Source organism: Chrysemys picta, chromosome 3 (genome assembly GCF_011386835.1).
Source record: "Chrysemys picta bellii isolate R12L10 chromosome 3, ASM1138683v2, whole genome shotgun sequence".
In the NCBI taxonomy this organism is placed as follows: Eukaryota; Metazoa; Chordata; order Testudines; family Emydidae; genus Chrysemys; species Chrysemys picta.
The window spans coordinates 1,181,813-1,318,705 of record NC_088793.1 but is presented as its reverse complement, the minus strand read 5'-3'; the positions used below and the strand labels follow the sequence as shown (position 1 = coordinate 1,318,705).

At 60.0% G+C, this 136,893-nt stretch overlaps 4 protein-coding genes, 2 non-coding genes and 1 pseudogene across 9 annotated transcripts; 5 read left to right on the top strand and 2 right to left on the bottom strand.

Annotated features, from left to right (window-relative positions):
* Positions 1-2,087: 2,087 nt before the first annotated feature.
* ATRAID (all-trans retinoic acid induced differentiation factor) lies at positions 2,088-10,246 on the top strand. Of its 2 annotated transcripts, XM_065587320.1 has the most exons (7): positions 2,091-2,247; positions 2,786-2,913; positions 3,742-3,813; positions 4,818-4,889; positions 5,182-5,303; positions 5,776-5,876; positions 6,261-10,246. In XM_065587320.1, the coding sequence occupies exons 1-7, from the start codon at positions 2,170-2,172 to the stop codon at positions 6,363-6,365; spliced, it is 678 nt and encodes a 225-aa protein (XP_065443392.1). In that variant the 5' UTR covers positions 2,091-2,169; the 3' UTR covers positions 6,366-10,246. The 2 variants fall into 2 exon arrangements, with proteins under 2 accessions (XP_065443393.1, XP_065443392.1); XM_065587321.1 differs by lacking the exon at positions 5,182-5,303 and having other exon boundaries at positions 2,088-2,247.
* Positions 10,247-11,588: 1,342 nt separating this feature from the next.
* LOC112061280 (U1 spliceosomal RNA) lies at positions 11,589-11,752 on the bottom strand. Its single transcript, XR_002890173.2, has one exon. It is a non-coding gene; the product is annotated as a U1 spliceosomal RNA (small nuclear RNA).
* A 5,115-nt stretch (positions 11,753-16,867) lies between these two features.
* LOC112061282 (U5 spliceosomal RNA) lies at positions 16,868-16,983 on the top strand. Its single transcript, XR_002890174.2, has one exon. It is a non-coding gene; the product is annotated as a U5 spliceosomal RNA (small nuclear RNA).
* A 4,951-nt stretch (positions 16,984-21,934) lies between these two features.
* LOC135982104 (uncharacterized) lies at positions 21,935-24,515 on the bottom strand. The gene is made up of 2 exons (XM_065587318.1): positions 23,593-24,515; positions 21,935-22,842 (listed from the first exon to the last, which is right to left on the bottom strand). The coding sequence occupies exons 1-2, from the start codon at positions 24,131-24,133 to the stop codon at positions 22,379-22,381; spliced, it is 1,005 nt and encodes a 334-aa protein (XP_065443390.1). The 5' UTR covers positions 24,134-24,515; the 3' UTR covers positions 21,935-22,378.
* Positions 24,516-24,644: 129 nt separating this feature from the next.
* Positions 24,645-24,814, top strand: LOC112061734 (U2 spliceosomal RNA; annotated as a pseudogene).
* A 12,115-nt stretch (positions 24,815-36,929) lies between these two features.
* CAD (carbamoyl-phosphate synthetase 2, aspartate transcarbamylase, and dihydroorotase) lies at positions 36,930-70,958 on the top strand. The gene is given in 45 exon segments (XM_065587324.1): positions 36,930-37,161; positions 39,450-39,590; positions 40,405-40,534; positions 40,813-40,954; positions 42,461-42,602; positions 43,144-43,315; positions 44,998-45,183; positions 45,620-45,732; positions 46,315-46,457; positions 48,179-48,310; positions 48,517-48,750; positions 49,223-49,444; positions 49,676-49,864; positions 50,310-50,434; positions 50,800-50,933; positions 51,182-51,294; positions 51,461-51,711; positions 52,217-52,463; positions 52,571-52,669; positions 52,924-52,972; positions 52,975-53,147; positions 53,541-53,723; positions 54,486-54,704; positions 55,238-55,405; positions 55,484-55,666; positions 56,857-56,961; positions 57,565-57,813; positions 58,241-58,322; positions 58,973-59,139; positions 59,578-59,742; positions 60,178-60,309; positions 61,681-61,882; positions 64,211-64,401; positions 64,883-65,023; positions 65,200-65,295; positions 65,714-65,855; positions 66,673-66,717; positions 67,134-67,288; positions 67,398-67,472; positions 67,766-67,978; positions 68,632-68,757; positions 68,988-69,143; positions 69,224-69,325; positions 69,795-69,889; positions 69,991-70,958. Coding segments are annotated over 42 exon segments (6,297 nt in total). The 5' UTR covers positions 36,930-37,161; positions 39,450-39,590; positions 40,405-40,534; positions 40,813-40,876; the 3' UTR covers positions 70,094-70,958.
* Positions 70,959-71,978: 1,020 nt separating this feature from the next.
* On the top strand, positions 71,979-124,074 carry MPV17 (mitochondrial inner membrane protein MPV17). Of its 3 annotated transcripts, none has more exons than XM_024113001.3 (8): positions 71,979-72,112; positions 86,071-86,158; positions 102,820-102,935; positions 106,592-106,684; positions 107,366-107,461; positions 110,001-110,033; positions 110,482-110,534; positions 111,172-111,858. In XM_024113001.3, the coding sequence occupies exons 2-8, from the start codon at positions 86,086-86,088 to the stop codon at positions 111,239-111,241; spliced, it is 534 nt and encodes a 177-aa protein (XP_023968769.2). In that variant the 5' UTR covers positions 71,979-72,112; positions 86,071-86,085; the 3' UTR covers positions 111,242-111,858. The 3 variants fall into 3 exon arrangements, with proteins under 3 accessions (XP_023968769.2, XP_065443394.1, XP_065443395.1); XM_065587322.1 differs by lacking the exons at positions 71,979-72,112; positions 111,172-111,858 and adding exons at positions 84,655-85,158; positions 122,200-123,313; XM_065587323.1 differs by lacking the exons at positions 71,979-72,112; positions 86,071-86,158; positions 111,172-111,858 and adding exons at positions 88,089-89,149; positions 122,200-124,074.
* The last annotated feature ends 12,819 nt before the right edge of the window (positions 124,075-136,893 follow it).

The following is a 136,893-nucleotide window of genomic DNA, read 5'->3' as shown; positions in this document are numbered from 1 at the left end:
AGAGCAGGGCTCTGGACATGGGGGGGTGACATTGCCCAGGGTACAGTCTGCACTGTGAACAGCGATATCTCCTCGGTTCTCCAACCTGGGGTGCCTTTTACACAGCTTTGCTGGGGAACCGCCACTCCTGGCCAGTTATCACCCAGCCTCCAGCACCTATCTTGCTCCCAGGTACACAGCAAAAGGTTTCTCAGCAGAAGCGGACAATCGTCTGTACTGGCTGAAAACCTCCAGCCAGGACTCCCCCACCCTCCAACTTCAACTCTTTGAGAGTTGTTGATGTCATGAGCAGCGACGAAGGAGGAGTGTGAGGTCAAGTGTTTTCCTCCCGCATTATCGTTCAATTTCTTGTGCTGGAAACATCCTTGCTGAGTCATGGTGACAAACAGTCTCTTGCGGATGTGAGATCTGAACCCTCCTTGTGATGAAATGTAACTGTCTTGTTCACACCTTCCCCCTGCCAGAGAAAGGCCCTTTAAGCAGGTGATGGTCCATTAACACCTGGCTGGGGTGCCAGTGTGTCTGTGTCTCTGAGTTGTCTAGTTTGGACCAGCCTTTCTAACTCTGGAGTATGTTACAGCAACGTTATACAGGAGAATCTTGTACCCATTACATACAATGTGGATATACACATTTTACCAGGACAATATTGTTCAGCATATTATGAGTTTCCCAGGGATACCTCACAAGGCATATTTTGTACTACATTTATCATAGTCTTGTAAAAGTGGTGAAGATAATGGTATAGACTGTCATGGGGATCACACGGGGAGGGAGGGGCTCTGGGGGGTCACACTTAGGGGAATGGGGCTCTGGGCAGGGGGGTCACATGGGAAGGGAGGGGCTTGCGGGTTCATGCTTGGGAGGGCAGGGCTCTGGGCAGGGCAGGGCTGGGGGGTTCAGGGAGGGGCTCTGAGTGGGGGTCACTGGGGAGGAGCTGGAGTGTGGGGGGGTGATAGAGGGGTGCAGGGCTGTGAGCAGGGGGGTCACATGGGAAGGGAGGGGCTCGTGGGTTCATGCTTGGGAGGGCAGGGCTCCGGGCAGGGCAGGGTTGGGGGCTTCAGAGAGGGGCTCTGAGTGGGGGTCACTGGGGAGGGGCTGGGGTGCGGGGGGGTGATAGAGGGGTGCGGGACTCTGGACAGGGGGGTCACATGGGAAGGGAGGGGCTCGCGGGTTCATGTTTGGGAGGGCAGGGCTCTGGGCAGGGTAGGGCTGGGGGGTTCAGGGGGTTACAGGGAGGGGCTCTGAGTGGGGGTCACTGGGGAGGGGCTGGGGGTGCGGGGGGTGATAGAGGGGTGCGGGGCTCTGGACAGGGGGGTCACATGGGAAGGGAGGGGCTCGCGGGTTCATGTTTGGGAGGGCAGGGCTCTGGGCAGGGCAGGGCTGGGGGGTTCAGAGAGGGGCTCTGAGTGGGGGTCACTGGGGAGGGGCTAGGGTGCAGGGGGTGATAGAGGGGTGCGGGGCTCTGGACAGGGGGGGTCACATGGGAAGGGAGGGGCTCACGGGTTCATGTTTGGGAGGGCAGGGCTGGGGGGTTCAGGGAGGGGCTCTGAGTGGGGGTCACTGGGGAGGGGCTAGGGTGCAGGGGGTGATAGAGGGGTGCGGGGCTCTGGGCAGGGGGGTCACATGGGAAGGGAGAGGCTCGCGGGTTCATGTTTGGGAGGGCAGGGCTCTGGGCAGGGCAGGGCTGGGGGGTTCAGAGAGGGGCTCTGAGTGGGGGGTCACTGGGGAGGGGCTGGGATGCGGGGGGGTGATAGAGGGGTGCGGGGCTCTGGACAGGGGGGTCACATGGGAAGGGAGGGGCTCACGGGTTCATGTTTGGGAGGGCAGGGCTGGGGGGTTCAGGGAGGGGCTCTGAGTGGGGGTCACTGGGGAGGGGCTGGGGGTGCGGGGGGTCACAGAGGGGGCGGGCCTCGGGTCCCTGAGGGCTGGGCTCTGGGCGAGGGTCTCTTGGGGCCCATCCCCGGGGTCTTGGGGCTGCGGCAGGGTCACGTGGTGAGACCCCGCCCCCAGGCGGAGCCGGCAGCGGGGGGGCGGGGCCATGGGCTCAGGGTCGGGGGGCGGGGCTGGCTTGGTTGGGGCCCGGCGGGAGCTGTCACGTGACCTGCCGGCTGCGATCATGTGACGCCAGAGCTGCGGGCCGCGTCACGTGGGGCGGCCGGACGGGAGATGGGGCCCCGCGCCTGGGTCCTGCCGCTGCTGCTCGGGCTGGCGGCCTGGCGGGGCGGCGCGGCCGGGCGGAGCGCGGTGAGAGCGGGGCGGCCCGGTCCGATCCGGGGGTCCGGTCCTGCCCGGTCCGGGGGCACCGCGCTCTGACCGGACGTTGCGCGGGGCGGGGGGTTGGCGGGATTGGTCCGGTCATGCCCGGTCGGCGCTGTCCGGTCCGGTGGTGCTGGGGGCACCGCGCTCTAACCGGACGCTGCGCGGGGCCGGGCTGTGCTCAGACAGGTGCGGGCTGGGATCGGCCCGAGCGGATCCCGGGGGGGCCCGGAGCGGGGCCGGGCCCCGCGGGGGGGGGGGGTGCAGAGTTTGGGGGCCGGGCCCCGCGGGGGCGGGGCGGGGGGGTGCAGAGTTTGGGGGCCGGGCCCCGAGGGGGCGGGGCGGGGGGGTGCAGAGTTTGGGGGCCGGGCCCCGCGGGGGCGGGGCGGGGGGGTGCAGAGTTTGGGGGCCGGGCCCCGCGGGGGCGGGGCGGGGGGGTGCAGAGTTTGGGGGCCGGGCCCCGCGGGGGCGGGGGTGCAGAGTTTGGGGGCCGGCTCCTCCCCTGACTCCCCTGCCCCCCCCCCAGGTGTGCAGCCGCTGCCCTGGCCCGGTGCGGAGCGTCTCCAGCGTGGCCAGTTACTGCGCGTCGCGCCCGGCCTTGGCGCTGCAGGGGCGCTGCTGCCTCAGCGGGGAGCCGGAGCCCGTCATCGTGGGGTGAGTGAGCGAGCGAGGGGTCAGGCCCCACCACTGCCCGCGCAGGGGGGCGCAGGCTGGACCTAGAGGCTGGCAGGGCAGCCGGCCCAGGGCACGCCCAGCCCCCCCAGCCAGACCAGCAATGGGGCAGCCTGGACGTCTGCCCCCAGAGGTTCCCTTCTGGGCCTTGGCAGCGCCAGGGCCCCAGTGGGTCTCTGCGGCCAGGCTGAGGGGCAGCTGGTTGTGGGATAGGTAGGAGAGGCGCAGCCTTGGGCAGGGAGGTGCCTCACCCCTACCTCTGCTGAGTCTCTGGGGGGCAGGGAGCCCCCCAGAGGTGACACTCCCTGGGCCCCTGCATCCCGGAAGAACCAAGTGCAGGCGGGGAGAGCCTGGAACCGCTGTTGGCAGTAGGAGCCCCCCCCCAGTGTGAACGGCACCAGAGCCCTCCATGGAGCCAGCCTGGCCCCTGGAGCCCAGCTCAGACCCCCCAGCCTTGTGCCTGCCTAGGACAAGGATATGGATGGGGGAAATGTGGGGGTGGGGGGATGGAGAAGGAAGGGACGTGGGGGGGTATGGAGTCGTGTGCAGGGGGGGGATGGAGGCCTGTGGGTGCATGGAGAAGGAAGGGACGTGGGGGTGGGGGGTGTATGGAGTCATGTGCAGGGCGGGGTGGGGAGAAGGAAGGGATGGGGGAGGGGTATGGAGTCATGTGCAGGGCAGGTGGGAGAAGGAAGGGATGGGGGAGGGGGTGCATGGAGTCGTGAGAAGGAAGTGGGGTGGGGGAGGGGATAGCATTTCGGGGGGGTGCATTGGGGCTCCCAGAGCCTCTGACTGTTCTGCTCCTCCCAGGTTGGATCTGGGCAACTGCTCACTGACGTTCCTCGGTGCTGGGTTCCCGGATGCCAGCGCTGCTGTTGTCATGTGAGTCCAACCACCCCGGGGGGGGGGGGGGCGTGCTGTAGGGGGGCCTGGGAATTCGAGCTCTAGAGCGAGGGGTGAGGAGGGAGCTCCTTGCCGGGGACAGGCTGGGTGCAAGCCCCAGACCCCCTGTGCTGCTTTGGCTTGGGGTCCTGCTGCATTCCCCATCCCCCACTGACTGCTGGAGAAGGGCGAGGGGGGGGCTAGACCTTCCTCTCTCAGCACAAGTCTGAGCTTGTTCCGCGCTCCCTGGGAGGGACGGTCCCTGCTGGGAAGCAGCAAAGCTCCCAGCCCCTCCTCGGGGCTCCCCCAGCCGGGCCCCCCTCTGCTGGGGGAGAGCTTTGTGTCTGACTCCCGCTCCGGCCTCCTCTCCCTCCTGCCCATCTGGCTGAAGTCCATATGCCCGTCTCTGTGCTCCTCCGTGTGGGAGCTGCGCCGGGCTGGCGCTCTCTGGGGGGGGTGTTACGCTACCTCCCCCTCCATTAACCATGGCATGTCCCTGCAGTGCACCCTTCCTCCCCTCCCCCCCACCCTCCAGGAGTGAGGGCAGGGAAATGCTGGGGCATCCTCCCCAGGAGTGGGAGGTGGCTGGTGCACCTGCTCACCCAGCCCTTGTTCCGGCCTCACCCCTTGCCCTAGAGGGTCCCGTTGTGCCAGGCACTTCTCCCCCTGGGATGGACGGTCCCAGTCTGACTGGACCAGGCGGGGTGGGAGGTTGGACAAGACAGACCCAGGCGGGGCAGAGACTCGCCTGAGATCTCTCAACAGGGTGAGGACAAAGCCGGGTCTCCTGAGGCCCTCCCCAGGGAGGGGAGGGGGGGCAGCCCCAGCCCAGGGAGAGCGCTCGGCCCAGGCCGGGGGAGGGCAGAGGAGTGAGGGGTTTAGCCCCAGCCCAGGGAGGGCGCTCGGCCCAGGCCGGGGGAAGACCTGGGTGTGCACTGTTCTCCCAGGGTGCTGGCAGGCCCTGGGAACGGAGGGTTAATGCCGCGGGATCCGTCCCTTTGCAGTGACCTGACCGAGAACCCCCTGGAGAACATCAGCAACACCTCCTTCCAGGGCTTCACCAGGCTGCAGAGCATGTGAGTGCCGGGCTGGGCGGGGCCTGCAGCCCTGGGGACAGGGAGGGCACCAGTGCTGTCCTGCTGGGAGGAAAAGGGGGGCAGGGATAGGGGCTCAACAGGGAGAGTGGGGGGAAGGGGCTCAGGGGCCCCTGGGTGCGGGGGGTGGAGGGGGGGCTGACTCTCCCCACACACACACACACACACGGGGCTCCGTGTGGAGCTTAGCTGCTGGTTCCTGGGAAGCTGGTGGGGCAATAGGGACCCCCCCACGCTCAGAGCAGCCCTGCTCCTCTGACTGTCTCCTGTCCAGATCCCTGCCGCGTGCCCTGGAGTGCCCTGGAGGGAGCATGGCCTGGGACCTCACCACCACCCACGGGGACAGCCGAACCTGCCAGGGGCAGAGGAACCTCTGCAACAGCTCGGGGGAGCTCGGTACGGTGGGGGGAGAGGGGCTCAGTACTGGGGGGGCCCGGGATGGGTTGGGGGGCTCGGAAAGGTGCTAGGGTGAGGGCCCCCATAACCGCTCCCCTGAGGCCCCAGGCTGGAAGGAGCCCACGGCAGCTGAACTGGGAGGCATCAGGGGCAGGATCCCCGGCGGGTGTCCAGGGCAGGGCTCCCCCCCCACTGCCTGCAACAAAGCATGCAACAGAAATACAGCCCCCCACCGCCCGGCCTGGGCCCAGCACCGCCCCTGCCCTCAGCAGCCTGGCTCTGCCCTCCCGCACCAGGCCTGGCCTGTTCTCCCACCCCTCAGTTCCCTGAACCTGGCCAAGGCAGGGACCACTGCAAGGGCCCCCCGGGAGCTGGGCTTTCCCCACACCGTCTGCGCGTTGCTCCCCGCTGCGGCGTGGGGGCCTCGGCCCAGCCCTGGTTCCAACCTTGTCTCCTGTCTGGTTCTGCTCAGCCTGGCTGTGCCCAGAGAACTCCCAGTGCAGCCCCGACGGCCCCGGGCTTGTCCAGTGCCTGTGCTCCGGGAGCTACCACGGCTACAAGTGTCTGCGCGAGGTGAGGGGCCGGGGGGCCTGGGCGGTGTGTCAGGCGGGGTGGGTGCCCGTCTCTGCTCAGGGGGAGACGCGTGGGGGGGGGTGCAGCACAGGGACCCCGGGGCTGGGGCCATCCGGACTCTCCCCCGTAGTGTCTGGTCTCTCCAGCAGTGGGGGGCTCTGGTTGTGGCCGCTGTTGCGGGAGCACCGGCCTCAGGGTGGGGTGGCCTGGAGGCTGCAGGGGCTACGGCCGGCTGTGTGCGATTCCTGCTCGCTTGGCTGTGCGCCGGGGCTGGAATCTCCTTTGGGCCGGAGACACGCGCTGAGCTGGGGGCAGCAGCACGGGGGGTCGGGGAGCAGACACCCCCTCCCCCCGCACTTCTCACCCGCCGGCTTCGCTTCGCAGGGCACCTTTCCCCTGCTGTCCTTCTATGGGATCCTGGGAGCCGTGACGACCACCCTGTCCCTGCTGGCCTGGGGCAGCCAGCGCCGGAAAGCCAAGACCTCCTGAACCCCTCCTGCAGGACGGGGAAAGGGCGGAGACCGGGCTGGGGGGCCTGCGTGGGGGCTTCTCCCCAGCCTCTGAACTCACCGTGGTGCCGCGTGCGGGCTGCCTAGCTTCACCTTCAGCGCCTCGGGCTGGTCCAGCTGCCCTCAGCGCCGGCTGCCTGCACCCCACCGTTCTCTGCCGGGGAGGGGACCAGGCACCCCGCCTAGCCCCTCCCCAATCTCACTACCCTGCCCCCTCCCGGTGCATCTCCGCAGCGTGCTCTGCGCAGGTCGCACCCACTTGCAGCCTGTGGCTGGGGCAGCGGCACAGATCTTCTCTGAGCAGGACGTGGGCGCTGGCCTGCAAGGTCTCCCATGGAGTCGAAACTTCTGGGTCTGACCCCCCCCCCCTCCCAGGTCAAACCCACAGGCCCTTGAACCGTCTCTGGAAGGAGCCCTGCAGGGGGCCAGACCCCCCCGGGGTCTCACTCTTCCCCCAGGGTGAGCCACGCGGCCTCGCCGCCTCCTGAGACTGGGCCCCTGGGCCTGCAGCCCCCCTGCCCTCCCCCCCCCGGGAGCGCCGGGCAGCGAGTCTGGGACAGACCTGGGGGAGATGTGTACAATCTGGGGGAGCAGCACCCCCCCAGCGTCTGCGGGGACACCCAGCCAGCGCGGGCAGACAGGCGGGTGTATCCGCGGCCTGGCACACGGCACAGGCAGCCCTGGGGGAGCCCAGGGAAATGAGGATTAAAGGCTGACCAGCTGCAGTGACCCCCGTTTCCAGGCTCTGTCTCTGCCTCCCTTCCTTGAGCAGCTCCCGCGCCTGCCACAGCCCAGCCCTTCGCCCCCCTTTGTTCTCAGCTGAGGGCAGGGGGAATCCCCCAGCCAGGGGAGCTGCTTTGGCCTCTTGGGTGGGACAGTTTGAGCCAGTCCCTTAGTGCCTCTGTTCCACTCGGCCAGCCAGCGAGAGGCGCCTTCTCCGGCCAGCTCGGCACTCGGCAGTGCGCTCAGTAGAACCAGGGATGTGAAGACACCCCCCCGCCCTCCCCTGCTGTTAAACGGCCCTAAGTGGCAAGGGGAGAATTCTGTCCCTGCCCTAGGTCCTGCCTGGGGCGGGGGCTACCCACGGCCGGGACCCTGCCCCTCAGCTGAGGCAGCATCTGCATGGGAGAGCCGACCTGGTCCCTGCACTGTGGGGGGGGAAGCCTGGAGGAGCGTTGGTGGGTCGGGGCCGGGGGAAGCGACGGATCCAGCCCATGGACTGACTGCGGGGTGAAGCCTGGGCTGTGCTGCGCGGACACACGCCGTGTGCAGGGAAATGCGGGCGCAGGATTCCTAGCCGATGTTTCCATTTGTCACACACCTGGGTGGGCTGGAGCCTGGCTCCGGGAGATATCTCAGCCCAGCCCTGCTGCTGTTGAGCCGGTGACAGAGGGAGCTGCTGGCCCCGTTCTCCTGGAGGGGCCAAAAGCTGGGCCTTGCCCTGACCCCAGTGTGAAATCACCTTGGGGCCATACTGCCAGGCCAGCTCTTCCTGGGCTGGGCGGGAGGAGCAGGTGCGCTGGGGGGGCACAGCCTGCTTCTGGGCGATGTGCCCCTTGGAGTCTCTTCCCAGGGGTCGTGCGGGGGCTGGGCTTCTCGCTACAGGGCCTTGCTTTCTGTAGCCGGGTCCATGGCACATCAGCTGAGTGGGCCCGTAGGCAGAGCACGCCCTGAGCCAGACAGCAGTGGGGGCAAGGGGCTGATGGGGATCCCAGGGCAGGGGGCTCAGCTGCCAGTGTGTTGTAAAATCAAGACAAGGCACGAGGTGGTGTGCTACACCTGGCACACAGGGGTCCCAATCCTGATCTCTCAGCCCCCCCCACTGTGATGTAAATGCTGAATAATAATCCCTAACTTCAGTGTTGCCACCCTCCCCCCTGGGAAAATCATGAGTCAGACTCCCCAGAATCATGAGATTGCCTTAAAAACCATGAGGATTCTTTTTTCAAAAATGTAACGGGGTTCTCTTTATTTCCCTTCCCGTTTCTGTAACCAGGCAAGCTAGAAACTGCCGCTTTGCAGGGCACCTTTCCCCTGCTGCTCTTCCCAGCCGCCTGGGGCTGGCGGACAGCAGAGCTCATGGTTGTGTGTTCCACACTTCGATTTCACACACCAGTATCAAGTGTGAACTCCTCAGGGACTAGAACAGCCTGAACAGGGGAGCACAGGGGGCTGACTCTGTCTTGCCACCCAGGTGAGCCTGCCTGTGACAGATGGTCCCTTGCACCAAAACCATAACAATATTGTGGTCACTCAGACCGGTCAATTGCACCTCAGAACTCAAGCCGAAGACAATGTTGGTGGCCTATCCTATCATAAACTAGCTACAGCTTTGCTAACTAGGAAAAGAAAAGCTGACCAGGTTAAAGCAGGTAAACATACTGTAAGGGGTCAGACTCGCCCTTGCGGCGCCTCCTGCTGGTTACTCCAGGGAATCAACTCAATCCAGCCCAGAGCGCCCTCTGCAGGCCGGTGATCCGCCTTGTCCTGACTAGCCCCCGTGTCCCTCCCAGGACCCCCGTGCCCCTTGCTCTGGGTGCTGCCCCCTGGCAGTACCCCACACACTGGGTCTCCCCTCTCAGGGGAACCCCCACTTACTATCCCCACCTCACCTCAGCACTAGGCCACTGCCAGTCATCAACTAGCCCCCGCTCCCTGGGGCAGACTGCAGTATAGGCCACTCATCAGTGGCAAGGGGGGTTTGGACCTGCTGCCTTGGCCTAGCCCTGGGCTGCCCTCTGCAACCCCCAGTACCCCTTGGCCTAGTACTAGGCCACAGGCTGGAGCTCCCCAGCCTTTCCCCAGCCCTGCTTCACCCAGGTACACAATCTCTGCTCCCTGCACCCAGGCCCTTCTCCCTCTGAACACAGGGAGAGACTGCTGAGCGCCTGTCTCCCAGCCTCTTTATAGGGCCAGCCGGGCTCTGACTGGGGCATGGCCCCGCTGCAGCCACTTCCCCCAATCAGCCCAGGGTTTTCTCTCTCACCCCCAGTGCTTTCCAAGGGCTGTGTAAACCTCTCAGAGCAGGAGCGGGCCCACCCCGCTACACATACACACAAAGGAGTTACAGGCTGAGGTTTCAAACAGTAGTAGAAGCTGCTGTAACATGCAAGCTCTGTATGTCCCTTAGGGCTGACCCTAGCCAAACAGCCGGGCTCCCTTGCTGATGTTTAGCAGGTGTGCCGTCTCCCTGAAGTCCAAGCAGCAGCGGGGGGACAGATTCTTCTGGATGGATTTTATTCCATTCCCCCAGAGCTGATGGGGCACGTGTTTGTGCAGGTCTCCGCCTCCTCGTGGGTGTGGGGGGAGCAATCAGACGAGTCTTTTGTCCTCGGATGATCCACGGGGGCTTGTCCGATGTCTCAGGGTCGTCTCTTGTTGGAAAGGAGATGACGCCTCTTCTGGTAAATGAGCATTTCACACTTGGTTATGCGTCTCTCCTGACTCGGGGCGGCAAAGGGCATTACAGTTTTAGTGCCAACGCTTATATATCACCTTATAGCATGGGCTACGGATATTATAGGTGAGAATAATGCCTACAGCAACTCACACGCTGTTCATAAAGTCTAAACACAAAACACATTTGTATAAATCGAACGCCTGTTTTAACAGCACTAACAGGTGAGCAAGACTGGTTCCCAGCCACGCGCTTGTCACTTGTCAATAAGGCCTAGAGGCCTTGGCATGAGCTGGTACCTGCTCTGCCAGTGTCAGAAGAGGAATTTCCCTCTTGTCCCCCGGGGTCCATACTGGGACCAGCACTGCTCAACTTCTTCATCAACGCTCTGGGAAAAGGGGTAAACAGTGAGAGGGCAAAATTTGCAGATGATACAAAACTACTCAAGATAGTTAAGTCCCAGGCAGGCTGTGAAGAGCTACAATAGGATCTCTCAAAACTGGGTGACTGGGCAAGAAAATGGCAGGAGAAATTCAGTGTTGATAAATGCAAAGTCATGCACATTGGAAAACATAATCCCAACGATATATATAAAATGATGGGGTCTAAATTAGCTGTTACCACTCAAGAAAGAGATTGTGGAGTCATTGTGGATAGTTCTCTGAAAACATCCACTCAATGTGCAGCGGAGTGTTGGGAATCATTAAGAAAGGGATAGATAAGACAGAAAATATCATATTGCCTCTATATAAATCCAGGGTACACCCACACCTTGAATACTGCGTGCAGATGTGGTCGCCCCATCTGAAAAAAGATCTATTGGAATTGGAAAGATTCAGAAAAGGGGAAAAAATGATTAGGTGTATGGAACGGCTACCGTATGAGGAGATTAATAAGACTGGGACTTTTCAGCTTGGAAAAGAGATGACTAAGGGGGGATATGATAGAGGTCTATAAAATAATGACTGGTGGTGAGAAAGTAAATAAGGAAGTGTTATTTACTTATAACACAAGAACTAGGGGTCACCAAATGAAATTAATAGGCAGCAGGTTTAAAACAACAGGAAGTATTTCTTCACAAAACACACAGTCAACCTGTGGAACTCCTTGCCAGGGGATATTGTGAAGACCAAGACTATAACAGGGTTGAAAAAATAACTAGATAAATTCATGGAGGACAGGTCCATCAATGGCTATTAGCCAGTGGTATCCCTTGCTAACCCCTGTTTGCCAGGAGCTGGGAATGGGCGACAGGGGATGGATCACTTGATGATTCCCTGTTCTGTTCATTCCCTCTGGGGCACCTGGCATTGGCCACTGTCAGCAGACCGGATACTGGGCTAGATGGACCCTTGGTCTGACCCAGTATGGCCGTTCTTACGTTCTTATCCCATAACCACTTAGTTTTCTTTCAAGCCTTTGGTGAGAGACCCTGTCAAAGGCTTTCTGAAAATCCCAAAGTTCGCTATATTGACTGAATCATCCTCATCCACATGCGTGTTGAGACCCTAAAAGAATTCTAGAAGACGGGTGAGGTCCAAGTTCCCCCTTCAAAAGCTGTGGTCACCTTTCCCAACATAGCCTGTTTATCTGGGCGTCTGATCATTCCTTACTCTAGTGTCTACCAAACGGTGGGCCTAAAGCGACGGAAAGACCTCTGCCATGGGGTTGTGCCAGCCTAGTCCCTGTAGCACAGATAGCAAAACCACGGACACGCTGGGAGCACCAGAACCAGCTCCCCCCCAGAGGAAGGAAGGAAGAAAGAAAACACAGCGCTCGAATGGTTCTGTCTTTGCACTCACGAGCCAGGGGAGAGCGCGAACGCAGTCCCCCACTACCACAAATTATGCAGTCGAGTTTCCCGCATTTGGGGAAATCGCAGGGGTCAGCACACCCGCAGTGCAATGGATGAACCTCACCCTGGGAAAACCACCTTCGTGATCATGGTATCTCCCCTGCCAGGTAAGTATGAGTTGTCCTGCCCCGGCCGCCGCCCGCCCTCGCTCGCCCCACACTCTCAACACACGGTGGGGCCCGACTCGGACCGAACGCCGGCCCCGCCCACACCGGCCCCGACCGCTGCGAGCTGCCCCGACGTGGTTCCGGGGTCCCACCCTTCTCCACACCGAGCTCCGGGTGCCAAATTCGGGCCCTGCTGGGCGGGCTGCTCCCACTCCCAGAATGCTCTGCTCGCACAAACATCTGCATACGTGCTCACGTGGCTCCGCCCCTCGGGCCCAATCGGGCCCCGCCCACTGCCTGCCTAGGCCTGCAGCCTTCCCTTGGCCAGCCCCGCAGCCAGCCCCACCCGGTGCCCGGACCCCGCCGGGGTCTCTGCTGGGCCCGCGCCCCCTGGCGGCCGCGTCACGTGCTGCAGCCAGCCCAGCTCAGGAAAGGAGGGGCCCGCAAAGCCATAACCTGATTGCAAACACTCCGGGGTCTGGCCTGCCCCAGAGCTGCAGCCGGTCCGTCCCCGCATCCATCCCAGAGAGACACGGGAATAGCTGTATTGCGGGTCACCTTCTGCTGGGAAAGAGAGACGCTGCTTTTCGCTTCGCTCTCCCCACCGGGCACTGGTGCAATACAAGAATTCCCCCCCCCCCCCCGCTTGTCTCACGTCCATTTCTTGTCATTGCAGAAGGGCAGGTGTCGTCATCCACTCCATCTCAGGGTTGGAAGGGACCTCAGGAGGTATCTAGTCCAACCCCCTGCTCAAAGCAGGACCAATCCCCAACTAAATCATCCCAGCCAGGCAGGGCCGGCTCTAGTTTTTTTGCTGCCCCAACCAAAAAAAATGTTGGCTGCCCGCCCCCGTCCCAGCCCTGGGCTCCTTGCAACACCCCCCGTCGCCCCAGCCCTGCCCCCCCCCTTCTGCTGCAGCCCTGGGTCACTGGTAACTCGCTCCCAGGGCGGGTCATTCAGCAGGAATTTTGGATGTGCACAGAACACAGACAGGATTGGTTCCCATATGGTTACAGAACTGCAGTGAAGTGGAACAATTTTCAGCTTGTGTGACTGGAGGATATCTGGATGCAGATTATAAGACTGTCCTACATTAATGAGGAAAAGTTGAGGTGCCTTTATTATTCTTTTGTTCCCTCTTTCTTTCTATGGGGAATTTGCCAATGCAATATCACTGTCTTCCTTTTAAACAAACAAACAAAAGGCAATGGATGTTGAAAATCGCAATTCCAGTCCTAATAACCACTGGGAAACATTTCTTGCTCCATTTTATCCTACTTTTTCTACAGCAAGTTCCAGTGGATCAGTAGATTTGATTTGGGAGAAATGAAGTAACAGCCGCCCAAACGGAGCTTGAGCCCTCCTGAATTTTGAGGTGTTCAAATCTGGAAGGCAGGTGCTGGGGGGGCGGGGGTGGGGACCTGTGGCTCCGTGCCAAGAGGGCCCCGCGCCGCAGCTCTCCACCCCGCCCCCAGCTCACTTCCCCCTCCTCCCCTCCCCTGCACGCTCCGCCCCCTGCTCCTCCCCCGACCCTGCTTCCCGCGAATCAGAGGTTCGCGGGAAGTCTGAAAAGAAGCAGGGGCGGGCAGGCAGCACCTGGTAAGCTGAGTCAGGGGTGTGGGAGGGGGACGTGAGAAGCGCTCTAGGGAGGCGCGGCCCAGTCCGGCCCCGGCCGAGCACCTCCGGCCCCAGCAGCTCCGGCCCTGGGGCGCCGGCCCGGCCCACTTGGCTCAGCTCCGTCCCGGCCCCCGCGGCTCGGCTCGGGTCCGGCCCAGCTCCTTCGGCTCGGGCCGGGCCCGGCCCCTGAAACTCAGCTTGGGCCCGGCCTGGCCCAGCCCGGCCCCCGCGGCTCAGCTCGGGCCCGGCCCCCGCGGCTTGGCTCGGCTCGGGCCCGGCCCGGCTCCCCAGCCCGTCTCGGGTCCGGCCCGTGTCCGGCCCCCTGGCTCGGCTCGGCTCGGCTCCGGTCCGGCTCAGGTTCGGTTTGGGCCTGGCCCCCCGGCTCAGCTCCAGCCCGGCCCCGGCTGAGCGGCTCCGGCCAGACCCAAGCCCCACGACCCCAGCTGGAGCTCCGGCCGGAGCACAGCCTGATTCCTGGGAGCGGGGCTTGCGGAAAGCCATGCCCCCAGGAATCGGGCCCCGTTCTTGCTAAAGCCGGCCCTGGGGAGCAGGGGGGATTGGATGGGGCGGAAGTTCAGGGGGGCAGTCAGGGGCAGGGAGAAGGGGGGGTTAGATGGGTCAGTGGTTCGGGGGGGGGGCAGTCGGGGGACAGGCAGCAGTTGGTTCTCAGCTCCCAGGCTGGATCCCTGCCGCCCCTGCAAATGGGCTGCCCCAAGTACGTGCTCGCTTTGCTGGTGCCTAGAGCCGCCCCTGCAGCCAGGGCTTTGTCAAGCCTGACCTTAAAAACCTCTAAGGAAGGAGATTCCACCACCTCCCTAGGTAACCCATTCCAGTGCTTCACCACCCTCCTAGTGAAAAAGTTTTTCCTAATATCCAACCTAAACCTCCCACACTGCAACTTGAGACCATTGCTCCTTGTTCTGTCATCTGCCACCCCTGAGAACGGCCGAGCTCCATCCTCTTTGGAACCCCCCTTCAGGTAGTTGAAGGCTGCTATCAAATCCCCCCTCATTCTTCTCTTCTGCAGACTAAACAATCCCAGTTCCCTCAGCCTCTCCTCACAAGTCATGTGCTCCAGACCCCTAATCATTTTTGTTGCCCTCCGCTGGACTCTTTCCAATTTTTCCACATCCTTCTCATAGTGTGGGGCCCAAAACTGGACACAGTACTCCAGATGAGGCCTCACCAATGTCGAATAAAGGGGAACGATCACGTCCCTCGATCTGCTGGCAATGCCCCTACTTATACAGCCCAAAATGCCGTTAACCTTCTTGGCAACAAGGGCACACTGTTGACCCATATCCAGCTTCTCGTCCACTGTGACCCCTAGGTCCTTTTCTGCAGAACTGCTGCCAGGGCCGGCTCTGGCCTTTTTGCCGCCCTAGGCAGAAAAGCCACGCGCTGCCCCCCCTCCACGTGGCAGGGGAGGGCGGAGAGCCCGGCTGGGGCTCTCTGCTCTCCCCAGCGGCCAGAGCGCAGGGAGCAGGGCGGAGAGCTCCCAGCGGCCAGAGCGCCGGAAGCAGGGCGGAGAGCCCAGCCGGGGCTCTCCGCTCTCCCCGGCGGCCAGAGCACTGGGGGGAGGGCGGCGAGGCCGCCGCGGCTCTCCGCTCTCCCCGACTGGCTGGCGCGCCTGGCCGGGGCCCCACTCTCCCCGACCGGCCAGAGCGCTGTGGGGAGGGCGGCGAGCCTGGCCGGGGCCGCTCTCCCCAACCGGCCGGAGCGCCAGGTGGAGGGCGGCGAGCCCAGTCGCGGCCCCACTCTCGGGCCGGAGCGTCCCGCCGCGCCGCCCCCCTCCAGGCGCCTCCCCAAGCACATGCTTGGTGGGCTGGTGCCTGGAGCCAGCCCTGACTGCTACCTAGCCATTCGGTCCCTAGTCTGTAGCAGTGAATGGGATTCTTCCGTCCTAAGTGCAGGACTCTGCACTTGTCCTTGTTGAACCCATCAGGTTTCTTTTGGCCCAATCCTCTAACTTGTCTAGGTCCCTCTGTATCCTATCCCTACCCTCCAGCATATCTACCTCTCCCCCCAGTCTAGTGTCATCTGCAAACTTGCTGAGAGTGCAGTCCACACCATCCTCCAGATCATTAATGAAGATGTTGAAGAAAACCGGCCCCAGGACCGATCCCTGGGGCACTCCGCTTGAAACCGGCTGCCAGCTAGATATGGAGCCATTGATCACTACCCGTTGAGCCCGACGATCTAGCCAGCTGTCTATCCACCTTACAGTCCATTCATCTGGCCCATACTTCTTTAACTTGCTGGCAAGAATGAAAAATTTTATTAAGATGATGTTAAAAAAAAATAGTGAACAGAGTTTGAGCATAGAAGTTTCTGGTTATCAGGGAATAACATACAGATTATCAAGGGTGCAAAGTGTGGTTTAAGATCAGGTGGCATGAGGAATACATAATCTGCAATATCCCCGATTGGGGGTAAAAGGTTGATGGGTCAAAGTACAGACATTGAGATATGAGGGTATGAAGTTCATAAAGTGTCTATGTTTGGGTGTGGAGTATAACGAGTGGATATGATGATGAGGATGGATTGACCCTCATTCGGTGAGATTTAATGTTCAGGGAGTTTATGGTTCCAGTTCATATGATCCAACGGAGAAGGTCACTTGGTCCCTTTCTTGTAGAGGGGAACGATGTCACTCTGGCTCACGCCTCCTGGTACTGTCGGTGGCCGGTGATGTGCTCGATGTAGATGTCCCTGGACCATCGGATGGCGTCTGAGACCATGAGGCGCCGCATGAGACGTGCGTAGCATCGACTGATCCCGCAGGTCCGCAGCACACGCTCATTGCAGGGGTCCCAGGTGCTCAGGGCTCCGTCAATCAGGGCGTCCATCTGCACCTCATATGAACACTGGAAGGCCACTCGATGGTGATGCCTTTTGTGACCTGCCCCGTGAGGCTGCGTGCACACGTGGGCAGCACTGTTCGAAGCTGTTCCCGTGTCCCAGGGGAGCTGCAGCTCAGCGAACCCCAAGGCTCTGAGGGGAGCGACTTTGCAGCAGAGGCCGCCCCAGCAGCAGGTACCAGACCGGGTCGCGTCCCGGCTGGCAGATCGCATGTCCGAGATGCCCTGTGACTTTGCACGGCGTGTGCATGCGGGCCGGGCTTCAGCCTCCTAACACAGCGGAGGGCAATTGTCCTCCGGGCTCCGTCCTCCCTGCGCCTGGGCCACGGGGCTGTCTGGGGAGAGCAGCCCCCCGCATCCCAACCTCCGCCCCGCAGCCCCGAGAAAAGCCTCCTGTGAGCACTGACACCGGCTGGGGAATCTCATTTGCATACCCACAGTGCATTGCGCGCAGTGAAGCTAGTTCCCGGTCAAGAGGATGGTTTTGCTCCCAGTGTCCCCAGTCCCAATAAGCCAACTCAGGATTTAAATTGGTTCAATTAAATTTCCTGTAAAAGTGAGAGGTGTAGCGGGCCGTCAATGTAGTCACCCTGAGGTGAGCAGCACACGCGGTTGCATCGGCAGCGCCTCTGCAGGATGGTTTATATACTCCAGTTTCTCCTCAGCTCGTATAAATCTTTCGCCTTTTACTAAAGATTTCCGTGGGGAGGAACAGTGACGAGTTTCTACCCAATTTTTTGAGGCTTCACTTTGGTGAGGCTGTTCTCTGGTGTGAAAAAAACAGAATCGTTGTTAGACTCGGTTATTGTAACTGGTTTGGGTGGTTGGCGCTTGTTTTGCAAATAGGGTTTTCAGTGGTGCTGTTTACATACATTTAGTGGTTGATGTTTTCCCAGCAGGGGTGATTTTGGGGTCTGTATTCACCTAGCTCAGGAGTTCCCAAAGTGGTGATCACAAACCCCTGGGGGTTTGCCAGAAAAATGTCACTATTGGCGGCTAGAGGCCCCCAGGCACTGGATGCAGCGGAAGGGACTCTATGAGGCACCCCATTGCAGGGCAGACTGCCTGAGCCCCAGGAAGAGCGGGGGCTGGGCAGTTGGGGCTGGTAGCCTGAGCCCTGCCCCCCTCAGCGGGGGATCTGGCAGTGGTTCTGGACTATGCAGAGCAAAGCAAGCGCATCCATCACACTGAGGAAATTTAAACTTAAATCCCTGGAAATACTCATTTTTAGGAGGGGGTTCACAAGATTTCACAATTTAGTGAAAGGGGCTCGTGGGAACCACTGACCTAGCTGTTTGGTTTCAATGTTTTTGGTATTTGTGATTTCCTAAGGCAAGGCTTGCATAGTGTAGAAAATAAATTCCACATATATTTTCAAGTTTCATTTTTTATGCATTATTTCATTCCCAAAGCAATTAATTCTTTCACCCCCATGATTTCCTGTAAGAAGGCCAGAGTGGGGCAGACCAATGGTCCACCTAGCCCAGTGGAGGTGTAGCAGGGTGCTGGTGCAAAGGCACCTAATTAGCCCCTGCTCAGCCAGCCCCAATCGGGGGAAATAGATTGGGGCTGGGGAGAAGCCTGGTGCCTGGTCTTTAGAACTGGCTGCACCTGTGGGCCTGAGGGTTCAAGGGCTATAAAGGCTGGCTGGCTGGCAGCAAGAAGAAGGGGGGAATGGCTTGTTTGTTTGCCCACCTGGGCTGAGTGCAGACTCTGTTTAGGAGAGGAGAGTATCAGGCCTGCAAGCTCTGTATATAGCATAACATTGGAGGTGGGAGAACATTGTGTAAATAAAGCCGTGGGTGTTGCAGAACTAAAAGCCTCTCTGAGCTTTATTAGGGCAGCCAGGGGGCCTCAGGAAGAGGGGCGGGTAGAGGACTTGTCACAGGAGGGCACAGAACAGGACAATTTGGAGTTCTCCACCCTCATCTTCCACTCCGGGTCTCTGTGTAGTCAGAGATGTAGGGCTTGCCTCAAGCGTGGGATTGCATCACTGACCAACTTCACTAATGGTTCTTGACGGCCCTAGTCTCTATTGACTCATCTCATTCTCTGGAAGCCAGTTATACTTTTTGCCCTCACAACATACCATGGCAGGGAGTTCTGCACGGTCATTTCGTCAGGTGGGTCCCCCCCACACACACACCGTTACTGCATTGTGGGAAAGTTCACTCTTCACTTTAGCCACATCATTCATGGGTTTATAGACCTCGCTCATAGTGCTTCTCAATCTTTTTTTACCAGGGGCCCCTAAAATTAAATACACAGCCCTGCAGATCCCAGCCAGAGGTGAAGCGGGGGGGGGGGGCACACGGGGTCACCTGCTCCCCTGCCCCCCCTCTGCTGATGTAGCAGGGCAGGGCAGGGGTGTGTCTCCTTGGCTAGCTGCAGCCTGCTCCTGGAGTCAGTGGCTGTGAGGCAACCCTTACTGATGGCAGGGGGAGAGCTCTCTTCTGCAGTGATACTGCCATTTTTTGTTGCCCCCCCCCCCCCCCCCCGCAAACCAGGCAGGCAGGCTTGGTGGCCTGCGGAGGTGAGTGGAGGTGGGTCAAGCCCAGGGTTCTTTTGGCAGACGCCCGGTGGAGAACCGGTGCTGTACCTTATCCCTCCTTAGTCATCTCTTCCCTAAACTGACCAGCCCTAACGTCTGTAGTCTCGTCTCATGCTTTGGTAGCCCGCTCTTTACCCCTTTCCATTGTAAAAACTGACCATTTATTCCTACCCTTTCTTTCCTATCTGCTAACCGGTTACTGATCCACGAGTGGGCTCGAGCCGTCTGGAGGAGCTCGTGACTGTGAGTGGCAACCTCAGGGCAGAGGGTTAAGAATGTTACCGAAATATCGGGTCCACCTAGCTGAGAGCCAATAACAGCCAGACAGGGATAAGGAAGAGTTGTTTTGTTCTGCAGAAGAAAGGAGAGCTTTGTCTTACACACATTTTACAGATCCTTTATACACATTCAGACCAAGGTCCTTGCAGTGTTAACACTTGATTGGTGGTTGTCAGACCCGTGCTTTTGCTATCTGGTCAGTGCAAACCGGCTTGGGACCAGCTCCAACTACCTTAAGGCCTTGAAGGGAAGACAGTTGAAAAGTTCAGGCTACTGTGTACTTGAAGTGTCTGCTTCCCCCTAATGGCCACTGGTTGACATAAAGGCTGCTCTGTTAAGGCTGGGTCACAAGAAGCAGGGCACAATCCCCAGATTGGTTGTGTTCTAGACTTAGGGTACGTCTACACTACGAAATTAGTTCGAATTTATAGAAGCTGGTTTTATAGAAATCGGTTGTATACAGCCGATTGTGTGTGTCCTCACATAAAATGCTCTAAGTGCTCTAGTCGGCGGACCGTGTCCACAGTACGAGGCTAGCGTCGACTTCCGGAGCATTGCACTATGGGTAGCTATCCCACAGCTATCCCACAGTTCCCGCAGTCTCCGCCGCCCCTTGGAATTCTGGGTTGAGATCCCAATGCCCGGATGATGCAAAACAGTGTCGCGGGTGGTTCTGGGTACATGTCGTCAGGCCCCTCCCTCCACCGTCACAGCAACGGCAGACAATAGATTCGCGCCTTTTTACCTGGGTTACCTGTGCAGACAACATACCACGGCAAGCATGGAGCCCGCTCAGCTCAGCTGAGCTCACCGTCACCATATGTCCTCTGGGTGCCGGCAGACGTGGGACTGCATTGCTACACAGCAGCAGCTGCTAACTGCCTTTTGGCGGTAGACGGTGTAGCTTCCTGGCTCTTTGAGCTGTGGTCCAAGTGTTAGTAGTCTCTTGGTCTATCCAAGGCCATGATCAAGTGTCTTGATGTTTTTGGTCTTTTGGCCTCGGGATGAAAACCTTGCCTTTGCTTCTGGGACCTTGAAGTGAAAAAATTCTCTGAGTAATAGCCGTGGGGCTGGCAGCCGTAGGGCTGCATTGCACCAGCCCCTTGCCCTTTGGTAGGAGATGGTATATTATGACTGGTATCTGTTGTCGTCGTACTGGAGTGGCTGTCAATCATGGCCACCTGGGCAGACATGCTACTGTCTCGATGATGATGGCTACCAGTCGTAGTATAGTATTTTTTGCCAATTGCCCAGTATTGTCTGCTAAGCACCCAGAAGAGGCCGAGGGTGATCTGGGTGCTGGCGGACGTGGGGCTGGCAGATGTGGGGCTGCATTGCTACACAGCAGCAGCCCCTTGCCTTTTGGTAGACAATGGTATATTACGATTGGTATCCGTCGTCATCATACTGCAGAGGCTATCACTCATGCTGCACCATCGGCTGCCAGCTTAAGATGTAAAAAATAGATTTGTTCTGTATTCATTTGCTTCCCCTTCCTCCGTGAAATCAACGGCCTGCTAAGCCCAGGGTTTTCAGTTTAATCTTTGGGGGGACCATTCTGTGTGACAGTTGTTTGTGTTTCTCCCTGTTCCTGTACCTGTACGCCATGTTGTCACTCGGCCCTCCCTCCCTCCCTCCCTCCCTCCCTCTCCTGGTCCATCAGATACTAGTTTTGCGCCTTTTTTCTGACCAGGCGCCATAGCTAGCACTGGGATCATGGAGCCCGCTCAGATCACCGCGGCAATTATGAGCACTATGAACACCACGCGCATTGTCCTGGAGTATATGCAGAGCCAGGACATGCCAAGGCGAAACCCGGACCAGCCGAGGAGGCGATTGCAGCGCGGCGACGAGAGTGATGAGGAAATTGACATGGCCATAGACCTCTCACAAGGCACAGGCCCCAGCAATGTGGAAATCATGGTGTCACTGGGGCAGGTTGATGCCGTGGAACGCCGATTCTGGGCCCGGGAAACAAGCACAGACTGGTGGGACCGCATCGTGCTGCAGGTATGGGACGATTCCCAGTGGCTGCGAAACTTTCGCATGCGTAAGGCCACTTTCATGGAACTTTGTGACTTGCTTTCCCCTGCCCTGAAATGCCAGGATACCAAGATGAGAGCAGCCCTCACAGTTCAGAAGTGAGTGGCGATAGCCCTGTGGAAGTTTGCAACGCCAGACAGCTACCGGTCAGTCGGGAATCAATTTGGAGTGGGCAAATCTACGGTGGGGGCTGCTGTGATCCAATTTGCCAGGGCAATGAAAGACCTGGTGATATCAAGGGTAGTGACTCTGGGCAACGTGCAGTCAATAGTGGATGGTTTTGCTGAAATGGGATTCCCAAACTGTGGCGGGGCCATAGACGGAACCCATATCCCTATCTTGTCACCGGAGCACCAAGCCACCGACTACGTAAACCGCAAGGGGTACTTTTCAATGCTGCTGCAAGCCCTGGTAGATCACAAGGGACGTTTCACCAACATCAACGTGGGATGGCCGGGAAAGGTACATGATGCTCGCGTCTTCAGGAACTCTGCTCTGTTTCGAAAGCTGGAGGAAGGGACTTTCTTCCCGGACCAGAAAGTGACCTTTGGGGATGTTGAAATGCCTATCGTGATCCTTGGGGACCCAGCCTACCCCTTAATGCCATGGCTCATGAAGCCGTACACAGGCAGCCTGGACAGGAGTCAGGACCTGTTCAACTACAGGCTGAGCAAGTGCCGAATGGTGGTGGAATGTGCATTTGGACGTTTAAAAGCGCGCTGGCGCAGCTTACTGACTCGCTCAGACCTCAGCAAAAAGAATATCCCCATTGTTATTGCTGCTTGCTGTGCGCTCCACAATATCTGTGAGAGTAAGGGGGAGACCTTTATGGCGGGGTGGGAGGTTGAGGCAACTCGCCTGGCCGCTGATTACGCGCAGCCAGACACCAGGGCGGTTAGAGGAGCACAGCAGGGCGCGGTGCGCATCAGAGAAGCTTTGAAAACGAGTTTTGTGACTGGCCAGGCTACTGTGTGAAACTTCTGTTTGTTTCTCCTTGATGAACCCTCCAAACCCCCACCCCCCCGACCCGGTTCACTCTACTTCCCTGTAAACCAACCACCCCACCCCACCCTCCCCTCCCCTCCCCAATTCGAGCACCGCTTGCAGAGGCAATAAAGTCATTGTTTTTTCACATTCATGCATTCTTTATTAGTTCCTCACAGAAGTAGGGGGATAATTGCCAAGGTAGCCTGGGATGGGTGGGGGAGGAGGGATGGAAAAGGACACAGTGCATTTTAAAACTTTAAGTCTTATTGAAGGCCAGCCTTCTGATGCTTGGGCGATCATCTGGGGTGGAGTGACTGGGTGGACGGAGGCCCCCCCCACCGTGTTCTTGGGCGTCTGGGTGAGGAGGCTATGGAACTTGGGGAGGAGGGCTGTTGGTTATACAGGGGCTGTAGCGGCGGTCTCTGCTCCTGCTGCCTTTCCTGCAGCTCAACCATACGCTCGAGCATATCAGTTTGATGCTCCAGCAGACGGAGCATTGACTCTTGCCGTCTGTCTGCAAGCTGACGCCACCTATTGTCTTCAGCCCGCCACTTGCTCTTTTCATCCCACCATTCAGCCCGCCACCTCTCCTCTCGTTCATATTGTGCTTTTCTCATCTCCGACATTGACTGCCTCCACGCATTCTGCTGTGCTCTATCAGCGTGGGAGGACATCTGCAGCTCCGTGAACATATCGTCCCTCGTCCTACGTTTTCTCTTTCTAATGTTCACTAGCCTCTGCGAAGGAGAAACATTTGCAGCTGGTGGAGGAGAAGGGAGAGGTGGTTAAAAAAGACACATTTTAGAGAACAATGGGTACACTCTTTCATTACAAGGTCGCATATTTCGGCTTGCAGGCAGCCATGGTAGGCCACAGTGTTTTGGCTTTTTTAACCTTCTTAACATGCGGGAAAGGTTTCAAACAGCAGCGCATTTCCTATATCAAGGATGAATTGGGTTGTCCATTTAAAATGGGTTTTCAATGTAAAAGGAGGGGCTGCGGTTTCCCGGTTAACATGCGGCACAAACCCAAGTAAACCACCCCCCCCACACACACACACGATTCTCTGGGATGATCACTTCACCCCTCCCCCCACCGCGTGGTTAACAGCGGGGAACATTTCTGTTCAGAAGAGCAGGAACGGGCGCCTCTGAATGTCCCCTTAATAAAATCACCCCATTTCAACCAGGTGACCGTGAATGATATCACTCTCCTGAGGATAACAAAGAGAGATAAGGAATGGATATTGTCTGCATGCCAGCAAACACCGGGACCATACGCTGCCATGCTTTGTTATACAATGATTCCAGACTACGTGCTACTGGCCTGGAGTACATGAAGGAGAGCTTTCTGGAGATGTCCCTGGAGGATTTCTGCTCCATCCCCATACACGTTAACAGACTTTTCCAGTAGATGTACTGGCCACGATTGCCAGGGAAAATTAATCATTAAACACGCTTGCTTTTAAACCATGTGTAATGTTTACAAATATTTACAAAGGTACACTCACCAGAGGTCTCCTGTGTGCCCTGAGGGTCTTGGGTGAGTTCGGGGGTTACTGCTTCCAGGTCCAGGGTCACAAACATATCCTGGCTGTTGGGGAAACCGGTTTCTCCGCTTTCTTGCTGCTGTGAGCTACCTACAGTACCTCCATCATCATCTTCCTCGTTCCCCGAACCATCTTCCCTGTGTGTTTCTCCATTGACGGAGTCATAGCACACGGTTGGGGTAGTGGTGGCTGCACCCCCTAGAATGGCATGCAGCTCCACGTAGAAGCGGCAAGTTTGCGGCTCTGCCCCGGACCTTCCATTTGCTTCTCTGGCTTTGTGGTAGGCTTGCCGTAGCTCCTTAATTTTCACGCGGCACTGCTGTGTGTCCCTGTTATGGCCTCGGTCCTTCATGGCCTTGGAGACCTTTTCTAATACTTTGCCATTTCTTTTACTGCTACGGAGTTCAGCTATCACTGATTCATCTCCCCATATGGCGAGCAGATCCCGTACCTCCCGTTTGGTCCATGCTGGAGCTCTTTTGCGATCCTGGGACTCCATCATGGTTACCTGTGCTGATGAGCTCTGCGTGGTCACCTGTGCTCTCCACGCTGGGCAAACAGGAAATGAAATTCAAATGTTCGCAGGGCTTTTCCTGTCTACCTGGTCAGTGCATCTGAGTTGAGAGTGCTGTCCAGAGCGGTCACAATGAAGCACTGTGGGATAGCTCCCGGAGGCCAATAACGTTGAATTCCGTCCACACTACCCCAATTCCGACCCGCAAAGGCCGGTTTTATCGCTAATCCCCTCGTCGGAGGTGGTGTAAAGAAACCGGTTTAAAGGACCCTTTAAGTCGAAAGAAAGGGCTTCGTCATGTGGACGTGTCCAGGCTTAATTCGATTTAACGCTGCTAAAGTCGACCTAAACCCGTAGTGTAGACCAGGCCTTAGATTCACCAAGTATCACATTATGCATGATGTGCCTTTACGACTTTTTAAACCAGACTTGCTATTTTGGGATAATTTTAGCATTATATGCAGAGGACTAGAAATGTTTTTATTAACCTGTAGTTTAGATCATTATAACATTCGCTTGAATAACAATTTTAAATCTGTTCTTCTCACTTTAATAACTGATACTTCCTCTTTCTGAGGACTATCTATTCAACTGATGTTTGGACTAGCAGCTTGCTCCATCCACTGCCTGTTATTGCAGTACTCAACCTCCAGGAACGGTGGCCCTCCCTATGCGGGGAGAAGATCATGGTTGAAGAGCAGCGAAGAAATGTGGAGGTGTCTGTGTTACCATTTGGTTTGGAGTGATTTGTAACTCTTTGGTTAGTTATTAGTAACATCGTATTATCAGGTCTCTGAGTTGAAAGGCTGCTCTTGCCGATTTTCCTTTGTCATTATTTGTAGGTCAGTTAAACAGCTGCTTTCTTAGTCTATTCTGTGCAGGTTCTTAAACCGCTCTCCTTAGTCTACCTTCCCGAACTGATTGTACGGTTTGGATCCTTCTTTCCCTCATCTCCCCACAGAAGAGAAATTTTCCATCCCTTTCCCGTTGGGAAAACGCCGCCATTTGAACTTAGGAAACAGTCTCTGTAAATGTTTTGCCAGATGAGGGATAGTTCATAGGAGCAGAAGAGGAGGAAGGTTGTGGCTCTTTGAGTCAGATTCATCGTGTTTAAGGCCAGAAGGAACCAGTCGATCACCTCAGAGGGACTGAGGTGCACCAATGCCCGAGGCCCTGCAATGGCAAGGAATTGATTTGATGTGATTGACGGTACGTTTGAGATAGTTCTGTGTAGGGCTGGGGCAGGGGGTAGGGGTGTGGGTGGGAGTGTGGGGTGCTGCAGGGGGCTCAGGGCAAGGGGTTGGGGTGCAGGGTGCAGGAGGGGTTCGGGGTGCGGGCTCTGGCCCAGTGCCGCTTACCTGGAGTGGCTCCGGGGTGGCAGCGGCGCACACTGGGGCCAGGGCAGGCTCCCTGCCTTCCTATCCTGGCCCCACGCTGCTCCCGGAAGCGGCCAGCACCACATCCCTGCAGCCCCTGGGGGAGGAGGGGGGCAGAGGGCTCCACGTGCTGCCCTCACCTGTGGGTACCTCCCCCAAAGCTCCCATTGGGCGCGGTTCCACGTTCCTGGCCAATGGGAGCTGTGCGGGGCGGGGCCTGCAGGCAAGGGCAGTGCGTGGAGCCCTCTGCCCCTCCCCCTCCCCCAGGGGCGGCAGGGACGTGGGGCTGGCTGCTTCCAGGAGCGGTGCGGGCCTGCGGTGCCATGGAGGTGGCAATCCCGCAGGCCAGATCCAAAGCCTTGATGGGCCGGATCCGGCCCGCAGGCCGTAGTTTGCCCACCCCCGGTCTGGGAGGACAGGGGGTGACAATGGGGAGGAGCAAGCAATGACTTGTGCAGGAGGAGGGTGAGGGAGGTGTCTTGATGCTGCTTCTGGAAGGGTGGCTTCTGGTACCGGGCTCGCCTCCTTTTACGGAGCTAGGTGGGTTCCCTTCAGCAGGGCCGGCTCCAGGGTTTTGCCGCCCCAAGCGGCAAAAAAAAAAAAAAAGCCGCGATCGCGATCTGCGGCGGCAATTCGGCGGAAGGTCCTTCGCTCCGAGCGGGAGTGAGGGACCGACTGCCGAATTGCCGCCGAACAGCTGGACGTGCCGCCCCTCTCCGGAGTGGCCACCCCAAGCACCTGCTTGGCAAGCTGGTGCCTGGAGCCGGCCCTGCCCTTCAGCTGAGCGAGCCCTTGTTTGCAAGGGGGGTGGATTTGACCTCAGGGACGCACCATACTGCAGGGGAGGAGAGGCTGGTGCCGGGAGCCTGAGCTCTCTATGGGGTACCCCAGAGCGAGTGGCCAGCTAGGGGCAATGGGGCACGACATGGGGGGCTTGGTCCCAGGAGTGAGGGGCCAGCCAGGAACAAGAGGGCCCGGGCTGGCTAGGGTGCTGATACATCCCGTTTTGCCCAGGACAGGCCCCTTTTCCAGCTCTGGCCCGGCCGTCCCTACTTCGTTGCCAGACCTGGGCGTGTGTCCCGGCGGCAAGGCAGAGCAGAGAGAGGCAGCACTGCCCGCCAGCAGGAAAGCAGAGACATTTGCTGCGGTCAGGCAGTGCTGGCTACAGAGCTGACACCTGGCGGGGATGGGGGGAGATAAACCTCAGCCAGGGTCAGCCCCAGCTGCAGGCGGCGTGGAGCTCGGGAGTGGGGGTCAGCCCCAGGTGCACAGGGCTCGGAGGGGTGGGGTCAGCTCCAGCCCCAGCTGTGGACGGCACAGGACTGGGGGGGCAGACCCCACCGTGGGCAGTGTGGAGCTCGTGAGGGGGGCCTTAGCCCCAGCTGTGGGCGACATGGGGCTCGGGGGGGGGCTCAGCCCCAGCTGTGGGCGACATGGGGCTCGGGGGGTGGGGGCTCAGCCCCAGCTGCAGGTGACATGGGGATCGTGGGGGGTGGGGTCTGATAGGTGGAAAAAACCCAAGGTCCCCACAGTAAAATTCCTTCCTGACCCCAAAAATGGTCAGTTTGACCCCGAGCACGTGAGCAAGACACACCAGCCGAGCATCTGTGAAGGACAATTTGTTGAGCCATCCTGGTGGGGGCCCCATCTCCAGCCATGGCCAATCGCTGACACTGAAAAAATAATGTCCAGAATGCATCAGGGCAGGGCTCTGTCTTTCCTGATATCTGCAGACCAGCTGAATCTCTGAAGCATGAGATTTGGGACACAACACACAGGACATGGCCCAGGGCAGATGGAGGCTCTGCGGCTCCCCACAGCCCCCTGCAGTCGCTGCTGTCCAAGGGCTTTGCCAGCCCCGGAGCCAGGCTCCCAACCCGGGAGGCTCTTACGGGCTGCGAGCCGTCGAAGGGCAGCGGGGAGCTGAGGAGCATCTGCAACCCTGGGGCCCCAGTCACCAGCAGCAGGAGCAGACGGGGAGCACCAAGGCCGCCGGTACCATGGCACCAGCCAGAACAGCAGCCCCCGGCACTGCCCGGCTCCGCCTCTGACCTGCCCAAGGGGGCGGGGCCTCAGGGGGAGAGGAGGAGGCGGGGCTGGCACTTGTTGGGGGAGGAGCAGTGGGTGGGGTCAACGGGGCAGGGCCTTGTGGGGGGTGCACCCCTCCAATTTTCTGTCTAGCCCACCTCAGCCCCTGGCCGGGAAGAGCCTGGCACCGCCCTGGGGGTTTCCCCAGGGTAAGACTCATCCAGTGCATGGTGGGTTGGTGACCCCTGCGATATACCCACAGGTAGGAAACTCAACTGCATCACTTGTCGTGGGGAGCTGTGTTCGTGCTTCCCCCTCGTCTTGGTCAGTGAAGGCAGACAAAGCTCAGCAGCTGTGCTCCATGCTCGCTCATCTCCTGCCCGGAGCATTTACTCCGGGGGAATTCTGCGCCCTGCGTTTGTGCAGAGTTCATGTCCAGGGCAGAATTTTTTCCTCCCAAGAAGCAGTTCTGCCTTTCAGCCCCCAGAGCAGCCAGCGGGGCATGTGGGGCTAGTGGGGGGTTCAGACAGGGCTAGTGGGAGGGACAGGTGGGTGTGGGCTCAGAGCTAGTGTGGTGAGCGCATTGAGCAAGGCACTGAATGGGTGGGGGGTGCCGGGCCACGTAGGGACGGAGCAGATGTGCCTGACTGAATGGGAGAGGTGAGGGGTCAGCCAGGGTCTGCATGGGGGAAGCTCCCTAACAATCCCTCCCTGCCCCCTCCCCCAAAAACTCTGTTCCATACTTTTCCCACCCAGACCCAACAACCCTCCAAGTTCACCCCCAGGCTCCTTCCCAGCAATTACTTCCCTCTCCCTCAGCTCCTCCGTTACCCCGACTCCCCCCAGCCTTTGCACTGCTTCTGAGGGGAGCAGGAAATACGCTTCTGTACTGTAGTTAAAATGAATTACTGCTCAGAGCTCTGTATTGATATGCCTAGTAAGGAATCTACTTGTCAAAAAACATTTCCTGAATCGTTTTTTTTTGTTTGTTGCCAGTATTGTTACAGACATACTTGCTGACAGGTATTTTGAAATAAATGACCAAAATAATTGAAACCAGCATGATTATATTGCATTATTTTGACAAATAAAATATGCAGAATTTTAAAATATGGTGTGCAGAATTTTTAATTTTTCAGAGCAGAATTTGTATTTTTTTGCTGCAGAATTCCCCCAGGAGTGAGCGTTGTCAGTGGCAACTGCTGTCTTTCACAGCGCTTCTGTGTGCCCCCTGCTCTGCAGTCTGCCCTTAGGGGGGCTTTTCAGCCAGAACCAACGTTTCAGCGGGAGAGTACAAATCAGGGCAATTCTGGAGAGCTCCCTGTTTGCTGTCCCCTCTCTGGTGCTTGCAGTGAGAGGTTTAGGGGTTCCAGCCCTGAGCAGCTTTAATAACCCTTCATATCACCATCCTATAGGGACTATTTTTTAACCTATTGATTCTTTTTCCCTTCACAACGACCCTGAAACTGCATACCCCATTTTCAGTGTGTGCTTCTTGTTTATATTCAAACTGTGGCCTATTTAATTGTGTCAGACTAATGCCCTCGGTCTTGAAGGAGGGGCAAGATGAAATAATACTTCGCTTTTCACTCTTTCGACACCAGTCATGGTATTGTACAGCTCAGTCGTACCCTTCTTAATCATCGCTTTTCTGAACTGAATCAAGCGAAGCTTTTTAGTCTTTCCAGGTGGTTGATCTTTTTGCCCTTTGCTGAATTGTTTCTGCAGCTGTTCTATGCTTTTTGAAATGGCGCGCCCAGAGCTGGGCGCAGGGTTCCAGGTGCTGGCAGGCCATGGATTTACATAGTGGGAATATGCTACTTTCTATTTTCGTTTCTATCTCTTTGCTAACAGTTCTTCACACTCTGTTAGCCTTTTTCTCTGCTGCTGTGTACTGAGCTGAAGTTTTCCGAGAACTGTCCACAATGAGTCCACGATTGTGGTAAGAGCTCATTTAGAAAAAAAACTATTCTAGACGTGTGGGTGGGCGTATTTTTCATAGAATCATAGAATCATAGAATATCAGAGTTGGAAGGGACCTCAAGAGGTCATCTAGTCCAACCCCCTGCTCAAAGCAGGACCAATTCCCAGCTAAATCATCCCAGCCAGGGCTTTGTCAAGCCGGGCCTTAAAAACTGTATTACTCTATGTCTTAAAGGGGGGCCAAATTGTGATCACGTTATATGCAATTTCGTGTTATGGCGGGGCGCCTTATTGCGGGGTTTGACTGTATTTCACTCAAGTGTCTTCCTAAATGTTAATATTCCCCTTTTGATCTTTGAATCAAATCTGTAGTAATAGACAAGACTTGTTTGCTGACATCACAAGACCTGAGCAAACATCTCCCCTTCTACCTCTAACAATGCCGGCTGCATTTCAAAGCTCTATTTATTTACAGATCTTCCTAACCAGTTCGGCCCTGCCAGGTCAGTCAGTGAGTTAATTAACTCTTTCTGGCCCTGTCACCTTCCAATGAGATAGTAAATCACACTCAGAACGTCACAGATATATACACATATGTAAAGTGTTATCAAGTACTGATAGGATAAACACGTGCCAGGATGGCACCAGAACATTCCGGTACAAACACATTCCACAGAGATAATGAGGAAGAGGCTGACCCATCCTAAAGACGACAGGGTCAAAAGGATAATATGATGGATAGACTTGTTTGTTCGAACCAACATGTACCAGGAGAGAGGCAGCACCCCAACACGCAGAGGGGTTGTACCTCGATACGTCAGGAGTGATGTGTAACTTGTTTGTACCTGTGTATAAGAATGCACCCCTGGGGTGGTGTCTTTGTCCTGCCTAGGGGGCAGTGGCGAGCCCCACCACTGACTGAGCCGGTCCGTTGTCAGGGGCACTGTGTACTAGCAGAACCGTAGACATCTGATCTGGGGAGCTAGAGACTGTTTTGTTTGGCAATAAACCTGGCCGGGTGCCTTCGTACCTTATCGGAGTCTGCGGTCATTGGCGGTTCTCTCGGGTTTGCTGTGCCAGCGATCTGCAGAGCCGGGGCAGCTCACAGAGGGAACACGCACGCGGCGACTGGTATCAACATTGAGCAGAGCAGAGCACCACACCGGTGATGTCTGACATCTGCTTTGACCTTAACTAGTGTGAGGAATTTTTTTATCATCTGTGAACTTTGGCACCTCACTGTTTACCCCTTTTTCCAGATAATTAATTAATATGTTGAACAGCCCTGGTCCCAGTGCAGAACCTTGGGGGTGGGGAATCCTGTTGTTTACTGCTCTTCATTGTGAAAACTGACCATTTATTCCCAATATTTCATATAGTAAGTAAGTTCTTTCCTGGCCTCCAGAGGTGAAAGGATGCTTTTTTGCTTCTAGTGGCCTCTACTACCAGGCTATTAAGCCATGGTTGCATTCTTTTGGTCCTCTCGTTGTCGTTGCTGATTTGGGGCACACATTTAGTCTGAGCCGGTACTACGCTGATTGTAAATAGTCCCCGTGTTTCTTGCTGGCATGTAAGCCTTGTGAACAGCACCTTTTGACTTCCAACAGCCTTCCTAAGTTGTGTATTGTTCCCCCTTTCCAAGTGAAGTGTTACCGTGGAGGAGGTTTTGTATGATTTACATTACAAGGAGGTTACATTTACATTGTGGTTGCTTTTACCCAGCAGTTCAGTTATAGTCACCTCTTGGTAGGGTGACCAGGCCATCCCGATATTTCGGTGTCTGTCCCGCGTCCTGACCAATATCCGCCGGCAGCACTGTGGTTTTTTATTTTTTTCCTCAGCCAGCGGGCACCCCCCCGCCCATGAGTCCCGATATTTTCTTCCCCTCATGAGGTCACCCTACCTCTTGGACCACACCCTGTGCTCCATTTAGGACTAACTCAAGAATTGCCTCGTCCCTTAGGGGTTGCAGGCCTTTAGGGTGTCTACAACTACTTCCTCGGAGTGTTCGGCGGTGTGCCCAGGAACGACGCGCAGCGCCCGGAGTGCCTCCGTCCCCTGCCCCGCATTCCCGACACGGATAGCCTGGAGGCCGACTTCACCCCTAAAGAGGTGACGGCCAGGCTCTCCAGAACCAAGAACACTGCACCCGGAAAAGACAGCATCCCCTACAGCCTCCTCAAGAAGCGAGACCCCGGCTGCCTCCTGCTCTCCAACATCTTTAACTTGTGCAAGCGCTTCGGCCGATCCCCCACCTCCTGGAAGAAGGCCATGACCGTCTTGATTCCCAAGAAGGGCGAGCGGGATGACCCCAGCAACTGGAGACCCATCTCCCTCTGCTCCACCATGTACAAACTGTACGCCAGCTGCCTGGCAGCCAGGATCACGGAGTGGGCGACGACCGGGGGAGCCATCAGCCCCGCCCAGAAGGGCTTCATGCCATCGGAGGGGTGCTACGAGCACAACTTCCTTCTCCAGACCGTCATCCAGACGACCAGGAGAACGCGGAGGCAGTGCTCGATAGCGTGGCTTGACCTGGCCAACGCCTTCGGGTCCATCCCCCACCATCACATCTTCGACACCCTACAGGAGTTTGGGATGCCAGAGACCTTTCTCCACCTGATCCGGGAGCTGTATGAGGGCTGCAGCACCACCATCCGATCGGTAGAAGGGGAGACCGCAGAGATACCGATCCACAGCGGCGTGAAGCAGGGTTGCCCCCTCAGCCCCATCGTCTTTAACCTCGCCATGGAGCCGCTCCTGCGGGCGATCTCCGACGGCGGCGACGGCTTCGACCTGCACGGCGAGAGGGTGAGCGTCCTGGCCTACGCGGATGACCTGGTCCTGATCGCGGACGACCCCGAGAGGCTCCAGGGCATGCTCGACACCATCGGGAGAGCCGCGGACTGGACGGGACTCCGCTTCAATGCCAAGAAGTGCGCGTCCCTCCACGTTGACGGGAGCAAGAGGGATTCGGTACTGATGACGGAGTTCCTCATCCAGGGCGAGTCCGTCATTCCTCTGGCGGAGGGGCAGGCGTACCAACACCTCGGCACACCAACAGGCTTCCGCGTCCAGCAGACCCCCGAGGACACCATCGGGGGGATCCTGCAGGACGTCGCCAAAATCGACACATCCCTACTGGCGCCGTGGCAGAAAATCAACGCCCTCAACACCTTCCTGATCCCCCGCATCGCCTTCGTCCTGAGGGGATCCGCCGTGGCAAAGGTGCCCCTCAACAAGGCAGACAACGCCATCCGGAAGCTAGTCAAAAACTGGCTGTCCCTGCCCCGGGAAGCCAGCAACGAACTCATATACATCAAGCACAGACACGGTGGTGCCGGCGTCCCCCGCATGGGAGACCTCCGTGACGTTGCGGTCCTCACGCACGCCTTCCGCCTCCTGACATGCCCGGACGCCAAAGTGAAGAACGTTGCAACGGCCGCCCTCCACGCCGCCACCGAGAAACGAATCGGCAGACCTCCCTCCGACCAAGATGTGGCCACCTTCATGAGCGGCTCCCTGGATGGCGACTTCGCCCGGGACAGAGGAGACTTCGCCTCGCTCTGGACCCGCGCCCGCATTGCCACGCGCCGGCTGGGAAAGCGCCTGGGCTGCCGCTGGGAATGGAACGAGGAACGGCAGGAGCTGGGAGTCCTGATACCGCGGATCGGAACGGAGGACAACATCATCGTCACCCCCGGAGCCAGAGGCGTGCTGGAGAGATCACTGAAGGCCGCCGTCCACGCGCTCTACGTGGACACCCTGAAGAAAAAGCCGGACCAGGGTAAAGTCTTCGAAGTAACCAGCAAGTGGGACTCCAGCAACCACTTCCTCCCCACAGGCAGCTTCACCCGGTTCGCCGACTGGCGGTTCATTCACCGCGCCCGGCTGAATTGCGTCCCGCTCAACGGTGCCATCCGCCACGGGAACCGGGACAAACGCTGCAGGAAGTGCGGGTACGTCAACGAAACCCTGCCCCACGTCCTATGCTGCTGCAAGCCCCACGCCAGAGCCTGGCAGCTACGCCACAACGCCGTCCAAGACCGTCTGGTGAAGGCCATCAACCCGCGTCTGGGAGAGATCACCGTCAACCGCGCCGTCCCCGGCACCGACAGCCCGCTGCGCCCGGACATCGTCGTCACGGACGAGGTGGGGAAAAAGATCATCCTGATCGACGTAACGATTCCGTTCGAGAACAGGACCCTGGCCTTCCGCGAAGCCCGAGCCCGCAAGATCGAAAAATACGCCCCCCTGGCTGACACCCTGCGGACTAAGGGCTACGAGGTGCACGTCGACGCTCTGCTCGTTGGGGCCCTGGGTGCCTGGGACCCGTGTAACGAACGTGTGCTGAGGACCTGTGGGGTGGGCCGTCATTACGCGCGGCTCATGAGACGCCTCATGGTCTCGGACACTATCCGTTGGTCCCGGGACATTTACATCGAGCACATCACCGGCCACCGCCAATACCAAGAGTGAGCCGGGGAGACCCCGTGCACCCACACACACCCCCTGCTGGACCCTATCCCCTGAGCCCTAAACCCACCAAACCTAGCTGAATTCCGCCACGTGAGGGTCACCCCATCCCCATTACCCAGCCCGCTTACTTATACCCATGACTGTCTCTACCTCCCGTATGGGTGATAGACCCTCACCGTTTATCGACTGTCTCCTGATCCCGCCCACCGGTTACCCACCCCTCATTGGGGACATTGCAGTGTGTATATACTATGTGTGCTGCCCAGCCCCAAAACACCAACATACCCCCTTACTCTGCATGTTACCCCCAATGACCAATAACTTACGCTTCAAATTTTCTGTATCGTTTATTTCTTTTAAATATTCTCTAATAAAATTTAAATATGTTCTCTCTGTGTCACGCCCTGAGATAACATTTACTCAATCATTATGAGGAGAGTTCAATGACCCATTGTTATTGCACTTTCTGTTTTTGCAGCCTCTCGGACCACTCCCTTTGGCTCTCGCCATGCAAGTGGGAAGACGGCCTGTCCCAAAGTTCTGTCTCCCGTTGTGCCTGGTAGGCATTCCGGCCCCTGCTTTTGGTGTAAAATAGAGCAGATCTCGACTGCATCACTTGTGGTGTGTGTGTGTGTGTGTGGGGGGGCTGTGTTTGCACTTTCACCCAGCATTTTATTAGGAAAAACTATTTCACTAGGAGGGTGGTGAAGCACTGGAATGGGTTACCTAGGGAGGTGGTGGAATTTCCTTCCTTAGAGGTTTTTAAGGTCAGGCTGGACAAAGCCCTGGCTGGGATGATTTAGTTGGGGATTGGTCCTGCTTTAAGCAGGGGGTTGGACTAGATACCTCCTGAGGTCTCTTCCAACCCTGATTTTCTGATTCTATGATTCTAAAGCTGGCTTCTTGCAGCAGTCCCTCTGCATGCTCTTCATCTTCAATGTACTTGTATTGTTTTTCTTTCTCCTGGTAGATTGGTTGTGTTTGGATGTGCACAACAAAATCTTTACCATAAACATGGGGGAAAAAATAGCACATACAGCCAAAAATTGGGACATGACTGCCTAGGAAGGGGTACTGCAGCAAAGAATCTAAGGTTTACGGTGGATCGCAAACTAAGTATGAGTCTACAATGCAATACTGTTGCGAAAAAAGCAAACATTGTTCTGAGATTATTAGCAGGGGTGTTGTAAGCAAAACACGAGAAGTCATTCTTCTGCTCCTCTCCATGCTGGTAAGGCTGGAGTGTTGCGTCCAGTTGGGGGCACATTACAGGAAAGATCTGGAGAAGCTGGAGAAAGTCCAGAGAAGAGCAACAAAAATGAATACAGGTCTCAAAAACATGACCTCTGGGGGAAGATTGAAAAAAACTGGGTTTGTTTCATCTGGAGATGACTGCGGGTGGCATGATAGCTTTGAAGTGTGTAAAAAGGTTTTTGTAGTGCCAACAGATGCCAGTGGGTGGGATTGAACCTAGGACCTCGGGAGCTAAATGCATGAGCCTCTACTGCATGAGCTAAAAGACACATTCCCCTTAGCTAAGGTGGTAGCAGACCCAGGAGGTGTGTGGTTACATTATTATAAAGAGGAGGGTGATAAATTGTTCTCCTTAACCACCGAGGACAGGACAAGAAGCAATGGGTTTAAATTGCAGCAAGGGCGGTCTCGGACATTCTGTCCAGGTGGTTAAGCACTGGGATAAATTACCCAGGGAGGTTGTGGAATCTCGGTCGCTGGACAAACCCCTGTCAGAGCTGGTCAGATGATCCTTACTCCAGCCTCAGTGCGGGGGACAGGAGCAGGTGGCCCCTCGGGGGCCCTTCCAGCCCAAGGGCTCTGGGAGTCTTTGGGAGATGTTGTAACACACTGGGCCCCAGATGGGCCTTTGTCCTGCTGGGGACGCAGACTGCCCCAGGCTGGAGCCCCCTCCTGCACCCCGAACCCCTCATCCCTGGCCCTACCCCAGAACCTGCACCCCCAGCCCAAAGCCCTCAGCCTCTCCCGCTCCCCAGCCTGGAGACCCCCCATACTCCGACCCCTTCGGCTCCACTCCGGAGCCTAGAGTCCCCTCCTGCATCCCGAACACCTCATCCCTGGCCGCACCCCAGAACCTGCACCCCCCATCCCAGAGCCCTTACCCCCTCCCCCGCCCCCTGCCTCAGCCTGGAGCCCCCTCCCGTACTCCAAGCCCAGAGTTCCCTCCTGCACCCCGAACCCCTCATCCTTGGCTGCACCCCAGAGCCTGCACCCCCAGCCGAGCCCTCAGCCCCCACACGCCAACCCCCTGAGGCAGCCGGGTGAAAAGAAGTGAGTAAGTAGTGAGGGTGAGGAGAGCGAGCAATGGGGGGGGGGATGGATTGAGGTGGGGCAGGGGTGTTTGGTTTGAGTAGAAAGTTGGGGGAGGGAGGAGGCACAGGGCTGCGTGGCCCCGGCTGCGGGGGGGGGGAAGAGGCGCAGGGCTGCGCGGTCCCGGGGGGGGGGAGGCGCAGGGTTGTGCCGCGCTGCTGAAGCACACGGGGAATTGGGGGCCGCCAGGGCACGCTCGGAGCAGGGGGCGGGCTCGGGAGCTCGGAGCAGGGGGCGGGACTCGCTCGGGAGCTCGGAACGGGGGGGGGCGGGGCTCGCTTGGGAGCTCGTTCGGGGCGGGCTCGGAACAGGGGGCGGGGCACGCTCGGGGCGAGCTCGCAGCAGGGGGCGGGGCTCGCTCGGGCGGGCTCGGGAGCTCGGAGCGGGGGCGGGGCTCGCTCGGGAGCTCGGAGCAGGGGGCGGGTTCGCTCGGGGCTCGCTCGCAGCAGGGGGCGGGGCTCGCTCGGGAGCTCGGAGCAGGGGGCGGGTTCGCTCAGGCCGGGCTCGGGAGCTCGGAACGGGGGGGGCGGGGCTCGCTTGGGAGCTCGGAGCAGGGGCGGGGCTCGTTCGTGGCGGGCTCGGAACAGGGGGCGGGGCACGCTCGGGGCGAGCTCGGAGCGGGGGCGGGGCTCGCTCGGGAGCTCGGAGCAGGGGGCGGGTTCGCTCGGGGCGAGCTCGCAGCAGGGGGCGGGGCTCGCTAGGGCTCGGCCCGCCTAGCCCGCATCCGGCTCCTCCCGCGCAGGCCGGCGCAGTCCCCGCTCTGCGCCCCACGTGCCCGGCTCGCCATGGGCTGCCTGGTGCTGCAGGACGGGGCCGTGATCCGGGGCCGCCCCTTCGGGGCCGCGCGCTCCGCCGCCGGGGAAGTGGGTGAGTGGGGCGGGGGCCTGGGGGGTCCCGGCGGGGGATGGGGAGAAGGGAAGGGAATGAGGGGCAGGTCCTGGCAGAGCCGGGGGATGGGATGGGAAGGGAATGGGGCATGGGGGGCAGGCTCTGGGGGGCGGGGAGGGAATGGAATGGGGGGAGGGAATGGAGGGCAGGGAATGGGGGGCAGGCCGGGGGGAAGGGAAGGGGCGGGGGATGGGGAGGGAATGGAGGGCAGGCTCGGGGGGGGGGGAAGGGAATGGGGGGCGGGGATGGGGAGGGGATGAGGGGCAGGCTCGGGGGGGGGAGGGGATGGAGGGCAGGCTCTGGGGTTGGGAAGGGAATGGGGGGCGGGGAGGGGATGAGGGGCAGGCTCTGGGGGGGAGGGATGGAGGGCAGGCTCTGGGGGGGGAAGGGAATGGGGGGCGGGGATGGGGAGGGGATGAGGGGCAGGCTCTGGGGGGGGAGGGGATGGAGGGCCGGCTCTGGGGGGGGAAGGGAATGGGGGGCAGGGGATGGGGAGGGGATGGGGGGCAGGCTCTGGGGGGGAAGGGAAGGGAATGGGGGGCGGGGATGGGGAGGGGATGAGGGGCAGGCTCTGGGGGGGGAGGGGATGGAGGGCAGGCTCTGGGGGGGGAAGGGAATGGGGGGCGGGGATGGGGAGGGGATGAGGGGCAGGCTCTGGGGGGGAGGGGATGGAGGGCAGGCTCTGGGGGGGGAAGGGAATGGGGGGCAGGGAATGGGGAGGGAATGGAGGGCAGGCTCTGGGGGCGGAGGGAAGGGAATGGGGGGCGGGGATGGGGAGGAAGGGAATGGAATGGTGGGCTGGGGATGGGGAGGGGATGAGAGGCAGGCCCTGGGGGGGCGGGAAGGGAATGGGGGGTGGGGTATGGGAAGGGCTGTGTCTGATCCCTGTGCCCAGACCCGCACTGCTCCCACCGGCTTTGCAGTGTTCCCAGCGGGGCCGGTCTCTCTCCTCCCCAGGAGAGGGGTGGGGGGGTGCCCCGTGCCTGGGGCTGGTGCCCAGCGAAGGGGGCAGCTGTAGAGCCCAGGGCAGGGGGTCCCTGGTGCCAGGCCTCAGCCTTTGGCAGCATCCTCCAGCCCCTGTGCTGAGCTTTCCCTCTGTGCCGCGTGCATCTCTGTGGGGCAGGTAATCGGCGGCCCGGACCCTGCCCCAGGTGCCTGGGAAATTATCACCAGCCCTGTAGCGCTGGCTGAGCTCCCTGGTCCCCGGCGCTGATACACCAGTCTATGGACCAGCAGCGCCCTCTCTGTGAGGGAGCGCAGGGGAGTGCCCATGGCTGGGGCGTGCGGTGCCATGCTCCGGGGCCTGGCAGAGCCGTGCTGGGCCAGTGCCGCCGGGGGAGCGGTGCCGTGCTCCGGGGCCTGGCAGAGCCGCGCTGGGCCAGTGCCGCCGGGGGGGGGAGCGGTGCCGTGCTCCGGGGCCTGGCAGAGCCGCGCTGGGCCAGTGCCGCCGGGGGGGCGGTGCCGTGCTCCGGGGCCTGGCAGAGCCGCGCTGGGCCAGTGCCGCCGGGGGGGGGAGTGGTGCCGTGCTCCGGGGCCTGGCAGAGCCGCGCTGGGCCAGTGCCGCCGGGGGGGCGGTGCCGTGCTCCGGGGCCTGGCAGAGCCGGGCTGGGCCAGTGCCGCCGGGGGAGCGGTGCCGTGCTCCGGGGCCTGGCGGAGCCGGGCTGGGCCAGTGCCGCCGGGGGAGCGGTGCCGTGCTCCGGGGCCTGGCAGAGCCGGGCTGGGCCAGTGCCGCCGGGGGGGGGCGGTGCCGTGCTCCAGGGCCTGGCAGAGCCGCGCTGGGCCAGTGCCGCCGGGGGGGGGCGGTGCTCCGGGGCCTGGCAGAGCCGGCTGGGCCAGTGCCGCCGGGGGGGGGGCGGTGCCGTGCTCCGGGGCCTGGAGAGCCGGGCTGGGCGAGTGCCGCCGGGGGGGCGGTGCCGTGCTCCAGGGCCTGGCAGAGCCGCGCTGGGCCAGTGCCGCCGGGGGAGCGGTGCCGTGCTCCGGGGCCTGGCAGAGCCGGGCTGGGCCAGTGCTGCCGGGGGAGCGGTGCCGTGGCTCCGGGGCCTGGCAGAGCCGGGCTGGGCCAGTGCCGCCGGGGGGGGGGCGGTGCCGTGCCTCCGGGGCCTGGCAGAGCCGGGCTGGGCCAGTGCCGCCGGGGGGGGGGCGGTGCCGTGCTCCGGGGCCTGGCAGAGCCGGGCTGGGCGAGTGCCGCGGGGGGGCGGTGCCGTGCTCCAGGGCCTGGCAGAGCCGCGTTGTGCTGAGTGCTGTTTCTCCTTCTGCCCCGGCTGCAGTCTTCCAGACTGGCATGGTGGGTTACCCGAAAGCCTTGACAGACCCCTTCCTACAAATCCCAGATCCTGGTGCTGACCTACCCTCTGATCGGGAACTACGGTGTCCCGCGGGATGAGCCCGACCAGTATGGCCTCAGCAGGGTGAGTGCGGGGCTGGGGGTGGGGGCGGTTGGCACCTGGGGGCCGCTGCAGGTGCCCGGACGAAGCTGCGGGGAGGGTGCAAGTCGCTGAGTGCCGGGCAGCGGGTGGGAGCTGCGCCCAGAGACGCTGGGCAGACCAGTCCTGATTCCCACGGGGGCTCCGTGGACCTGCACAGGCGATTTCCCCTGCCTGAGTGGTGGGGCTGGGGCTGGCAAGACCCGGACTCTCCCGGGACAGACAGAGGTGGCTAGTGGGGGAGAGATTCTGGGGCTTGTGGGCACTCGGGGCACAGAGCCGCCTGCTCCCCAGGAAACAACCGGGGCCCCGGGGAACGGCCATGCCGCATCCTGTGAGGTGCCTGCCTGAATGTGCTGCCCCAGGCAGCCCAAGTCCCCGCCCACAGCTGTTTGCCTTGGCACCCTCTGCCTTGGGTGCCGTCTGCCGGGCAGCTAGGGAGCAACAGCAGGGCCTGCCAATCTCCCATGAGGCCAGCGAGACAGAACACTGGCCCGGGGCAGCCCTGCACCCAGAGTGCCCTCTGGCAGGGGGGCTGGGGCCGGCCGGCATCTCCGTAAGGTGCCAGGCCTGGGCAGGGGTTTGCCAGAGGCTGTCATGGCCAGTGCAGGGGCGGGCGGGTGGGAACTGTCTTCTCCCTCCCCGGGGCACTCGCTCCCGCCTGATGGCCCAGCCTGGGGGTACCTGGGAGGTGGGAGTGGGACCCGTGGGGCAGCCCCCTGCATGCTTGGGCATTGGCTGGGGTCCCGCGGAGCTCGCCCTGGCATCCGCCCGGCTCACCCCTCTTTGTGCCCGGCAGTGGTTCGAGTCCAGCAAGATCCACGTGTCAGCGCTGATCGTGGCGAGTGCTCACAGATCCCCAGCCACTGGAGCTCTGTGCGCTCGCTGGACCACTGGCTGAAGGAGCAGAACATCCCCGGGCTGGAAGGTGGGGCGCAGGCGGGCGCGGGGGCTGAGCGGGTGGGGAGGCTGGGGGCTGGGAAGGGGTGAGATGGGGGCTTTGGGGTGGGTGTGGATGGTGGAGGGGGCAGGGGCTCTGGGTTGGGCAGGAGGGTTGAGGGAGGGGGCAGGGTCTCCGGGGTTGGGGAGGAGGGGTTGGGGGAGGGGGCAGGGGCAAGGCGGGGGCTCCAGACTGGGGCAGGGGTGAGGCTGGGTGCCGGGCTGGCGCTGGGCAGGGATCTGGCGCTCACGCTGGGATCCCTGCCAGGGTGGACACCAGGGCCCTGACGAAGCGGATCCGGGAGAAGGGGACGCTGCTGGGCAGGCTGGTGATGGACGGGGCCCAAGAGAGGAACTTGCCCTTCGAGGACCCCAACAAGCGGCACCTGGTGCAGGAGGTGTCCGTGAAGGTAGGGCTGGGCGTCGCCCCTCCCTGCGTGGGGCTGGGTCTTGGGGCACGGGGGCTGGCTGGGGGCAGGGCTGAGCCCAGCCTGGGGGACAGGGAGTCTCTGGTGTAGGAGCCAAGGACTTCCCCTGCGGTTTTCTGTAACGTTTGCTGGCCTCGCTCGGGGCTGGCCTGCGCGGGGACCGGCCGTGGGCCCAGGTATGGCGCTCGGGCGGGAAGAGTTTGGGGGGGGGTTACTGCATGTTGGCCGAAGCACCTCACCCCCACGGTGCGTCACGTCGGCTCCTAGGGCCGTGAAGGACGCGAGGGGTGGGGTGTCGCCTGGCTGGCCGGGCCGTGGCGCATGGGGGTCTGTAAGAAGCAGCTGGCACGTGCTGCAGGGCCCTGGAGGAAGGTCCCCCTGCCCCCCGTCCCCAGCGGGCGCCTGAGCAGAGGCCCCCCGGGAGGGCTGAGGGCGTGTCTGTGCCACCTCAGAGGAGGGCTTCCCCCTCGGTCTGGGCAACCCACTGCCCCGACAGGTGGGAGCCGGGCCGGATTGACCTTTTGTGGGTCTCGGTCCCCTCCCTCTGCTGCCTCGAGGCCCCGCCCCCGCTTTTCCCTAGGCCCTGCCTGCTGCTTGCAGGGTAGTGGTGGTGGGGGGGGATGGTGGTGGAGTGGGCGGGGCCACGGAAGAGGCTGAGCGGGAGTGGGGTCTGTGTGGGGCAGGGCACCGGTCTGGGGCCAAGGCCCTTCTGAGTCTGGCCCGGGCACCACGGTGCCCTGGCACCATTGCAAACCAGTGCTGGCCGGGAGGGAGGGAGGCTGACAGGGGAAGCCTTTCGCTGTCTGCGCGGGCGGCTGGGGCGGCAGAGCTGCATGTCTGGGTTTCCACACCCTGAGAGACGCTCAGCCCAGGGACGTTCCTAGTGCAGACCAGGCCTGAGCCAGGCCCGGCAGGGACTGCAGAGGGGGATGCCGGAGGAAGCGGGCACTGAAGCAGGTGTCTGAGGGAGAGACGGATCCCCAAGCGGAGTCACTCCAGCTTGGCTGGTGGGTGGCTCTGGCTGGACCAGAATGGACTGGCTTTAGCCTTCATTTCTCCGGGCCAACCTGAGACCTGCTGATGCCGCTTCCGGGTAACGAATTAACCCTGCTCGGCTTGCAAAGGGCCGGGCGGTGTCGCTGCAAGTCCAGGCTGCGTGTCCCTGAGGAGTGGGCAGGTCTCTCCCAGACGTCTGGTTCACGCGGGCTCAGCTCCTGGTGCGAAGCTGGAGGCAGTGAGGCTGCAGGGCCGACCCTCAGGAAGTGTGGGACCCCTGGTGCTCTGGCCCATTGAGGGGGTCCCACAAGAGACTGTTCCCAAGTTGGGGCATAGCACCTGTCCTGTGGATCTGTGACACCGGGCTCCTCCCCTGCCCCCGTCCCCTTCTCCTCTCAGCTCCAGGGTGGGGCAGGGAGCCGCGCGGGCAGCGGTTGCTGTGGGACTCTTGGCTGGCCTGGCACTGGCCTCGTTTGTCCCTTCTCCCCGCAGGAGCCCAGAGTGTTCAACCCCGGCGGCTCGGTCAGGATCACGGCTGTGGATTGTGGCCTGAAGTACAACCAGATCCGGTGCCTGTGCCAGCGGGGGGCGGCTGTGACCGTGGTGCCCTGGGACCACCCCCTGGACAGCGCAGGTGAGGGGCTCTGGTGGGGGGCCTGGGGCCCATCAGTGGGAGCAGCTGAGGGTGTCGTATCCAGTGCGGGGTCCCGGGGCAGTGTGCCCGGCACGTGTGGGGTGCTGGGGATGGCTGAGGGTAGGGCCCCTGGTGCTGACAGGGCAGGTGCCCAGTGCGGGGGGCTGCTGGCACAGGTGGCAGATGCAGGGGTGCCACGGGGGCTGGGGTGCCACGGGGGAAGGCAGGGACACCCCGAGGGGGCGGGAGTGGGGGAAGGTGAGGGCGCCCCGGGGCGGGGATATCGGGGAGGCGGGAGTGGGGGAAGGTGAGGGCGCCCCGGGGCGGGGATATCGGGGAGGCGGGGTGGGGGAAGGCAGGGGCGCCCCGGGGAGGGTGGGGGGAGGTGGGGGTGCCCGGGGGCGGGGATATCAGGGAGGCAGGGGTGCCCCGGAGGGGCAGGGGTGGGGGGAGGCAGGGGTGCCCCGGGGGTGGCCGTAATGGGGACGGCTGGAGGGGATCATGGGTGCCGCCCTACTGCTGACCCGTCCTGTCCCTGCAGAGTTTGACGGGCTGTTCATCAGCAATGGGCCCGGGGACCCGCTCTCGTGCTCGAAGACCATCGCCAACCTGCGCCGTCTGCTAGCCGAGCCCCAGCCCAAGCCCGTCTTCGGGATCTGCCTGGGGCACCAGCTGCTCGCACTGGCCATCGGCGCCCAGACCTACAAGATGAAGTGAGTGTGCGGGGGTTGGACACCGCAGGCAGCCCTCCCCCCGCCCCACTGCACGCCCAGCGTGGAGCTCCCCTGCTCACGCCAGCTGGGGGCTGCTGGAGCCAGGCGGGCTCGGCAGAGCTGCGTTACGTGGATGCAGAGTTCAACTTACTCCTAAATGATCTGGAGAAAGGGGTAAACAGTGAGGTGGCAAAGTTTGCAGATGATACTAAACTGCTAAAGATAGTTAAGTCCAAAGCAGACTGTGAAGAACTTCAAAAAGATCTCACAAAACTAAGTGATTGGGCAACAAAATGGCAAATGAAATTTTATGTGGATAAATGTAAAGTAATGCACATTGGGAAAAATAACCCCAACTACACATACAATATGATGGGGGCTAATTCAGCTACAACAAGTCAGGAAAAAAGATCTTGGAGTCATCGTGGATAGTTCTCTGAAGATGTCCGTGCAGTGTGCAGAGGCGGTCAAAAAAGCAAACAGGATGTTAGGAATCATTAAAAAGGGGATAGAGAATAAGACGGAGAATATCTTATTGCTCTTATATAAATCGATGGTATGCCCACATCTCGAATACTGCATTCAGATGTGGTCTCCTCATCTCAAAAAAGATATACTGGCACTAGAAAAGGTTCAGAGAAGGGCAACTAAAATGATGAGGGGTTTGGAACGGGTCCCATATGAGGAGAGATTAAAGAGGCTAGGACTCTTCAGCTTGGAAAAGAGGAGACTAAGGGGGGATATGATAGAGGTCTATAAAATCATGAGTGATGTGGAGAAAGTGGATAAGGAAAAGTTATTTACTTATTCCCATAATATAAGAACTAGGGGTCACCGAATGAAATTAATAAGCAGCAGGTTTAAAACAAATAAAAGGAAGTTCTTCTTCACACAGCGCACAGTCAACTTGTGGAACTCCTTGCCTGAGGAGCTTGTGAAGGCTAGGACTATAACAGGGTTTAAAAGAGAACTGGATAAATTCATGGAGGTTAAGTCCATGAATGGCTATTAGCCAGGATGGGTAAGGAATGGTGTTCCTAGCCTCTGTTTGTCAGGGGGTGGAGATGGATGGCAGGAGAGAGATCACTTGATCATTACCTGTTAGGTTCACTCCCTCTGGGGCACCTGGCACTGGCCACTGTCGGCCGGCAGGATACTGGGCTAGATGGACTTTTGGTCTGACCCAGTAGGGCCACTCTTATGTTCAGAGCTGGTCGAAGGCCCACGAAGCGAGTCCCTGCGAACGGAACAGTGTGGGATGGCAGGGGGGTCTCGTGTGGGGTTCCACGGGGTCTGTTCTGGGGCCGGTTTGGTGTCACAGCTCTATCAATGCCCTGGATGTAGGAATAGAGCATCCTGATCAAATCACACAGCTGGGGGAGAGCCAGCGCAGCACCAGGCTCTGGGGTGGAGTGCCCTCTCTTGTCTCCCCGGACGCTGCGCCCAGCCCGTGGGGTCACTCGGCAGAGGGCGGGGGGAGGCCTGTTGCTCGCTGCTCCCGTCTCCCCTGAGCCTGCTCCATTGGGCCCCCCACTCCCTGGGCGGAGCCTCCGGTGAGCTGCCCATTCCCCAGGGCAGGGGGCTGTCACTAGCTAGTCGCAAGCTCCCCAGGGCTGGGGCCGTGTCTCTGCAGCTCCTGGTGGGGCCTGGGCCCTCGCTGACCCCTCCCCTCCTGCCCCCAGGTACGGGAACCGAGGCCACAACCAGCCCTGCATCCACGAGGCCTCCCAGCGCTGCTTCATCACCTCGCAGAACCACGGCTTCGCGGTGGAGCCGGGCAGCCTGCCCCTGGGCTGGGCCGTGCTCTTTACCAACGCCAATGACCACTCCAACGAGGGCCTGGTGCACCACACCCAGCCCTTCTTCAGGTGGGAGCGCGGGGGAGGGTCCTGGGTGCCCCAGGGGAAGGCGTCGGGCTCAGCTGTGCCTGGATGGCCCCCAGCGATGTCAGGGAGCAGAGGGGGCTGGTTGTGGCAGGGCTTGGGGTGCCCTGAGTCTGGTGCTGCCTGGCAGAGTCTTAGCAAGGGTGGGGCGGTGCCTGTCTGGCATGGGTGAGGGGGGGGTGGGTGTCTGACTGGGGTGGCTGGGGGGGAGGGGCGCAGCGGGGCATGTCTGACCCGGGCGGGAGGGGGGAGCGGTGAGTGGCGTGTGTCTGACCCGGGCTGGCGGGGGTTGGGTGGGGAAGCGCTGCGTGTCCGGTACGGGCTGGGGGGGCCGTGCGCGTCTGACACGAGCTGGTGGGGCGGCGGGAGGGGGCGTGGCGGGGCGTGTCTGACCCGGGCTGGCTCTCCTACTCCCTTGCAGCGTTCAATTTCACCCAGAGCACCGGGCCGGCCCCACAGACCTTGTGGGCCTCTTTGACATCTTCCTGGAGACTGTGCGGGACCTGAGCGCCGGCAGCCAGAACTGCAGAACAGGTGGGAGCTTGGCCTGGCCCCGGAGGCGGCTGTGGCCGGTCAGTGCCCTCGGCACGCTGAGCTGGGTGCTGGCCCACGGGCAGTGCCCTGGGAGGAGACTCAGCCGGTCTCTGGTGGTTCATGTCTGAGCAGCCGGGGGAGGGCCCTGCCCCCATGGGTGCTGCTGTGCCATGCCATCCTCTGAGGCAAGGGCAGACTCCAGCTGAGGGGCCCCTGGATGTGACTGGGGTCATGTGGGCACCTCTAGGGAACGTCTCTCTGAGCCCTTCGTGATGCCGTGGCAAAGGCACCGGACGCCCCCCTGGGCTGCTTGCCCTGGGGAGCCAGACTCTGCTCCATGGAGGTTCCTGGCCTCTCCGCCTCGTCAGGAGCACCAGTCTCAGGCTGCGGCGCGTCTGCCCCCCTGGGTGGCACCACCAGGGGCTGTGGTGATGCCAGCAGGGAGGAGAGCCGGGCGCGAGGCCGGGTGCTGCCCCAGCTGGGTGTCCGCAGCGGGAGCGTGGCCTGAGCCTTGACCGTGCTGAGGATGTTCCCGATCCAGTGGCCAGGCTAATGGCGGCCGGGCCTGGCTTTTCTCCCCAGTGCGTGAGAGGCTGCGGGAGGGGCTGGCCTACAAGGAGCCCCCGGCGGACGGGGATGTAGCCCGGCCTCGCAAGGTGCTTATCCTGGGCTCGGGGGGCCTCTCCATCGGGCAGGCCGGGGAGTTCGACTACTCCGGCTCGCAGGTGAGTCCTCTGGGTGCTCCCAGCCCCTGGACCTCGGCCTCGCTTGGGCCCCGGGCGCTGGGAGGTGGGGAGGGACAGGAGCTGCAGAGGGGTATGAGAGTAGAGGGGTTAGTCCAAAGGGGGTGTGGGGGCGGTGACACCCCCCAGGTACGAGCTAGACTGTGGAACTGCTGTGTCCCCTTAACCCCCTAGCCCAGGCTGGCTACAGCACGGCTCTGCTAGCCACCAGCAGCCCCTCCAGGCTCTGCTCTCGAGCCGTCTGCATGGATAGACTCCCCAGCGAAGTGCCACTTGCGACCTGTTTCCAGGGAGACTCCCATGAACCCCCAGCCTTGCACCCCAGAAATGTGCGCCTCCCCCGGCTCTCGCTCCGCCAAAGGGCGCTGGCTAGTCCCCTGCTCACACGCTGAACCAAGCGTATGGATGAGGGCCCGACGCGGGGCAGTGATTACAAGCACTGTGGCCCGAGAAGGCAGAAGTAGTTACACAGAAATAACCGAGATCTGCCATCTAATTCTTACACTTTGGCAAGGCTGGTCATTGGAAGAGCAGAACCAGCTGCGATACGTTTCACGGGCCCGGGACCCCTCCCCCCCCAGTTCAGCGTTCGTTCTTTGCCTTTCAGGGGGTCACGCGGCCTGGGCCGAGGTCGATTTCCCCCTGTTTATTCTCCGACCCTTTGTCCTGGAAAAGTCTCTGCTGGGTCATAGGGCCAGGCCGTCCCGTGGCCTGTGGGAGCTGCCAAGGGTCCTTCAGGGGAACTGTCAATTCCTTGTTTACAACTCCCCTGCTGGTGACTCTCTGAACAGCTCAGTCCCTTTGTTGTATGTGAGGCGCTAGTCAGTGTCCCTGCCCCAGACTCACCACCCGGGTCAGTGACAGAGCAGATTGTCACCCCTTCATAGACGATACCCACGTATTAGCAGGGCAATGACGCTCAACAGAGCAGGATTTCTCAAATGACACCTCACAAGGCAGACTTTGTACAACACATAACTATATACAAGTGGTGAACATGGGGGTTAGAGGGGGTTATTTCGAGGTACAGTGTGTCATGGGGTTAGTGCAAAGGGGGGAGAGGGGATAGGTGCGAAGGGGCAGAGGGTGGTGGAGGGATATGGGCAGAGGGTTGGGCGAAGGGGCAGAGGGTGGCGGAGGGATATGGGGGGAAGGTTGGGTGAAGGGGCAGAGGGTGGCGGAGGGATATGAGGGGAAGGTTGGGTGAAGTGGTGGAGGGATACGGGGCGGAGGGTTGGGCGAAGGGGAAGAGGGTTGGGTGAAGGGGCAGAGGGTGGCGGAGGGATACGGGGTGGAGGGTTGGGCGAAGGGGCAGAGGGTGGCGGAGGGATATGAGGGGAAGGTTGGGTGAAGGGGCGGAGGGATACGGGGTGGAGGGTTGGGCAGAGGATGGTGAAGGGATACGGGGCGGAGGGGCAGAGGGTGGCGGAGGGATACGGGGTGGAGGGTTGGGCGAAGGGGCAGAGGGTGGCGGAGGGATTCGGGGCAGAGGGTTGGCGTGAAGGGGCAGAGGGTGGCGGAGGGATATGGGGCAGAGGTTTGGAGTGAAGGGGCAGAGGGTGGCGGAGGGATATGGGGCAGAGGTTTGGAGTGAAGGGGCAGAGGGTGGCGGAGGGATATGGGGCAGAGGTTTGGAGTGAAGGGGCAGAGGGATACGGGGGGAGGGACACTGGGCTGTCACGGTGCTGTCTCCCCCCGGCCAGGCCATCAAGGCGCTGAAGGAGGAGAATATCCAGACGGTGCTGATCAACCCCAACATCGCCACGGTGCAGACCTCCAAGGGGCTGGCCGACAAGGTGTACTTCCTGCCCCTCACGCCGGAGTACGTCACGCAGGTGAGCCCCAGCCCGGGGCGAGGCCATGGGGGGACCTGTGCACTGGCCTGGGGCTGATGGGAGCTGCCCTGTGGGGCGCAGGGTGTGTCCAGGAGTCCAGGGCTCCTGGAGTCCAGGGCTCCCCGAGTCCCAGCCCCTCCCCCGGGGGGTGGGGGGATCCTGGCTCTGGGCCGGGCCCCCAGTCCCAGCCCCTCCCTTGCGCCCAGGTGATAAAGAATGAGCGGCCGGACGGCATCCTGCTGACCTTCGGGGGCCAGACGGCGCTGAACTGCGGGGTGGCGCTGACCCAGGGCGGGGTGCTGGCCCGGTACCGGGTGCGGGTGCTGGGCACGCCCATGGCCTCCATCGAGATGACGGAGGATCGCAAGGTCTTCGTGGAGAAGATGGAGGAGATCGACGAGCACGTGGCGCCTAGTGAGGCGGCCTCCTCCTTGGAGCAGGTACGGGGGGGAGGGCGGACAATGGAGGGCCCCTCCCCAGAGCAGGTTGTTGGGGATCCCCATGATCCCTGCTGTGCTCCAGCTTTCAGACAGTCCCTCAGTGAGGCAGCCCCCGGGGGTCCCCCTGTCCCTTCGGGGCTGGCGCCCCAACGCCTCCGAGCCCCTGGGCTCCTGCCTCACCCCGTGAGCTCTGCCCAGCGAGTCCAGCTGAGCAGACTCTCAGCCCCCCTGCCCCCCCCCATACTGCCACCGGCTCCCCCATCCCCCCACGGCTCTTCCCCCTGCTCCCCCTGCAGCACAGCCCTCACCCTCACTGCTCCCCCCCCCCAGCACTGCCCTATCCCCAGTGCCCCTTGCTCCCCCAGCCCCCTGCAGTGCTGCCTCTGTTCTCTGCTGCCCCTTGCTCCCCCACCGTGCAGTCCTAGCCCTGCTGCCAGTCGGCCCCTCTGACTCCTTGGTCTGGTCCTGGCAGGCTCAGGCCGCAGCCTCGAGGCTGGGCTACCCGGTGCTGGTGCGCTCGGCCTACGCCCTCGGCGGTCTGGGCTCCGGCTTCGCCAACAGCCGGGAGGAGCTGACGACGCTGGTGAGCCAGGCCTTCGCGCACACCTCCCAGGTGCTTGTGGACAAGTCCCTGAAGGGCTGGAAGGAGATCGAGTACGAGGTGGTGCGGGACGCCTACGACAACTGCATCACCGTAAGGAGGGGAGCGGGGGCACCGGGCAGGGGCAGCTGCCGTGGGGAGGGGGATGGGCGGTGCCCAGGGTGGGGGGCAGGGGGTTTGGGGACACCCAGGCAGGGGGAGTTGGAGAGTGCCCAGGAAGAGCAGCCTGGGGCCAGGGCCCCGCGTCTCTGCGCCAGTCTAGGCTGGGTGGGTGGCCTCCCTGCAGCAAGGGGCAGTGGGGTGAATCGCTCCCCCCCCCGGCAGGTCTGTAACATGGAGAACCTGGACCCGCTGGGCATTCACACGGGCGAGTCCATCGTGGTGGCCCCCAGCCAGACGCTGAACGACCGGGAGTACAACATGCTGCGCCACACGGCCATCAAGGTGGTCCGGCACCTGGGCATCGTGGGCGAGTGCAACATCCAGTACGCGCTGAACCCCGAGTCGGAGCAGGTGAGAGCCAGCCAGCGGGTCCCAGCATGCATCGCATGGGGCCTGGGACTCTGGGTCAGCCCCGCCTTGCCGTGCCCCAGCCTGCTGCCCGTGCACTGCTCCGAGCTGTTCCTCCGAGCAGTGGCAGAGCGCCGCAGCATCCCTGGCCCGGCTCTGTGCCCGGAGCAGCGAAAGCTTCCTAAAAGTGGGACCATCAGTGCCTGGACTGAGGCCCTGCCCCCCGGTCACCCCTTCCCCCGAGGCCCTGCCCTCTGCTTGCTCCTCTCCATCCCTCCTCCCATCACTGCTCCATGCCCGTAAAAAGTGGGAGGGATAGCCCCCTGATCCCCTCTTGTCCAACGCCCCTGCTCTGTGCCCCTGCCTGGCCCCGGAGATGGAGGGCAGCGGGAGGAGCCGGGGCCTGACCAGCTGTAGCAGCATCTCATGCCCTTCTGTTCGCCCGCAGTATTACATCATCGAGGTAAACGCCCGGCTCTCACGGAGCTCCGCCTTGGCCAGCAAGGCGACCGGCTACCCGCTGGCCTACGTGGCAGCCAAACTGGCTCTGGGCATCCCCCTGCCCGTCCTCAGGTAATGGCTTTGGGGTGGGGCCCATGGGCTCAGTGCTGCTGGGCGTGATGTCCCCTGACAGGGTGTGGCGCAGACTCCAGAAGGCTCCTGGCCTGCAGGGTGGGCGCTTCTCACCTGGCCTGCGAGCTGGGCGGCAGCCAGGCCATGAGCCGCTGTGGCCAGGCCCTGGGTCCAGGCCTCCTCGGGCCAATTCTCCTCACGGGGTGCTGGGAGGGTCAGATGGGCAGTGGGGGACACTCCTCAGAGAGTCACTGCCCCTTCCAGACCGTGTCCCCTCTAAAGCCCCAGGCCTGGTAAGTTCCCTCGCTTGGGTGTCTGGCCCCTGGGGGCTGGCTGCTGAACCTGCTCTGTCCCCTAACCCCCAGGAACTCCGTCACCAATTCCACCACGGCCAACTTTGAGCCCAGCCTGGATTACTGCGTGGTGAAGATCCCGCGCTGGGACCTCAGCAAGTTCCTGCGGGTCAGCACCAAGATCGGCAGCTCCATGAAGAGTGTGGGTGCGTGGCACAGCAGCCCCCGCCACATCCGGACTCCTGCGCTTCCCGAGCTGGCCAGCGGCACCTGGGACCCCCCACCCTGACCCCGGGCGGCTCCCCCCGGCCTTTCCGACTCAGACTGTGCATAGGGGGCTTCCCTCCCTTCCTGACATGGGGCAGCTCGCTGGGGGCTGCCCCCTCGCAGAGGCTGGCGCGTGCCTCCTCCGGCCTGGCCCTGGCCGCTCACCATGTCTCCTGTCCTCCTGCAGGGGAGGTCATGGCCATTGGCCGGAACTTCGAGGAGGCCTTCCAGAAGGCGCTGCGCATGGTGGATGAGAACTGCGTAGGCTTTGACCACACCGTGAAGCCAGCCTCCGACGTGGTGAGTGGGGGGTCCGGGGGGCTCTGCGGGGTACGAAGCGCTCCCATGCACTCTGTGGGCAGGAGCTGCTCCCCGTGCTGTCCCGAGGGCCCTGGGGACCCAGGGTGGGCCCCCCCTCAGGGCTGGGGTCTCTCCCGGATCCTGGCTGAGCTCTCCCTCCCAGCAGGAGCTGGAGACGCCCACTGACAAACGGATCTTCGTGCTAGCGGCCGCTCTGCGAGCCGGCTACCCCATCGAGCGGCTCTACGAGCTGACCAAGATCGACCGCTGGTTCCTGCACAAGATGAAGAACATCACGGACCACGCGGTGCAGCTGGAGTCCTACCGCGAGGGGCAGAGCTCCATGCCCCCCGACGTGCTCAAGAAAGCCAAGCAGCTGGGCTTCTCCGACAAGCAGGTGGCCTTGGCCGTGCTCAGGTAATGCCCGGTGCCGGGCTGGGGAGTCAGCAGGGCATGGAGGGAGGGGACGGGGCGGGGCGTGATGGCGACACAGCCGGGCACGGAGGGAGGGGACGGGGCGGGGCGTGATGGCGACACAGCCGGGCACGGAGGGAGGGGACGGGGCGGGACGGGGCGTGATGGCGACACAGCCGGGCACGGAGGGAGGGGATGGGGTGGGGCGGGGCGTGAGTCGGGGGGGCCTGGAGGGGAGCGGGCGGGGGGGCTGGAGGGGAGAGAGTCAGGGGAGTGGGGGGGGGCTGGAGGGGAGAGAGTGGGGGCGGGGCTGGAGGGGATGGGGGGCTGGAGGGGAGAGAGTCAGGGGAGTGAGCCGGGGCGGGGCAGGGCTCCTGCTGCAGCGTCCCAGATGTGCTGGCGAGGTGCAGCCGTGCGTGCTGGGGTCCGTAGTCTCTGGGCTGTGCTGTGTGTTGGGGGGCGGGGGGGGGGCTGTCTCTCCCTGCTCTCAGCCCTGCCCTCCCTGCAGCACTGAGCTGGCCGTGAGGAAGATGCGGCACGACCTGAAGATCCTACCCGTGGTGAAGCAGATCGACACGGTGGCGGCGGAGTGGCCGGCGCAGACCAACTACCTGTATCTGACGTACAACGGGACGGAGCACGACCTGGCCTTCCGCGAGCCCCACGTCATGGTGATCGGCTCCGGCGTCTACCGCATCGGCAGCAGCGTGGAGTTCGACTGGTGCGCCGTGGGCTGCATCCGGGAGCTGCGCAAGGTCAGCGGGCAGGGCGGGGCGGGCGCGCTGGCCTGGGCTCCTCGCACCCTGGATCTCCCCGTGCCCCCACGCTGGCCTGGCCGGCTCAGGGCTCCCCTCTCTTACAGATGGGCTTCAAGACCATCATGGTGAACTACAACCCGGAGACGGTGAGCACGGACTACGACATGTGCGACCGCCTCTACTTCGACGAGATCTCCTTCGAGGTGAGCCCGGCCTGGGGAGTGCGTGCCGGGGTGCTCGCGCCTGCGCTGGGGCTGGGGGCCAGGGGGGCCCAGGTGGCCGAGGGGAGCTGGCTTTGCTGGCCAGACTGCCGTGCCGCTGGGGGTAAGGGGGCGGGGGCTGTTGCAGCCGGGGGGGGCCCGTCTGGCCGGGTGCCTGTGCCATTGGGGGCCCGTGCCGTCGGGGGGGCCTGCCCCGCTCCCTGCCCCCTGGCTGCACTGCCCCCTGGCCCCGGCAGGTGGTGATGGATATCTACGAACTGGAGAGCCCCGAGGGCGTGATCCTGTCCATGGGGGGCAACTGCCCAACAACATCGCCATGGCGCTGCACCGGCAGCAGTGCCGCATCCTGGGCACCTCCCCCGAGGCCATCGACTCGGCCGAGAACCGCTTCAAGTTCTCCCGCCTGCTGGACACCATCGGCATCAGCCAGCCCCTCTGGAAGGAGCTCTCCGACATGGAGGTGAGGGGGGGGATGCTGCCCCCCTCCGTGTGTGCTGTGGGAGGGGCTGCAGGGCCTCCTCCCGTGTGTGCTGCTGGGCGGGGGGAGGGTTGCCCGGCCCACCTCCCTCCGGGGGCGTGCCGTGGGGTGGGGGAGGGGTTGCCCGGCCCGGCTCCCCTCCGGGGCGTGCCGCGGGGTGGGGGAGGGGTTGCCCGGCCCAGCTCCCCGCATGTGTGCCGTGGGGTGGGGGAGGGGTTGCCCAGCTCCCTCCGGGCGTGCCGCAGGGTGGGGGGAGGGTTCCCCGGCCCAGCTTAGCTACCCCCGGGTGTGCCACGGGGTGGGGTTGCCCAGCCCAGCTCCCCCGTGCATGCCATGGGGCAGGGAAGGTTGCCCAGCCTGTCTCTCTGCCCGCAGTCGGCCAAGCAGTTCTGCTGCAAGGTGGGCTACCCGTGCGTGGTGCGCCCCTCCTACGTGCTGAGCGGGGCTGCCATGAACGTGGCCTACTCCGACAGCGACCTGGAGAAGTTCCTGTGCAGCGCCGTGGCCGTGTCCAAGGAGCAACCCGTCGTCATTTCCAAGTTCATCCAGGAGGCCAAGGTCAGCGCGGGGCCCGGCTCCGTGGGGGGTTGGCCACAGGGGGCCAGTTTCTGGCAGCTGCTGGCAGAGCTTCGCTCGGGGGCCTGTGGGGCCCTGAACACCCCCACCCCTCTGCCGGGGCACGGACCCCGGTCACGCTGGCGGAGACAGCCCGTCTGGCTCTTCGTGCTGCAGGGGCTGGATTGTGCCTGGAGGGGTGGGGTCAGGCACTGCCTGGCAGATGGGGATCACTCAGGTTTGCAGTGGGGGGCTGAGTAGGTGAGGTGGTGCTGGGGGACACTGGGGTGTGGGGATGGCACCGGTAAGGAGGGGCTCTGGGGGGGGTTCACTTGGTGTGGTGTGTGCAGTGGGAGGTGCTGAGGGTGGGGGTGGTACCGGCACAGAGGGACTGGGGAGGGGGCCAGGGAGGGGTGGCGGTGGTACCAGCATGGAGGGGCTGGGGAGGGCAGGGAGGGGCTGTGTGTGTGGGAGGTGGTATCAGCAGGGAGGGGGGAGCAGCTGGGGGGTGGTGGTACCGGCAGGGAGGGGCTGTGGGGGGTGGGTGGTACTGGCAGGGAGGGGGGCCGGGGATGGGGATGGGGGAGCAGCTGGGGGGGATGGTACAGGCAGGGAAGTGCTGAGGGCAGTCTGTGCACTGGGGCGTTGGAGTGGGGAGGGCAGTACTGGCAGGGAGAGCAGGCTGGGGTGGGGGGGGGTGTTCTCTGGTGCAGTGGGGGCTGGGGATGCTCAGGGGTCCGGTCGTACCCTCCCACCCCCCTACAGGAGATCGACGTGGACGCCGTGGCCTGCGACGGCGCAGTGGTGGCTATCGCCATCTCGGAGCATGTGGAGAATGCGGGCGTGCACTCGGGGGACGCCACGCTGGTGACGCCGCCCCAGGACATCACGCCCAAGACCTTGGAGCGGATCCAGGCCATTGTGCACGCCATCGGGCAGGAGCTGCTGGTCACGGGGCCCTTCAACCTGCAGCTCATCGCCAAGGTACCGCCATGGGGCAGCAGGGACCTGGGGAGCAGTCAGCCTCAATGCCCTCAGTTGGGGGGGGGGGGAGGGAGGCAGCGGACCCCTTCCCCGCTGACCGCTCTGGGCTCTGCAGCGTCTCCTGCAGCCGGCCACATGTCACATCCAGGCCAGAGTTGCCTGGGACTGGGCCCCTGGATGCGGCGGGAGGGCGGGAGCAGCGTGCTGGGATCCGAGGGGGGCCTACCCCTGCCCCTGCCCTACCTCTCTGGGTGCTCAGTGCCCTGCGGAAGGGGGAAGCAAGCCGGGGCGAGCTGGTGCTCCACACATCTCACTTGCTGATTCCCTCCTCGGCTCATTCCCTCCGGGACACCTGCACTGGCCACCGTGGGAAGACAGGACACCGGGTTAGAGGGGCCTTTCCTCTGACCTAAGGCGGCTGTTCTGTTCTGACCGCGGAAGATAGGTCCATCGGGCTTTAGCCAGGCTGGGCAGGGCGAGTTTGGGTCTCCAGGCGCTGGGATAGGTCACCCCACGCTCCCGTCCGTCTGCAGGACGACCAGCTGAAGGTCATCGAGTGCAACGTGCGTGTCTCCCGCTCCTTCCCCTTCGTTTCCAAGACGCTGGGGGTGGACATGGTGGCCCTGGCCACCCAGGTGATCATGGGCGAGGAGGTGGAGTCGGTGGGGCTGATGACAGGCACTGGGATCGTCGGTGTCAAGGTGAGCGAGTGGGGAGCGGTGGGTGGGGTGGTCACGGCTGTCTGGCTTGCTGAGCCCCCCTGCCCTCTGCACCCTCAGGTTCCCCAGTTCTCCTTCTCGCGGCTGGCGGGGGCAGATGTGGTGCTGGGCGTGGAGATGACCAGCACGGGTGAGGTGGCCTGCTTTGGGGAGAACCGCTGTGAGGCCTACCTGAAAGCCATGCTGAGCACCGGGTTCAAGATCCCCAAGAAGAACATCCTGCTGACCATCGGCAGCTACAAGGTGAGGGCGGGGCAGGGCCGCGGCACGTGCTCAGAGACACTGGATGCGAAGTTTAAATCCTCGCGCTGGATGGCGGCAACGCAGCGTAGAATCCAGAACGCTAACATGCAGCAGCCAAAAGCAGCGGGAGACGAAGCAGGCTGCTCCTGAGGGAGGGAGGCCCAACGCTGCACCTTGCTCTAGGTTGGCTCCTCGCAAACTGCCTTGGCCCAGGTCCCTCGTCACACTGGTGATAGGCAGGCACCTCTGTCACCGACCCCCAGGACTGGGCTACGTCCCAGCCTGGGAACAGTCCCTGGGAGGGGCCTTCAATGACCCTGACCCCCCCAGGGTCTCACTCTTCCCCCAGGGTGAGCCATGTGACCTCGCCGCCTCCTGAGACTGGGCCCCTGGGCCTGCAGCCCCCCTGCCCCCCCCCGGGAGCGCCGGGCAGCGAGTCTGGGACAGACCTGGGGGAGACGTGTACAGTCTGGGGGAGCAGCACCCCCCAGCGTCTGTGGGGACACCCAGCCAGCGCGGGCAGACAGGAGGGTGTATCCCCGGCCTGGCACACGGCACAGGCAGCCCTGGGGGAGCCCAGGGAAGTGAAGGTCCCAGCGGAGTCCGTTCTGGGCAGCCGGCGCCCAGCTGCAGTGACCCCTGTGGTTCAAGCTCTGTCCCCCCATCTGTCGGATCTCCTTTGTCAGACTCCCGGGGTGCCCCCGACTGCTCCCCACAGACCACACTTAACCCCCCCCCCCTCCCAGCCTTTGTTCCCCAGCTGGGGGATGCGGCTCAGCCCCCTGCGGAGAGGCGGGACGACCACGTCTCTCTGGGTCGCTGGTCGCCTGGTGTCCACGTCCCGGCCATTGGATCTGCCCTTCTTTTCTCAAGAGCTGCATGGAGATGGGCCCTAAGGACCCAGGCCGCCAGGCACCATCCACACCTGTGTCTTCGCCTGCCCCAGAGCTCCCACCTGTGGGGGAACAGTGCCGCACACGGGGGAAACTGAGGCACACACAGGACTCAAAAAAGCATTACTAACAATTCCCATTGTGTCCCAGCCCTCTAGGCTGCGAGCAGGCCCAGGAATCCCCGCTCCTAGTGCCAGCTCCGTACATCGGGGCCATGCGGGTGGAGGGGCCCTGGGGCAGGGGGGTGCTGGGCTGCCCAGGCCTGGCCTGCTCTGACCCCTCCGGTGGCTGTTGCAGAACAAGAGTGAGCTGCTGCCCACAGTGCGCACGCTGGAGAGCCTGGGCTACAACCTGTATGCCAGCCTGGGCACTGCCGACTTCTACACCGAGCACGGCATCCAGGTACTGGCCGGGGGCGGGCTGCCGCCTCTCCTGGTGCGGCGCGGCCGGGGGGCAGCTTTGGGTGAGGCTCCCAGGCCTGTCCCAGGCTGCTGGACCTGCACCAGAGGCGTGGGGCCAGTGCCCAAGTTACTGGCATGGGGTGGCACCCCTTCCATGCTGGGTCCTGGGAGCAGGGCCACCATTCCCTTGTCCCCCAGTCTGTCCCCAGGTCTCTGGAGCGAGGAACCCCTCTCCTCGCCCCAGTCTGCCGGGCCCCGGGAGCAGGGCCACTCCTCCTCTGCCCCCCTCCCCCATCCATCCCCAGGTCCCTGGAGCGAGGAACCCCCTGCCCCCCAGTCTGTGCCTGGCCCCAGGAGCAGGGCCACCCCTCCTCTCCCCCACCATCCATCCCCAGGTCCCTGGAGCGAGGAACCCCCCGCCCCGCCCCCAGTCTGTGCCTGGCCTGGGAGCAGGGCCACCCCTCCTCTGCCCCCCCACCCCGTCCCTGGAGCTGGGACCCCCCCCCCGCCCCGCCCCCAGTCTGTGCCTGGCCTGGGAGCAGGGCCGCCCCTGCCCCGGTTCATGCCCAGTCACGGCAGTGGGGCTCTGGTTCCCGCCGGGCAGGTGACGGCTGTGGACTGGCACTTCGAGGATGCGGACGGCAGCGAGGCCGGGGCCAAGGAGACGCAGCGCAGCATCATGGACTACTTGGCCGAGAACCACTTTGAGCTGGTCATTAACCTCTCCATGCGCAACGCCGGGGGGCGCCGGCTCTCATCCTTTGTCACCAAGGGCTACCGCACCCGGCGCCTGGCCGTCGACTACTCCGTGCCCCTCATCATCGACATCAAGTGCACCAAGCTCTTCGTGGAGGTGGCGTGGGGGCCGGCCAGCTGGGGAGGGGGTGTGTGTGTGTGTGTGGGGGGGGAGAAACGGGCCAGCTGGGGAGGAGGTGTGGGGGGACGGGCTAGGTGGGGTACGGCCTGGTCGGTGCAGGGCAGTCTGGCCGTTTGGGGGCGGGGACCGGCCGGGGGGAGCGATGTGGCTGCTGGGGAGGGGCTGCCTGGCTGTTGGGGATGTGAGAAGGCTGGCCTGGTCAGGGGCTGCCTGGCCAGGTGGGGGCACGACGCTGGTGGGGGGAGGCTGCCTGGCATGGGGGCTCCTGGAGAGGCACTGATTGCCCAGACGAGCGTGTCCTGGCCCCAGGGAGCTGTGGGGCTCTGGGCCGTGGAGGAAGCCCAGCCCCCTGCCCCCCTTGGCTGGGTCTCTGCTCTCCCCAGCTGAGCTGCCTCCCCCGCAGGCCCTGGGCCAGATCGGGACGGCCCCCCCACTGAAGCTGCACGTGGACTGCATGACCTCCCAGAAGCTCATCCGCCTGCCAGGTACCGGGGCTCCCGGCAAGGGGGGGGGGGGGGGGGCTGGGGGCTCTTCCCCTGGCAGGGAAGCAATGGGGAGGGGCAGGAGCATGTGTCGTCATCCCCCCCCGGCAGGGACATGTAGTGGCTCTGGGAAGGGCCCTCTGGATCCTGGGTAAATCCGGGTGAGGTGGGGAGTGTCTGCCTGCCCCCCCCCCCCCCCCCCCCCCCCCCATCAGTGAGAGTCCCTGGCCTGAAGCATCTGCCCTGAGGTGTGCTGCCCGGCCTGACTGGCGTTACCATGGAGCCCCATGCGCTGCTCGGCCCCCTGGGATCCCCACTGTGTCCCTGCGCCATGGAGTGGGGGCTCAAAGCCGGGCGCCGTTACCTAGGGTGGTACTAACGCACCCCGGGTACCAGGCATTCTGGTACTTGCAGGACGGCGTGATACCACCCCCCTATCCCCCCCCCCCGGGCGTGACTACCCCCCTCCAGCGTGACCCCCGGCCTACGGTGGGGGCGAGGGGGGTGACCATACCAGCCAGTGGACAAAGCCGAGAGAAGCAGGACTGTCTGGCTTCACACTGCCCCCCGGGCCTGCCCCTGTTGAGTCCCGAGGCCAGCAGCGCCAGCCGGGGGTTCTGTGGCCCCTGCTCTGACCCCTCTCCCCCCCCCAGGGCTGATCGACGTGCACGTGCACATGCGGGAGCCGGGCGGCACCCACAAGGAGGACTTCGCCTCGGGCACAGCGGCCGCCCTGGCGGGGGGCGTCACCATGGTGTGCGCCATGCCCAACACCCGCCCCGCCGTTGTCGACGCCAGCTCCTTTGCCCTGGTGCAGAAGGTGAATGCCCCCCCTCCCCCCCCGAGCTTCTGTGCAGATGCCCCCTCAGGCCCCCTGAGCTGCCGTGAAGAGACCCCTCCCCTCGGCTGCCCCCCCCCCCCCGAGATGTCGTGCAGGGACCCCCCTCGCTCCCCCCCCCCCCCCGGGTGCTGCGCAGAGTCCCCCCTGACACCCCAGCCCACGCACCCTCCCCGCCCTGGCAGGTGCCACTCACACTCCCAGGCATGGAGCTGGCAGCGCCAGGCGTTGCGCCAGGCCAGCCTCAGCCCCCTGGGGAATGTTGTATGTGCAGCGTGGGCCTGGGAGGTGCTGGGGGGCTGTGTGTGTGTGTGTGTGTGTGTGTGTGTGTGGAGCTGCAGGCCTGGGGCCGATCCACACGCTGGTCCAGGCCCGGCTTGGCACCCCATCCTGGGCCTGTCTGAGCCTGTCTCCCTGCAGCTGGCGGAGGTGGGCTCGCGCTGTGACTTCGCCCTGTTCCTGGGGGCTGCGTCTGACAATGCCGGATCCCTGGGTCCTGTGGCTGGCGCAGCCGCCGGGCTCAAGATGTACCTGAATGACACCTTCTCCGAGCTCAAGATGGACAATGTCTCGCTGTGGATGGAGGTGGGTCCTGCGGGAAGGGCTGGGGGGTCCAACCCCATTCCTGGCGCCAGCAGCACAGCGCCCACCGGGGGCTGAGGGCCCAGCCTGCCCTCTGCATCTGCAGTGGGGACGCCCTCCTCCCCCAGCCTGCATTGCAGCCGCTGTCCGTCTGTCCTGTCTCCCTGCCCCCATGTGCTGTGCTCTGCCCCCCAACCTTCCCCCAGCACTGCTATCCAGCTGTCGTGCCCCCCTGACCCTCCCCCAGCCAACAGGGCAGCCACTGTCCTTCTGTCTTGTCCCCCCCCAAATGCTGTTCTCTTCCCCCCCTGACCTCGCTCCCCCAGCGTTGCTGTCTGACTGCCCCCCCCCCCCCCCCCGACTCTTCCCTCGTGCCAGGCTCTGCCTCTCCCCCTGGTACAACTGTTGGTTCTCCCCAGCTCTGCTCTCTCCCCCCAGCACTTCGAGCAGTGGCCGAGGCACCTGCCCATCGTGGCGCACGCGGAGAAGCAGACGGTGGCAGCGATTCTCATGGTGGCCCAGCTGTACCAGCGCCCCGTGCATATCTGCCACGTGGCACGCAAGGAGGAGGTGGGGCAACCTGGGTCTGGGCTGGGGAGGAGCTGTGGCTGCCTGTCTGCAGGCCGGGCGGGAGGCAGTGTCATCCTCTGCACTGGGGCCAGGAGAGGTTCTAGGAAAAGGCCCGGTTGGGCAGAGGCAGCACGATGAACCTCAGTGCGAATTGGCTTTTGTGAGCGCCCAGAACTCCCCGACCTGCCCCATGGGTCCTCGTCTGCCCTGCAAAGCCCCGGCTGTGTGCCTGCAGTGCTCCTGGGCCAGCGCCCCCCACCGGCTCCGCAATCTGCCCCCCAGCGGCTGCAGCGACTCGACAGTGTGCCGGGGGGGAATGTTTCTCTGCCCCATGGGGGGTGTGTGTGTGTATTTACACCCCTTGTGTCGGAGTTAAACCGAGCCAGGCCTGGGGAAAGCCCCAAAGAGCTCTTGGTGCTGGCTGGGCGGGTTATCTAGTGACTCCCAGCTCACTGCAGAGACGCTGGGCCCCGCTGGGACCCCCGGAAACCTTCGGTGTGTGCTAATGTGAGAACGGCAAACGCTGGCCGGAGGCGCTGGCTGGCAAACGCTGAGCGAAATGCAGCCCGCCTGGCGTAGCGAGGGCTGCAGCGCAGATGGGGCATGGGGGGGCGGTGTCTCCCCTCGGCCTGGGCCCTGTGGGGTGGGGGGGGGGTGTCACGGACTCACCGGACTTGTGCCTTTTCTCGGCTCTGTGGGGCCCCGGGAGTAACCCCCCGCAGCGTGACGGCCTTTCGGGAAGGCCCCCTGGCCCTGCGCCTCCTGGGACTGTACCTCTGAGCTCCCAGCATGCCTGGCTCTGCCGTGGCCCCCTCAGGGAGCCCTCTCGCTCTGGGCCCCCAGGGCCTCCATCCCGAGGGAGCAATGCCTCCTCCCCCCACGCCTGCAGTGGCTCTCATCCAGCGTCACACACGAGCCCAGCCCAGGCAGTTCTCCGGGGCCTCGGGCCTGGCCAGTCTCCGCACAGAACATCCAGGGGGCCCCTCCCCCAACTGCTCCTCCCCTGTCCTTTGTCCCCTGTCCCAGGTAAACAGGCCGCCTGAGCCTCCTTTGTTCCCCCACTGGCTGGAACGGGCTGGGCAGGTCCCCCGGCCCCTCTCGCCTCATCCCATTGTGAACCGGCTGGCTCCCAAGCTGGGCTGGGGCACCAGTCACTGAGCCCCGGCTGCTAGGCGAGGTCACGCCTGGTCGTCTGCACCCCCCTCCCTCCCCCTTGTCACACACGCAGCACCCAGGGAAACTGAGGGACGCAGAGTTCATGCAAAACACTAAGAAAATCCCCAACTTGGTCACAGGGAGTGTGTGCAGGGAGGGTGGGGGAGGGGGATCTGGGATGGGGGACGGTGTCTCACCCTCAGCCTGGGCCTGCAGATCCTGATCATCAAGGCTGCCAAGCAGAAGGGCATCCAGGTGACGTGTGAGGTGGCGCCGCACCACCTCTTCCTGTGCGAGGACGACATTGGACGCATCAGGGAGGGGCGCGCACAGGTGCAGCCCATGCTGGGCACCCGTGAGGACCTGGAGGCGCTGTGGGAGAACATGGACACCATCGACTGCTTTGCCACAGACCACGGTGAGGGGGACCGTTCTAGGGCGCCGGGGCACCAGCTGGAGTGTCCTGGACCTGGGATCCAGGGTCTGTCCCCTCTAGGGGGTGCCGGCCCCCTTCTGGCCCCAGGACAGGGATGGGTTGGGGCAGGGTGTGACGGTGCTGCCCGTGGGAGCCAGCTGAGGTCACTCAATTCGGGTGAACTGCAAACAGACCGGGGCAGACAAACCCCAAACGCTGGTGGATATTCCAATACTTAGATTTACCAACCAGCACAAAACCTCACTGGTTACTCAGAAGTTCAAACAACGCAGTTCCCTTAAAGTGCCCAGCCTCAGGCCTCCGTCCAGACACACCTGTCAGATATGATGATATTACTGAGAATCTGATCTCATCATAGAAAAGAAAAGGTTCTTCCAACCCCAAAGGATCAGCCACACACCCAGGTCCAATTACACTTAGATCTTACCCAAAATACACACTACAGCCAATTCTTATTAACTAAGCTAAAATTTATTAAAAAGAAAAGAGAGAGTGTTGGTTAAAAGATCAATCTACAGACAGACTTGAATTCAATTCTTGAGGTTCAGATACATAGCAGAGATGAGCTTGTAGTTGCCAAAAGTCCTTTTAGAAATAGTCCATAAGTTATAGTCCAATGTCCATATTCAGGGTGGCTCCAGTCAGTGACTGGGGATCTCAATCCTTGTGGCTTAAGGTTTCCCCCTCTTGAAACCCAAAGCAGATCTGAGATGAAGCAGGATCATGTCCCAGGGTTCTTATACATTTCCAGCAGCCTTTTGGCCTGAGAAAACATTAGGCTTAACTCTCCTTCTCCCAAACATCCTGGCAATTAGCACAGGGTAATTTATCCATTAAACAGTTCAGATACAGGTTATCACGACCTTCAAAGAGACATAGAGACAATAATACTATTTCCCTCAAGTGTCTTCCTAAATGTTAATATTCCTTTTTTGATCTTTGAATGAAAGCTATAGAATAGACAAGACTTGTTTGCCTACATCACAAGCCCTGAGCAAACAGCTCCCCTTCTACCTCTAACAATGCAAAAGCTCTGTTCATTTACATATCTTACTAACCAGTCTTTAAAGTTCGGCCATGGGTCAGGTCAGTCAGTGCCAGAAAGAGTTAATTAACTCACGGTCACCTTTCAATGAGATATTATATTCCACTCATAACGTCACACAGGGATTGGGACATGGGGCCTGTTCCCTCTAGGGGGAGTCATCTCCCATCTGGCCCCAGGGCAGGGACTGGCTGGCTCGGGGCGGGGGGGGGGGAAAGGGGGCGAGGAATGGGACATGGGGCCTGTCCCCACTTGAGAGGTGGGTAATGGGATCTGGCACCTTGGGCCAGTACCAAGTGAGTCCGTTGGTCCCTCCCAGCTGATGCTGGTGGATGTCTGGGCAGAGGCCTGGCTGGCCTCTCACCCCAGGGCAGTTCCCTGCTGGGCACTGGGGGAGCTGGCCCTGCAGGTGGGTCACTCATAGAATCCTAGAATATCAGGGTTGGAAGGGACCTCAGGAGGTCATCTAGTCCAACCCCCTGCTCAAAGCAGGACCAATCCCCAACTAAATCATCCCAGCCAGGGCTTTGTCAAGCCGGGCCTTAAAAACCTCTAAGGAAGGAGATTCCTCCCTAGGGAACCCATTCCAGTGCTTCACCACCCTCCTAGTGAAATAGTGTTTCCTAATATCCAACCTAGACCTCCCCCACTGCAACTTGAGACCATTGCTCCTTGTTCTGTTATCTGCCACCACTGAGAACAGCCGAGCTCCATCCTCTTTGGAACCCCCCTTCAGGTAGTTGAAGGCTGCTATCAAATCCCCCCTCATTCTTCTCTTCTGCAGACTAAACAATCCCAGTTCCCTCAGCCTCTCCTCATAAGCCATGTGCTCCAGACCCCTAATCATTTTTGTTGCCCTCCGATGGACTCTTTCCAATTTTTCCACATCCTTTCTGTAGTGTGGGGCCCAAAACTGGACACAGTATTCCAGATGAGGCCTCACCAATGTCGAATAAAGGGGAATGATCACGTTCCTCGATCTGCTGGCAATGCCCCTACTTATACAGCCCAAAATGCCGTTAGCCTTCTTGGCAACAAGAGCACACTGTTGACTCATATCCAGCTTCTCATCCACTGTGACCCCTAGGTGCTTTTCTGCAGAACTGCTGCCTAGCCACTCGGTCCCTAGTCTGTATCAGTGCATGGGATTCTTCCGTCCTAAGTGCAGGACTCTGCACTTGTCCTTGTTGAACCTCATCAGCGAGGGGGGCAGCAGAATGAGGAGGAGGCACTGGACCCCCTGAACACCTCCTTTGTGCCCGTAGCCCCCCACACGGTGGAGGAGAAGGAAGGGAAGGAGCCACCCCCAGGTTACCCCGGTCTGGAGACCATGCTGCCCCTGCTGCTGACGGCCGTCTCCGAGGGGCGCCTCGCCATCGAGGATGTGGTCAAGCGCCTCTACGAGAACCCCCGCAAGATCTTCTCCCTGCCCGCGCAGGACGACACCTACATTGAGGTGGGGGGGCTGTGCTCAGTGGGGGGGTCGTGCCCCATGGGAACGGCGCTGGGCTGGACGGCTGGCATCGCTGAGCCCTGGGGACTCCGGGGGAGCTGAGGAGCAAATGGCTGTGCCCTGCTGAACAGCTGCCAGACATGAGCGCCCAGCCAGAGCCTGGGCCTGGTCCGGCGCCACTGCCCCCCTGCCCCACCCACCCGCCCTCCTAGGCCTGTCCCCAATGTGCTGCCCACCCTCTGTGGGCCCAGCCCCACCCTGAACAGCTGCCAGACGTGAGTGCTGGAGCCCCACCCTGCTGCCCTCTCGGGCCCTGCCCCACCACCCGCCCTCCTGGGCCTGCCCCCAATGTGCTGCCCTCCCTGGGCCTAGCCCCACCCCGACAAGCTCCCAGCCAGAGCCCAGACCCAACCCTGATGTGCCACCCATTGTCCCTGGGCCTGCCCCCCACCCCAGCCTGACCCGGCTCTGCCCCCCCGGCCAGGTGGACCTGGAGCACGAGTGGATCGTCCCCAGCCACATGGCCTTCAGCAAGTGCCAGTGGACACCGTTCGAGGGCACGAAGGTGAAGGGGATGGTGCGGAGAGTGATCCTACGTGGGGAGGTTGCCTACATCGACGGACAGGTAAGGGCGCGGGGGAAAAGGGGAGGCTTCTGGGGTGACCTGAGACACTGGGCTGTGCTGCCGAGTGGGGGGGGGGGGAGGGGCAAGCCAGCTGGGGCGGAGCCCGGCCCCCCCATGCCCACCACATCTCAGCCCAGGTCTTGGCTCCCTCCTCGCTGAGTGTCTGTGTCCTGCAGGTGCTGGTGCCCCCCGGCTACGGCCAGGACGTGAGGAAATGGCCCACGGGGGCAGTTAGTGTGCCACCTCCTGCCCCAGTCAAGGAGACTCTGAAGGTACTGGGGGGGGGGGGTGTGTGTCTGCCTGGCTGTCACTCACCATCTCCCTGTGTGGGGGAGGAGCCTGCTGGTGCCCTGATCCTGTCTGCATGGTGATGGGCGTGGGCCTGGAGTGGGGGGATGGATTGGCCAGGGCACCAGGAGGAAGCAGCATGTGCAATTGGGTGGTCTGGCAGTGCGGGGGAAGGTGGGGTGAGGTGGTGGGGGCTGGCGGGACAGGCGGGGTGGGGGCTGTGCCGGGGTTGGGCTGGTGGGAGGCGGGGGGGGGGGACGGGGGGACAGGTGGGGGTGGTGCCGGGGGCGGGACTGGCAGGAGGCCGGGGAGGGGGGAGGGGGAGACAGGCGAGGCAGTCCCGGGGGGGCATTCCCCATGCCAGCAGCGCTGACCCCTCCTCACCATCCCGTGGCGTTGCAGACCCCCGAGCGCCCGAGGCACACAGTGCAGAGCGAGACCCTGCGTAGCCGAGCGTCCAGTCCCCGGCGAGCGGGGCCCGTGGGAGACGGGCGCTTCCACCTGCCGCCCCGCATCCACCGGGCCTCAGACCCCGGCCTGCCAGGTGAGGCACATGTGGGGCTGGAGCAGCAGGGCCAGGCACTTCCCCAGCCCCAGGGCTCTGGCTGGGCCCCTGTGCGAATCCAGCCGGGGGCTCGTCCCAGCCCCTCCCCTGGAGCCACATGGAATGTGCTGGGGTGGGGCCTGCCCGGAGTGACCTGAGCAGCAGCCAATGAGTGTGCGTGTCCGTCCGCCCCCCCCTCCCCCCAGGGTGTCCACAGGAGGGGGGCTGGGCTCCAACGGGGGGGGGGTGGGTGGGGAGGGGGGAGGGAGGCTCTCAGAGCTTCAGCCACCTGCTCATACTGCAGCTCCCATTCCTGCCCTCCCACGGGATCCAGGCCTCCCCACTGGTGCCCCGGGGGAGGTGGCAGAGATGGGGCAGTTCATTGTGCCTACATCCCTGACCGAGCTGGGCTCCGGCACCGCTCCAGCTCCAGCCCAAAACCTGCAGCTCCATTGCTCCGGAGCTGCCCCGCACTCCAGCTCTGGGCTCCGCGCCAAAGTCCTGCTGTTGGGTGCCCCCCCCCCCCGCCCCCGGCGCTGTGTCCCGCATGGAGCCAGCTGGGCCAGAGCATGCAGGCTTCAGCATCTCCAGGGCTCCCATCCCATGGGTGTGAGGCCCGTCCCCCTCCCACTGCCTAGAGAAGGGTGGAGCCCCAGGGTGCCCGGGCGCCTCCCCGCGTCGGCCTGTCTGTGTGTGGAGCTGCTGCCCGCGGCCAGAGTCAGCAATGCAGGATGAGCGGTGGTGCAGGGCCGGGTGGTGCAGCGCTCCTAGCCGCCGTGTCTAACCATGTTGTGTGTCCCCGCACGCCTGTCGCCAGCCGAGGACGTGAGAGAAAAGGCCACCAAGAAGGCCAGCGAGCCAGGTTTGTCCTGTCCCACGTGGGGTCTGGGGACCGAGGTCCAGTGGGGTGGTGCCAGGCTGGGGCCCCTAGGGCCAGGGAGAGATGGTCTGAACCATCTGTGCAGGGGTCTGAGTGGGTCTCGGGGAGGCTGCGGGCTGCAGTTGGTGACTGCCCCATCGGTGGCTGTGCATGCAGCTCCCCACTGGCCTGGGGCCAGCCCCTGACTTGGCCAGCAGGGGTGGCGAGGAGGCCCCAGGAGCTGGGCAGGTGGGAGCTGCGGTCCATGCTCTGGGCTGGGTGTGTGGGTGGGAGCCCCGGGCTGTGCCATGGGGCGGGGGTAGGGGGCAGAGCCTCCCCTCCGGCCACGAGGCTGGTGGAACGTCTCCCTCCCGCCCCATTGCCCCGGCACTCGCTGATGCCTGCGCTTGGTGCTACAGATCTGGCTGTGACCCAGGACAGCTGCTGCTACCCACCAGGGCTGCTGCCGAGACAGACGTCGCCCCCGAGCGTGCCCCACCCGCAGACCTCCCCCCTGCTGCACCCGCTCGTCGGGCAGCACGTCCTCTCCGTCAAGCAGTTCACCAAGGAGCAGGTACTGCGCAGCGAAGGGCGGCTGGGGGCTCTCCCCAGGGAGCCCGGGCTGGGGGAGGGCCTGTGGGGGGAGTGCGTGCGGCCCCCGACTGACCGCTGTCTCGTTACAGATGTCCCACCTCTTCAATGTGGCGCACAACCTGCGCATGCTGGTGCAGAAGGAGCGGAGCCTGGACATCCTGAAGGTGAGCCAGGCGGGGAGGGATCGGGGCAGGGAAGGGGAGCCTGGCCTCACTGCGGGGCAGGATCGGGGTGGGTGCTGGGACCACACTGTGCGGGGGAAGTTGCGATCGGGGCCCTGCTGTGAGCGGGGCTGGGGTGGAGGATTGGGACCTTCCTGTGGGGGAGCTGGGGGGATCGGAGCACTGCCATGGAGGGGGATATGGGGGGGATCGGGGCCCTGCTATGGGGGGGCTGTGAGAGGGGCTGGGGGGGGGATCGGGGCCTCGCCATGCTCACGGTCTCCCCTCCCCTGCAGGGGAAGGTCATGGCCTCCATGTTCTACGAGGTGAGCACCAGGACCAGCAGCTCCTTCGCAGCGGCCATGTACCGCCTAGGGGGCTCTGTCCTGGTCTTCTCCGAGTCCACGTCGTCGGCCCAGAAGGGCGAGTCCCTGGCCGACTCGGTGCAGACCATGTGCTGTTACGCGGACGTGCTGGTGCTGCGCCACCCCCAGCCGGGGGCTGTGGAGGTGAGGGGCCCCAAGGGCCAGGCCAGCCCCCATCCTCCAGGGAAGCAGGGGTCAGCAAGGGAGGCAATGGGGGGGAATGGGTTGTGACTGGTCATGAGTGCCTTCCCCCCCCCCCCCCAGCCCCATAGGGCGGGAGGGGGATAGGCTGTGACTGGGAGCGAGACGGACTCCCCCCATGCCCAGCCCCATGGATGGGCTGTGGCTGTGCTCAGCCCCATGGGTTGGTGGCGGGATGGGGGGTGGATTGTGGCTGGCCATGAGCCCCCCCCTTCTTGGTGCTCAGCCCCCTGGATCGGGGGCAGGGGGGAGGGGCTGTGGCTGCGCTCGGCCCCGTGGATCGGGGGGAGGGGGATGGGTCGTGGCTGCGCTCGGCCCCGTGGATCGGGGGCAGGGGGAGGGGCTGTGGCTGCGCTCGGCCCCGTGGATCGGGGGGAGGGGGATGGGTCGTGGCTGCGCTCGGCCGCGTGGATCGGGGGGAGGGGTCGTGGCTGCGCTCGGCCGCGTGGATCGGGGGAGGGGGATGGGTTGTGGCTGCGCTCGGCCCCGTGGATCGGGGGAGGGGGATGGGTTGTGGCTGCACTCGGCCCCGTGGGGTGGGGCTGTGGCTGGCCGTGAGCAGCCCCCCCCGTGCCCAGCCCATGTCTCTTTTGTAGCTGGCTGCCAAGCACTGCCGGAAGCCGGTGATCAATGCCGGGGATGGCGTCGGGGAGCACCCCACGCAGGCCCTGCTGGACATCTTCACCATCCGCGAGGAGCTCGGCACCGTCAACGGCATGACGGTAAGGGGGCCGGGCCGGGCGAGGTGCCCCACGCTGCGCCAGGTCTCGGCTCTGACTCCAGGGCCCCAGGCTGGGGGCTCAGGCCCATGCAGCTGAGGGGGAAGGGGGGTTTGCCGCGCTGGGTCTCAGCTCTGACCCCCATGGCCCCAGACCCCCCCAGGAGTCCCATGCAGCCGTGCGAGCGCTGCCCCCTGCTGGCCGGGCTCCAGGGTGCTGCTGTCTCTCCCCAGATCACCATGGTGGGGGACCTGAAGCATGGGCGCACGGTGCACTCGCTGGCCTGCCTCCTGACGCAGTACCGCGTCAACCTGCGCTACGTCACGCCCCGCGACCTCCGCATGCCCGCCGACATCATCCACTTCGTAGCCTCCAAGGGCATCAAGCAGGTGAGCCCGCTGCGTGCCAGGGACCCCGCTCCTGCGCCCAGCGATGTCCCCGCCCCGCACTAACGCCCTGCCCTTCCCAGGAGGAGTTCGACAGCATCGAGGAGGCTCTCCCCGACACGGACGTGCTGTACGTCACCCGCATCCAGAAGGAGCGATTTGACTCCGTGCAGGAGTACGAGGCGGTGAGTGTAGGCGCTGCCCCGCGGGGTCTGCGAGCTGCTTCGGCCCCTGGGTGGGGCTTGGCTGCAGGAGCCTGGCTGTGCGGCCCCTTCGTTGCTGCCCAGGGGATTGAAAAGGATGGAGGGGGGTGACCGTGCCCTGGGGGTAACTGGGTGAGGGGCGACCAGGCCCGGATGGCGGGACAGGGCAGTGCAGTGACTAGGGTGCGGGGTTGGGGGGGTGCCCTGGGGGCAATGGGGCAGGGTGGAGGGGTGACTGAGTGGGGTGACAAGGCACCTGGACCTCGAGGGCAGTGGGGTGACCAGGTGGGGGGGGGGGTGGCAAGGCACCTGGGGACCCTGGGGGCAGTGGGGTGACCAGGTGGGGGGTCCCGGGAGCGGTAGGGTGGTGGGGCAGCCGTGCCGGACAGGGGCAGTGATGCCCGTGGTCCTGCCCATCCTTGGGGTGCTAACAGCCTCTCCCCTCGGCCAGTGCTTCGGGCAGTTCATCCTCACCCCGCACATCATGACCAGAGCCAAGAAGAGGATGGTGGTCATGCACCCGCTGCCTCGCGTCAATGAGATCAGGTGAGGGGCGCTGGGCTGTGGGCTGTGGCTGGCTCTGCGGTCCCTGCACCCCGGTGGGGGGCTCCCCAGTGCCTAGCAGTGACTCTCCCCTTGCTCCCTAGTGTGGAGGTGGACTCGGACCCCCGGGCAGCCTATTTCCGCCAGGCTGAGAACGGCATGTACATCCGGATGGCACTGCTGGCCACGGTGCTGGGCAGGTACTAGGGCCCCCAGCCGGGGCAGTGCTAGCGGCGGCAGGAACCCCAGTACTCCAGACCTGGTTAGCGATGGACGGACTCACGGACGGACCCAGCTCCTTCCCCCCTACGTGCGACAGGGACTGCACTGAGCAAGGCCTCCCGCTGACCCACTCCTTCCCAGGGTGGCTGGGGTTGGGCAGCGGGCAGGGGTGTGCCAGCTGGCTGGTTGAGGCTCAGAACAGGTCATACTTGTATCAATCTAGGGGGCAGATCAGCCTGCATGTGCTGTGGGGAGGGAGTGATGGGGGGGTGCCCCCCCAGGGCATTAAAACCTGCAGGGTGCCCCATCCCCCTCCCCAGCCTCTGGGGCTTACAAGCTCCTTGGTATGTGGGTTGGGGTGGCACCTGCTGGCTTCCCTGGTACCTGTCGTCATCCTCCAGCCGGGGTCCAGGGCTGGCTCCCTGCGGCAGCTGTTAGCGGAGCCCAGGCTGTTCCCCGGCCTAGCCCGCCCCCTGGACCATCTCCCTTCCCAGCATCGGCATACCCTCTGGCTCCAGCTAGCCCAGGCCCCTCCTGCTTCAGCCCCCTGGGGCTGTGGCTCCCCAGTCACAGGGGTCATGGAGAAGGAGGCAGGGGGCTCTTTTCCCCAGGTCTCCCTCTACTAGCTGCGCAGCGCCAGTGTCTTGTAGCAGGAGCTTAGTCCCCCCCCAGCCATGTCCCTGGGTGTGACTCTGGCCTTGAGCACAGGGAGGGGTAGAGCGCGTTCTGCCTTGGGCACTGCTGGCCCCATGGCAGGGGGGGGTGAGCGGCATCTGTTCAGCAACTTTTCTACACACACCACTGTGAACTGAATGGTTTTCCTTGGGTTTAATAAACCGAGCTGGATGCACCCGCTGCCCGTGTCGTCTGTCCAGAGGAGCTGCTGGGCGGCGCTCGAACGCTGCAGCCTGTCCCGTTCCTTCCCCTGGAGCCTGCCCTGCTCGGGCTGAGTGCAACCTCGTGGCCGAGACGGAGTTCGTGCTGCAGCCAGCTCCAGCCAACAACGGGGCCGGGAAACTCCTGTTGTAGCCCCTGGGGTGAATGCAGTGAAGCTGCCGGGTGCAATGATGAGGGCCAAGGGAAATGTCTATTCATAGAGGGATGGATGCAGAAAAGCAATGGGGCGAAGGGAAAGGAGTGGTGAATGGGGGCTATATCCACCACGGGGCCACCGAGCCCAGCAGTGCGAGTGGGCCAGGGCAGACACGGAGCAGAGTGCAGGAGGCCTGGGCCTGGTGCCAGTTGAGCAGCGAGGTTGGGGTGATAGTAAACGTCTCCCAGTGCTGCTCCCCCCGCCCCTCCCCCTGAGCTAGCCCCACCGCCCCGCTGTTGTCCCCAGGCCTGGCCACAAGCCCCCGTACCCGGGGCCCCACGCGGCTCCAGGCAGTGGCGAGAGGGGGGCAGGGTGGGTGAGCCCTGCGTGCGACGTCCCGGGGGGGGTGCTGGGCTTGTGGAGGGTGACCCGCTGTCCCCATAAAATCGGGGCTGGCCCTAGATGGAGGCGTTTGCCCATCGGTTGGGCCGCGGTTTGTCTCATTATTTCACAGTGTGGGGGTGGGGTGGGGGGGGGCGGTTGCGCTCTGCCAGCAACTCTCTCCCCCCCCCCCCCCCCCCCAATGGTCTCGATATTTTCTTCCTCTCATCTGGGCTCTAGGCTCCGGGGGGGGCGGTACGAGCCGGATGAGTGGCGGGCTCTGTGCTGCTGGGGGGGGGGGGGGCAGCAGCCCCGCCCCTCGCTCACGCCCCGCGGGGCACCGTGTTACCCCGCCCAGAGGGCGGCTCGGGGAGTGGGGCCGGGACACGGGCTGGGAGCCCTGGCGGGGGGGGGTCCCTCCGCCCCTGGGGGCCGGTGTGTGACTGTCACGTGATGTATAAAGCCCGCCCGATTGTGCATGTGACCGGAAGTCACGGGACTCTAGTGCTCGAGTAACCGGAAGTGTGTGTGGCGTCACTTCCCACTGCACCAATAGGCTGCGGAGGGGCGGGCCGGAGGCGGTAGCCCAGGTAGGGGGGGATGGGCGGTGTTAGTGACGTCATCGCGCATTTTGTCCCGGGACCCGCGTGTTTTTCTCACCAGGGGACCCGGCGGGGGGGGGGGTCGGTCAGCGTGGCGGGGTCACGTGGGGCAGGTCCTGGCCGCGGGGGGGCTCAGGTCACATGGTGCAGTGGGGGGTGGGGGCAGGTCCCGGCCAGGGGGGGCTCAGGTCACGGAGGGGCAATGGGGGGGTGGGGGCTCAGGTCACATGGTGGGGTGGGGGGTGGGGGCAGGTCCCGGGCGGGGGGGGGGAATCAGGTCACGTGGGGCAGTGGGGGGGTGGGGGCAGGTCCCGGCCGGGGGGGGCTCAGGTAGGGTGACCAGATGTCCCGATTTTATAGGGACAGTCCCCATTTTGGGGGCTTTTTCTTATATAGGCACCTATTACCCCCCACCCCCGTCCCGATTTTTTACACTTGCTATCTGGTCACCCTAGGCTCAGGTCACGGCGGGGCAGTGGGGGGGCTCAGGTCACATGGTGCAGTGGGGGGTGGGGGCAGGTCCCGGCTGGAGGGAGGGAGGGGGGGGCTCAGGTCACATGGTGCACTGGGGGGTGGGGGCTGGTCCCGGCGGGGGGGCTCAGGTCACATGGTGCAGTGGGGGGAGGGGGCAGGTCCCGGCTGGAGGGGGGGGGGGGCTCAGGTCACATGGTGCAGTGGGGGGTGGGGGCAGGTCCCGGCCAGGGGGGGCTCAGGTCACGGCGGGGCAGTGGGGGGGGGGGGTCTGTCATAGCTGGGGGGCAGCACTCAGCCAGGGCAGCACGTTCCGTGGCAGGGCCTGTGGGGCTGGTCTCCGAGCTCCCCGCGAACTGGGGGGTCCCGCTGGGAATGAGGTGCTGGGAGCTGAGCGCAGCACCCCAGGGCTCTCCCCAGCGCTGGGAAGCAGGACTGACCCGACGCCCCAGAGTCCCTGGGCTGTTCCGGCTCCCCTAAGTGCCCCCACCTCCCGAGACTGTCCAGAGACCGGGACAGCCCAGCAAGTGCCTTCTCTTAGCTAGGGTTACCATATTTAAAAAATGAAAAAAGAGGACACTCCACGGGACCTGGCCCCGCCCCTTTTCCACCCCAGTCCCGCCCTAACCCCGCCCCCTCCCTTGAGCACCCCGCATTCTCCCTCCTCCCTCCCACTCCCAGCCACGCGAAAAGGGCTGCCCGAGCGCTACCGGCTTCACAGTTTGCTGGGCAGCCCCCAGACCCTGCACCCCCGGCCAGCGCAGCTGGAGCCCAGGAGGGGAAGTGCCTGGCCGGGGGCGCAGGGTCCGGAGGCATGGGGGCTGCCCGAAGCCCATAGCGCTCGGGCAGCTCGGCTCTTACAGAGCCCAGGAGTCAGGGAGCACAGCAGCCCCCAGCGCCCGCTCTAAGGGAAGCCAGGGAGTATTTTTCCCGGACATGTTCGGCTTTTTGGCAATTCCCCGCGGACGGGGGTTTGATTACCAAAAGCCGGACATGTCCGGGAAAAACCGGACGTATAGTAACCCTATCTTTGCGGTCCCGCTTCTCTCGCGTGTGTCCTCCGCCAGTACCAGCGTGCGGGGTGGCTGGGTGAGCTGTGCAGGAGATGGGGCAGCTTCTGGGGCACAGCACTGGGTTCGGCATGTGCAAGGCACGAGGGGTCTCGCCCCTTCCTGTGAGGTGCTGGCGCTCTCAGAGACGGGAGACCAGGCCAAGTCTGGCAACCCCGCACTGCCTGGGGCCCACCCTTCATCCAGAGGATGGGGAAGGTGTCTGTACCGGGCCCATGGGAGGAGCTTCAGGGCAGGGGGTGCAGTTTGAGGCCGGTCACCTGGACACTTTTCCATTAAGAGCTTGAAAAGAAAATCCTCTTCCCTGGCTTCTCCTCCCACCCCCTCTCAGCCCCCAGCACTGGGGCACGTGGGCAGGGACGAGAGACCAGCTAAGGGCATTTCGGCTCTCATTAAATCTCTGCCTGGGCGGGTGCCTCACTGGGTGGATTTGTTGCCTGCAGCCACAGCCCTTGGACTCAAGAGACTTTAGGGCCAGACGGGCCAATCGTGATCATCTTGTCTGACCTCCTACACATGGCAGGCCACAGAACCGCACCCACCCACTCCTGTGATAGGCCCAGAGCCTCCGGCTGAGTCACTGACGGCCTCAAATCGTGGTTTAAAGAGTTCCTGTGACAGAGACTCCACCATTCACACTAGTTCAAACCAGCGAGTGACCGGGCCCCAGGCTGCAGAGGGAGGCGAACTCCCCCCACACACACACCCCCCGGCTCTCTGCCAACCGGCCCTGGGGAAATTCCTTCCCTGCCCTAAATCTGGGGATCAATTAGTAAGTAGCATTTTCATTACTTATTTTTTGGTAGCATTATTCAGAATCTTTTCATTTTTTCATTGTTACTGATTTGATACGGTGTAGTGCCTTTTGCACGCATCAAAGACCTCCTTAGGATTGCAAACCAGGGCCAAAATTTTCAAATTATTTTGCTTAACTTGAGACAACTAGATCCATATTGGTTGAAACTAGAGTAAAGAACAGAATTATCAGACACATAGATGAAAACAATCTGTTGGGGAAGAGTCAACACTGCTTTTGTAAAGGGAAAGCACGTCTCACCAATCTTTATTAAAAAGAACAGGAGTACTTGTGGCACCTTCGAGACTAACAAATTTATTAGAGCATAAGCTTTCGTGGACTACAGCCCACTTCTTTGGATGCATATAGAGTGGAACATATATTGAGGAGATATATATACACACATACAGAGACCATGAACAGGTGGGAGTTGTCTTACCAACTCTGAGAGGCCAATTAAGTAAGAGGAAAAAAAAACTTTTGAAGTGATAATCAAGCTAGCCCAGTACAGACAGTTTGATAAGACGTGTGAGAATACTTACAAGGGTAGATAGATTCAATGTCTGTAATGGCTCAGCCATTCCCAGTCCTTATTCAATCCTGAGTTGATTGTGTCTAGTTTGCATATCAATTCCAGCTCAGCAGTCTCTCGTTGGAGTCTGTTTTTGAAGTTTTTCTGTTGTAAGATAGCCAGCCGCAGGTCTGACATTGAATGGCCAGACAGGTTAAAGTGTTCTCCCACTGGTTTTTGAGTATTATGATTCCTGATGTCAGATTTGTGTCCATTAATTCTTTTGCGTAGAGACTGTCCGGTTTGGCCAATGTACATGGCAGAGGGGCATTGCTGGCATATATCACATTGGTAGATGTGCAGGTGAACGAGCCCCTGATGGTATGGCTGATGTGATTAGGTCCTATGATGATGTCACTTGAATAGATACATGGACAGAGTTGGCATCGGGCTTTGTTACAAGGATAGGTTCCTGGGTTAGTGGTTTTGTTCAGTGATGTGTGGTTGCTGGTGAGTATTTGCTTTAGGTTCGGGGGTTGTCTGTAAGCGAGGACAGGTCTGTCTCCCAAGATCTGTGAGAGTAAAGGATCATCTTTCAGGATAGGTTGTAGATCTCTGATGATGCGCTGGAGAGGTTTTAGTTGGGGGCTGAAGGTGACAGCTAGTGGTGTTCTGTTATTTTCTTTGTTGGGCCTGTCTTGTAGGAGGTGACTTCTGGTTACTCGTCTGGCTCTGTCAATCTGTTTTTTCACTTCAGCAGGTGGGTATCGTAGTTTTAAGAATGCTTGATAGAGATCTTGTAGGTGCTTGTCTCTATCTGAGGGATTGGAGCAAATGTGGTTATATCTTAGAGCTTGGCTGTAGACAATGGATCGTGTGGTGTGTCCTGGATGGAAGCTGGAGGCATGTAGGTAAGTGTAGCGGTCAGTAGGTTTCCGGTATAGGGTGGTATTTATGTGACCATCGCTTATTAGCACAGTAGTGTCCAGGAAATGGACCGCTTGTGTGGATTGATCTAGGCTGAGGTTGATGGTGGGATGGAAATTATTGAAATCATGGTGGAATTCCTCAAGGGCTTCTTTTCCATGGGTCCAGATGATGAAGATGTCATCAAAGTAGCGCAAGTAGAGTAGGGGCGTTAGGGGACGAGAGCTAAGGAAGTGTTGTTCTAAGTCAGCCATAAAAATGTTGGCATACTGTGGGGCCATGCGGGTACCCATAGCAGTGCCGCTGACTTGAAGGTATATGTTGTCCCCAAATGTGAAATAGTTGTGGGTGAGGACAAAGTCACAAAGTTCAGCCACCAGGTTAGCTGTGACATTATCGGGGATACTGTTCCTGATAGCTTGTAGTCCATCTTTGTGTGGAATATTGGTGTAGAGGGCTTCTACATCCATAGGGGCCAGGATGGTGTTTTCTGGAAGATCACCGATGGATTGTAGTTTCCTCAGGAAGTCAGTGGTGTCTCAAAGATAGCTAGGAGTGCTGGTAGCGTAGGGTCTGAGGAGAGAGTCCACAAACGTGTTAGTCTCTAAGGTACCACAAGTACTCCTGTTCTTTTTGCGGATACAGACTGACACGGCTCCTACTCTGAAACCAATCTTTATTAGAATTCTTTGGACAAGGGTGATCCAGCAGATAGTGTACTTGGGCTTTCAGAAAGCCTTTGACACAGTCTCTCACCAAAGGATCTTAGGCAGAATAAGCTGTCATGAAATAAGAGGGAAGGTTCTCTCATGGATCAGTAACCAGTTAAAAGAAAACAAAGGTGTCACGGACTCACAGATCGTGCCCGCTCTTGGCCCCGTGCGGTCTGTGGGGGATGCCCCTTTCAGTGAGACAGCCCTTCTCGGGGGTCCCCTCTCTCCCGGGGTCAGGCCCCTCCACCTCCTGGAGCCGCACCTCTCTGAGCCTCAGCACGTCTGTCTCTCGCCGTGGGCCCCCTCAGGGAGTCCACTCGCTCTGGACCCCCCGGGCCTTCACCCCCGAAGGGGTTGATGCAACCCTGTTCGCTAACCCGGAGTGACTCTCAGCCAGCATAAAACAGGAGGGTTTATTGAGCACAGGAAACTCTCCAGGCCTCAGGCCTGGCCTCCCTCAGCACAGCACATTCAAGTCTCTCCCTGCATCCAGGTGCGCTCTGCCTTCCCCCTCCCTCCAGCCCCGAGCCCCCCTGCTTCCCAGCTGGGCATCTGATATCACCGGGCCTCAAGCCCCGCCTCTGTCCATTGTCTTCTCTCCAGGTAAACAGGGTTGTAAACAGGGTGGCCTGGGCCTCCTCTCCTCTCAGCCCTCCTCTGGCCCCTCTGGCTGGAACCGGCTGGTTAGGTCACTGGGGTCCTCTCTTTGCAGCCCATTGTCCTCCCACTGGCCAGAACCGGCTGCGACTCCTGAGCTGGGTCTCTGGGTCACCAGGTCACCAGTCGCTGGGGTGTCCGTCCTCCACGCCATCGGCTGGGGTCCCAAGTTTCCTCTCCGGTCCTCTATAATAACAAACTCCCTCTCCCCTCACCTCGTTAAACCAGTAACACCCGGGACACTGAGTCCCACTCCCTCTGCATGCAAGCCACGACAAAATAAAAAAAATCCCCACTTTGTCACAAAAGGGTAGAAATAAATGGTCAGTTTTCAGAATGGAGGGATCTATACTGGATCCAGGGCTGTTCAACATATTCATAAATGGTCTGGGAAAAGGGGTAAACAATGAGGTGGCAGAATTTGCAGAAGATATAAAATTACTCAAGACAGTTAAATCCAAAGCTGACTGCAAAGAGTTACAAAGGGATCTCACAAAACTGGGTGACTGGGTGTAACGATGCTGGTTCTGGCGGGACCCAACTGAGAGTTCCAATTCAGGACAAATTGCTTAAAACAGGGCAGTTACAGCCCAAGACTGGGGTTTTTCCACCTCTAATCAAACCAAACCAGCCAGACAAAGAGGACTTTGGTTTTAACCCACTGGCTAACCACAAGTCACACAAGCAATTCCCTTAGACATCCAGTTTCCCAGTATCACAACCAGTACCACTCGTTATGGGGACAAATGGTTATGAAAACCAATACCCCAGTAAAAGAAAAAAGGTTCTCTCGATCCCAAAGGACCAAGCCCCAGACCCAGGTCAATATACAAATCAGATCTTACCCACAAATCACGCTGTTGCCAATCCTTTAGAATCTAAAATCTAAAGGTTTATTCATAAAAGGAAAAAGATAGAGATGAGAGTTAGAATTGGTTAAATGGAATCAATGACATACAGTGATGGCAAAGTTCTTGATTCAGGCTTGTAGCAGTGATGAAATAAACTGCAGGTTCAAATCAACTCTCTGCAGTACATCCCCCGCTGGGATGGGTCCTCAGTCCTTTGTTCAGAGCTTCTGTTTGTAGCAAAGTTCCTCCAGAGGTATGAAGCAGGATTGAAGACAAGATGGAGATGTTTCAGAGTAGCAGCCGTGTTAGTCTGTATCCGCAGAAAAACCAGGAGTACTTGTGGCACCTTAGAGACTAACAAATTTATTTGAGCATAAGCTTTCGTGGGCTACAGCCCACTTCTTCGGATGCATAGCATGGAACATATATTGAGGAGATATATATACACACATACAGAGAGTATAAGCAGGTGGGAGTTGTCTTACCAACTCTGAGAGGCCAATTAAGTAAGAGGGAAAACAAACCTTTTGAAGTGATAATCGAGATAGCCCAGTACAGACAGTTTGATAAGAAGTGTGAGAATACTTACAAGGGGAGATAGATTCAATGTTTGTAATGGCTCAGCCATTCCCAGTCCCTATTTAAGCCTAAATTGATTGTATCTAGTTTGCATATCTATTCCAGCTCAGCAGTTTCTCGTTGGTGTCTGTTTTTGAAGCTTTTCTGTTGCAAAATTGCCACCCGCAGGTCTGTCATTGAATGACCAGACAGGTTAAAGTGTTCTCCTACTGGTTTTTGAATGTTATGATTCCTGATGTCAGATTTGTGTCCATTCATTCTTTTGCGTAGATGGAGATGAGGCATCAGCCTCATATAGTCTTTTCCAGGTGTAAGAACAGCTCTTTGTTCTCACTGTGGAAAATTACAGCAAAATGAGTCTGGAGTCACATGGGCCAGTCCCTGCATACTTTGCTGAGTTACAAGGTGTATCTGCCTTCTCTCAATGGGTCCATTGTATAGCTGATCAGCCAACCATAACCTCTCCATAGACCCCTTACATGACAATCTTTATACAATATGTGCTGCAAATATATAACAGTGGTCGCAACAGTGATCTATACAGTTACAGATTATGTCAATAACGTCACACTGGGCAACCAATTGGCAGATGAAATTTAATGTTGATCCATGCAAAGTGATGCACATTGGAAAACATAATCCCAACTCTACAGATAAAATGATGGGGGCTAAATTAGCTGTTACCACTCAAGAAAGATCTTGGAGTCTTTGTGGATAGTTCTCTAGAAACATCCACTCAATGTGCCGCGGCAGTCAAAAAAGCGAACAGAATGTTAGGAACCATTAGGAAAGGGATAGATAATAAGACACACAATATCATTGTGCCACTATATATTTCCATGGTACGCCCACACCTTGAATACTGCGTGCAGTTCTGGTCACCACATCTCAAAAAAGGTTTATGAGAATTTTAAAAGGTACAGAGAAGGGTGTGACGGAGCAGGGAGCGGGGCAGATTTGACCTGGGAATGTTGCAGGGGGGTTGCAGTGGGGATGTGGGACTTCCCTTGAAGGAAGCTACCTGAGCTGTAACCTGAGCCAGGAGGTGGGTGGGGAGAATTAACACCTTCTGCCCGGAGACTGAACAAAGGAGAGGAGGAGCTGGGGGGAGGGGGAAGAGAGGAGCTGCAGGAGGAGTTTTGGTTTGGTTTCAGTTTGGGCTGGGTGGTGCAACGCAGGGAACCCCAAGCTGGGGTCTAAGCTCCCTGAACCTCCCAGAGGGACCTAATTGAGGGGGGTCTGGTCGTACCTACACGCTCTGCTTGAGACTGTGTTCCTGTCCTTAAATAAACCTTCTGCTTTACTGGCTGGTTGAGAGTCGCAGTGAATCTCGGGAAGAGGGGTGCAGGGCCGTGACTCCCCCACACTCCGCAACAACTGGTGGCAGCGGCGGGATCTACTGCACCCCGTGGACGGCGCTTCCTGCAGTAAGTGACTGGGGAGCAGTAAAACGAAGGGGTATTGACGGGGACCAGGCGTGCTGAAGAGTGAGAGAGAGAGACGGTTATTACCCCTGGGAGTGTGTGACCAGCGAGAAGGACTTTTGCGGTAACAGGGTCCCCCGGGGGGATCGCAGCGAGTGGTCCCAGGGGCGGAGGAGTCTGCAGCTCGACCCTGGCAGAGAGGTGGTGACCTCGAGAAGGGCTGGCACACTAGGGGTCCCCCTGGGAACTGTGGGGAGCTGTGAGCACGCAGGCCGGTGAGTGGCCAGCAGGAAGATGTATGCCAAGCGGCTTAAGAGCGACCTGGTGGAGCTGTGCAAGCAGAGGGGGCTGCGCATTGAGAGGCTCACCAAAGAACAGCTCATTGCCCGGCTGGAGGCGGAAGATCGCGCGAATGAACTGCTCCCTGTGTCTCAGGGAAGCAGCCTGGCAAATGCAGCGCAGGCACCAGTGTCTGTCCCAGCTGGGAGTGGTCAGCCGGCTGCTGAGGGCTTCCCGAGACCCCTCCTTCCTATGCCTAGGGGAAGGGTGGGGAGGAGCCCAGCAAATACCGAGGGCGCCGTGACCCCCCCGGCTAGCAGAGGATCCTCCCAGCGACGTTCGGCATCCGTGGAGCGGAATTGGCTGGAATGGGAGAAAGAGCTAAAACTGAGAGAGCTGGAGGATCGTGAACAACAGAGACAGCGTCAGCATGAAGAGAGACAGCGTCAGCATGAACGGGAGGAGAATGAGAGACAGCGTCAGCATGAACTGGAACTGGCGAGATTGAAGGGCAGCGAACCCCCGGCTGCGGTGAGTGAGGGGGGACCCAGGACTGCACGGAGCTTTGATAAGTGCATCCTGGCCCCACGCAAGGAGGGGGAGGACATGGATGACTTCCTGGAGGCCTTTGAGACGGCCTGCGAGCTGCACCGGGTTGATCCCGCGGACAGACTCCGGGTCCTTACCCCCTTACTGGACCCCAAAGCCGTGGCATTGTACCGCCAACTGGAAGAGGCAGAGAAAGGGGACTACGAACTATTCAAAAAGGCCCTGCTACGTGAGTTTGGGCTGACTCCTGAGATGTACCGGGAAAGGTTCCGGAGTCAGGATAAAACCCCTGAGATCTCATATCTGCAACTAGCCGTCCGCATGGAAGGATACGCCAGCAAGTGGGCTGATAGGGCCCAGACGAAGGAGGACCTGATTAAACTGCTGGTACTGGAGCAACTGTATGAGCGGTGCCCATCCGACCTGAGGCTGTGGTTGGTGGACAGAAAGCCAGAGAACCCGCGACACGCAGGGCAGCTGGCCGATGAGTTTGTAAAGAGCCGGTCAGGGGGTGGCAGGGAGGAGCCCCAAAGGAACAGGTCCGCCGCGATGCAGAGAGAGAGTCGCCCGGGTACCTCCCAAAGGGGGAATATGGGGAATCCCCTCCCAAGGGGAATGCCCAGCGTCAGGGACAACCGACTGGCTCGAGGGGACCCACGGGACATGAGCTGCTATTACTGCGGCCGAAGAGGCCACGTTCGGGCCCAGTGCCCCAAGCTCAAGGACAGACTGAGCCGACCGAACCCGCACCAGGTTAACTTGGTAGAGGTCCAGACGGACGAGGGGCAGGCTTCTCACGCAAGAGGGGCTGGCAGCTTATCAACTGCTCAAGAGAGAGAAGGGCCCCAGGCCAGCTTCTCTGGGGGGCCAGATGCTCCGGATTCAAAGTTCTCCGTTTACAGGGTTGGCGCGGGGCTGTCCCTGCGGAGCGAGTGCCTTGTTCCCCTGGAGGTGGACGGGAAGAAAGTCTATGGATACTGGGACACGGGCGCAGAGGTGACACTGGCCCGGCCCGAGGTGGTGGCCCCAGATCGGGTGGTGTCCAACACCTTCCTGACCCTGACAGGGGTGGGCGGGACCCCATTCAAGGTTCCCGTAGCGAGGGTACACCTGAAATGGGGGGCCAAGGAGGGCCCCAAGGATGTGGGAGTGCACCACCATTTGCCCACTGAGGTGTTGATGGGGGGGGGGACCTAGAGGACTGGCCAAGCAGCCCCCAGACCGCCTTAGTCGTGACCCGTAACCAGAGCCGGTGAGAGGCACTACGCCCTGACCTTGGGAAGGATGTCACACCGGAGGCACCGAACCCTACCCGGGTGGGGAGGGAACACCCAAGGACAAGGCTCGGGGTGGCTGGGGCTTCCGACCCAGCCGACGAGAGGGAGCAGGTCCCCATCCCTTCCCCAGCCGCCGAGTTCCAGGCCGAGTTGCAGAAGGACCCCTCCCTGCAGAAGCTAAGGGGCCTGGCTGACCTCAGTGTGGTACAGACCATGAGGAGAGGATGCAAGGAGAGGTTCCTGTGGGAGAAGGGGTTCCTGTACTGAGAGTGGGCTCCCCCAGGGGAAGTGGAGTCGTGGGGGATCAGGAGGCAGCTGGTGGTTCCCCAGAAGTTTCGCCACAAGCTACTGTACCTGGCCCATGACATCCCTCTCGCAGGGCACCAGGGGATCCGGCGCACCAGGCAGAGGCTGCTACAGAACTTTTACTGGCCCGGGGTCTTCACCAACGTCCGGCAGTACTGCTGATCCTGTGATCCCTGCCAGAGGGTGGGGAAGGCCCGGGACAAGGGGAAAGCAGCATTGAGACCTTTGCCCATCATAGAGGAGCCTTTCCAGAAGGTGGCCATGGACATAGTGGGACCTCTCAGCAAGACGACCCGGTCTGGGAAGAAATACATCCTGGTGGTGGTAGATTTCGCCACCCGCTACCCCGAGGCAGTGCCCTTATCGTCCATTGAAGCAGACACTGTGGCAGATGCGCTGCTGACCATTTTCAGCCGAGTGGGGTTCCCCAAGGAAGTCTTGACGGACCAAGGGTCCAACTTCATGTCGGCCCTACTCCGGTGCTTGTGGGAGAGATGTGGGGTCCGGCGCAACTGGGCCTCAGCATATCACCCCCCAATCCAACGGGCTGGTGGAGAGGTTCAATGGGACGCTAAAAATGATGCTGAAAACATTTATGAATCAGCACCCGCAGGACTGGGACAAGTACTTACCTCACCTGCTGTTTGCGTACAGGGAGGTACCCCAGGAGTCTACCGGGTTTTTGCCTTTCGAACTGTTATATGGAAGGCGGGTAAGGGGGCCCCTGGACCTGATGAGAGACGAATGGGAGGGGAAGGCCATAGCCGCCCCCATCACTGAGCTGTGCAAGAAGGGGAAGCCAGACAAAGTGGTCTGGACCGAGGAGTGCCAGGAGGCTCTCCGGGCGCTGAAGGAGGCTCTGGTCAGTGGCCCAGTTCTGGCAAACCCAGACTTTGACAAGCCCTTTATGGTGTTCATCGACGCCTCAGACACGGGACTGGGGGCGGTGTTAATGCAGGAGGATGAAAAGGGGGAGAGACACCCCATCGTGTACCTGAGGAAGAAGTTGCTACCCCGGGAGCAGAACTACGCGGCCATCGAGAAGGAATGCCTGGCCATGGTGTGGGCCCTCAAGAAACTAGAGCCATATCTCTTTGGGCGACACTTCACCGTGCACACCGACCACTCTCCCCTGACCTGGCTGCACCAGATGAAAGGAGCCAACGCCAAGCTCCTGAGATGGAGCCTGCTCCTGCAGGATTATGACATGGACGTGGTCCATGTGAAGGGACGTGACAACCTGATAGCGGACGCATTGTCCCGGAGAGGGAGCCCTGAACTTCCCCAGGTCACTGGTCAGAGTGACCCCGCTCAGTTCAGTCTCGAAGGGGGGAGAGATGTGATGGAGCAGGGAGCGGGGCAGATTTGACCTGGGAATGTTGCAGGGGGGTTGCAGTGGGGATGTGGGACTTCCCTTGAAGGAAGCTACCTGAGCTGTAACCTGAGCCAGGAGGGGGGTGGGGAGAATTAACACCTTCTGCCCCGGAGACTGAACAAAGGAGAGGAGGAGCTGGGGGGAGGGGGAAGAGAGGAGCTGCAGGAGGAGTTTTGGTTTGGTTTCAGTTTGGGGCTGGGTGGTGCAACGCAGGGAACCCCAAGCTGGGGTCTAAGCTCCCTGAACCTCCCAGAGGGACCTAATTGAGGGGGGTCTGGTCGTACCTACATGCTCTGCTTGAGACTGTGTTCCTGTCCTTAAATAAACCTTCTGCTTTACTGGCTGGTTGAGAGTCGCAGTGAATCTCAGGAAGAGGGGTGCAAGGCCCTGACTCCCCCACACTCCGCGACAAAGGGCAACAAAAATGATTAAGGTATGGAACAGCTTCCATGTGCGGAAAGATTAAAAAGACTGGTTTCAGAGTAGCAGCCGTGTTAGCATCCGATGAAGTGGGCTGTAGTCCACGAAAGCTTATGCTCTAATAAATTTGTTAGTCTCCAAGGTGCCACAAGTACTCCTGTTTATTAAAAAGACTGGGACTTTTCAGCTTGGAAAAGAGACGACTAAGGAGAGCCATGACAGAGGTCTAGAAAATAGTGAACAAGGAAGTGAATAAGTGAATAAGGTGGAAGTGAATAAGGAAGTGTTATTTACTCCTTTACAAAATAAAAAAAACAAACAAACGGTCACCCAATGAAATTAATAGGCAGCAGGTTTAAAACAAAAGGAAATACTTCTTCATACAATGGACAGTCAACCTGTGGAACTAATTTCCAGGGAACGTTGTGAATGGCAAAACTGTAACAGGGTTCCGAAAAGAATTAGATTAGTTCATGGAGGATAGGCCCATCAATGGCTATTAGCCAAGATGATCAGGGACAACCATATACTCTGGGTGTCTCTTGTCTCTGATTGCCAGAAGCTGGGAGCGAACAACAGGGAATGGACCCTGGGCATGTGGGTGAGACCCACCAGCCAGGCAGCTGGGAAAGAATTCTCTGCAGTGTCCCATCACCGGCCGCTGGGGGTATTTGCTGCTAGCGGTCGCAGATCGGCTCCATGCCATCGTCGGCAGCCCTGTCACACCATCCCCTCCATAAACTGATCACACTCAGGCTGGAAGCCAGTTCGGGGTTTTGCCCCCACTGCTCGCCTTGGGCGGCTGCTCCAGAACTTCACTCCTCTGGTGGTGAGAAACCTTCGTCTAAATTCAAGTCTAAACCTGTTGATGGCCAGTTTCTAGCCACGTGTTCTTGTGTCCACATGGGCGCTTCGATTCAATAACTCCTCTCCCAGCCTGGTGTTTGTCCCTGGGCTGGATTTAGAGAGAGCGATCGATCTCCCCTCGGCCTGCGTCTGGTCAGGCTAAACAAGCCCAGTTCGTTGAGTCTCCTCTCGTAAGGCAGGTTCTCCGTTCCTCCGATCAGCCTCGTCGCCCTTCTCTGCACCTCTTCCAGTCTGAGTTCATCTTTCTTACCCGCGGCAGAGCAGCCCTGCTCGCGTGTTCCAGCCGAGGGCTCACCAGTGCCTGGTATAACGATACTAGCACGTCCCCATCTCTCCGGGAAATCCCCCGCCTGACGCACCCTAGGACTGCGTTAGCCTTTATCACGGCCGCATCACACTGGCGGCTCATAGTCCCCCCAAGATGGACCCATACACCCAGGTCTCTCCTCCTCCATTGCTTCCAGCGGAGACGTCCCCAGCTTAGAGCAGGGATTGTGGTTAGTCCCCAAGTGTGTGACCTGGCACCTTGGCTGGGTCTCTCTGCTCTCCACCCTCGGACTGGGCCTGCTTGGCACTGGGCTGGGGGAGCAGGTGGTGTTGGAGATGAGTGTGCCCTGGGGCAGTTACCTGCCCGTGCCCAGCGTGGTGCTGTGAGCACGGCTGACAGGAGGAGTGACCTGGTGTACATGTGGGCCCTGCCCTAGGCTCTCTCACACTCACCGGGGGCTGGTTCTCCTCCACTTCCTGCCCCGTGGTCTGTGCCACCGTTAAACGGACGCTGTCGCTCACTCGCCATGCCAGCAGTTGGGAAGGCTGCAGAGGGCGAGGAGGGGGAACAGGGCAGTGTGACTTACCTCTGCCTTCTCTTGTGCAGCTGGCCGCAGGCGGGATGGCAGCACTGTGGAGGTCGTACCAGCGGCTCATGGCCCAGCACCCCTGGAAAGTGCAGATCCTCACAGCTGGTAAGAGCCTCTGGCCATTCCTTGGGGTGTCTCTGCCCGGGGGTTCACTTTCTTGGAGGCTGAGCATGGGGCAGGCCCCCGGCCCGGGAAATGCAGGGTGGAGTGAGGCAAAGGTGCATGGAGTGAACTGGGTCTCACGCCCTGGAACTGCCTGCGCTCGGGTCTGTGGACAGAGAATGCTGCGCCTCGGGGCTGGGGAGGTGGGCAGCTAGCCGTAGCCAGGGGCACGGGCAGGCAAGAGGTCTACCTAGACAGGGCTGGCCCAGCTCCTCCCCTTGTTGCCCTGGTATTACACACACGCACGCCTCCAGGACCTGGCTGAACATGAAGAGTTGCTGTTTCGGGGCCTAGAGCAAAGCTGGTGGATGGCCAGGAGCAGCCATTTGGGACCTCCCCTCTCCAGCAAGCGAGCCAGTGCCTCCCCCCCCCCCCGTCTCCCCTCTATTTGGGGCTGCTAGGGAAGGTGCTAATTCCAGATCTGACACGTGAGCCAGCCCCGGGAGGGGCTGCAGAGGTGCATGGCTCACACACACGTCGCTGTGGGTGCGGACGTGGGGCTGGGGCGCTGACAGTGCCGGGCCGGAGGCCGCGCTGGGGCGTAGGTTGGAGCCCCGCTCTTGTTGGAGCGCTGGGTGTGCCGTGCCTGGCTGAGCTCTGGGGTGGGGATGTGTGTGTGTGTGTGGGGGGGTGTTACTGTGGGTGTGGACGTGGGGCTGGGGCGTTGGCAGTGCCGGGCCGGAGGCCGCGCTGGGGCGTAGGTTGGAGCCCCGCCCTTGTTGGAGCGCTGGGTGTGCCGTGCCTGGCTGAGCTCTGGGGTGGGGATGTGTGTGTGTGTGGGGGGGGGGGGGTGTGGGTGTGGACATGGGGCTGGGGCGCTGGCAGTGCCAGGCCGGAGGCCGTGCTGGGGTGTAGGTTGGAGCCCCACTCTTGTTGGAGCGCTGGGTGTGCCGTGCCTGGCTGAGCTCTGGGGTGGGGATGTGTGTGTGTGTGTGTGTGTGGGGGGGGGGGGGGGGGGGGGGGTGTGGACGTGGGGCTGGGGCGCTGGCAGTGCTGGGCCGGAGGCCGCGCTGGGGCGTAGGTTGGAGCCCCGCCCTTGTTGGAGCGCTGGGTGTGCCGTGCCTGGCCGAGCTCTGGGGTGGGGATGTGTGTGTGTGGGGGGGTGTTGCTGTGGGTGTGGACGTGGGGCTGGGGTGTTGGCAGTGCCGGGCCGGAGGCCGCGCTGGGGCGTAGGTTGGAGCCCTGCCCTTGTTGGAGCGCTGGGTGTGCCGTGCCTGGCCGAGCTCTGGGGTGGGGATGTGTGTGTCTGTGGGGGGGTGTTGCTGTGGGTGCGGACGTGGGGCTGGGGCGCTGGCAGTGCCGGGCCGGAGGCTGCGCTGGGATGTGGGTTGGAGCCCCGCCCTTGTTGGAGCGCTGGGTGTGCCGTGCCTGGCCGAGCTCTGGGGTGGGGATGTGTGCGTGTGTGGGGGTGTTGCTGTGGGTGTGGATGTGGGGCTGGGGCGCTGGCAGTGCTGGGCCGGAGGCCGTGCTGGGGCGTAGGTTGGAGCCCCACTCTTGTTGGAGCGCTGGGTGTGCCGTGCCTGGCCGAGCTCTAGGGTGGGGATGTGTGTGTGTGTGTGTGTGTCTGGGGGTGTGTGTTGCTGTGGGTGTGGACGTGGGGCTGGGGTGTTGGCAGTGCTGGGCCGGAGGCCGCGCTGGGGTGTAGGTTGGAGCCCCGCCCTTGTTGGAGCGCTGGGTGTGCCGTGCCTGGCCGAGCTCTGGGGTGGGGATGTGTGTGTGTGTGGGGGGGGTTGTTGCTGTGGGTGTGGACGTGGGGCTGGGGCGCTGGCAGTGCCGGAGGCCGTGCTGGGGTGTAGGTTGGAGCCCCGCCCTTGTTGGAGCGCTGGGTGTGCCGTGCCTGGCCGAGCTCTGGGGTGGGGATGTGTGTGCTGAACTCGCGTCTAAGGGGGTCTCTGGCATCTAAGGGGGTCTCTGCTTCCGTCTGGGACAGACCAGTCGCTGCCTGGCTCTCCCCCGCCCCTCCGCTGGGCTGAGGCTGCAGCTGTCTCCAGGGTCACTCCTGTCCTGCAGCTCCCCAGAGTGCGCGCAGGGCTGGCTCGGACTCGGCCCAGGGCTGGCTGGCTGGACTGTTCTGAGTGAGGGCCAAGACAGCCTGGCTAGGCAGGGCACGGTCCCGCCCGGAGATCTGCCAGGCTGGTCCCTGGAGCGCTCTGCTCCCCTTTATGCAGTATTGTGCCCTCAACTTGGCTCTGGATCTGTGCCCGCTGGGGAGAGAAGCCCTGGCCCCTTTCACCAGCTCTCCTGCTGCTCCTTGGTCTGCCCCGAGCAGGGTCCAGACGGGTAGCCTCTGCAGAGAAATAGGCTCCTGCCCAGAGCTGCAGCCCTGCGACGGGTTGGCCCTGGGTCCCCAGTCCCTGCCATGTCTGGGGGCAGGGACCCTGAGTAAGTGTGAGGAGGTGGAGGGTAAGGGCCAGGCTCCAGGAGCCCCAAGTGGGCTAGCGGAGGGGCAGCCTGGTGCTGGGGGGGCAGGGACCCACCCTGGCAGCTGGCTCGGAGCAGGGTGAGCACCAGGGGGCTCCGGCAGGGAGCAGAGTGAGGCTGCGGGGCTGGGGCAAGCTTGGGCACTACTGGCACCAGCGCAGGTTCCCTGGCTACCCTGGATGAAGCCGTCTGGGGCATCAGGGGGGCGTCTTTCTGCCACTCTGGCCCCGTCGGCCGTCACAGAGAGCGGTCTTGGAACCAGACTGCCCCTTCTTACCCAGTCAGCACAGCCGCTCCCCTGCTCCCGAGGGTCACAGCCTGGTGCCCCGCTGGTCAGCTCAGTGGGCTGACCTCGCTCATACCAGGCAGGACCGTAACCTCTCAGACGACCCCTCCTCCCTACCGGCGCGCGGGAGGCCGCGGGGGGCGCGGTTGTTCATGCGTAAGACAATCAGTCCCTGCTTTAGTGCAGATCTTGGCAGTGTCCTGAGCAGTGACGGACCCGCTGGTGTGGTGAGCAGGACGCTCCGTGGGCTGTTGCCTGTTTGTTGGAGCGGGTGTGTGTGTGGCAGGGGGTTGGGTCTGCTGGATGGCCAGGCTGGAGTGGGTTTTCCACCCCCTGGACTCGAGACTAAGGTGTGATGTGGTCTGTGTGTGGAGGCAGTGGCCGGGCGCTGGCTCTGGCCCAGTGGGGTGAACTGGACAAGCACAGGCTGGGGAGTTTACCCAGGAGACGTCGGGGGAGGTGTCGGGGGCCCGGCAGCCTAGCAGGCAGGGGAAGAACAAGAGCTGGAGCAGTGCTCGCAATCGTTCCAGATGCCTGTGCCCCCCTCACCAGGCTGGTTTGTCTCACGTACCCCACGTTTCACCTCACTTACAAACCACTTGCTTATAAAACCAGACATAAAAATCCAGGAGTGTCGCAGCCACACCGTTACTGACAAATTACCGACGTTCTCAGTGTCACCGCTGAGTTATAAACCATGTGGAACAGAACTCTGGTACTTCCGGGTCGGTCGATAGTGCACATACGGCAGTAGGAGCGAGTCACTGGCTGTAGGAAATTTGAGTTTGTGCTGACTTCGCTAGTCAGTTTTTATGGAGCCTGTTGTAAGACACGGGCAATATCTGAAGGAGTTCATGGACCCGCTGGTGACCCCCAGGGTGCGCGGCACAGAGTGAGAGAACTCCAGACGGGAAATAAGGCACAGAGGTCTCACCCTGAGGGCAATTCAGCACTCGGAGCTTTACCTCCGGCTGGCGCTGCCTCGCGCTTAGCTCTGGCTCGCCAGCAGGGCTGGGCTGGACCCAGGGCCACTGTGGGAGGCTCCCTGGCCTGGGCCTTGCAGGAGAGCAGGCGAGCCGGTCACAACTGCCCCTTACGGCCTTCAGATGTACAACTGCCCCCTGCTGAGGCTGAATTGGCAGCGACCCTGGACGGAGGGTGAAAGGCTCCCTCCCGTCTCCTAGGCCACAGAGCCAGTGGGAGCCTGGCGCTGAGAGCGCCAGGGGGCAGGGGCCAACCACGAGACCTGGGAGAGCAGCAGCTGCCCCCTGGGGCAGGCTCCTCAGTTTTACTGGAGTGGCAGGGGCCTGCTCTGGGCACTGCACCCCTCTCACTGGCCCGAGGCCCGAGAGACGGACAGACGGACAGTGTCTCTGCCCACCACCAGCCCGGCCGCTGGTTCTTTGCAGGCCTCATGGCAAAGGAGGAGGCATGTGAACGGGGGGCAGGGAGGGACCTGGAACCCTCCCCCCACGTGGGGGGCAGCCGGGGGGAGCACCGAAAGCCTGTTAGAAATGTAACGGGTGGGCAGTGGAGCCAGCCCCAGCGAGGGGCTAGGCCGGGTGGGGACGGCTGTGCCGGGCCGTGGCGGTGATGTCTGAGGCGTTGGCGAGGAGGGATCCTGATGCACTCAGAGTGCCGGGCTAGGACCACAGTTTTCCAGCAGCACCCTGACTGCTCTGCTCTGCTGCCCCAGCCAGGCCTCCTGGGGGTTCCTGGTGTGAGGTTGGGGTCCTGCGTTTTCCCAAATCTTTTCCATTCCCAGGAGGAGAGTCGGGCGCGGGAGTGGTGCCTGAGCTGTGCCCGGCGGGGGGTCTTTGTGCATTTCCTGTTCTCGGGTCTGGGCTTGTAGCCTCCCGGCTCCAGGAGGGTTTGGGCCAGAGCCTGGCTGGACAGCATTGTCATCCCCTACCTCCCCCCCCCGACACCAGTTATTGGCAGGGCACGTTCGCTGGGGGAGCTGGGCTGCTCTGCTGACGGGAGCCATGTTAGCACAGAGACAGGGTCTGCTCCCGCTCCAGCCGTTCCAGCTCGGGGGTCTCCGGCGCCCGTTCAGGGCTCCCTTGGCTTTCACCTGCCTTGGGCAAGGCTGATGGCCAGGTGCCAGGCTTTGGGGCAGCTCAGGGTCCTGCCTCTCGCTGCTCGGCGGGCAAGGTGCGCAGCAGGGGTGAGTCTGGCGGGGAGCGGGGCTGGGGGCGTGCGCTGCAAGGCATCACAGTGCCAGCGGTGGAGGTGGTGCTGCAGCCCAGCTGCTCTCTGGCTAGAGGGACCCAACGCTTGGACCCTGCAGACTTTCCAGTGTGCTGGGTTTGACGCCCCAGTGACGTGCTGCCTTCAGGCTCACTGTGTAAGTCCTGGGGCATGAACCCCAAAGGATGCGGGTGGCTCGGCTGCCCATCTGGGTGCAGAGTTAGGAGGCATTCCTAGACCGTCAGGTCCACTCCCGCTCACCTGCAGCGCTGGGATGCGAGCCCTGTTCTAACGGGGGAAGAGGAGCCGGCTGCTAGCAGCATCCTGCAAACAAGCCCTCACGGCATCTCTAAGCTAAAGCCTGCTGCTCAGGGCCGCCTGCTGGCCGGGCATGGCGACAAAATGCAGCTGTGAACCAGGCCTGCGCTTGCCATTCTCTGAGCATCCCTGGGACTTTCCCCTGCTCAGTCTCCTCTCCTAGCTCTGGCAGCACGGAGCGCCAGCCAGCCAGCCTGTGTCCTGAGTGGGGTCCCGTGAGCCCCTCCTGCTCTGGCTGTCGGGGTGAGTCAGCAAAGCAGCTCCACCCGGCTCCTGGCACTAGCCCATCATGTGGCAGAGGCAGTGAGGTGCAGGGGTAGGGAGCCCTGTGTTCTACCCTGGCTGACCTGCTGTGCGACCTGCTTCTCTCCCTGCCCCCTTTGGCTGGCATGGTTGTGGGGCAGGGCTGGCTCTCACCCAGATAGACTGTGCCTGTCAGGGGCGACGCGTTGGAGGGACACAACGGGGAGCACCAGCTAAGGTGGCACCCGTGCCCCCCCACGTGGCCTGCACATTAAGGACAGCTACATTATTCAGTTGCTTCTTTCCCATTGATGCCCGGAGATAACGTTTAAGTCTTCTGAAGCTGGAGAATGAGTTCAGGATGATACAGGCACAGTGAGAAGGATTCTTATACGTTTGTGGCACTCTGGATAGATAGTGCTTCCAAAGTACTGAAAGTGAGTCCAAGATCTCTTTCCTGATGGGTAACAGCTCCTTTAGGCACCATCCTTTTGTATGTATAGAATCCTAGAACAAAGCAGGACCAACCCCAACTAGAGCATCCCAGCCAGGGCTTTGTCAAGCCAGGCCTTAAAAACCTCCAAGGAAGGAGATTCCACCACCTCCCTAGGGAACCCATTCCAGTGCTTCACCACCCTCCTAGTGAAATAGTTTTTCCTAATACAGGCAGTCCTCCATTTTACGACGTTCGCGTTACGACGAACGGCACTTAGGCTGTTTATAAAGGGACACCCTTTTTCGACTTTCCGACACCAATTTCGACTTTACGATGCTTGAGCTGACGCAACGCCACGCCAGCGAACAAGTTCATATGTGCGCATCGACATTCTGCACCGCTGATCTCCCTGACTCAGGACGCTCAGTGGCTGTTCTGACGCCATTTTTACATGTTGATTCTTTGTGCTTCCAAACTTTTTCTTAAAAGTTAATGTTTCTTTGCCCATAATAATGGCAGAAAAGCGAAAATCTCGTGCAAGTGATGTTTCTTCTAAGAAACGTAGAACAATTACTATGGAAACAAAAATGGAAATAATTAAGAGGTACAAGAAAGGTGAGACACCAACTGAAATTGGTAAAGCTTTGGATTTCCCCCGAACGACTATCGTGACCATCCTGAAAGACAAGGTACGAATTCAGGAACATGTTAAGGGCTCGGCTCCTGTGCAAGCCACTGTGATAACTAAGCAGTGTGTTGGACTTATCGCCCAGGTTGAGAAACTGTTAATTGTTTGGCTGGAGGATCAAACTCAACGCCGGGCTCTGGTGAGTTCAGGCAGAATTCAGGAGAAGGCCAGGAGTCTTTATGATGATCTGAAGAAACAATGCTGAGCCTTTTAATGCAAGTAGGGGGTGTGACGAACTGGGACTGTTCTTACTGTGGTCTGTGAATGCTGACAGGGGAGTGTGGCGAGGATAGTCTGCCCGAAGGCGAATACCTGAGCATGTAACATGAGAACCCAGGAAGGGGTTAGAGGCCAGGTGACACCTTGGCCCGGGAAACTGAACAAAGGCTGTGGGAGGGGTCGCTGAAGGCAGAGTCTGGGAAGCTGGGTGGTGAGATGGTGGGGAGGCAGAGATTGCTCTGACCTCCCAAGGGGGGCTGGGATGCCCTGGGACCCCAAGATGGACCTAACTGAGGGGGTCCCTGTTGTCTGTGCCTGCAAGACCTGTCCTGGACTGTATTCCTGTCATCCAAATAAACCTTCTGCTTTACTGGCTGGCTGAGAGTCATGGTGAATCGCAGGAGGCCGGGGGTGCAGGGCCCTGAGTCCCCCAATACTCCGTGACAGGGGGCGGTTTATGCGTTTTAAAGCCAGGGCCAATCTGAATAACATCAGGATCTCCGGTGAAGCAGCCAGAGCTGATGAGGGGGCAGCTCGTGTTTTTCCTGAGACGTTGGCTGAGAGCATTGAGGAGGTGGGGATTGTGCCCAGCAAGTTTTGAATGTTGATGGAACTGGGCTCTTTTGGGGAAAACCGCCGCTGAGAACCGACCTGGCCAAAGAGGAGAAATCCATGCCAGTGGGTGCGTCTTCTTTTTCCTCTGCCACTTTTTGCTGTTCCAGATCAATGAGGTCCTCATTAGTTACTTTTTCAGAATGGGATGCCAGAAACTCAACAACATCCTCTGGCGCAACGTCTGGCTGAGGCCTTTCAACACTTGGAAGCCGCCATGTCCCTGTTTGAGGAACACGACCCCAACAGAGAGTGCAGTGCATCTGTGAATAGGAGCATATCCAACATGTACAGGGAAGAGGAGAACATCTGTCCAAACTTCCTTGGACACTTCCTTTAAGTCCTTCCAAATCACCTCAAAACCCCCTGAAAACCCCACCCAGTTAGACCCACCCATGAGCTCAGAAGAAGGTGTCCCATCTCCTTCTTCATTCCTTCCGTAGGTTTCCTAACTTATAAATCAAATGACAAGATCAGCAATGCCCAGGAACCGATTGTGTTGTAAGTCTGAGGACTGCCTGTACTATATTTCTTTATGTATGTTTAGCTTATTACGTGATTGTTTTATGTCAGCATGATTCCTATTTACAATATAAATACATCGATGTAGCTATATTACTCGTGTATAATTGATTGAGTACAAAAATCTGGGTTATTTGGGTGAAAATAGTGTATTGGGCCTTGGTTCAGGAACCAATCACCCAGCTGGAAAATTGGTTCCAAGTTACAATGTTTTGACTTAGGATGCGATTTTCAGGAAGCAACTGTGTCGTAAGTCCGAGGACTCCCTGCCTGTATCCAACCTTGACCTCCCCCACTGCAACTTGAGACCATTACTCCTTGTTCTGTCATCTGCCACCACTGAGAACAGCCGAGCTCCATCCTCTTTGGAACCTCCCTTCAGGTAGTTGAAGGCTGCTATCAAATCCCCCCTCATTCTTCTCTTCTGGAGACTAAACAATCCCAGTTCCCTCAGCCTCTCCTCATAAGTCATGTGCTCCAGACCCCTAATCATTTTTGTTGCCCTCCGCTGGACTTTCCAATTTGTCCACATCCTTTCTGTAGTGGGGGGCCACCAGTTGGGATTGTATTTTGCCATGTGCATTACTTTGCATTTAACATTGAATTTCATCTGCTATTTTGTTGCCAAGTCACTCAATTTTGTGAGATTCCTTTGTAGCTTGGCAATCTGCCTGGGACTTAACGATCTGGAGTAGTTTGCCACCTCACTGTTTACCCCTTTTTGCAGACCATTCATGAATATGCTGAACAGCGCTGGGCCCAGTACAGACCCCTGGGGACACCTCTATTTACCTCTCTCCATTCTGAAAACTGACCATTTAGTCCTACCCTTGGTTTCCTGTCTTTTAACTGGAGAGCCTGGGAATGCTTTCAGGATCATCTCAGGAGCCTTAATTTGATTTAAGGACAAGCCTTTTGTTATCGTCATCACCCTGCCTCTGCTTCTAGACAAACGCTCTGCCCGCAGCACAGAACTCTACGTTCCACACTCAAGCTCTGACTCCAGGGTGCTGCAGGCGATTGGGGAGGGGCATGTGACCCCGTCCCCGCCGCCCCCGTAGCTCCCTGCCCCCGCCGCGGATGCTGAGCTCTGCCCAGTTCCAGCCGGGTCCCCCCGACAGCGCCTGGGCCAGGTTGAGAGGGTCTCCCCATGGGCTTGTTTGGCCAAAGTGACCAGGCTGGGGGCACCAGTCAGCCAGCGCTGAGCCAGACCCCCATGCCGTGTTCTGCGGGGCTGTCCCTGTGGGGCAGGCTGGGCTCCCCTGGCAGTGCTGCCCTGCGGTGGTTTTGCTTCGCTGTTCCCCGGGATGCAGCGATTTAATCTCCCTAAAAGGGTGGGTGACGTGTTGTTTGCTGAGGGGGGGAGGTGGCGCAAGCCTGGCGCTGGGCCATGTTTACCCGGCACAATCCCGCAAATGGCTCCTCGGCCTCAAGGACGCACCCGCCACTGTGCTGCCATCAGCTGTTTTGTGTGTCCTGGAGAGCCGCTGTTGTCAGCGGGGCCCGTTAGCGAGGGCACGGCAGCCTGGCTGCAGAGCGCAGGGCCCAGACAACTGGCACGGGGCTGCAGAGCGCAAGGCAGGCAATGCAACAGGAGCTGCACCCATGGGGCACGTGGACACCCACAGTCCTCCTCACCCCCGCGTGTGAGGGGCCCCAGAGGGCTCTGTGCACACGCGTGCACACACACACACACACACCCCGAGTGTGAGGGGCCCCAGAGGGCTCTGTGCGCACACACACACACACACACACCGAGCGTGAGGGGCCCCAGAGGGCTCTGTGCACACACAAACACACCCTGAATGTGAGGCACCCTAGAGGGCTCTGTGCACATGCACACCCCCCCCCAAGTGTGAGGCGCCCCAGAGAGCTCAGTGCACACGTACATCCACACCCACACACCCCAAGTGTGAGGGGCCCCAGAGGGCTCTGTGCACATACACACACGCCCACGCCGAGTGCATGCGCACACCCAGAGGGTGTGAGCGAGTGTGAGCTGGCTAAGAGACCTCAGCTGCTCACGAGTGCGCTGGCCACTCTGCCTGGTCTCTGCTGGTGGCCCTGCCTCCCCCCCTCCATCTCCCTGCCATGCGGCTGCTTCTCAGCCACTGTGGTCAATTGTTTTCTACCTGGTTTATTTTTCTCCTGTGTGTGTGGTGGGGAGCAGTGTGGTTGGCAGGCCGGGTGGGTGGAGAGTGGCAGGTCGGGCCAGCGGGGCCGGGCGGGCTGGGCCGGGGCAGGCCATCTTGTCATGTGGGAGGGGACACGAGGGGCACTGGCATGCTGAGGGAGGGGAGGAGCGGGCTGGAGTGCTGGGAGAGCGGTGTGCCAGCCACGTGGGAGGAGACATGGTGGTGTGGGGTGCTGGATAGGCCGGGTTGGAGAGGGCGGGGTGGGGGACGCAGCTGGCTGGGGAGGGCGTGTCATGGTGTGCGGCTGGCTGGGGAGGGCAGGTTGGGAGGGCAGGGCCAACTGGTGAGAGTGTCTCCGGAGGTGTGGCCGGCCAAGGAGGGTGGGTTGGGGGGGTGCAGCCGGGACGAGATTTTGTCTCTTCAGTAGACTCAGGGTTTCCTAGTTCATCCCGGCTGGACTCGGGCAGATTCCCTGATCCTGGCTCGTTCCTTTCCTAGGCTGCGTCTGCACTTCCCGCTCTGCTGACACCCTGCAGAGTCACGGCCCCATGCAAGTGTCCTGCAGGGCGAGGGGGCCGGGCGTCCAGCGGGGCGTGGGGGCCAAGCGTACAGGACCCACTTGTCTGGTACCCAGAAGAAACAGGTTCAGTTTCCAGCTCTGCCACAAAGTCCCCATGTGGCCTTGGACAAGGGATGGCAGCTTGCTGCACCTTACTCGTAAGACGGGCCTGGCCGTCCTCACCTCGCAGGGGTGCTGCCACGTTAGATTTGTTCGCGTGTGAGTTGCTCAGATACGATGGCGATGTGGTCAGAGCAAACAGGCAGCAGCACCTAAGATGATACACAGCCAGAGAGACCGAGGCAAGGACTAGCATTGTGCACAGCATTGAGAAAATTGCACCACAGCCAGCAGTAAGCATTTTACACGCACCTGTGAATGGCATCGTCCAGCGCCTCCCCGTAATGTTACCGAGCAGAGCTGGGTTGGGCCCCGGAGGGGGGAATGGGAAAGCGGCAGTGGGAAGGGCGGTGGGATGAGCAGCGGGGCTGGAAGATCGTCGCTGCCATGTTCCCCGGCTGCAATGGGAGCGGCCAGCGGAGGAGGCTGCTGCATTAGGGAGTGGCCCTGGAAGGATTTTAGCAGCACAGTGGGAAGTGCCAGCTGCGGGCACTGGGTGAGCATTGGCAGAGAGGGGCAAAGGGAAGGAGGTGGGGGAAGGGGCCTGTGGGGCAAAGGGGCACTTAGGTTTCTGCCAGTTGATGGAATTAGCTCTCTGCTGCCATCTATCGATGAACTGGGGGAAAGTCTTCATGAGCAGAGCTCGTTAGCAGAGACGCTCGTTGGGCCAGGGCGATGGGTTAAATCCGCTCGTCTGGGCTGCGGGGTGATGAGCGGTTCCTGCCCGTGTCTTGTGTGCGCTGCTGAGTGTGGAGGCCGCGCACTGGTGGCTGTGGGAGTTCACCACGTGCAGACAGGATCCTGCCAGTGGGGTGCTAAGGAGACATTTGTCCCCGGGAAGGTGGGAAACCGAGGCAGGATGCTGTGGGGTGGAGGGGAGCTGTGGTGGCTGCGGTCCCACTGTCTGTCTCACAGGACCCAGTGCTGGTGAGGGGCGCGCGTTGCCGAGGGGAGATCTCCGGCCGGGGGTTATTTGCCCAGGTTTCTGGGTGGGCCCAGGCCGGTTTTGTTGGTGGCTGTTGACACGCCGAGGAAGGGTCACTTCCCTGCAGAGCAGCGTGTCCCGCAGCAGCTCCAGGCCGGCCCCAGCCCAGGTTCTCAGCTGAGCCCCAGAGGCAGAGCGGGGGCCTGTGGCTGCAGCCGTGCTGCGCCCTGCCCTTGGACAGGAGCCTTCGGAGGCAGGAGTGTCATTTGTAAATGGATGGTGTAATTATGGATTAATAGCCACTGGAGAGGCACGCAGGGACCGCAGACACTGTGGCCTACTTAGACTTGGGCCTGTTTCAAAGTCCCGAGGCGAGGATGAAAAGCAGCCTGCGAGCTCAGCCAGCCCCAGCCCCAGCCCGCCCGCCGGCCTAGGCCAGCCAGCTGGGCCCTGTACGTCTGGCTCATCCCCTGCCGGGGCAGGAAGGAGGGCACCAAAGTCGCTCGGCGGCCGACGGGCCGTACCATCTCGCTAGCCCAGCCTGCCACACGAGAAGCCCCTGGGAGTGGAGTCCTAGCTCCGGGGTCACTCTGGACATGCGGGGCTGCCCCCGGGTTATTGCCCCTGGGGTCCCTGAGCCCCAGCCTGGCAGCCCGAAGCCGGGGAGGTGCTGGGCAGGCTGCAATGCCTGTGGGCCCGGCCCCCCGCTGTCGCGCTCCCACGTGGCAGGAAGCAGCTCTGGTTGCTCTCCGCGCTGCCCTTCAGGAGATCCCGGGGGTGCCGCAGGCTGGCACGTGCCCCAGTGGGTTTGGTGCCAGGCATGCAGTGCTTGGGTGAGGCTGTGCCCAGCCTGCATTGGTGCCCCTAGTGCATCTGCGTGGCCTGAGCAGGGGTGTGCGCAGCCCATGGGAGAGGCCGGCCGCAGAGCCTCCAGGCCGTGGGCTGGGCCGGAGTTCCTGGGGGCCGGCAATCGCTCAGGGTTATGGCCCAGCCCCTGCGGGAGGGGAGCAGACCCGAGCGCTACCGGGGGTGGCAGCTGCCCAAGTGAAGTCATCGCGGGGGAGAGATTAATCTAATCTCCCCGGGGACGCAGACTGCTTCCTGGCACAGAGACCTGCTCATCCTATTACACTTGGCAGGTGCTGGCGGGGTGAGGTGCTTTGTCACTCACTCCAGTCCCTTCCCCCCGGCCGGGCTCCCGCAGGCTGGGCAGGGGGCCCAACCGCTCTAGGGAATGAATCAATGAAACCTGCCGGGGCGGCACTGAATGGCTGCACATTTATCAATGGAGGGACGGAGAGGAGCTGCCCAGGGAGACACAGCCAGGCAGGTCCTGGGCCCCCTGTCCCAGCCACCCTCAGGGGCACACACTGGAGTCCGGCCGCTCCCCTTAGCATCACCCGCGGGTGACCAGCTTCCCCGTCGCCCACGGCACACCCGGCTCATCCCTCGTCCATGCGCCGGCACCGCGTCTCTCTTACTTGTGCGCCAGGCCTGGCTCAGGCGGGAAAGCCAGAGCCCGGCCGGCTGAGGGCCTGTTGGTCCTTCGGGGGGAGGACTTCTGCCCCTGCTGTTCCCCAGGTGCCGATTGGTGCTGGTGCAGGGGGGGTGAGTGGCACCGTGGCAGCTGGTGCCTCTCCGGGCTGTTCTCCGGGCAGTCTCCTGCTTTGGCAGAAGGGAATGTGTGAGCCGAACCCCTGGGTTAGTGGTGCCAGGCGCCTCCCTGAGCCCGGCCACAACAGGCCTTTGCCAGGTGTGGCACAGGCTTCAGCCGCGGATGGTGTGACAGAAGCAGCAGTTCTGGGAAAGGAACCTGTCCCGAGCTGCCAAAGGCAGTGACCTAGTTTAGAGGCTCAGGTTTTCGAAGCCAAATGACGCCGCTGACTCTTCCGGGCCCGCGTGGCAGTTGGCCCACCCCAGCAAGCAGAGACGCATGGTCTGACGTCATCAGAGGCTGCGGCAGAGCCCGGGCAGCGTGGCCCCAGGGGCGCTCAGGGCTAAGGCAGGAAGGGGGCAGACTCTGCCCACCAGCTCATGCCCTTGCGGTACTCCCAAGTGGGACCCACAGGCTGCGGGCTTCCGCTCAGGCCCATGGCTGGAGTTGGCACATGGGCTGGTGTAGGGTCAGCAGGCAGGAGGGGAGCATACAGCGGGGGGGCTCAGAGAGGGCCTTGAAAACACCAGTGCTCCCCCTCAAAGCCAGGCCAGAGAGCTGCGCAGCCTGGGGCCAGAGCTGCCTCCGGCCTGGTGTAACGATGCTGGTTCTGGCGGGACCCAACTGAGAGTGCCAATTCAGGACAAATTGCTTAAAACAGGGCAGTTACAGCCCAAGGAAGTCACACAAGCAATTCCCTTAGACACTCCAGTTTCCCAGTATCACCACCAGTGTCACTCGTTATGGGGATGAATGGTTATGAAAACCAATACCCCAGTAAAAGAAAAAGGTTCTCCTGATCCCAAAGGACCAAGCCCCAGACCCAGGTCAATATACAAATCAGATCTTACCCACAAATCACGCTGTTGCCAATCCCTTAGAATCTAAAATCTAAAGGTTTATTCATAAAAGGAAAAGATAGAGATGAGAGTTAGAATTGGTTAAATGGAACCAATGACATACAGTAATGGCAAAGTTCTTGGTTCAGGCTTGTAGCAGTGATGGAATCAACTGCATGTTCAGATCAAGTCTCTGGAACATCCCCCGCTGGGATGGGTCCTCAGTCCTTTGTTCAGAGCTTCTGTTTGTAGCAAAGTCCCTGCAGAGGTCAGAAGCAGGATTGAAGACAAGATGGAAATGAAGCATCAGCCTTTTATAGTCTTTTCCAGGTGTAAGAACACCTCTTTGTCTTTACTGTGGAAAATTACAGCAAAATGGAGTCACATGGGCCAGTCCCTGCATACTTTGCTGAGTCTCAAGGCGTATCTGCCTTCTCTCAATGGGTCCATTGTATAGCTGATGGTCCTTAATGGGCCATCAAGCAGGCTAGGCAGAGCTAACACCAGTTTGTCTGGGATGTCACCCAGCAGCATAGCATAAGTTTGAAATACAGACAGTATAGAGCCAATATTCATAACTTCAACTACAAAATTGATACACACATATAGACAGCATAATCATAACCAGTAAACCATAACCTTGTCTTAGACACCTTATTTGACCCCCTTTATACAAGATTTGGTGCCACTACAGGACTTTGGTTGCACCCATGTTCTATATGGTCCCAGTTCAAAGCAATAACGTGACACCTGCTGTGTCCCCAGCAGAGGTGTGGTCCCACCGCCGTGTTTTAGCCATGAATGAGCCCCTGCTGGCTCAGGTCTCCAGGGCTGCTCCACAGCAGTTAAGATGGAGTCACCACCTGCGGGGCTTGAGCCAGGAGCCCCTGGGGGTGACCGCCAGGCAGAGCCGGGCAGCCGCTGGGACCCTGAGCCTGGAGCTGGTGTTAAAGGGATGCGGCCGACATCTGAGAACCGCCCGGCAGCCCTTGTGACTAGCCGCCCTGCTCTGGCCCCCAGGGGCTGCTTTGCTCTGCTGGCCCCGCGGTGCATGGGCAGTAATCGCTGCAGAGCAGGCCCCACGGGTTTGTGGATGTTGATTGCACTTGGTTCCTCATGATGTGGGTCGCTGTGCTGCAGGGAGCAGTGGGGGCTCAGTGCTGGCCCCACTGCCCCAGTGTGGTACTAGGGGGCCTGTGAACATAAGAACGGCCAGACTGGGTCAGAGCAAAGGTCCATCTAGCCCAGTATCCTGTCTCCCACAGTGGCTAATGCCAGGTGCCCCAGAGGGAATGAACAGAACAGGGAATCATCAAGTGATCCATCCCAGCTCCTGGCAAACAGAGGCTAGGGACACATCCCTGCCCATCCTGGCTAATAGCCATTGATGGACCTATCCTCCATGAATGTATCTAGTTCGTTTTTGAACCATGTTATGGTCTTGGCCTTCACAATATCCTCTGGCAAGGAGTTCCACAGGTTGACTGTGTGTTGTGTGAAGAAATACTTCCTTTGGTTTGTTTTAAACCTGCAGCCTGTCAATTTCATTGGGTGGCCCCTAGTTCTTATGTTATGAGAAGGAGTGACTAACACTTCCTTACTTTCTCCACACCAGTCATGATTTTATAGACCTTTATCATAACCCCCTTAGTCTTCTCTTTGCCAAGCTGAAAAGTCCCAGTCTTATTAATCTCTCCTCATATGGCAGCTGTTCCATCCCCGAATCATTTTGTTGCCCTTCTCTGAACCTTTTCCAATTCCAATAGATCTTTTTTGAGATGGGGAGACCACATCTGCATGCAGTATTCAAGGTGTGGGTGTACCATGGATTTATACAGTGGCAATATGTTTTCTGTCTTATTAGCGATAATGGTTCCTAATATTTTGTTAGGTTTTTTTTTTTTTTTTACTTCTGCTGTACATCGAGCAGATGTTTTCAGCTGTGAGCACTGGTGGGGGGGGCAGCAGGTGTCCACACTCCTGACCCAGCTGTGAGCACTGGTGGGGAAGGGGGCAGCAGGTGTCCGCGCTCCTGACCCCGCTGTGGGCTTGGGGGGGGGCAGGGGGAGGCAGCAGGTGTCCACACTCCTGACCCAGCTGTGGGCGTGGGGGGTGGGTGGGGGGAGGCAGCCGGTGTCCACACTCCTGACCCAGCTGTGGGTGTGGGGGGGGGGGGCAGGGGGAGGCAGCAGGTGTCCACACTCCTGACCCAGCTGGGGGCGTGGGGGGTGGGTGGGGGGAGGCAGCAGGTGTCCACACTCCTGACCCAGCTGTGGGCGTGGGGGGAGGCAGCAGGTGTCCACACTCCTGACCCAGCTGGGTGGGTGGGGGGGGCAGCAGGTGTCCACACTCCTGACCCAGCTGTGGGCGTGGGGGGGGGCAGGGGGAGGCAGCAGGTGTCCACACTCCTGACCCATCTGGGGGCTGCTTTGTGCAGGGTCCCTGGTGGGAGTCGGAGATGTGATCTCTCAGCAGCTGGTGGAAAGAAGGGGCCTGAGAGGGCACAGCAGTCGAAGGACGCTGAAGATGATGGCCATTGGCTTCTGCTTTGTGGTGAGTGCCGTCCCCCAGGGCCTGCTGGGAGCAGAGCGGGGGACCCGTTGCAACAGGCTGTGCGCACGCCAGCATGCAGAGCCGGGCTGGCGCCGGGCGTGCGAGGAGCAGGCAGCGGCTGCAGAATTCTACCCCTGGGGCTGGCACTGCCTCCCGACAGGCAGCCATGGGACTCTGCCATGCTGGGGGCGAGCCTAGGGTGGGGGACATCAGCACTCCACGGCCGCCCGCTGCCCGGGCTCTGGCCCTAGGAGCTGCTCCCAGGCCCTGCGGTCTGTGCCGCTGCAGGCCAAGTGCTGAGTGGTGCTGGAACCAGCCAGGAGCCAATTCGATTATGTGGCACTTGGCCGCTCTGCCGCTCCCATGCCCTTGTGTCGAACAACTCCTGGCTTGAGTCCTAGCGCTGAGGAGCCTGGGAGAGGGAGCGGCTCCCTGGGACAGGCCCAGCGCTCAGATCCCTGCCTGCCCCCACCAGCTGCTCCCACTCAGGCTGCAGTTCTCACTCCGGAGCTCGGCCTCTGCCCAGCCAGCGCGGGCAGACAGGCGGGTGTATCCGTGGCCTGGCGCACGGCACAGGCAGCCCTTGGGGAGCCCAGAGAAGTGACGGTGACAGCCCAGCCCAGCCTGGTCAGCCAGCGCCCAGCCCAGCTGCAGTGACCCCTGTGGTTCAAGCTCTGTCCCCCTGTCTGTCCGATCTCCTTTGTCAGACTCCCGGGCTGCCCCCGACTGCTCCCCACAGCCCACACTTAACCCCCCCTCCCAGCCCTTTGTTCCCGAGCTGGGGGATGCGGCTCAGCCCCCTGTGGAGAGGCGGGACGACCACGTCTCTCTGGGTCGCTGGTCGCCAGGTGTCCACGTCCCGGCCATTGGATCTGTCCTTGTGTTCTCAAGAGCTGCATGGAGATGGGCCCTAAGGGCCCAGGTCGCCAGGCACCATCCACACCTGTGTCTTCACCTGCCCCAGAGCTCCCACCTGTGGGGGAACAGTGCCGCACACAGGGGAAACTGAGGCTCTCCCTTGCAGCCTGTGCTGGCCCCAAGGCCCTGGGGGCGCTGTGCTGCAGGGAGAGGGGCAGGGGGCACTGTCCTCTCACGGTCAGTGCTGGCCTTGCCTTCCGTCTGAGAGCTCAACATACTGCATAGGCTCCCCTGCTCCCCAGCCAGGAGCTCAGTCAGGATCAGGTGGGGAAACTGAGGCCCAGAGAAGCCGGGGACTCTCCCAAGGCAGGCAGTGATGGAGCCAACGAAAGGACCTCTGCGCCCTGGCATCCAGCCCTGTTTCTCCTGTTCGTGTTTGTTTCGAGAGCCCCAGGGATCTGTACCAGCCGCAGCCACCATTGCCCAGTGCTCTCCGCAGGGTTCCTCCTCGCCCTGCTGGTTCTGAGGGAAGATGCCTCTGGTGCTCCGGCTGCACTGGGTGGCCCCCAGCCTGTGTGGTGAGGTCTGTGCCGAGCTCTGGCTGCAGTGTGAGTTCTCAGGGTGCCTCCCTGGCCGTCACGGGGGGCATTGTCTCCTCGGTGCCCGCAGCTGAACCAGACTTTGCTGGCTCTCCTGGGAGATCTCCTGCCAGGCTGCGGACCTGCACTGGGCCCCAGGGTCGATACCGGCCTGTCACTCTCACCTCCGGATCACTGCCTGAGCTCTCAGCGCCCGCCAGCCACTCCCCCACATTGGCTCTGGGCTGTGTGCTCAGAGAGAAGAGGGCTCCATTCCCAGCCACTTGCTTGCAGCGTAGCCATGCACAACCTCCCCCATGCCCTGTGCCTCAGTTTCCCCTCAGCACCAGAGCAGAATGGCCTGACCCTCCTGCATAGAATCATAGAAGATCAGGGTTGGAAGGGACCTCAGGAGGTATCTAGTCCAACCCCCTGCTCAAAGCAGGACCAATCCCCAACTAAATCATCCCAGCCAGGGCTTTGTCAAGCCTGACCTTAAAAACCTCTAAGGAAGGAGATGCCACCACCTCCCCTAGGTAACCCATTCCAGTGCTTCACCACCCTCCTAGTAAAAAAGTGTTTCCTAATATCCAACCTGGACCTCCCCTACTGCAACTTGAGACCATTACTCCTTGTTCTGTCATCTGGTACCACTGAGAACAGCCGAGCTCCATCCTCTTTGGAACCCCCCTTCAGGTAGTTGAAGGCTGCTAACAAATCCCCCCTCATTCTTCTCTTCTGGAGACTAAACAATCCCAGTTCCCTCAGCTTCTCCTCATAAGTCATGTGCTCCAGACCCCTAATCATTTTTGTTGCCCTCCGCTGGACTCTTTCCAATTTTCCGCATCCTTCTTGTAGTGTGGGGCCCAAAACTGGACACAGTACTCCAGATGAGGCCTCACCAATGCAGGGGCAGGGGAGGCATTTTCTGTCTGTGGGGCGCTCTGTGATGCCCATCAGTGAGCGCTGGCCCAGGACATGCCCTCTTCCCTGCTGTAGGGAGCATGTGTAGGGAAGGCCCGTCCGTCCGTCTGTCTGTCTGTGGGGCATGTAGCCCAGTGCATGGCCGATGCCTTGAACCCGTGCTTTCTGCAATCCCATCTGAGCCCAGGAGGCGGAGCTCCAGGGACACAGCAGGCCCCTCCTGGGCTGACCCCGTGACAGGATCCTGGGACTGGGGTAGCGCTTTGCCCGCTTAACTCTCCAGCCTGGGCTGTCTCCCACAATGCTTTGCTAGTGACAGGCAGCAAACCCCTCCAGGTGCTGTGATCACTGAGCACAACCGCATGTGGAGCCCTGCCCCCAGCTAGATTCCAGGAATGCTCCCAGAGCCACTCACGAATCGCACAGAGACAGGCACCAGCTCCGAGCCTTGTACCTCCGAGCTGTACTGTCCTGCCCTGGTCAGAAGCCTGATGGGTGTAAGTACATTACCTGGTCCGCCCATCCCTCCATGTGGAGAGGACACACACCAGCCTTGTAACCTGAGCTGAGGTTTCCTAAACACTTCCAGCAAAACACCCTGTTTAAGGTAAAATCTAAACCAGGTTTATTAGCTACAGACAGATGTTCGGGGATTGTACGTGGTCGGCACAAAAGGTCAGAGATCGTTACCAGAGAAAAGAAGAGGTGAGCACACAGTCTAAATCAGTTTTCTCACTTCACTGGATGTTATAGTTCTTGATACACAGGCTTCCCCGAAGCCTGGCACCAGGTGAAGTCTTTGTCTTCTCGGCGTTCTGGTGCTTCCAGCGTAGGTGGGGGAGGAGAAGGGCCGAGGCAGGATCCCCTCAGTCCATGTGCCTGGAAAACATTAGCCCAGACATGTCCTGGTGGGTTTTGCTGCCTCACGGAGTTAAGCAGTCCCCCATTGGGTGATGCTTGGGCAACCCTCTTTCAGCATTGTAAACCCCTTGTCTACACGTCCCTTGCTGATTAATGGGTGTTTAACACCTTCCTGTGTGGGGATCCCCTCCTGTGTTGTCACTAGCAAACTGACAGCATAGTTCAGTAACAACCATACAGCAAATCTCGTCACTTCACACACACGAACGATATATGTCTTTGGACAGAACAGCGGGTTTCAGCAGATCATGACCTTTCCTATGATACCTTACATGGCCTGCTTTGTATGAAATATGATTATATGACGAGAGTGAATATGGGGGTTCCAGGGTGCTGCTTTGAGGTACAGAGTGCCAGACCCCCTTTCTCTCGCAGGGCCCTGTGGTAGGAGGCTGGTACCAGCTCCTGGATCGACTTATTCCGGGAAACACCAGGATGGTGGTGTTGAAGAAGATGGCGCTGGATCAGGTCTGTAAAGGAAGCGTTTCTGGGGGAGGACTAAGGAAAGTGGGTGCACGGGGAGGATGCACCTGGGAGGCACATGAGGTTGGGGGCTGGGGGGAGGTGAGTGCCCGAGAGGGAATGGGGGGTGGGGCTGCGACAGGTGGGTGCCCAGGAGGTGGGGTGCAGGAGATGGGTGCCCATGGGGAGAGGGGTACATCTGTGCCCTTGCAGCCATGTGCATTTGCACATGCATTTCCTGGGCTGCGGCCTGCCTGCGCTCCAGGCCACGTAGCACATGCCCAGGCTCCAGCACTGCCTGGGGGTTCCCCCCGCCAGGCTCCCCTGCCCTGCTGTGGGAACCTTCCCCTTGGCTGCCCCATGAACAATGGGTCCCAGCGTGCATTGTTCCATGCTCAGAGCAGCCCGTCTGCATTGCGCGCTGGGGCTGGGGTCTCCCAGGGCAGTTCTGCAGCAGAGATGGGGGCAGGCTGGGCTGGAGCCCTCCAAGGAGCTGCATTTGGGCAAAGGAGTGCAGCCCCTCACCTCCTGCCCCCAGAGCTCAGGCCAGAGCCCCCCAGCCCCTGTGCCCAGGGCCTGGCCAGGCCGGGTTCTCAGCAGGGCCAGGTTATCGAGTGGGCCCAGCCTGAGTGCAGAGGGCTGGCCGGGGGGGGGGGCTGCAGGGCACTCACTCCTGGCTCCCTTTAGGTGGGGTTTGCACCTTGCTTCCTGGGCTGTTTCTTGGCCATCGCCGGGGCACTCAACGGCCTGTCCGCCGAGGAGAGCTGGGCCAAGATCCGACGGGTGAGTCCCGAGCCGTGCCGGGGGCAATACAGCCCCCGAGAACTGCAGCTTGTGCTCGCCACTTCCTGTCCCAAGCTGCGGGGGGGCTGCCTGGTGGGAGCCCGGTGGGAGTCGCTGGGGGGCGGGGAGAGCAGGGGGGAGGGGGCATTACTGGAGGGGCCCAGCAGGACCCCCATGATCCTCTGCTAGCCACAGGTGCTGGGGGCTGGGGGGGGACCTGTCTGCGTTGGCAGCTCCCTAAAGCCGTTAGCAGGTGGCTCGTCCACACCGTGGTCTGAGACCAACGCAAGCGGCTGAGTCAGCAAGTGCCGAGTGACTCACCCGGCGAGCCGGTGCCCCGGCCCTCCCCCAGCGCCCTGCGCCGCTCCCCGGCTGTGAGTCAGCACGCAGCCCGGGCTCTGGCACCGGCGAGCCCAGTCCCCGCCGTGAGTCACCACATGGGAGCGGGGCCAGCCAGGCCGGGGGGGGCTGCTTCCCCAGCGAGGCAGCGTGCTCCGGCTCTCGGCTGAGCCAAGAGGGGCAGCTGGCACCCCTCTGCCAGTCCCTCTGCAGCGAGTCCTGAGGGCACACAGAGACTCTGCCCGGGCTACTTCCTCCTTCAGGAGCAAATGCTCCTTGCTGCTCCAGGGGCACCAGGCCACGTGCCTGCTGCTTGCCCTGGGTCCCGGTCACAGAGCCCCATCCCTCCTCTGCAGGCGATGGGGGGCTGCTGAGTGAGGCCTGGAGGGAGCCAAGCTCCGTGGGTGGGGGGTGGGGGGACCCCTTTCCGCTCCCAGCACTCCCCGGCCGGGCTTTGAGCCTGCAGCCCCTGCTCCTGCTGGCTGGCGCATTCCCTCAGCAGCCGCCTGCCCAGTGCTGTGGGCGCACCTGGGTGCAGAGGGGGCTTGGCCAGGGGGATCCATCCCTAAACTGCCTCCCTTGCCCCAGGGATCACCCTGCCCTTGCCCCTCACTGACGCCGTGCTGTGCCCCATGGGACAAAGTGGGGATGTTCTCAATGTTGTCATGGACTCGCAGGCCTGTGTGCTCTCAGCCCCCCATGGTTTCCAGGAACAACCCCTAGTGTGCCAGCCCTTCTCCAGGTCACCACCTCTCTCCCAGGGTCAAGCCACAGACTTCTCTGCCCCTGAGACTGCTCGCCGCAGTCCCCAGGGGGACCCTGTTACTGCAACAGTCCTTCTCACTGGTCACAGGGGTTAAGCGTAGCTCCTCCGCCCCCCGAAACGGCCCCTCCCTGAGCCTTCAGCATGCCTGGTCCTCGTCAATCCCCCTTCGTTTTACTGCTCCCCAGTCACTTACTGCAAGAAGCACCATCCACGGGGTGCAGCACATCCCACCGCTGCCACCAGTTGTCACGGAGTCACTGGGCGATGCTCTGGAACTGCTCCCCACAAAGCCAGTCAGGGCTCCGGGGGAGCCTCCTCTCTCTGAGCATAGGGTCTCCAGGGCAAGAAGCTTACACAGCTTCGACCTTCCTGGGTCTGAGCTTGGCGCATTCAGCATCCCCCTTTCACACCGTGCGCTTCCCACAGCGAGTCCGCACAGGCGGTGTCCCGGGGAAGCCAGAGGGCCCTGCCCCCCAACTCCGCAGTCAGACGTGACTCTCAACAAGCCAGTAAAATGGAAGGTTTATTAGACGACAGGAACACAGTCCAAAACAGAGTTTGTAGGTACAGAGAACAGGACCCCGAAGTCAGGTCCATCTTGGGGCTGGGGGTGCCAGAGCCCCATCTGGGCCTCTCTCCATTTCACACTAGGGCTTCTTCCTGGGGAGCTGAGAGCACACAGGCCTGCGAGTCCAGGACAACATTAAGAACACCCCCCGTTCGTCACACCCCACAGCACCCGGCTCGGTGGGAACTCCAGCCATGTCGGGCCCATGTAGAGGTCCGGCCTTTGGTAGCCATGGGCTAGGGCAAGCTTTGCGGTGTGTGTCAGGGAGCTGGTGGGCCCCCTGGCTGGCACGACCATAACTGCGCCCTGGAAGGGCTCCCCGTGGGCACCAGCCTTGACTGCTGGCCTGGCAGGGCTGAGCCGATGTGCCCAGCTGGGGCACAGTCCGATGCTGGCTAGTGTTGGGCGGGTCCCTGGTGTGGCACACGGCTTCCTGGACACACTGGGGGATCTGCTCCAGAGCCTGCGTGGGGCCAGGGCGAGCCGGGCGTGGCGCAGCGAGGGGCGGGGGTGGGAGGCTGATCCGTGCCCGCACGCCAGGATATAAATAGCCTGACAAAAATACACTCAAGTCCAGCCAGAAAAGCATCAGCGGAACCTCCCCCCCCCCCCCCCCCCCAGATGACATCAGCAGCTTCGAGCTCCACAGCCATCGCTTCTCCTTGAGCCCGCGCCAAAGGTCGCCCCAGAGAGCATGGGCACCAGGCCAGGGGAGTGGGCGTGCCCAGCCCACGTGCCCAGGCCAGGGGAGTGGGGCGTGCCCAGCCCGCGTGCCCAGGCCAGGGGAGTGGGGTGTGCCCAGCCCATGTCCCCTGATGGCTGCCTGGGCCGGCCTTGCGAATAACTGGCCTTGTTCACTCCTACAGGATTACCCGGACGCGCTGCTCACCAACTATTACGTAAGTGCAGGTGCTGCACCGGCGCGGCGAGCCGGTTCCCCAGGCGCACCAGGGCCGGGCCTGTAGGCTGGGACCTTCCCTCTGCCCCACACCCTGGCAGAACATCTCCTGCTGGGGCCCCTGCACCAGGCCCTTGCCAACCAGCCAGCCAGCGCTCCTGCCCCACGGGACTGCCCAGGGCGCCCCCTGTCTCCCGTGGGGCCAGGGGGGGCTGGGTCTGCCCAGGGCTCTCCCTCCCCCCATTACGTATTTACCCACCAGGAATTTGGGGGAATTTTCCTTACCAAGTGTCCCACTCCCTGTGGGTGCCCCCAGTGCCGGGGGGCGGGCTGGGGGGTGTGCCGGGTGGAGGGGCTGAGGCCAGACATCCGGCTGGCAGCCCTGCTGCAGGGTCCCCATCGGCAGTTCCTAAGGGGCCCCTCCCCACGCCCTGTCTTCTCTCTTTCAGCTCTGGCCAGCCGTGCAGATTGCCAACTTCTACTTCATCCCCCTGAACCACAGGTCAGGCCCCCGCCTGCCCCCCACCCCCTTGGGTGCCCCAGTGCCCCCCCCACCCTGCCCCCTGCCCTGCTCCCTCTCTGCCTGCTCCCCTGCCCTGCCCCCACCTGGCCCCCCTGCCTCCACCTGCCCTGGGACCCCACCCCCACATGCCCCCCGTCCCCTTGGGTGCCCCAGCAACCCCCCACCCTGCTCCCCGCCTGCCCCCCCTTTGGGTGGCCCAGTGCCCCCCCACCCTGCCCCCTGCCTGTGCCATGGCTCCCATCTGCCCCCCTGCCCTGCCCCCACCTGCCCTGCTCCCGCCCTGCCCACACTTGCCCCAGCCCAGGAAGGCTGTATGCTAGGGGACAGCGGGGGCCGGGACACCGAGTGGGGTGTGCAGCTTGGGGTTTCCCCTGCTGGGGCGACAGCTGCTGCCCAGGGAGGAAGGGGCCTGACCAGGAGCCTCCGGCCAGCCCCGGCCCCTCACCGTCTTCCCCGGAGTGCAGGGCCCAGCTCCGCCCCAGGCTAATGGGAGCTGCAAGGCAGCCTGGCCTGAGGCCTGGGGGCTGCCCAGCAAGGGGCAGACCTTGCCCGGCAGCTGCCCCATGTGTGCGTCAGGCCCAGCCCGTCGCTGACCCGGCTCCCACCTCTGTCCCAGGCTGGCTGTCGTGCAGGTGGTGGCTGTCGTCTGGAATTCCTACCTGTCCTGGAAGGCGAACAAGCTGTGAGGCCCCGGGTCCGGCGCCCCTCCCATCACCCCCTAGCCCGGTCTCTCCCAGTCTCCCGCCCGGCCTGCCCCCCCCATGCCGCACCCTCCTCTGCGACTGCCATAGCGAATGGCCGTGGGGCTGGCCCCCGCTTTCTGTGCCCTCCACCCAGCCTGGTCTCCCCCAGCCTTCCGCCCGGCCTGCCCTCCCCCCACACCGCACCCTCCTCTGCGACTGCCATAGTGAATGGCCGTGGGGCCGGCCCAGCAGTGGCTCTTGGGGGAGCTCCAGGAGGCCACATCACACAGCAACCATCGAACTGGCCCCCCAGGGCAGCTTCAACAAAGGAACCGCTGGCACGTGGTGCTGGGGGCCTGAGCTGTGCCCCATGGCTGTCCCCAGCACAGGCGGAGATTGATTCCTGCCCCACGGCTGTCCCCAGGGTGACTGAGCTGCACCCCATGGCGGTCCCTGGCGCGGGGTAGACCGAGCCGTGCCCCATGGAGGCCCGCGGTGCTGGGGGCCATCGAGCCGTGCCCTGGTTGGAGAGCCCCTCCCCCGACAGGCCCCTCTGAGCTGTTGCCCACACAGCCCAGGCAAGCTGGGAAGGAACTGGAGAAATAAACTCAGTGACTGGCCTTGCCGTGGCCCTGCTGCTGGGGCTGGGGGTGGGGGCTGGGGCCGCCCTGGGGGAGCCTTGCTCCAGGGGCCGGGCCGGGGTCCGCAGGAGCTGAGGGCAGCCGGCAGGAGCTGCTCCCCGGGAACCAGCAGGTGCCCATGGTCATAACCCGCTGCGCAGGCAGGGCCGACGGGACGCAGCCTTCCTGCAGCGCCTGCTCCTCACAGGGCAGCCGGGGCCAGAGCGCAGAGCACCCACCTGGCAGCGCCCCTGGGTCGGCCCATCACACGCTGCCACCTGCGCGTGGGCAGCGCTGACCCGAGGGGCTGGCCCAAGGGGTTTCCAGCCAGCCCCCTCGGCTCTGAGCTCTGGGAGCCTCCCACCTTGCGGGATCCTAGAGCCCGGCCGCCAGCTCACACCGAACATCTGTCCTGCAGCGAAGCAGGCCGAGCCCGGGCTGCAAATTCAGTGTTGACGTTGCCCGGGTGACCACACCGGTCCCTTCGGGCTTGGGGATCTCGCAGTGCAGCCTGGGTCGCTGTACCAGCCTTGCCAGCCCAGGCCGGAGCCCCACATCTGCACTGCCATTGCTAGCCATGCTAGTGCCATTGGTGCCGGCAGGAGGGTGCCAGTCCCCGCTGCGCTCAGCCTGTCTGTGCTGGGGCCAGCCGTGCCGTGTGAGAGCTACGCCAACCAGTGGCGTAGCCAGGTCCTAAGTGCAGGGGGAGCAAACCTAAAAAAGGCGACCCCCCCCTTTGGCACCTCCTCTGGCCACGCCCCCCTTGACTCCTCCTCCGGCCGTGCCGTGCCCCCCCCACTGGCTCCTCCAGCCGCGCCGCGCCCCCCCCTTGACTCCTCCAGCCACGCTGCGGCCCCCCCTTGACTCCTCCAGCCGCGCCGTGGCCATGCTGTGTCCCCCCATTGGAGGGGCTCGGGCCGGGGGCGGGCTGGCGGCGAGGGCTAGCTGGGGCTGGTGGCTCCCCCTGGCATAGCAGCAGGCACAGCCTTCGGGGAGGCCGGAGGGCTCCTCATGGCAGAGGTGGGGGGAGAGCCGCACGGCTCCGGCCGCGTTCTGGGAACCGGGGCCGCCGCCCTGGGGCCCGAGCCGGGCTGGAGCCGCTGGGGCCGGGGGTGCTCGGCCGGGGCCGCTCGGCCAGGGCTGGGACCAGGCCGGAGTCGCTGGGGCCGGAGCCGCCTGGGCCGGGGGTGCTCGGCCAGAGCTGCTGGGGCCGAGGCTGGAGCCGCCTGGGCCGGGGGTGCTTGGCCGGAGCCGCTGTGGCCAGGGCCGGCGCCCCGGGGCCCAAGCCGGGCTGGAACTGCCGGGACCAGGCCGGAACCACCGGGACTGGGCCGGCGCGCTCGGCCGGAACCAGGGCTGGCGCCCCGGGTCCCAAGCTGAGCTGGCGCCGCTGGGGCTGGCCGGGGCTGGAGCCACTTGGCCGGGGCCGGAGGGAGCCGCTCGGCCAGGGCCGGACTGAGCCGCGCCACGCCTCCCCGGAGCCCTCCTCCTCGCATTCCCCCCCCGCCCCAGCTTATCTGCTGCTGCCGGCCCGCCCCTGCTTGTTTTCAGACTTCCCGCGAACCTCTGATTTGCAGGAGGCAGGGGAGGGGGAGGAGCAGGGGGGCGGAGCGTTCAGGGGAGGGGGAGGGGGCGGAGCGTTCAGGGGGGGGAGGAGCAGGGGGCGGAGCGTTCAGGGGAGGGGGAGGAGCAGGGGGCAGAGCGTTCAGGGGAGGGGGAGGAGCAGGGGCGGAGCGTTCAGGGGACAGGAGGAGGGGAAGTGAGCTAGCGGAGGGGTGGACAGCTACGGGGCCCTTTTAGGCACGGCCGGCCCTGCTCAGACGCCGCTTTTGAAAAATGTGCTGAGGGGAAGCGGCCGCTTCCCCTGCACCCCACTAGCTACGCTACTGCCGCCAACCCCCCTCTGCGCACAAGGTCTCGGGCAGGGGATGCACATCCCTGCTCGGTGCCTCAGTTTCCCCCCAAAGCAGGGCTGCTGGTGCTAAGCTGGGGCGGGGGCGATGCTCTGGCCCCTCCACTCTGGGCAGAGCGAGCGCGTTAACTCGCCGGGGTGTCAGTGTGTGGGTGAGGCTGCCTGGCAGCTCGCACATGGCATTGGCTGCACCCCGGCAGGAGGTGGGCACGACGGGTGGGGTGGTGAGGGTGGGGCAGTTGGGCCAGGTCCAACCCTTGGGGCCCAGACACTGCCGACAGTGCAGCAGGAACGTTACCTCCCTGCCCTGCCAGCTCCTGGGCACAAAGCACATCTGGCCCAGATCCCCAGGCCTGGTGCTCTCGCACGGCTTTGGCCCAGTCCCTGGGAGGCCCCCTTCAGTGTGTCAGCCCCTTCAGGGTCACACACTCACTGGGGTGAGCCTCTTGGCTTCCCCACCTCCTGCAACCAAACCTCAAAGCCTTCAGCATCCCTGGGTCACACCTCGAGCTCCCGGCAGCGAGTCCACCCGAGCTGGACACGGGGGAGACTTGTACACCCAGAAGGAGCAATGCACCCCCACATTCTTTACCCTGCAGTGACTCCCAGCCAGCGGGGTAACTCCCGGGCCAGACCTCACTCCCAGCCAGGGTTCGGTACTCCCCCCTCCCTTTTGTCTTTGTTTCTTCCATGTCTCAAGCAGTCATCTTGGGTGCGGATTCAGTGAAGAAGGAACCAAGATTAACTCACTCCCCAGCCTTAAATAGGGTTTGCGTGTGGCAAGAATCCTTTGTCTCCCAGTTTGACCCCCCAAGATGGTGTCCAGTATCAGGTGACATGATCACATGACCCTGCAATGTCAAAGCAGCATCCCAGGAAACTTCTCAGGAAGGAGGGAGATTAGTATCTTCAAAGTCCTATTGTTCCCTCTAATGGCCCATCCAGGCTGATTGCCTACGGTCTGGTGGGCGTTCCCCAGGTGAAAACGCAGTTGTAATTGTTACATAGTCAATAATCCTAACTTCAGATACAGAACTGATACATGCACACACGGTGGATAATCGCATTTAGTAAATCAGAACCTTTCCAATGATACCTCACATGATCCATCTTGCATAAAATACATCTTACTTATGCCATCTTCATATCATAAGCATATTTCTATGAAGAATATGGGGCATAATGTCACACTGCCCTCCTTAGATTCCTGCCAGAGGGTTAGTCACTGCTAATGCGAAGGCCATGTGCCAAATGCGCTCTTTAGGTCATGGTTAACTAACTTCTTATGGCTTGTCTACAGTACCGCGCGGGGTCGATGTAAGATCCGTGTGTGACGAAGTGACAACGTGAATAGCGTAGCTGAAGTCGATGTACTTAGATCTACTTCCCACTGTGTCTTCACTGCGGTAAGTCAACAGCTGACGCTCTCCCGTCGACTCCACTTGCACTTCTCGTTCTGGTGGAGCACTGGAGTCGACGGGAGAGCGCTCAGTGGTCGATTGATCACATCTATATTAGATGCAATAAATCAACCCACACTGGATTGATCACTACCTGCCGATCTGGTGGGTAGTGTAGACAAGCCCTTAGTGTTACCAAAAATTGTAGTGTTACCCACAGATGTTTTTGGGGTTCTGGATTTCTTTTGGGGTTCTGGGGTTCTTTTTCCAAGTTGCCTGAAAGCCTTTGAATGTGCAGCGTTGTTAACACAATGTAGATATCAATATCTTTTAGAGGTAGGTTGTCACAGAGTCCCTGGGCAATGCTCTGGAACTGCTCCCCACAAAGCCAGTCAGGACTTTGGGGAGCCTCCTCTCCCATGGAGCAGACTGTCTTCAGGGCAAGAAGCTCACACGGCTTCACCTTCCTGGGTCTGACCTTGAAGCATTCAGCATATGTCCCTCCGTGCACTTCCCACAGCGAGTCCGCCCTGGCGGGCTCCTGGGGAAGCCAGAGGGTCCCGCACCCCCTCTTTGCAGTCAGACGTGACTCTCAGCCAGCCAGTAACACAGAGGTTTATTAGATGACAGGAACATGGTCTAAAACAGAGCTTGATGTCAAGTATCAGGGGGTAGCCGTGTTAGTCTGTATCTACAAAAACAACAAGGAGTCTGGTGGCACCTTAAAGACTAACAGATTTATTTGGGCATAAGCTTTCGTGAGTAAAAACCTCACTTCTTCGGATGCAAAGAAGTGAGGTTTTTACTCACGAAAGCTTATGCCCAAATAAATCTGTTAGTCTTTAAGGTGCCACCAGACTCCTTGTTGTTTTTTTAAAACAGAGCTTGTAGGTTCAGCGAATGGGACCCCTCCGCCGGGTCCATTCTGGGGTCATGCGAGCCAGACACCCCAGTCTGCCCTCACTCCTAGTCCCCAGCCAGCTCCAAACTGAAACCCCCTGCAGCCCCTCCTCCTCTGCTGAGCTCCTTTCCTGAGCCAGGAGGTCACCTGACCTCTTTGTTCTCCCACACCTTTAGCTATCACCTTGCAGGGGGGAAGGAGCCGGCCATTAGTTGCTAGGTGACAGAGGTACCCACACAGTATTCAGAGGAAACATTAAGAACAGTCCCACTTCGTCACATTGGTGTCATGGCATGAGCTGGTGTGCCTCCATTTCCCCTTCCACACAGCAGTCTAGATTGGTTACACTTTCTCTGCTGTGCCGAGCTCCAAGTCTGTTCACAGGTCCTAGCTGAGAAACAGTATTCTCATAGGACTTCCTTGTTACCACTCCTAGCCCAGACAAAAGTTTCTTCCAAAAATCATGCATCTTACACATTTCTAAAGGATTTACCATCCACACCAGATTCTTTGTCTCACCCCATAGATTGTGAATGACGAGGCATAAAATTACAGCAAATTCATGACAGGGCGGCGCTTCCAAGTGTGATGCTCATACCACGCCTTCTGTTCATAGAATCATAGAATATCAGGGTTGGAAGGGACCTCAGGAGGTATCTAGTCCAACCCCCTGCTCAAAGCAGGACCAATCCTCAACTAAATCATCCCAGCCAGGGCTTTGTCAAGCCTGACCTTAAAAACCTCTATGGAAGGAGATTCCACCACCTCCCTAGATAACCCATTCCAGTGCTTCACCACCCTCCTAGTGAAATAGTGTTTCCTAATATCCAACCTGGACCTCCCCCACTGCAACTTGAGACCATTGCTCCTTGTTCTGTCATCTGCCACTACTGAGAACAGTCTAGATCCATACTCTTTGGAACCCCCCTTCAGGTAGTTGAAAGGAGCTATCAAATCCCCCCTCATTCTTCTCTTCTGCAGACTAAACAATCCCAGTTCCCTCAGCCTCTCCTCATAAGTCATGTCCTCCAGACCCCTAATCATTTTTGTTGCCCTCCGCTGGACTCTTCCCAATTTTTCCACATCCTTCTTGTAGTGTGGGGCCCAAAACTGGACACAGTACTCCAGATGAGGCCTCACCAGTGTCGAATAAAGGGGAATGATCACGTCCTTCGATCTGCTGGCAATGCTCCTACTTATACAGCCCAAAATGCCGTTAGCCTTCTTGGCAACAAGAGCACACTGTTGACTCATATCCAGCTTCTCGTCCACTGTGACCCCTAAGTCTTTTTCTGCAGAACTGCTACCTAGCCATTCGGTCCCTAGTCTGTAACAGTGAATGGGATTCTTCCGTCCTAAGTGCAGGACTCTGCACTTGTCCTTGTTGAACTACGCCTTCTGTTCAGACAGTCCAGTTTGTTCAGCATTCATTGCATTATCCAACCCCTTCCTGTACCACCGTATGTGTTCAGATACAGGTTTTCTCTCCCCTTTAGTACAGGTTTTAATTCAGACATGTCTTTGGGGCGTTGGGGAGGAAGGAGTGTAAGGAGACCTTGCATATTACTGACCCTTCCCCTGTGGAGTTGCATTTCATCTCTAGGGCTAAGCTCATGCGATGAATCCACCCCGCATCTGGGGCGTCTTTGTGTTTCTCACTCCCATTACTCAGCGACCTGTGCGTAGCTGTTGGGAGGAATTTACCTGCCCGGGAAATGGCTGCCTCCTCCCCATTAGCATTTTCACTGACACACCAGTTCTCAGATAGAGTTAGTTTTCAGAAATACATCAGGAAAAACATTTTGCAAAAGCAGGAATGGGATTGGGGTACCCTCTGTCACCTCTCTCTGTCCCTGAGAGGTCTGTTGTGTGATGGCTCCCCTCCGGAAGGTCAGTTACACAGTTCCCTCCTAAAACCTGAGCCACCGGGACAGTGCCTGGGAGCACGGATGCCAATCCAGCAAATTTCTCCTGGGTAAACCCTCCCATGTAGTCAGTGAGGAGACATTTCGGTACTTCCCCACATCCCTGCCTAACTTCCTTCTCTGGGCCTCCCTCTAAGGCACACACCTCTGTGCTCTCTAGAGCGGGATCTAGCCCCTATTCAGCCATGGGCTCACAGCTAACAGACAGCTCAGTCCTTTCACTGGCAAGCACTGTGCCCTCCTGCCTCTTTGAATTGGGTTTCCTCCAGCTACAGAGCCGAGGGAACCCTACCCACTGCAACAGTCCCTAAATTCCACCACCCTCCTTTGGGCTTCTCTCTAGGACACATCGCCCTCTGCATTCTAGAGTGAGATCTGCCCCTCGCTCAACTGCCACCTGGACGGCAGCCTTCTCACAAAGACACAAAACCAACAGAAACCTGATGAGGTTCAACAAGGACAAGTGCAGAGTCCTGCACTTAGGAAGAAAGGATCCCATTCACTGTTACAGGCTGGGGACCAAATGGCTAAACAGCAATTCTGCAGAAAAGGACCTAGGGATTACAGTGGACAAAAAGTTGGATATGAGTCAGCCGTGTGCCATAGAATCATAGAATCTCAGGGTTGGAAGAGACCTTAGGAGGTATCTAGTCCCACCCCCTGCTCAAAACAGGACCAACCCCAACTAAATCATCCCAGCCAGGGCTTTGTCAAGCCTGACCTTAAAAACCTCTAAGGAAGGAGATTCCACCACCTCCCTAGGTAACCCATTCCACTGCTTCACCAGCCTCCTAGTGAAATAGTTTTTCCTAATATCCAACCTAAACCTCCCCCACTGCAACTTGAGACCATTACTCCTTGTTCTGTCATCTGCCACCACTGAGAACAGTCTAGATCCATCCTCTTTGGAACCTCCTTTCAGGTAGTTGAAAGCAGCTATCAAATCCCCCCTCACTCTTCTCTTCTGCAGACTAAACAATCCCAGTTCCCTCAGCCTCTCCTCATAAGTCATGTGCTCCAGACCCCTAATCATTTTTGTTGCCCTCCACTGGACTCTTACCAATTTTTCCACATCCTTCTTGTAGTGTGGGGCCCAAAACTGGACACAGTTCTCCAGATGAGGCCTCACCAATGTCGAATAGAGGGGAATGATCACATCCCTCGATCTGCTGGCAATGCCCCTACTTATACAGCCCAAAATGCCGTTAGCCTTCTTGGCAACAAGGGCACACTGTTGACTCATATCCAGCTTCTCGTCCACTGTGACCCCTAGGTCCTTTTCTGCAGAACTGCTGCCTAGCCATTCGGTCCCTAGTCTGTAGCAGTGCATGGGATTCTTCTGTCCTTTGAACCTCATCACGTTTCTTTTGGCCCAATCCTCTAATTTGTCTAGGTCCCTCTGTATCCTATCCCCACCCTCCAGTGTATCTACCACTCCTCCTAGTTTAGAGTCATCTGCAAACTTGCTGAGGGTGCAGTCCACACCATCCTCCAGATCATTAATGAAGATATTGAACAAAACCGGCCCCAGGACCTACCCTTGGGGCACTCCGTTTGTTACGGAGACATGCCACCTAGACATGGAGCCATTGATCACTACCCGTTGAGTCCGACGATCTAAACAGCTTTCTATCCACCTTATAGTCCATTCATCCAGCCCATATTTCTTTAACTTGCTGGCAAGAAGGCCAATGGCATATTGGGCTGTATTAGTAGGAACATTGTCAGCAGATCGAGGGAAGTGATTATTCCCCTCTATTTGACACTGGTGAGGCCACACCTGGAGTATTGCATCCAGTTTTGGTCCCCCCCCACTACAGAAGGGATGTGGACAAATTGGAGAGAGTCCAGCGGAGGGTACCTAAAATGATTAGGGGGTTGGGGCACATGACTTATGAAGAGAGGCTGAGGGTATTGGGGTTATTTAGTCTGCAGAAGAGTGAGGGGGGATTTGATAGCTGCCTTCAACTACCTGAAGGGGGGTTCCAAAGAGGATGGAGCTCGGCTGTTCTCAGTGGTGGCAGATAACAGAACAAGAAGCAATTGTCTCAAGTTGCAGTGGGGGAGGTCTAGGTTGGATATTGGGAAACACTATTTCACTAGGAGGGTCGTGAAGCACTGGAGAGGGTTCCCTAGGGAGGTGGTGGAATCTCCTTCCTTAGAGGTTTTTAAGGCCCGGCTTGACAAAGCCCTGGCTGGGATGATTTAGTTGGGGTTGGTCCTGCTTTGAGCAGGGGGTGGGACTAGATGACCTCCTGAGGTCTCTTCCTACTCTAATCTTCTATGATTCTATGATTCCCTTCCCCCTTGGAGAGAAATCTGTCTTTAGCCTCTGGACTGTAAGAGCTGGTCTCAACCACCCCCCCCCCCCCCCGACAGAAGACTGTGTGCCACTGCTGCAGAGGAGTTGGAGAGACACTCTCCCATTTCCCCAGCAGTTTCTGTGACTTCACTCTTTCCCTCTGTGGCTTCAGCACAAGATTCCTCCTTGCTGCTGACAGACCCCTGGACAGCCTGAGCCACATTGAAAAAGTCATCTCCCAATAATATTTGGGTTGGGTTATGGGGAATAGCAGCAGCTGTTAATTCAGCTTGCGAATTCTCAGTTTCCATGTGCACTTTAGCCAAAGGCACAAGGATTTGGTGACTTTCTACTAGCAAAAGCTTTGCCATCTGTCCTGGCAGTATGTCTTTTACAAACCCTGTATGATAAGTGGCAACTGCCTGAGGTGTCTCTGTGCTCTGGGTAGCAGCATTTCTGTGAGGCTAGGACTAGAACAGGCTTTAAAAGAGAACTGGATAAATTCATGGCGGTTAAGTCCATGAATGGCTATTAGCCAGGATGGGTAAGGAATGGTGTCCCTAGCCTCTGTTCGTCAGAGGGTGGAGATGGATGGCAGGAGAGAGATCACTTGATCATTACCTGTTAGGTTCACTCCCTCTGGGGCACCTGGCATTGGCCACTGTCGGTAGACAGGATACTGGGCTAGATGGACCTTTGGTCTGACCCAGTACGGCTGTTCTTACATTCTTATATTCTTATTTGCAGCAAATATTGTACCAAGGTTGTTGGGTGAGGTGTCTATGACAAGGTTATGATTTGTTGATTATGATTATGCTGTCTATATGGGTGTATCATTTTTGTATCTGAAGTTATGAATATTGGCTCTGTACTTGTATCTCAATGTGTTTGATTCTAAGTAACACCAGCGAAGCATTTGGCCATCTTATTGAGAAGGGACTCTTCAGATTAAGTGCTCCATCAAGAAACACATAACTGACAATGGACCTTGGGAGGCTCCAATCCACATGAGAAGTCTTCCTGGGATGTTCAAGGCAGCATGTAAGCAATGGCTGCTCTCCCTGGAAAAGACATGAATTATGCATGGACATGTGACTTGCCCATGTGACTCCAAACTCCATCTTGCTGCTGTGATTTTCCACAGTAAGAACAAAGAACAGGAGTACTTGTGGCACTTTAGAGACTAACAAATTTATTAGAGCATAAGCTTTCGTGGACTACAGCCCACTTCTTCGGACAAAGTAAGAACAAAGGGGTCCTTCCATATGGCAGAGGATATAAAAGGCCCTGGAAACCCCTCCATTTTGTCTTCAATCCTGCTTCTGACTTCTGGAGGAACTTTGCTACAAGCTGAAGCTTTGAACAAAGGACTGAGGACCCATCCCAGCGGGGGATGTATCCCAGAGACTTGATTTGAACCTGCAGTTTATTCCATCGCTGCTACAAGCCTGAACCAAGAACTTTGCCATTACAGTATGTCATTGATTCCATTTAAACAATTCTAGCTCTCATCTCTATTTCTTTTTTTTTTATGAATAAACCTTTAGATTTTAGATTCTAAAGGATTGGCAGCAGCGTGATTTGTGGGTAAGATCTGATTTGTATATTGACCTGGGTCTGGGGCTTGGCCTTTGGGATCGGGAGAACCTTTTTTCTTTTACTGGGGTATTGGCTTTCATAACCATTCGTCCCCATAACGAGTGGCACTGGTGGTGATACTGGGAAACTGGAGTGTCTAAGGGAATTGCGTGTGTGACTTGTGCTTAGCCAGTGGGGTGAGACCAAAGTCCTCTCTGTTTAGCTGGTTTGGTGCCTTAATAGTAAAGGAAACCCAGCCTTGGGCTGTAACTGCCCTGCTCTAAGCAATTTGTCCTGAATTAATACTCTATATTGTGTCCCAGCAGAGGCAGCATCGTTACACTGGAGAATTATGGACCAGTCAGTTTAACTTCTGTACCTGGTAAGATAATGGAGCAAATAACTAAGAAATCAATTTGCAAATACCAAGAAGATAATGAGGTGATAAGTAACAGTCAGCATGGATGTGTCAAGAACAAATCATCTCAAACCAACCTGATCACTTTCTTTGACAGGGTAACAAGCCTTGTGGATGGGGGGAAGTGGTAGACGTGGTCTGTCTTGACTTTAGTAAAGCTTTTGATACTGTCTCGCATGACCTGCTCATAAACAAACTAGGGAAATGCAGCCTAGGTGGAGCTACTATAAGGTGGGTGCAAAACTGATGGGAAAACTGTTCCCAGAGAGTATTTATCAGTGGTTCACAGTTATGCTGAAAGGACATAACGAGTGGGGTCCCGCAGGGATCGGTTCTGGGGCCGGTTCTGTTCAATATCTTCATCAATGATTTAGATGATGGCATAGAGAGGACACTTATAAAGTTTGCGGACGATAACAAGCTGGGAGAGGTTGCAAGTACTTTGGAGGATAATATTAAAATTCAAAATGATCTGGACAAACTGGAGAAATGGTCTGAAATAAATAGGATGAAATTCAATAAAAACAAATGCAAAGTACTCCACTTAGGAAGGAACAATCAGTTGCAAAAAACAGTTGCATACACGAAATGGGAAATGACTGCTTAGGAAGGAGTACTGTGGAAAGGGATCTGGGGGTCATAGTGGATCACAAGCTAAATATGAGTCAACAGTGTAACGGTGTTGCAAAAAAAGCAAACACCATTCTGGGATGTTGTGATGTTATTGATGTAATCTGGGACCATATAAAACATGGTTGCATCCAAAGTCCTGTAGTGGCACCAAATCTTGTATAAAGGGGGTCAAATGGGGTGTCTAAGACAAGGTTATGGTTTACTGGTTATGATTATGCTGTCTATATGTGTGTATCAATTTTGTAGTTGAAGTTATGAATATTGGCTCTATACTGTCTGTATTTCAAACTTATGCTATGCTTCTGGGTGACATCCCAGACAAACTGGTGTTAGCTCTGCCTAGCCTGCTTGATGGCCCATTAAGGACCATCAGCTACACAATTGAACCATAGAGAGAAGGCAGATACGCCTTGTAATTCAGCAAAGTATGCAGGGACTGGCCCATGTGACTCCAGACTCCATTTTGCTGTAATTTTCCACAGTAAGGACAAAGAGGTGTTCTTACACCTGGAAAAGACTATATAAGGCTGATGCCTCATCTCCATCTGGTCTTCAATCCTGCTTCATACCTCTGGAGGGACTTTGCTACAAACTGAAGCTTTGAAGAAAGGACTGAGGACCCATCCCAGCTGGGGATGCATTCCAGAGACTTGATTTGAACCTGCATTTTATTCTGTCTCTGCTGCAAGCCTGAACCAAGAACTTTGCCATTACTGTATGTAATTGATTCCATTTAACCAATTCTAACTCTCATCTCTATCTTTTTCCTTTTATGAATAAACCTTTAGATTTTAGATTCTAAAGGATTGGCAACAGCGTGATTTGTGGGTAAGATCTGATTTGTATATTGACCTGGGTCTGGGGCTTGGTCCTTTGGGATCAGGAGAACCTTTTTCTTTTACTGGGATATTGGTTTTCATAACCATTCGTCCCCATAACGAGTGGCACTGGTGGTGATACTGGGAAACTGGAGTGTGTAAGGGAATTGCTTGTGTGACTTGTGGTTAGCCAGTGGGGTGAGACCAAAGTCCTCTTAGTCTGGCTGGTTTGGTTTGCCTTAGAGGTGGAAAAACCCCAGCCTGGGGCTGTAACTGCCCTGTTTGAGCAATTTGTCCTACATTGGCACTCTCAGTTGGGTCCCGCCAGAACCAGCATCGTGACAAGTTCCTAGACATTAGTGAAGGACCTTGTCAAAGGCTTTCTGGAAATCTAAGTACACTATGTCCACTGAATCCCCCTTGTCCACATGTTTGTTGACCCCTTCAAAGAACTCTAATAGATTAGTAAGACATGATTTCCCTTTACAGAAACCATGTTGACTTTTGCCCAACAAGTTATGTTCTTCTATGTGTCTGACAATTTGATTCTTTACTATTGTTTCAACTAATTTGCCCAGTACTGACGTTAGACTTACCGGTCTGTAATTGCTGGGATCACCTTTTGGTGAGAGCCCTTTTGTGTTTGTAATGATGCTGTTCTGGCAGGACCCAACTGAGAGTGCCAATTCAGGACAAATTGCTCAAACAGGGCAGTTACAGCCCAAGGCTGGGGTTTTTCCACCTCTAAGGCAAACCAAACCAGCCAGACAAAGAGGACTTCGGTCTCACCCCACTGGCTTACCACAAGTCACACAAGCAATTCCCTTAGACACTCCAGTTTCCCAGTATCACCACCAGTGCCACTCATTATGGGGACACATGGTTATGAAAACCAATACCCCAGTAAAAGAAAAAAGGTTCTCCTGATCCCAAAGGACCAAGCCCCAGACCCAGGTCAATATACAAATCAGGTCTTACCCACAAATCACGCTGTTGCCAATCCTTTAGAATCTAAAATCTAAAGGTTTATTCATAAAAGGAAAAAGATAGAGATGAGAGTTAGAATTGGTTAAATGGAATCAATGACATCCAGTAACGGCAAAGTTCTGGGTTCAGGCTTGCAGCAGTGATGGAATAAACTGCAGGTTCAAATCAAGTCTCTGGAATACATCCCCCGCTGGGATGGGTCCTCAGTCCTTTGTTCAGAGCTTCAGTTTGTAGCAAAGTCCCTCCAGAGGTAAGAAGCAGGATTGAAGACAAGATGGAAATGAGGCATCGGCCTTTGATAGTCTTTTCCAGGTGTAAGAAAACCTCTTTGTCCTTACTGTGGAAAATTACAGCAAAATGGAGTCTGATGGGCAAGTCTCTGCATACTTTACTGAGTTACAAGGCATATCTGCCTTCTCTCAATGGGTCAGTTGTAGCTGATTATAATTAATGGAGATATCCCATCTTCTAGAACTGGAAGAGACCTTGAAAGGTCATCGAGTCCAGCCCCCTGTCTTCACTAGCAGGACCAAGTACTGATTTTGCCCCAGATCCCCAAGTGGCCCCCTCAAGGATTGAACTCACAACCCTGGGTTTAGTAGGCCAATGCTCAAACCACTGAGCTATCCCTCCCCATCAAGCAGGCTAGGCAGAGCTGACACCAGTTTGTCTGGGATGTCACCCAGCAGCATAGCATAAGTTTGAAATACAGACAGTATAGAGCCAATATTTATAACTTCAACTATAAAATTGATACACACATATAGACAGCATAATCATAACCAGCAAACCATCACCTTGTCTTAGACACCTTATTTGACCCCCTTTATACAAGATTTGGTGCCACTACAGGACCTTGGTTGCAACCATGTTCTATACGGTCCCAGTTCAAGTCAGAAACGTGACAGTGTTACATTAGCTAACTTCCAGTCATTGGGTACAGAAGCCGCTTTAAAGGACAGGTTACAAACCTTAGTTAATAGTTCTGCAACTTCACATTTGAGTTCTTTCAGAACTCTTGGGTGAATGCCATCTGGTCCCGGTGACTTGTTACTGTTAAGTTTATCAATTAATTCCAAAACCTCCTCTTGTGACACTTCAATCTGTGACAGTTCCTCAGATTTGTCACCTACAAAGGACAGATCAGGTTTGGGAATCTCCCTAACATCCTCAGCCGTGAAGACTTGAGAATCCATTTAGTTTCTCCGCAATGACTTTAGGCCAGAGAGGGGAATTGTTTCCAGGGAGGAGCCAGCTCCTGTCTCAGGGAATAGATCTACTAAAGGGTCACCTCCCTGCTCCTCCCAATGGCCACACATGGCTAACACCACATTCCCCCATCATAATATGGCTTCATCATATTCACATGGTACACCTGGCAGTGGTGTGACCGGTTCGACAGCTCCACCACATAGTTTACCTCATTTAGTTGCTTGACAACCTTGAAAGGGCCCTTCTCAGGCGGCCTGGAGTTTGTTTTTTCTCACGGGGATGAGAACCATAACCTGATCCCCGGTGGTGAAGGCGCGGGCCCGTGCTGTGCGGTCATACCAGATCTTCTGCTTCCTCTGGGCTCTGGCCAGATTCTCCTTGGCCAAGTGCATGAGCCCAGCAAGTCTTCCCCGGAAGGTCAAGACCTACTCCACCACTGATTCTCCATTGGGGGTGGCCTTCCCCTCCCACTCATCTCTCATCGGGTCCAGGGGCCCCCTTACCCGCCTTCCCTATAACAGTTCAAAAGGCGAAAACTTGGTAGACTCCTGGAGCGCTTCCCTGTACGTGAACAGCAGGTGAGGTAAGGACTTGTCCCAGTCCTGCGGGTGCTGGTTCATAAAGGTTTTCAGCATCATCTTTAGCGTTCCGTTGAACCTCTCCACCAGCCCGTTGGATTGGGGGTGATATGCTGAGGCCCAGTTGTGCTGGACCCCACATCTCTCCCACAAGCACCGGAGTAGGGCCGACATGAAGTTGGACCCTTGGTCCGTCAAGACTTTCTTGGGGAACCCCACTCGGCTGAAAATGGTCAGCAGCGCATCCGCCACAGTGTCTGCTTTGATGGACGATAAGGGCACTGCCTCGGGGTAGCGGGTGGCGAAATCTACCACCACCACTATGTCCACAGCTACCTTCTGAAAAGGCTCCTTTATGATGGGCAAAGGCCTCAAAGCCGTCTTCCCCTTGTGCCAGGCCTTCCCCACCCTCTGGCAGGGGTCACAGGATCGGCAGTATTGTCTGACCGTAGCAAAGATCCCAGGCCAGTAAAAGTTCTGTAGCAGCCTCTCGCTGGTGCCCTGCGAGGGGGATGTCATGGGCCAGGTACAGGAGCTGGCGGCGATACTTCTGGGGTACCACCAGCTGCCTCCTGCTCCCCCATGACTCCATCTCCCCCGGGGGAGCCCATTCTCGGTACAGGAACCCCTTCTCCCACAGGAACCTCTCCTTGCATCCTCTCCCCATGGTCTGTGCCACACTGAGCTCAGCCAGGCCCCTTGGCTTCCGCAAGTAGGGATCTTTCTGCAACTCGGCCTGGAACTCAGCAGCTGGAGAAGGGATGGGGACCTGCTCCCTCTTGCTGGCTGAGTCTGAAGCCGCAGCCCCTCTGATCCTTGTCCCTGGGCACTCCCTCCCCCCATGGTAGGGTCCTGCGCCTCCGGTGTGACATCCTTACCAAGGTAAGGGCGTAGTGCCCCTCGCCGACTCTGGCTATGGGTCACGACCAGGGCACCCTGGGGGTTGCTTGGCCAGTCCTCTAGGTCCCCCCCATCAACACCTCAGTGGGCAAATGGTGGTGCACTCCCACGTCCTTGGGGCCCTCCTTGGCCCCCCATTTCAGGTGTACCCTCTCCACGGGCACCTTGAATGGGGTTCCGCCACCCCCGTCAGGGTCAGGAAGGTGTTGGGCACCACCCGATCTGGGGCCACCACCTCGGGCCAGGCCAGTGTCACCTCTGCGCCCATGTCCCAGTATCCATTGACCTTCCTCCCATCCACCTCCAGGGGAACAAGGCACTCGCTCCGCAGGGACAGCCGAACGCCCACCCTGTAAATGGAGAACCTTGAGTCTGGAGCATCCAGCCCCCCAGAGGAGCTGGCCTGGGAAACTCTTCCCTCCTGAGCAGTTGGTAAGCTGCCAGCCTCCCCCCCCCCCCACCTGCGAAGCCTGTCCCTCCTCCAGCTGGGTCCCTACCAAGTTAACCCTGTGCAGGTTCGGTCTGCTCAGTCTGTCCTTGAGCTTGGGGCACTGGGCCCGTATGTGGCCTCTCTGGCCACCGTAATAACAAGTCACGTTCCGTTGGTCCCCTTGAGCCGGGCCGTTGGTCCTGATGCCTGTTGTTCCCCCTGGGAGGGGGTTCTCCACATTCCCCCTTTGGGGGGGTCCCAGGGTGACTCTCTCTGCACCGCAGTGGGCCTATTCCTTTGGGACTCCTCCGTTCCACCCCCTGACCGGCTGTCCACAAACTCTTCGCTCTGCCAACCATATCCTCAGGTCGGATGGGCAATGTTCATACAGGTGCTCCAGTACAATCAGTTTAACCAGGTCCTCCTTAGTCTGGGCCCCATCTGCCCACTTGCGGACATATCCCTCCATTTGGAGGATCAGTTCCAGATATGTGTCCTCAGGAGTCAGCCCAAACTCACGTAGCAGGGCCTTTGTCATAGTCTCCTGCCTCCACCCCTTCCATTCAGCTGTACATCCCCACGGCTTTGGGGTCCAGTAAGGGGGTGAGAAACCAGAGCCTGTCTGCAGCGTCAACCCTGTGCAGCTCGGAGGCCGTCTCAAAGGCAATCAGGAATTCATCTATGTCCTCCCCTTCCTTACGCTGGGACAGGAAGCACTTATCAAAGCTGCATGGAGTCCTGGGTCCCCCCTCACTCACCCCAGCCGGGCACTCTCTGCTCCTCAGCCTGGCCAACTCCAGTTCATGCTGCCGCTGTTTCTCCCGATCCTCCAGCTCTTTCAGTTTTATCTCCCTCTCCCATTCCAGTCGCCTCAGCTCCAGCGACGGGGAGCTTCATTGTGAGGATCCCCTGCTGGCCGCGGGGGTCACGGTGCCCCCAGTGTTCACTGGGCTCCTTCCAGCCCCTCCTCTAGCCATAGGTAGGAGGGGCCTCGGAGTGGCCTTGGCAGCAGTCTGACCCCTCCCAGCCGGGACAGACACCAGCACTGGGCTGCTTTCCTCCGGGGCAGGGATCAGCTCCTCCGAGCAATCCTCCTTCTCCAGCTGGGCAATGAGCTGTTCTTTGGTGAGCCTCCCCCTGCGCAGCCCCCTCTGCCTGCACAGCTCCACCGGGTCACTCTTAAGGAGATGGCTATCCAGCTCCCCGCTGTTCCCAAGTTGTTGTGGACTTGCAGGCCTGTGCACTCTCAGCTCCCCACAGTTTCGGGGATGTTCGCGGGAAGCCTGAAACAAGCAGCAGGCAGGTAAGCTGGGATGGGGGAGGCACGAGGAGGGCTCCAGGGAGGCACGGCCCAGTCTGGCTCTGGCCGAGCAGCTCCCTCTGGCCCAGCCCCCTGGCCCTGGCCTGGCCCCCACCAAGCGCCGCAGCCCGGTCCCGGCCCTGGCCCGGCCCTGGCCCGGCTCGGGCCCCGCGGCACCAGCCGAGCTGACCCAGACCCGGACCTGGCTGAGCGGCTCCAGGCAGCGTGGTAAGGGAGCAAGGAGTGGGTGTTGGAAGAGGGCAGGGGAGTTCCGGGGCTTGTGGGGGGTGGATAGGGGTCGGGGCGGTCAGAGGGCAGGGAACAGGGGGATTGAATGGTGGCAAGGGTCCCAGGGGCAGTCAGGAAGGAGCAGGGGTTGGATGGGGCAGTGGGGGGCAGTCAGGGGCAGTCGGGGTCAGAGAGAAGGGATGTTGGATGCAGCAGGGGTCCCGGGGGGCCATCAAGAATGCGAGGAGGGGTTGGATGGGGCGGCAGGGGGCAGTCAGGGGACAGGGAAGGGGGGTGGATGGGGCAGGGGACCTGGGGGGGCTTCAAGGAACATGGGGGGTTGGATGGGGCAGGAGTCTGGGGGGGCACGACCCCCTCGTGGGATGAGGAGGAGGGAACCTGTTAATATTTTGGCAGCTCATCACTGGCAGCCACCATCCTTTATGTGCTGGCCATCAAGTGTCATCCCTCAGTGAAGTCACCCCTTTATTTCCCCACTCCCTACTCCGTCACACAAGGCCAGTTCATGCTTGTGATGCTCTGTACCTCGGGGGAACACCCAGCACACCCATGTTCATCCTTGTAAAATGATTGTGTGGTGTCCAACACAAAGTTTGTCATGTCGAGGGTCTTCGGAAGGCTCATGATGCCCTGAGCATTGTTGTTATAGTGCTGTTATAGGGTGTAATTTCATGTATATAGTTATAAGGCTGAAAATGTGTCCTCATGGCTTAAAACAAGCCCAGGCAAAACTCTCCAGGAGCAGAGGGGCAGTTCACACCTCATCAGGGCATGGATGGGTCAAACCCAGCCCGGCCTCACAGGAACAGAGGGCGCTGGCCTAGGCAGCAACAAAAGAATCTGTTAGACTCAAGAGTGAGTCACCCCCACCCCTTGGTCAGTTTGGAACTGTGATGAGGTAATGCTCACCTGTCTCTGAAGTGGGGGGGGGCAAAGTCAAGAGGGAGGAAAGAACATGATAAAAAGGAGAGACATTAGCCATGCTCTCTCTCTCTTCCACCTCCATCTACAGACAGCACCACATCAAGCGACTGAAGTGCTGATCAAAGGGGAGAGCCTGGCTGAAGGGCAACCATCCAGCCTGTGGTGAGAAGCATCTACATTTGTAAGGGCATTGAAAGTGTTAAGATCAGCTTAGAATACCTCCCGTATGGGTGTTAGACCCTCACTGCTTATCGACTGTCTCCTGATCCCGCCCACCGGTTACCCACCCCTCATTGGGGATATTGCAATGTGTATATACTATGTGTGCCGCCCAGCCCCAAAACACCAACATACCCCTATACTCTGTATGTTACCCCCAATGACCAATAACTAACGCTTCAAATTTAATGTATCGTTTATTTTTTTAAATTTTCTCTAATAAAATTTAAATGTTTTCTAGTGAGTTTTGCTTTTATTTCATTTGACCAAATCTGACCTGTTATGTTTTGATTTATAATCACTTAAAATCTATTTTTATAGTTAATAAATCTGTTTGTTTACTCTCCCTGAAGCAGTGCCCATGTCAGAGACTCCCCTTGGGATAACAAGCCTGGTACATATCAATTTCTTTGTTAAATTGACAAACTCATACAAGCTTGCAGCGTCCAGGGGGCATAACTGGGCACTGCAGGATGGAGGTTCCTAGGGTTGTCTCTGGGACCGGAGATATTGGCCAGTGTCATTTGGTTGCAAGTAGCTAGGAGCAGCTTGCATAGAATCATAGACTATCAGGGTTGGATGGGACCTCAGGAGGTATCTAGTCCAACCCCCTGGTGGCTACTAATGCAGCCCAATATGCCGTTAGCCTTCTTGGCTACAAGGGCACACTGCTGACTCATATCCAGCTTCTCATCAGTTTCATTGGGAGCCTCTTTTGTTATTTTAAATGCTCCATCACTGCGAGCTGGAATCACTTGAGATGGGGCAGTGTCTCTGCCCAGCCTGCAAAGAGCCAAAAATCACCAAGAGACTGATGAGCAGAGGTCACAGCAGAGAGGCAGGTGGCTAGCAAACGAGTGGCGGGTGAGTGGCCAGCTAGCTGTCAGGGGAGCATTCATTCAGACCCTGCTGTCTCACCGCACGGGGTAACAGGAAGTCAGCAATGCAGGTGCCTTAGGCATCCCCTGGCTCACCACCAGACACTGGACTCTATCATGAGCGGTTACTGAAAACCAATTTTATCATATCGAGGGGCCTCTAATCCCAAGAGAGCAGCCACGTAGCCAGGTCAATTGCCAGCTCAGGTCTGCCCCAGTAACCACACTGCTGCCACGCCTGTAGTCACTAAAAGCTACAGAGTTAACAGCAAACGCAAGACGAGCACTACTAGTCCACAGAGCATATACAGCCCATCATGGCAAAGCCCTTGTATAGGGCTCTGGCAGTGACGGAATAGCCTCGCTGGTATCTCCCCAAAGTCTGGAAGGTCCTCGGTCCATAGTTCAAAATGCTCCGTTTAGCTGTAAATCCACAGCCCAGAGAATCAGGGCAGGAAATGGAGGGCCAAACGGAGATTTCTCAGGGTCTTTTATACCCTCTGCCATGTGCCTGGAAATTCACTATCTCAAGCAAGCCCACAGCCCAGGGGCATGGGAAGTGACTGGCCCACGCTGGAATCCAGGGTCACATGGGCACATCCCGTGTCCTTACCTGCTTTGCTGAATCAGGGCAGGCCTTGCCCAGATCCCGTTGTGGTGCCCACAGGCACGCTCACTGGGCAGGATGAGTTTCCTTTCTGGCCCATTGTGAGCGTGACGTGTCCTTAATGGGCCAGCAGCTGTCTGGCCTTGCAGTCAATCTATCGGGGCTCACCCCGGCCGCCAACCCATGTGTGATGCCAGGGCATTGCCGATACTCATCACTCCAGCCAGTCGCACCTTCTCCAGGGCCGCCGGCCGGGACATGCTTCGTACCAGATTTGCTGCAATTGTCTAACCCTGGCAGCATTCTCTCGCCCAGCATCACAGCCTGTCTGCCACGGAGCCGGCTCCTAGACACCTGCTGGGGGGCGCTGGCTGTGGAGCTGCTCCTTGAGCTGAGGGCAGAATGGGGCAGAGGTGAGGGGTTGGCGGTGCCGGCTCCTGCAGGTGAGTGACTTGGTGGAGAGGCCGTGAGGGGAGAGGGTGCAGATGGGTGGGAGGTCTGGGCATAAGGGGCGTCTGAGGTTGGTGCTGTGGGAGCGGGTGGCTCCTATGCAGGAGGGTCTCGCAGCCAATAAGTGGGGAGGCTGTTTGTGGACCCCTCCTCCCCACGCCCTGTGCCCCACACGCTGGGACAAGGCTGCGGCCAGCAAGGGCCCACAATTCACCCTTTCCTAACGGAGCTGTTCTGTTTGAGAACGTCGGCCCCCTTGTTTTGTGCTCGTGACAGATTCTCACGCGGGTAAATCATCGGCCTCCTTCCCTCTCTCACTCGCCATGGCTGATGGGCTGAGCTGGGGGCAGGGGGCTCTGTGGGGCTGGCCTGGGCCATTATATGGGTCACAGGACCCTCGCAGCTCACCTGAGGCCTCCAGGGCTCCTGGCTAGGAACAAACTGAGCCGACACCGGAGGGTGGCATGACCGTTATGCCGCAGCCTCTGCTCAGCCCTGCAGCTGCGGGGCCCAGGGAGACCCCTCCCCAGAGCCAGCCACAGACACATCGCTGCAGAGCTGCTGAGGCCTAAACTCGGCCGTGCGGACTCGGCCACATAAGCAGCAGTTTGGTTCCTGGCATCAGCAGCTGGAGCTTCCATGGTCCTGATCCTCAGAGCCCCCAGCCATGCCCGGCTCGGCCGCTGCACAGCCTGGGTGAAGACCCCTCACTAGAGCCGGGGTGCTGGGGTCCCCATGTGACCAGGGCAGCAGGCTGTCACGGAGTATTGGGGGACTCAGGGCCCTGCACCCCCGGCTTCCTGCGATTCACCATGACTCTCAGCCAGCCAGTAAAGCAGAAGGTTTATTTGGATGACAGGAATACAGTCCAAGACAGGTCTTGCAGGCACAGACAACAGGACCCCCTCAGTTAAGTCCAGCTTGGGGTCCCAGGGCATCCCAGCCCACCCCCCTTTGGGGGGTCAGAGCCATCTCTGCCTCCCAGCCATCGCTCCAGCTCGCTTCCAGCACTCTCCCTTCAGCGACCCCTCCCACCGCCTTTGTCCAGTTTCCCGGGCTAAGGAGTCACCTGGCCTTCAACCCCTTCCTGGGTTCTCATGTTACACACTTAGGTATGCGCCCTAGGGCAGATCCCATCCTCCAATGCAGACTATCCCAGCCACACGCCCCTGTCAGCATTCACAGACCACAGTGAGAACAGGCCCAGTTCGTCACATCTCTCCCCCCTTCGAGACCGAACTGAGCAGGGTCACTTTAGCCAGTGACCCGGGGAAGTTCGAACCTACCCCCGTTCCCATGGATGCCCCCGCATCCCTCCCATTCCTTGGTGAGAATTACACCAGGCCCCTCCAGTTTCACGCCCCCCCTTAGGTTGTGGGTGCTTGATGGCACTCGCAGTTCGCATGTGGGAAGGTTTATGCGGCCTGTGCCCTTTTCCCACCCCCATACCTCTGGGGCTCCAACTGGGCTGTGGTCTTCTCCCAGCGCTCCAGTCTGGAGGTCTGTGCTTTGGGCTCTCTTGGTTCAGAGCCGCCCTTTTTACCTTGGCCACCCTCCGGAAAGGCTCCTCTATGCTGGGCAAGGGTCCTAAAGCTGTTTTCCCCTTGTCCCAGGCCTTCCTCCCCCTCTGACAGGGGTCACAGGATCCGCAGTACTGTCGGACAGTAACAAAGACCCCAGGCCAGTAAAAGCTCCGTAGCAGCCTCTGCTGGGTATGCCAGGTTCCCTGGTGCCCTGCGAGGGGAATGTCATGGGCCCGGCACAGCAGCTGGCGGCGATACTTCTGGGGTACCACCAGCTGCCTCCTGATCCCCCCTGACTCCATTTTCCCTGGGGGAGCCCATTCTCGGTACAGGAACCCCTTCTCCCACAGGAACCTTTTCCGGCCACCTCGTCCCATGGTCTGTACCGCATTGAGGTCGGCCAGGCCCCTTATCTTCCGCAAGGAGGGATCGCTCTGTAACTCGGCCTGGAACTCAGCAGCTGGGACGGGGATGGCCACCTGCTCTTTCTCGCCCACTGGGTCCGAAGCTGCAGCCTCCCTGAGCCGTGTCCCTGGGCGTTCCCTCCCCACCAGGTTAGGGTCCTGCGCCTCAGGCAAGGCACCCCCCCCCAAGGCCAGGGCGCAGTGCCCCTCGCCGGCTCTGACCGCGGGTCACAACTAAGGCGGTCTGGGGGCTGCTTGGCCAGTCCTCTAGGTCCCCCCCCATCAACACCTCAGTGGGCAAATGGTGGTGCACTCCCACATCCTTGGAGCCCTCCTTGGCCCCCCATTTCAGGTGTACCCTCGCTACGGGAACCTTGAATGGGGTCCCGCCCACCCCGGTCAGGGTCAGGAAGGTGTTGGGCACCACCCGATCTGGGGCCACCACCTCGGGCCGGGCCAGTGTCACCTCTGCGCCCGTGTCCCAGTAACCATAAACTTTCTTCCCATCCACCTCCAGGGGAACAAGGCACTCGCTCCGCAGGGACAGCCCCGCGCCAACCCTGTAAACGGAGAACTTTGAATCCGGAGCATCTGGCCCCCCAGAGAAGCTGGCCTGGGGCTCTCCTCCCTCCTTAGCAGGTGGTACTCTGCCAGCCCCCCTTCCCTGGGAATGCTGCCTCTCGCCGGGCTGGGTCTCTACCCAGTCAACCCTCTGTGGGTTCGGCCTGCTCAGTCTGTCCCTGAGCCTGGGGCACTGGGCCCGTATGTGGCCCTTTTGGCCACAGTGGTAGCAGCCCATGTCCCATGGGTCCCCTTGAGTGGGTCGGATGGTCCTGATGCCGGATGTTCCCCTCTGATGGGGTTTTTCTGTATTTTCCCATGGGGAGGTCCCATGGTGACTCTCTCTCTGCGTTGTGGTGGGATTGCTCCTTTGGGACTCCTCCCTTTTATCTCCTGACCGGCTCTTTACGAACTCATCGGCCAGCCGGCCTGCCTGTCGCGGGTTCTCTGGCTTTCTGTCCACCAACCACAGCCTCAGGTCGGATGGGCACCGCTCATACAGTTGCTCCAGTACCAGCAGTTTGACCAGGTCCTCCTTCGTCTGGGCCCCATCAGCCCACTTGCTGGCGTATCTTTCCATGCGGACGGCTAGTTGCAGATATGAGATCTCAGGGGTTTTATCCTGACTCCGGAACCTTTCCCGGTACATCTCAGGAGTCAGCCCAAACTCACGTAGCAGGGCCTTTTTGAATAGTTCGTAGTCCCCTTTCTCTGCCTCTTCCAGTTGGCGGTACAATGCCACGGCTTTGGGGTCCAGTAAGGGGGTAAGGACCCGGAGTCTGTCCGCGGGATCAACCCGGTGCAGCTCGCAGGCCGTCTCAAAGGCCTCCAGGAAGTCATCCATGTCCTCCCCCTCCTTGTATGGGGCCATGATGCACTTATCAAAGCTCCGTGCAGTCCTGGGTCCCCCCTCACTCACCGCAGCCGGGGGTTCGCTGCCCTTCAATCTCGCCAGTTCCAGGTCATGCTGACGCTGTCTCTCATTCTCCTGTCTCTGTCTCTCATTCTCCTCCCGTTCACGCTGATGCTGTCTCTCTTTCTCCTCCCGTTCATGCTGACGCTGTCTCTCTTCATGCTGTCTCTGTTGTTCACGATCCTCCAGCTCTCTCAGTTTTAGCTCTTTCTCCCATTCCAGCCAATTCCGCTCCACGGATGCCGAATGTCGCCGGGAGGATCCTCTGCTGGCCGGCGAGCTTCGCCGGGAGGGTCCCCTGCTGGCCGGGGGGGCCACGGCGCCTTCGGTATTTGCTGGGCTCCTCCCCACCCTTCCCCTAGGCATAGGAAGGAGGGGTCTTGGGAAGCCCTCAGCAGCCGGCTGACCACTCCCAGCTGGGACAGACACTGGGGCCTGCGCTGCATTTGCCAGGCTGCTTCCCTGAGACACAGGGATCAGTTCATTCGCGCGATCTTCCGCCTCCAGCTGGGCAATGAGCTGTTCTTTGGTGAGCCTCCCAATGCGCAGCCGCCTCTGCTTGCACAGCTCCACCAGGTCGCTCTTAAGCCGCTTGGCATACATCTTCCTGCTGGCCACTCACCGGCCTGTGTGCTCACAGCTCCCCACAGTTCCCAGGGGCCCCCTAGGGTGCCAGCCCTTCTCGAGGTCACCACCTCTCTGCCAGGGTTGAGCTGCAGACTCCTCCGCCCCTGGGACCACTCGCTGCGATCCCCCCGGGGGACCCTGTTACTGCAAAAGTCCTTCTCGCTGGTCACACACTCCCAGGGGTAATAACCGTCTCTCTCCCACTCTTCAGCAGGCCTGGTCCTCGTCAATCCCCCTTCGTTTTACTGCTCCCCAGTCACTTACTGCAGGAAGCGCTGTCCACGGGGTGCAGTAGATCCCGCCGCTGCCACCAGTTGTCACGGAGTATTGGGGGACTCAGGGCCCTGCACCCCCGGCTTCCTGCGATTCACCATGACTCTCAGCCA

Excerpts from the sequence above, each read along its gene's own strand:
- ATRAID (XM_065587320.1), top strand. The coding sequence starts at position 2,170 with ATGGGGCCCCGCGCCTGGGTCCTGCCGCTGCTGCTCGGGCTGGCGGCC. Across the intron at positions 4,890-5,181 it reads TTCACCAGGCTGCAGAGCAT|ATCCCTGCCGCGTGCCCTGG; the intron begins GTGAGTGCCGGG and ends TCTCCTGTCCAG. Across the intron at positions 5,877-6,260 it reads GCTACAAGTGTCTGCGCGAG|GGCACCTTTCCCCTGCTGTC; the intron begins GTGAGGGGCCGG and ends TTCGCTTCGCAG.
- LOC135982104 (XM_065587318.1), bottom strand. The coding sequence starts at position 24,133 with ATGATGGAGTCCCAGGATCGCAAAAGAGCTCCAGCATGGACCAAACGG. Across the intron at positions 22,843-23,592 it reads GGGCACACAGGAGACCTCTG|CTGCAAATGTTTCTCCTTCG; the intron begins GTGAGTGTACCT and ends CTCCTCCACCAG.
- MPV17 (XM_065587322.1), top strand. The coding sequence starts at position 86,086 with ATGGCAGCACTGTGGAGGTCGTACCAGCGGCTCATGGCCCAGCACCCC. Across the intron at positions 106,685-107,365 it reads AGAAGATGGCGCTGGATCAG|GTGGGGTTTGCACCTTGCTT; the intron begins GTCTGTAAAGGA and ends GGCTCCCTTTAG. Across the intron at positions 110,535-122,199 it reads TTCATCCCCCTGAACCACAG|CAGAGGCAGCATCGTTACAC; the intron begins GTCAGGCCCCCG and ends ATTGTGTCCCAG.